The sequence below is a fragment of the Schistocerca nitens genome, chromosome 5 (genome assembly GCF_023898315.1).
Source record: "Schistocerca nitens isolate TAMUIC-IGC-003100 chromosome 5, iqSchNite1.1, whole genome shotgun sequence".
In the NCBI taxonomy this organism is placed as follows: Eukaryota; Metazoa; Arthropoda; class Insecta; order Orthoptera; family Acrididae; genus Schistocerca; species Schistocerca nitens.
This window is the reverse complement of record NC_064618.1, coordinates 438,893,522-439,037,700: the sequence shown is the minus strand read 5'-3', so window position 1 is coordinate 439,037,700 and position 144,179 is coordinate 438,893,522. Positions and strand designations below refer to the sequence as shown.

General features: G+C 43.8%; 1 protein-coding gene across 1 annotated transcript; it reads left to right on the top strand.

Annotated features, from left to right (window-relative positions):
- Positions 1–71,706: 71,706 nt before the first annotated feature.
- On the top strand, positions 71,707–142,174 carry LOC126260511 (proline-rich protein HaeIII subfamily 1-like). Its single transcript, XM_049957844.1, has 3 exons — positions 71,707–71,920; positions 74,900–75,379; positions 142,062–142,174. The coding sequence occupies exons 1-3, from the start codon at positions 71,707–71,709 to the stop codon at positions 142,172–142,174; spliced, it is 807 nt and encodes a 268-aa protein (XP_049813801.1).
- Positions 142,175–144,179: the final 2,005 nt, after the last annotated feature.

The window sequence follows — 144,179 nt, the reverse complement described above, 5'->3', positions numbered from 1 at the left end:
TACGTGTCTTTAATGCAGTGGTTTCCATTGCCTTCTGCATCCTCATGCTGTTGATGTTTCTTGATTCTACCGCCTTTAGAGGCAGTTTCCCACCCCTAGGACAAGAAAGTGCCCTGAACCTCTGTCCGCTCCTCCCCCCTATTTGACAAGGCCATTGGCAGAATGAGGGTGACTTCTTATGCCGGAAGTCTTCGGCCGCCAATGCTGATTATTAATCAAAGTTTAAGCTGCGGTGGGATATGATCCCGGGACCGAAGACGTTTTATGAATCAAAGACACCACTCCAAGACTCCTACATTACGCCTATTTGATTCTGTATCTATAACCCAGTATTTACCTGACCAGAAGTATTTTCCCTCCAGCCACCGAACTTCACTAATTCCCACTATTACTAACTGTAACCTATCCATTTCCCTTTTTAAATTTACTAACCTACCTGCTGGATTAAGGGATCTGACATTCCACGCTCCGATCCGTAGAACGCCAGTTTTCTTTTACCTGATAACGACGTCCTGAGTAGTTCCCGCCCGGAGATCCGAATGGGGGACTATTTTACCTCCGGAATACTTTACCCGTGAAGACGCCATTATCATTTAACTATACAGTGAAGCTGTATGCCCACGGGAAAAATTACGGCTGTAGCTTCCTCTTGCTTTCAGGCGTTCGTAGTACCAGCATAGCAAGACTGTTTTGGTTGATGTTACAAGGCCAGATCAGTCAATCATCCAGACTGTTGCCCCTGCAACTACTGAAAAGGCGGCTGCCCCTCTTCAGGAACCACACGTTTGTTTGGCCTCTCAACAGATACCCCTCCGTTGTGGTTGCACCTACGGTAAGACCATCTGTATCCCTGAGGCACGCAAGGCTCCCCATGGTTCATGGGCGGGGGAAGTAATTGTTGATAACTTATGTAATCAGTATTAGAGTCTTACAAAACTGTGATAACAGAAATGATGTTTTGAAAGTAATTTAGTTTCGTGACTGAAACAGAATCGAATAGTTTATTTTTTACCCCTCAGAAGACGTGGCGGCTTCACGCGGTAGTGAATTCTCACGATCGAAGTAAACGTGCAGTTCTGTAATTCTAATCATTTGTGGGCTAGCTCTGAGAACTATGGGACTTAACTTCCGAGGTCATCAGTCCCCTAGACGTTAGAACTACTTAAACCTAACTAACCTAAGGACGTCACACACAATCCATGCCCGAGGCAGGATTCGAAGCTGCGACCGTAGCGGTCGCGCGGTTCCAGGCTGTAGCGCCTAGAACCGCTCGGCCACACTGGCCGGCCTAATCATTTGTGACTTTCATGTAGGCAGACAATGGAATAAACTTAATTTTAATAACATGTCTCGTTCCTGGTACTGCAGTTATCACAGACAGTAGTGCACGCGGAGACCACTGTAGATTTGAAGATGAGCGTTTCCAAAACTACCTTCCGCAGAACCACGCGGTTCCGTGAAGGGCAGGTCTTTCGCGAACCGTACTTGCCTTTTCCCGTAACAGTCAAGAAAGTAAACAACAAGAAAAATGATCACCTGTACGAAATTTGAAAAACCAAAAGAACTATTAAACATCGCTTCAATTTACTAATTTGAAGGCACACAGCATCGAGAGCAAATAAGGCTTTGTTTAACAATGACGAGATAGGCACCTCGCAGACGGCAAACCAACAATGATGAATAGATTGCGCGAGACGTGACTGTAGCAGGCTATTCAAAACGCCATGTCAGTGTCCCAGAGCACCCGCATCCACAACCGTCTGTATCACTCTGTCTTCTATCATTAGAAATATGAAGAACCATTTTATCAAAAATGGTGCAAATGGCTCTGAGCACTGTGGGACTTAACATCCGAGGTCATCAGTCCCCTGGATTTAGAACTACTTAAACCTAACTAACGTAAGGACAGCAAACACATCCATACCCGAGGCAGGATTCGAACCTGCGACCGTAGCAGCAGCGCAGTTCCGGACTGAAGCGCCTAGAACCGCTCGGCCACAATGGCTGGTGCGATTTTGTCCTCTGTAACCTTTATTGTGCACTGAATCATGAATTTAGACAAAAACCAGAGAAGTTAATCGACAAGACGTGGTGCCAGAGATGGATGATGAAAATTAGATGGACTGATAAGAAATGAGGTGGATGTCCGCAGCATAGGTGAAGAAAGAAACGTAGCAAACACTGACAAGAAGGAAAAGTGCTAATCTGAGATGAAGAGGTTGACAGAAGAGAGGATTCGTGGCAGGCAGCATCAAACCATTTAGACGATTAGGACTGGAAAAAGGGAGAAATATGTAAAAGAGTGTTTGTTTGTTTATTACAGAAATCTATAGTATTATTTCAAGCTTTATAAAATTTTGTACATTCAATTCTAATACGGGAGGGGGGTTCAATAAGTATCGTAAAATAGTTTTATCTCTGTCAGTTTCGGTTGAATAAATGCAGAATGTGGAACGTCGTGGGATATTTCCACTTCAGCTCATATAGTTTCTTGAAGTTCCAGTAGATGACGTTGGTATACTTTGCCGAAAATATGGCGTCTGTAATAGAGGTGCGTTCCAAGCAGAGAGCTGTCACTGAATTCTTTTGGAGGAAAACCAGAGCAATGCAGATATTGATAGTGGCTTGCAGAGAGACTACGGAAACCGCGCAGTGATCAAAAGCACTGCTAGTCGTAGGGCGAGACGTCTATCCTCAACACAACAAGGTGGTGCAAATCTGTTCGACCTCCCTCTCGCCGGCCGGCCGCACATTGCTATGACTCTTGCAATTTTGCGACGCGTGGACACCCTCATTCATGAAGGTCGACGGATCTCAATCAAACACCTTGCTGCATAAACGGATATCTCTGTTTGTAGTACTGACACACTCTTCTATCACTTGGGGTACTCAAAGATGTGTGGCCGCGGATTCCTTGTCCTCTAAGAGAAGATCGTAAAGAGCAACGAAGAATGATCTGTACGGAAATGCTTGCGAGTTACGAGGCTGATCGTGAGAACTTTATGTCGAACATCGTCACAGGCAATGAAACATGGGTTCATCACATCGAACAAAAAGGAAACGGCATTCCATGGAGTGGTCTCACACCACCTCTCCTGCGAAGAAAGAGCCCAAAGCTTGTGGCGACGGTCTCCCGGGACTCTGAAGGGATTTTCTGTTTGAGTCCTTACTCATGGTGCAACGATCAACTCTGAAGTGGATTGTCGTGCCATCAGGAAACAAGCAACTACTTCAACGTGTTGATCATCACAAAAATGCGAACGAACTAATCCTTCTCCATGACAACGCATGGCCTCACACAAGCCTGCGCATCCGTGAGGACCTCATAAAACTTCATTGGACTGCTCTTCCTCATCCAGCCTACAGAGCAGATCTCGCGCATTCCGACCTTCACTACTTTGGCCCAACGAAGTATATATGAAGACAGTAACTGTTACTGAAAGAACAGATACCATTGATGACCGTGCAGCTTCTTTAGATGGCTCAAATGGTTCAAATGGCTCTGAGCACTATGGGACTCAACATCTTAGGTCATAAGTCCCCTAGAACTTAGAACTACTTAAACCTAACCAACCTAAGGACATCACACACACCCATGCCCGAGGCAGGATTCGAACCTGCGATCGTAGCAGTCCCGCGGTTCCGGACTGCAGCGCCAGAACCGCTAGACCACCGCGGCCGGCAAGCTTCTTTAGAATTTTTTCTTCTTTAAAATAGATAGTTAATCGAAACCCTTAGCTGACGACAGGTTTTGTTGATTTACCTGAAACAGGATAGCTGAAAATGTGTGCCCCGATCGGGACTCGAACCCGGGTTCTCCTGCTTCCATAGCAGACGCGCTATCCATCTTTTTTTTTTAAATCTCATTCTGTTCGTTTTCGTTCGTTGCATCTGCTCGGGACCAACGTCGTAAGACACCTGTTTTAGTTCGTCGTTGATCCATTAACTCAGTTTTTTTTTATTACTAACAGCAGCTAACCCTCTGACGGAACACGCTGAGCTACTGTGTCGGCGTCCATCTGAGCCACCGAGGACACAGACGAATAGCACGACTGCAGGGACTTATCCCTTGCGCGCTTCCCGTGAGACCCACATTCCCAACTGACCACAATCTACCTGTCGGCAGCTGATGGTTTCGATTAATTATCATTTATTCTAGAGAAGCTGCACGGTCATCAATGGTATCTGTTCTTTCGGGAACAGTTACTGTCATCATATATAGTTAAAGGCTACCGGGCCAGCCGAGCGCTTCTAGGCGCTACAGTCGCAAGTTCGAATCCTGCCTCGGGCATGGACGTGTGTGATGTCCTTAGGTTAGTTAGGTTTAAGTAGTTCTAAGTTCTAGGGTACTGATGACCTCAGAAGTTAAGTCCTATAGTGCTTAGAGCCATTTGAAAAATTTTTGAGCTACCCGGCCATTGACCTTCGTCTGTGCGAATGCGCACAGGTTGCCCGAACTCTTGCGGGAATCGTCTCCTTAGTGGGCGCGAGTAATGAACGGATGGGCAAACATCTATTAGGAACATTACGAATGTAGATTGTGGACAGTTGGAAATGTGGGTCTTACGGGAAGCGTGCAAGGGATAAATCCCTGCAGTCGTTCTATTCATCTGATTCATCGGTGGATCAGATGGATAGAGCCGTCTGCCATGTAAGCAGGAGGTCCGAGTTCGAGTCCCCGTCGGGGCACACATTTTCAGCTGTCCTCATAGAGGTAAATCAACAACACCTGTTGGCAGCTGAGGGTTTCGATTAATTATCATTTATCCGCCTGCTGCGGGAAGCAGTATGTGGATGATGGGAAAATTATTGTTGCAACAAGACAATGGCTCCAACGTCGAGCTGCAGAGTGTGACCATGCGGGCATACTTGTTCTCGCAGTAACGTGGCGTAAGGCCGTCGAATTGAACGGAGATTATGTTGAATAATAGGGTTTTGTAGCCAAAAAGATGGGCAATAATACGGTATACTGAAGTTCTAAATAAAACCAAACGACTTTCACAAAAAAATGTGATTGCATTGTTTATTGAGCACCACTTGTACAAAGAAAGACTGGTCACTGTCTACACTAAATTTCGCAAAAGAAAAAAACCTCCACCTTTCAATAAGCAAATAAAAATTGTTTGCAATATTTGTCATGTTTTTGCATCACTCCATTTACAGAATGATAAATTAAAACATACTACAGAAAGAAACCAGGAGTTCCACGATACACATGAACGTTAAAAGGGGTCCTACTCACCTAGAAGATTGTGCAAATGGATAGTGTCTTTTCATATGGCTGCTTTCTTATAGGTAACCGCTATGAGCCATACGTCTATCTCTTTCTGCTGGTACCTGACTAAATCGACGTATATTAAGTACCAGTGTGCAAGCACAGTTAACATTTGCGCGCAAACAGTTGTTAAGCCACCTACGCAGAATAAATGCTCAGTTAAATCGCAGTGTCACCACCAGACCAAGCCCTTCATAATATACTCAACTGGAAATTATTAGACTACTTGTTCATAAGATGAAACGTAATAAAATTTCAACTGCAGTGAACTAGATAAAAAATTAGAGTATGTAATATTGTGAAACAAACTTAAAAATTTATCGAAAATTTGTCTTTGTACAGTATGTGAAACCAGGCTTATATTTTAAAGGCCAAGCGTGCTAAAAGCATTAACTTGCAAGTTAGATAGTCATTTGGTGAGGTGTAAAGACGGTAATAGTACGCACGATGTGAGCTTTCACTAAATACATGTATTCACAAATAGTCACAAAGAATCATCGGTGGAAATCGTATCAGCTTTCTCAACTGGTGCCTGTTTTGATAACTAGGCGCGCATGAGGGGGAAGAGAGGAAAAGTAATATCACACACAAGACTTTATTCCTCCAATCTAGATCCATTAAAAAAAAAGACGAAGTTCAGAGGAACAAACCACCACCATTACATCGATACACTAACCGCAAAGACATTTATACCGGTTGAAGGTTGGTTAACATGTGCTCCCAGCAGACGAAAAGCAAGTCAACTACTAAACACAAAACAAACCCCAAAAAGACACATGGGAATATCAATTCACTCGCTTTCTAGAACACACAAGGTAAGATAAAGGAAGGACATCACAAATGTGATTCTGGATTACATGAGAAAAACAAATGGATCACATAAAGCAAGGACATTCTGATGCAAAGCACAAGTTGCTTGCATTTAACGCCAGATGAACATTAAATTTTCATCAGCTGCTCAGTCCTCCTGGGAAAGTTGACAGAACTGTCGGCCGGCCGGTGTGGCCGAGCGGTTCTAGGCGCTTCAGTCTGGAACCGCGCGACCGCTACTGTCGCAGGTTCGAATCCCGCCTCGGGCATGAATGTGTGTGATGTCCTTAGGTTAGTTAGGTTTAAGTAGTTCTAAGTTCTAGGGGACTGATGACCTCAAATGTTAAGTCCCACGCCGGCCAGTGTGGCCACGCGGTTAAAGGCGCTTCAGTCTGGAACCGCGCGACCGCTACGGTCGCAGGTTCGAATCCTGCCTCGGGCATGGATGTGTGTCATGTCTTTAGGTTAGTTAGGTTTAAGTAGTTCTAAGTTCTAGGGGACTGATGACCTCAGATGTTAAGTCCCATAGTGCTCAGAGCCATTTGAATTTTGTTAAGTCCCATAGTGCTCAGAGCCATTTGAACCATTTGAACAGAACTGTCCTGCAGCCAAACAGTGTAGAGAATGGCGAAACAGAATCAGCTGGGACAGGTCTTATGAAGCGACTCTCCAGAAACGTTTTACCGCGTCATCTGCGAACAGTCTTAAAGATATGTCGATGTTTTCTGCTAGATTATTTAAATGAAGTAACGATCCTATCGCACTCATCATCAGCACTTCATCTTTCATAGCCGAAAGTTGGTGAACCATCACACAATCCTCTTAACAGTCTGTCTCCATTTTTCTCGGTCGTCCGCATCTCGGAGCATCTGTCCTCATGTTTGGTATGCTTTTCTTTGGTGTCTTTCCGTCGTCTCGGTTGTCTTTCCCCTCTGGCTTTGGTTTGGACGACCATAGTTTCTAAATTATCCTCGTTCGTCGAATTATGTGACCAAACAACTGCGGGATTCGCTGGAAACAACCACTCGATGACCTGAGTTCTTGACGATTGCTTTTTTGGTCCGTTTTTCCATCCATGGTATTCTCAGCAACCTCCTGTTTGTCGACATCTCAAAGCATTAGTTCTTTTGCGGTCCCTTTCAGTTATTGTCCGTGTTTTAGCGCCATTAGGAAAAACTGGAAATACCAGGGCTTTCAGCACTCTCAATTTAGTGTGTCTGGTTAGGGCTCGGTCTCACAAAATCACTGTCAGCGTCGCTGCAGCGTCCTCACTCAGAACATTCCTACGTCCTGTGTAGAGGCACCCTCTTTCTGAACCACTGAGCCCAGGTATGCAAAGTATTCAACTTCTTCATGTTCTGATAATACATCAGCAGCTGGTAGTGTCTCATCTCTGTCAATTATTACGATCCTCGTCTATTTTTTACTAACTGAAGATCCAAGTTTTTTGCTTTCTCTCTTAACTCTATCCAGTAGTTCATTAATTTCCATTTGCGATGTTGTGCGCAGTATAGTGTCATCGCCGGCCGGAGTGGCCGAGCGGTTAAAGGCGCTACAGTCTGGAACCGCACGACCGCTACGGTCGCAGGTTCGAATCCTGCCTCGGGCATGGATGTGTGTGATGTCCTTAGGTTAGTTAGGTTTAAGTAGTTCTAAGTTCTAGGGGACTTATGACCACAGCAGTTGAGTCCCATAGTGCTCAGAGCCATTTGAACCATTTTTTATAGTGTCATCAGCAAATCTTAAATTAGTGATTCTTCGTCCTCTCTTTCGGATCCCACCAGTCCAGCCATGAAGACTTTCTCTCATTTCTGCATAGATTTTAAATTGAACCGGCGATAGAATTCACCCCTGTTAACTCTTACAGGTTCAAAAGAACACGAAATTTATCTAGCCCGATTTTTGCCATACCGTCAGAGCAGAGATTTCTGATGAGGGTAATAAGATGATCAGGACGCCAATTTCTGTTAGTACCCTCCACAACTCTTTCCGCCGAACACTCCTTCATTCTTCATTTAGCTGTCTGACACTGAGAATCTGCTCTCGTGTTCCTCTATTATGCACAAACCCAGCTTCCTCGTTTTCTTTTTTTTTTTTTATCAAAGTATGTTCTCAGGCGTTCGTGGATGACGTTTAGAAGAATCTTGCTGGCATTTGAAATTAATGAAATGGTTCTGTACTGTAATAATAATAACAATACTAATAAAACGCCAAACGACTTGAGACGTCCATAACTGCTTGTGTAAGATATGTGTGTATCATTCTGTTGTTTGATCACATCCTTCGTATGGTAATTTAGGGTGGATGCGTGAGGATATGTGACGTGATTTTCGTTCGCCCTGCTTTGTTCGTCACTTTATTGCTCGCAAATGTTCTCAGTACCTCTCCTCATATACCAAACAGCTACCACAATTCCATAAATGCAACATATTCTCGGACACATACAGCATCTTAGCATGACACTAATCTTCCTCCGTGTTCTCCTACATTTCAGCTATACAACTCTGGAACTAGCTAGCCAGTAACCTATATTATATCGAAAACCGCTTTGCATTCTAGAGGAGATGAAAGCCTTGTCTACACTCCTGGAAATTGAAATAAGAACACCGTGAATTCATTGTCCCAGGAAGGGGAAACTTTATTGACACATTCCTGGGGTCAGATACATCACATGATCACACTGACAGAACCACAGGCACATAGACACAGGCAACAGAGCATGCACAATGTCGGCACTAGTACAGTGTATATCCACCTTTCGCAGCAATGCAGGCTGCTATTCTCCCATGGAGACGATCGTAGAGATGCTGGATGTAGTCCTGTAGAACGGCTTGCCATGCCATTTCCACCTGGCGCCTCAGTTGGACCAGCGTTCGTGCTGGACGTGCAGACCGCGTGAGACGACGCTTCATCCAGTCCCAAACATGCTCAATGGGGGACAGATCCGGAGATCTTGCTGGCCAGGGTAGTTGACTTACACCTTCTAGAGCACGTTGGGTGGCACGGGATACATGCGGACGTGCATTGTCCTGTTGGAACAGCAAGTTCCCTTGCCGGTCTAGGAATGGTAGAACGATGGGTTCGATGACGGTTTGGATGTACCGTGCACTATTCAGTGTCCCCTCGACGATCACCAGTGGTGTACGGCCAGTGTAGGAGATCGCTCCCCACGCCATGATGCCGGGTGTTGGCCCTGTGTGCCTCGGTCGTATGCAGTCCTGATTGTGGCGCTCACCTGCACGGCGCCAAACACGCATACGACCATCATTGGCACCAAGGCAGAAGCGACTCTCATCGCTGAAGACGACACGTCTCCATTCGTCCCTCCATTCACGCCTGTCGCGACACCACTGGAGGCGGGCTGCACGATGTTGGGGCGTGAGCGGAAGACGGCCTAACGGTGTGCGGGACCGTAGCCCAGCTTCATGGAGACCGTTGCGAATGGTCCTCGCCGATACCCCAGGAGCAACAGTGTCCCTAATTTGCTGGGAAGTGGCGGTGAGGTCCCCTACGGCACTGCGTAGGATCCTACGGTCTTGGCGTGCATCCGTGCGTCGCTGCGGTCCGGTCCCAGGTCGACGGGCACGTGCACCTTCCGCCGACCACTGGCGACAACATCGATGTACTGTGGAGACCTCATGCCCCACGTGTTGAGCAATTCGGCGGTACGTCCACCCGGCCTCCCGCATGCCCACTATACGCCCTCGCTCAAAGTCCGTCAACTGCACATACGGTTCACGTCCACGCTGTCGCGGCATGCTACCAGTGTTAAAGACTGCGATGGAGCTCCGTATGCCACGGCAAACTGGCTGACACTGACGGCGGCGGTGCACAAATGCTGCGCAGCTAGCGCCATTCGACGGCCAACACCGCGGTTCCTGGTGTGTCCGCTGTGCCGTGCGTGTGATCATTGCTTGTACAGCCCTCTCGCAGTGTCCGGAGCAAGTATGGTGGGTCTGACACACCGGTGTCAATGTGTTCTTTTTTCCATTTCCAGGAGTGTATTATCGTCGGCATATCATGTCTTTATTCCTTCTGTTCAACATCAAACCAATATTTCCACCAAAAATTTCAATCTATCAATACTTCCCTTGTTCCTATCTACATCTCCTGTCTTCTTCGGACATAATCCGCTAACATTAAATTATTATATCTTGTTTTTACAATCAACAGCTTCTCCATGTTTGACTCCATCTTAATTGCTGCCATACATTTCTGCTACGTTTCATCACTCATATTCGACAAGAACATAATGTATAAATGGCTTAACACAATTTTTGTAACACTGACCGTTCTAAAACGCCACATAGTCATTACTATATCTGTCACCATTATCATTATTATGTAGACTATGAGACAGGCCATTATGATCATCTGCCAAATAGCACGTTGCTCCATCTTCGGATACAAGGCGTGACGTGGATCCGATGTCTAGGCACAGGTCACGTAATGCCGTAAAGTACGGGCTGTTGGTTCCTGGGCGAGGAGATGGCTCCGATACCGTGCCGGACGTGTCCCATGGGGATCAGATCAGGCCAAACTGGTGGGCGGGATGTCAACCTGAGCCCACTATCATGCTCCTTAAACCACTGTAGCATGATTACGGCCTTGTGGCACGAACTGTTATCCCGCTGGAAGATGCCATTACCGTCAGGGACGACATCAAGCATGAAGGAACGTAGGTGGCCCGCAATAACGTAAACGCAATCTACAGGTGTCATGAGGTTCCTGTTACTACGACAGGTTCTATGGTTAAGTCCAGGGTAATGATCCATACAGCATAATACTACCGCATCCCTCTCCCCAAGGATTGTGTACTCTTAGCACGGTGAATTTTTCGAGCAGTCGTTGGTCTAGATCATAATGTGTTCCGACACAAAGATCGATCTGATGCAACAAGAGACGTGATTCATCCGACACGTTTCCATTAATTTACGGTCCAATCTGGATAACCCCGTGCCCACTGCGAGCATCTCATTGGGATAACAATCAGGGTTCGTTCAACAATGTACGCCGAACGTTGTGCTTTCAAACACTGGTGTCTGCAGTCTGCAGCAGCATTTTTCTCTGTCCTCTGCCTGGTCTACATGTTCGTCAGGTATCTATCTCTCCATCAGATCGGTCTGAAATATAGTTGGCTGGGAATTTGTCGGCAACGTTGTTTTGTAGTCCCATATACGGGGTGTTCAAAAAGCCTCTCCGCAGTGCCGTATGATTGTTAGCCGGGCGTGTCTTATGATTGATTGTTCGCCTGCCTGGGTTACTTCCCTTCAAGTGGACTCTCCCACCATTCCACTGTTTCGTTTATCTCAGCCAGCGTCAGTAGTATCGTTAGTGTGTGTCGTTAAGTGTTGACGTGAAGGTTTTAGTTCCTTTGTTTCGATGTTTCGTTTTTGTCACTGTTAACATGCTAACCATTGAAGAACGTGTGTTTTTGGTCAAACAAGTGTTCAAAGCTGGCGGTAAATACACAGTTTCAGTTCGTCAAACATTTAATTCAGTTTTCCCGGAGATAACACTCGCACATCGCGATACTGTGCGAGATTTGATTAACAAATTTCCTAGTACGGGTTCAGTGACAGATGCACCGAGAAGTGATCGTCCTAGCGTTTCGTCTGAGGATTAACTACTCGATATTTCCGATAAAATGTCCATGAGTGAACAAGTCACTAAGAAAACTCGCCCCGGAAATCGATGTTAATGTCGGAACGGCCAACACAGTTGTAAGGAAAAAATTAGAACTTTTCCCATACAAAGTGACAGTCGTGCAAGAACTGAAAAATACTGATCATGGCAAGAGACTGCATTATTGTCAATGGTTCAAAAATTTCGTTCAACAAAATGGAAGGGATATTCTTAATGAAACGTTTTTCACTGATGAGGCGTGGTTTCATTTATCCGGGTACATGAACTCGTTTGTGGAGTTCTGCAAATCCATTGTGTATTCATGAGGAACCACTACATTCTGTGAACATAGGAGTCTGAATTGCAATTTCTAGACGTCGGACTGTGGGTCCTATATTTTTCGACGAAACAATAAACGCACAACGATACTGCTGTGATATTCTGTACTCATTCATAGGAGAACTTGTGTTAAGTGAAATACTGAACGGTCATTTTCAACAAGATGGTGTAATCGCGCGTACAGCTCGCGTTTCAATGTCACTGCTTGCTGATGTTTTTAGTGATCGCATACTTTCACAGGAACTTTGGCCTCCACGGTCGCCTGACCTAACACCACCTGATTTTTTCTTCTGGGGTGCAGCGAAAGCAACTGTCTATAAAAACCGTCCAAAATCCATCGATGAACTGAAAAATGCAATATACAGTTTTACTGCTTCTGTTACAGAAGAAATGTCACAGCTTGTGTTTGGAAACATGATCAGACGAATTGAATTGTGTATTCAACAACAGGGGGGGGGGAACACTTTCAACATTTAATGTGAAAATTTGTAAGTAAACATGAATATTCAATAAATTAATAACTTGTTTTTCACTGAGTTTCATTTCGGTATATTCACTGCGGCATACGGCACGCGCGGCTAACAATAACACGGTACTGCGGGGAGACTTTTTGAACACCCAGTACAAACATAAGTAGATTAACAAGTTTCATCCGTAATGTTCACACTGCCGTAATCTGATGACCGTGACTTGTTATTTTATTGATTCTAAGGAGAAATTTTAACTTGTCAGAAGCCAAATTGCTTTATTTTAACGTACTTCTTCAACACAAGACATCTTCCAACAACGCAAGATGTGAAAAGCGCTACATCTTGAATGAGATTTTCACTCTGCAGCGGAGTGTGCGCTGATATGAAATTTCCGGGCAGATTAAAACTGTATGCCGGAGCGAGACTCGAACTCGAGACCTGTGCCTTTCGCAGGCAAGTGCTCTACCATCTGAGCTACCCAAGTACGACTCACGCCGCGTCCTCACAGCTTCACTTCTGCCAGTACCTCGTCTCCTACCTTCCAAGCCTTACAGAAGCTCTCCTGCGAACCTTGCAGAACTAGCACTCCTGAAAGAAAGGATATTGCGGAGACGTGGCTTAGCCATGGAGAGTGAAAAGCTCATTCTGGAAACATCTCCCAGGCTGTGGCTAAGCCATGTCTCCGCAATATCCTTTCTTTCAGGAGTGCTAGCTCTGCAAGGTTCGCAGAAGAGCTTCTGTAAGGTTTTAATCTGCCAGGAAATGTCGCGTTACATCTTCTTCTGAAGAAGTCAATTTCATAAATGTCGAAATTTACGTCAAACGCTCTGAAATCTGTGTGACGCTACTGTTTGCCTGACTTTTTTCATTCTCTCCCAAACTATAAGCATAGTCACCAGAAAGCATATCCATCCCCTCATTAACTTCATCTCACGAGGGTCTACTTTAAGCATACTGAAATTCAAATCATACTTAGGTTTCAAAGTCAGTTTAACATAGACTCCTAACACTATCTCGGATTTTTTACGTTAATGAGTCATTGCAAAACTTGAGAGAGAGGATAAATCCCAGAAAATTTTTTGTCAACAACTGTAGATCAAATCCCGGACTTTCGTACTTTTTGGGTGCACCTACCCACTGATCCAAACTATAGGTTATTTATTTATTTACATATTATACGCTCACATTGGACCATTTTATTCAATTCATATACATTTAAGTCTTAATACTAATTGTAGATTTGGTTTTCCTCTTCTGTTCCCAAAACTTCTTCATCATTTCCGATCTGGCTGCCCTTTCTTCATCAGTTATGGTGTATTTTTTGCGTGTTAATGTCTTTAGTTTAAATCTCGTATCACTGTGTTTCAGGGTCTTCTTCTCTTCTCTGCCTTCTATTTTTTGCATTGACAAGCCTAACTCGTCTAAATCATCTTGAAATTCTTTGAACAGGTTGTTCTAGGTCTTACTTTTCCAAAAGTAAGTGAACAGTTGTTTCAGTAGGTTGGTTTCTGGTAGTCTGGAAATGTGGCAGAAAAAAGCAACCCTCCTTTTTCGCATTGTGTCAATTATTGACTCAGTTTCTTGGTATACAACTTCGTTAGGTAATAGGCGCCACTGTCCCTCTACTTGGTATTTTTTCTTTATAATTGTTCTAAAGATTCTGTTGTTTGTCTGTGGTTGATTTGGTGTTCATCTTGAACAGCGTTTCACTAGCATTGGTTGTTTCAAGTTTAATAGCTGAGTGGTAGTGTCTGAGTTTTGCATTTATCGAGAGACATTTCTTCTTGTGTGTTGGCCAGGCGATGCGTTGCGCTTGTTTCAGTTTAGTTGTTCTACTTTCTACCGACATTTTCTCGTTTGAATTCCAACTTATAACCTCCCCAAGACATTTGAATTTATTTACAATTTTAATTTGTTTGTTATTATTCAGTGTAATGGCTTGTGTTTCAACCTCGTAGGATGGCATAATTTTTGTCTTTTCAAATGAGATCCCTAGTCCGACTTTTTCTGCTATTTTTTCGAGTTCTTCTACTTGGTGTTTCGCGAGCAGCGCTACATCATCAGCAAAATCCAGGTAAATGAGTTTGATATTTCTGCCAATCTTGATGTTTGGTTGGCATTTCTTATTCAACTCTCGCATGACTTTCTCCAGTGCGCAGTTAAATAGTAGTCGTGAGAGACCGTTCCCCTGACTAAGTCCCGTCCGGATTTCAGATGATTCAGATACTTCCCCTCTGAATTTAACTTTTGATTTAGTATTCTTAAGGGTGAGTCCAATAAGATTAACGAGTTTCAGGTGGAATCCAAGTTTAAGTAATGACTTACGATTGATACTGTCATATGCTTTCTTGAAGTCAACAAAAGTGGTGACTAACTTCTTGTTTCTCGCTCTTTGACCTTTCATGATCCACTTAAGGCTGATAATCTGATCTGGACAGCTTCTTCCAGCACGAAATCCTCCTTGATATTCTCCAAGTTCTTGGTCGAGTGGTTCCTGAATTCTTGTAAAGATAATTCTAGACAAGATCTTATATGTGACATCAAGCAGCGTTTTTCGGATACGATCTGTCACCCTTTTGTGTATTGGATGGATTATAGCTGTATTCCACTCTCTGGCATTTTTTCAGAATTCCAGATGTCTACCATGTGCTTATGGAGGTTCTGAAGTGTTTGTTTATTTGCGTTCTTCCACAGCTCGGCGACCAGTTGATTCTCCCCTGCTGCTTTGTAGTTCTTGAGCCACCTAGTTGCTTCGATCACTTCACTGAGATGTGGTGGTGTAATCTTCTCTGGATGTGTTTTGCTTTTTGGATGTGGATTTTGGAATATATACACGATCTTATATTACTTAGCCTTCAGTTCGTAACGAAAATAATTACTGATTACATTTTAATGAGCTTTCAGTTAGTGTATAAAGCAATGATCCTATTATTTTGTTTCTGTACCTTCAGCCCTTCTTTAAAAAATATTTTATTACTGAGCCTTCAGCATTGGTTTCAAACCATGATAAGTTTATTAGTGAACCTTCAGCTCTTACATTAAAGGCAGTTATGGTTTTGTCCTGATGAGCCTTCTGCTCTTGTTTAAAATGAATTATGATATTTACATGAATGACCATTCAAAAATGGTTCAAATGGCTCTGAGCACTAAGGGACTTAACATCTATGGTCATCAGTCCCCTAGAACTTAGAACTACTTATACCTAACTAATCTAAGGACATCACACAACACCCAGTCATCACGAATGACCATTCAGATCTGATGAGAATTATATATGATTTTTCTTTAGCGTGTTTGACATGGACTAGATATTAAGGTGAAACGCATTCTTTGCGTGGATGGGAAAAGCGCTCGTCGCCTTAAAGAAGCGAAATATATAAACTGTATGATGACTAATTATCGCTAAAGCCTGAACGTAAATTGCAGACAGGGTCATTTGGATCTATCGCACTTTTTGCTTTCGAATTTTTCCGTTAATTCGTATCGAGGCTAGTGGTTCTGCTGACTGTAGTTAATGATGAATGGCAGCCGTGAAACGTCCACCGTAAGCTCTTGATAAACGGCTGATAATCTGAGATAATTTATGTGTACTTAACAGAAGTAATAGAGATTTTGCACCGTTCTACGTGAAGATCACTAATGTAACTGTGGAAGTTCAAAGTGCGATATCTGCAAAGACTCGTTGGAAACACTAAATAGCATTAAATGTGAAAGACCGTTTTAAGCCATCACAACAATGTGCGAGTCGTCGACTCATAAAAGCGCACGAGAGAATGCAGAAACGAATCTCAGTGGCATGACGTGTGAAATGAACGGTTTTGAGAGTTTTCACAGAAATGCATGAGATTAATCACCAAAAGCAACCGTGTTACAATATTGTGTTTCAAAACAGTGACAATATTACGTCGATATACGTAGGGATAGGTGGGGTAAAGTGGCCACTCTAAAGGAAATTGAATTTTCACCAGACTATGGATATCGATAGAAGCTTGCCACCCACACTTTTGAATATACATATTACAAGATATCACACCAAGTACTTGTAAGTGAAAACGAAAATAATATATATGAGCTGTATGTATTTTTCTGAAAGCTTACGAAATGGCCACTTTTCCCTACATAGGGGGGTAAGGTGGTCTGTTCAATCGCTATAGGATCCCATTTTTGTTGTTCTGATTTTCGTACATACTTTCTAGGTATCTTGATGTCCTAGTATCTGAAACAATACCAAGCGCCTTGGCCAGATCGCTTCCAATAGGCTTTTTGTATTTGGCCACATGTAATACAACAGAGACTGTTTAAAATAATGTAAGTTAATTCAGGAGACAGAATAACAGGCGATAGCTTTTCGTATAAAAGGGGTTAGAATTAAATCTGACCTGAAGTATTATTCGTGATATTTAGAAGTAACTAACACTTACCAGCGTAACGGTAACACCCACTTTTCTCGATGAGTATTGTGGCCACCTTTCCCGATGGCCAGCAGTAATGGGTCACAGATGAAACTGTCAAATAGAAACAGACAGCAAGGGACTACATTTGTAGTCCAAAAGACTTTGTTGAAACACTGATATGGTAAAAAAGTTTTACTGTAAATATAAGTGAGGTAACTAGACTACTATTACTTGCTTACATTATATTACACGACTGAAAATCATAAAACTTCACCCTAAAATATTACGGAACAAGCTTCCTATTTCAAATTCACTGACAGCAGTGATGGTGCATATTAGAACTAGTCTGGCTACTTTTCGTTAGGCAGCACCAATATTCAGGGCAAAAAACTATGCAACGGGCACTTTTACCGCCCTGGCCAGTTATTCTCCTGTCCCCTACATACTATGACGGTACTGAATAAGTGTAGAGCTGAAGTGAAATGCAGGTCGTAAACAGCAAACATTAAACTATAACCGGGTGTGTATTTCAGGTTGGATAGTAACTGTAACAGTTTAATTGTGTTATGCGATTGTTGCACTTACAAACGCTGGAGCGCTGTAAGCTGTCCACCACAAGCGGTGGCACTCAGGAGCTGCCAGATTCCAGTCCAAGTGGGCAAAAGTAATCGAGAAAGGCTGCCATTAGTGTCTCGGTTCACATAGTAGTCAGCTATAGACCTAGTGGATCAGCCATCTGGCACAACCCGGCAGATTGCAATCTTGGAGGCAGTCGCTTCTTCGACAAAAGGCTCTGCTATGGTATCGGTTCTCATAACCGACAGCTATAGACCTAGTAAGTCATGCCATCTGGCCATGAAGTTCCAGCTACCAAGGCGACTAGTACCCAGAAGACAGCGATTAAACATCGTAAATTCATGAAATAAATAAATGAGCACTGATTTTTACGATCAATTAACATTAAAAATGAAATACCTAAGATCAGATTAACTAAATGAATATTGATAATTGAGCAACCTGTCTAGGCTCAATTAGCACTTAGAAATCAAATATTTAACCTTCGTGAGCAAAATTGTCTGTGCCCAATAATCCTAATTAATATACTTGATAATACCTAGTTGAACGCTGTATTAAACTCATATAGTTTAAGAACGAAATAATTAAGTAAAACCGTTTTCGAGAGCGTATGAAATATTTAAATATTGTAGTGCTTCCTTCGGGACTGGGGCCAGTGAAGCAAACATTCCCTACCCCCAGTCCGAGGGCAGGGGGGTGGGGCTATGAAAACACTATTAGCTTGTCTTACGCCGTTCAGTTAATAAAAGTCAATGAACCTTATGATGAATTAATGATTTTGAATAAGTTCATTAAATCTTATTTAATAGAGGGTATTTAAATAACTAATAGGGTATAACCTACAGCAGCTAAAATACGTAATATTTTCTGTTTTTCTAATATTATAGACAGTACGGAATCTTTTGTTTCATGCTGTGTCTGTCGTTCGCCTTCCTTCGAGGTGTTCATATTGGCTCGTGTGAGCACTGATGTATGATTTTGTGCTGTCGGAAATATACCGAAAAAAGAAGTTTCAGCATTTTATTTACAAAATGTATACCTACTGTCCTATATTTGCGAGTATCAAAGAGACTAAACCCAACAAAATACTCAACTAATGTCGATGGATTGCATAAAAAATAGCAAGGGAATTGTTTGTCCACTAAGATGGGCTGTGACTAATAAACTGAGATCTTTTTGTAAAGAACTAACGCACTGTCGTATCACAAGCTGCAGCGCTACAGTCAGTTGTGTGAGTAATATCTACTGCATTCAAATCAGGGAGCTACTTCTGGATTGGATTGTTCTGTTGAAAACCTTACGTAAATAAAGAAAAAAAGAACCCACTGCCGGAAATGATAGCTGTCTTCATATAATATATCATAATTAAAATTTTGTCAAAGATACAGAATATTAACGTGAGCATTTCCAGCCAACTGTGATAAACCCAGAACATTGCGTTAAAATAACTGTGTGATGTCTATCAACATATACGATTATCCATCACTTAATGGGCTAGAACTTCACTGAAGGTTAGCTAGAAACCACGTATGAAGATTCTTCACTAGCTTAGGCTTGTGACGTCTCCTTTGGCAAGATATCTACGTAGTAATCATGTGCCTAAGATTCAATTAAAAAAGAAACTTAAAAAAGTGAGACATTGACGAGCTATGTGTAACGCTATGACGACTTATCTAAATCTTAGTTCAGGAGGGTAGTCGGTGACTCAAAAATTGATTATTTTATGAAACTTCTCAAAGAGTTGAATTGGAATTATGTCTACATGGAGTACTCATGGAAAAAAGTTATCTCGGAAGATGAAAAGGACACTGTCCGACAGTCAGAATTAGCTCCGATATTAATGGTACGGCTCGTTAGAAGATGTACTGCAAAATACCGAAGACAGCAATACAGGCATCAAAGAAAATACATTATGAGAAAAAGGTAAAAAAATAAACACAGCGTGTAGTATAGTGAAGAAAGAGATCGATTACACCAGAGATGAAGAGGTACAGATAGCATTAAGATTAAGTGATACATCAGCAACAAATGCATGCAGTGATACAAAAGCCAGGCGGGGTGGCCGAGCGGTTCTAGGCGCTACAGTCTGGAACCGCGCGACCGCTACGGTCGCAGGTTCGAATCCTGTCTCGGACATGGGTGTGTGTGATGTCCTTATGTTAGTTAGGTTTAACTAGCTTCCATCGAGCTACGGACCCCCTTGAAGACGTCTCCCGCAGTCGGAGACGAAACGTTGGGAATTGACACCGAATTCATCAACCGACCACGGCATAACAGCCCGGATAATTATAATGGACATAAAGTATAAGCCGCTTCTTAACCATCTAATTGCAAATAATATACACTATTGGTCATTAAAATTGCTACACCACGCAGATGACGTGCTACAGACGCGAAATTTAACCGACAGCAAGAAGATACTGTGATATGCAAATGATTAGCTTTTCAGAACATTCACACAAGGTTGGCGCCGGTGCCGATACCTACAACGTGCTGACATGAGGAAAGTTTCCAACCGATTTCTCATACACACAACAGCAGTTGACCGGCGTTGCCTGGTGAAACGTTCTTGTGATGCCTCGTGTAAGGATGGGAGATGCGGACCATCACGTTTCCGACTTTGATAAAAGTCGGATTGTAGCCTATCGCGATTGCGGTTTATCGTAATGCGACATTGCTGCTCGCGTTGGTCGAGATCCAATGACTGTCAGCAGAATGTGGAATCGGTGGGTTCAGGAGGGTAATACGGAACGCCGTGCTGGATCCCAACGGCCTTCTATCACTAGCAGTCGAGATGACAGGCATCTTATCCGCATGGCTGTAACGGATCGTGCCGCCACGTGCCGACAGATGGGGACGTTTGCCAGACAGCAACCATCTGCACGAACAGTTCGACGACGTTTGCAGCAGCACGGACTATCAGCTCGGAGACCATGGCTGCGGTTACCCTTGACGCTGCATCACAGACAAGAGCGCCTGCGAATGGTGTACTCAACGACGAACCTGGCTGCACGAATGGCAAAACGTCATTTTTTCTGATGAATCCAAGTTCTGTTTACAGCATCATGATGGTCTCATCCGTGTTTGGCGACATCGCGGTGAACGCACATTGGAAGCGTGTATTCGTCGTCGCCATACTGGCGTATCACCCGGCGTGATGGTATGGGGTGCCATTGGTTACACGTCTCGGTCACCTCTTGTTCTCAATGACGGCACTTTGAACAGTGGATGTTACATTTCAGATGTGTTACGACCCGTGGCTCTACCCTTCATTCGATCCCTGCGAAACCCTACATTTCAACAAGGTAATGCACGACCGCACGTTGCAGGTGCTGTACGGGCTTTTCTGGATATAGAAAATGTTCGACTGCTGCTCTGGCCAGCACATGCTCCAGATCTCCCACCAATTGAAAACGTCTGGTCAATGGTGGCCAAGCAACTGGCTCGTCACAATACGCCAGTCACTATTCTTGATGAACTGTGGTATCGTGTTGAAGCTGCATGGGCCGCTGTGCCTGTACACGCCATCCAAGCTCTGTTTGACTCAATGCCCAGGCGTATCAAGGTCGTTATTACGGCCAGAGGTGGTTGTTCTGGGTACTGATTTCTCAGGATCTATGCACCCAAATTGCGTGAAAATGTAATCACATGTCAGTCCGCCCCCGGTAGCTGAGTGGTCAGCGCGACGGACTGTCAATCCTAAGGGCCCGGGTCGATTCCCGGCTGCGTCGGAGATTTTCTCCGCTCAGGGACTGGGTGTTGAGTTGTCCTAATCATCATCATTTCATCCCCATAGACGTCAAATCGAAAGACTTGCACCAGGCGAGCGTTCTACCCGACGGGAGGCCCTCGTCACATGTTTACAATAGTTCTAGTATAATATATTTGTCCAATGAATACCCGTTTACCATCTGCATTTCTTCTTGGTGTAGCAATTTTAATGGCCAGTAGTGGATTGTCAAAGAGACAGCTGGTATTTCTAGAGGATTCCGATTCATTAAAAGAATACATACAGCGAGGATGTACTTTATTCGTTAGGTGATAAATTACAGGCTAATGATATAGTCTATGATGTGTTTAAGTCATTTGACTGTGTAAATCACAATGTCCTTCTAAGTAAGTCATAATATTACCGTGTAACAGGAAATGCCACGGAATAGTTCATACCATATACCTCTCTTAGGAAAAAAGAAGGGATTCACGAGGGCAGAATCGTGTTCAGTAATGAGTAATCATCCACCTGGGAACTAATTACATATTTTTCAATGTCTATAAACTTTATCCCAACAGCCTTACACTTAAAGATATTTTATTTTATTCTGAGTTGCTTAAACTGGTTTCTTTCAGAATAAAATGAAATATCTTGCGGTATATGGCTGTTGGTAAATTTTATTGACATTGAAATGTGCGTACCAGCCCATGTCCCCTGACAATATTGGAACAACAGAGATTTAATTACATATGGTGTCCCACAAGGTTCCATCACAGGGCCCTCACTATTTCTTGCGTGTACTAATGACCTTTCATTAGTAACTAACCTGATGCCAAGTTTACTTTGGTTGCAGCTGATACAAATATTGCAATGAACATTAAGCAAATATATTTTTAGAACGACCCATTAAAAATTTCCATGGGCATTAATTAATAGTTCTTAGCCAATCCTTAGTCGTTAAACTTCGAAAAGACACGCTGCATGCAGTTCAGTGCCAGTATATATCTAAAATTCGACTAACAGACAGATTAGGCTGACACCGTTAAATTCTTGGAAACAGCTTAATAATAAATTGTACTGTGAGGAGCATAACACAAAACTGATGAAGCACCACAACAAATATTTATTTGCAATTATATATCGTAAGACATAGATTATATAAAAATAACGCTTGCATATTTTCCTCATTTTAATTGCGTAATCTCATACAGGACCATTTTTCTGGAATAACTCATCAAGTAAAGCTAAAATTTTGCGAGTCCTGATGTGTGTAAAACGAATTATTTTGGGTAAATTAAGGAACGTCCTGCAGGGACCTACTCAAGGAACTGGGGATACTGACTAACTATTGCTTCCTAATGTATTTATTTCTTAAGAAAATTTGTCATAAATAATATATATATTTCCAGACCAAGAGCTCAGTTCATGTAGTCAGTGCCAGAAAGAAGAATAATCTTCATAAGATATGAGATCACTAACTCTAACTTTGGTCCAGAAAGTTGTCCATTACTTAGGAAGACACATTTTCCATACCTTACTAGTAAACATAATTAGGTCAACAACTAACAAAGTAGGAAGGGTCTAAATGGCTTATTGGTGGCTACCTCCTTCTACTTCACTGACGAATTTCTTAGTAACACCGACTATCGTGTATATATTATTAAGAACATGAAATAATTTGTTGTATACAATCCAACTTCTGACCATCTTCATTGCAGTAATACGATCAGTGTAAATAAGTGTTGTAAACTGATTTTCTGTTGGGTGATTTGTGAGTGTTTAGGCTAAGAAAGATCATATGCATTTCAGTGTATTGTACATTTCCATGTTTTGACTTATTCCACATCTATAAGGATAATTTCACTTAGATACGAGGAGGGGACATTATCGGAACAATAAGTATACCTCATCTATTTAAAGAGCAAGATAATTGACTATGGCCTAAGTGCAGAGGATACAAGTTGCTGGCTGAAAATAAAAAAAAATTTCTGAAAAAAAGAAATATGTCAACATCGAATATAAGTTTAAGTTCAAAATGGTTCAAATGGCTCTGAACACTATGGGACTCAACTTCTGAGGTCATTAGTCCCCTAGAACTTAGAACTAGTTAAACCTAACTAACCTAAGGACACCACACACATCCATGCCCGAGGCAGGATTCGAACCTGCGACCGTAGCGGTCTCGCGGTTCCAGACTGCAGCGCCTAGAACCGCTCGGCCACTTCGGCCGCCTATAAGTTTAAGTGTTCTGAAAGTATTTGTCTAAAGCATAGCTACGCGCGAAAGTGAAAAGTGGTCGGTACGCAGCGCAGACAAAAAGAGCTTTTGAAATGTGTTGCTACAGGTGGCTACTGAAGTTTAGATAGGTCTATCGGATAGCTAATAAAACATACTGAATCGAACTAAGGAGGGAAGAAATTTATGACAATGTGACTAAAATAAGGGATCGATTGATGGGACACATTCTGAGCGTAACGGAATAATCAGTGTCATAGTGACTGGGAGTGCGGGGGGGGGGGGGAGGGGGGGTAAAAATTGCACTGGAAGACCAAGGCATAATTCGTGCAAGCAGTTCATGTGGTTGGAAGGTGCAAGAGTTATGCAGAGGTAAAGAGGTTTGTCAGGATATACTCTGGTAGAGAGTTGCATCAAACCACTTTTCGAACTGAAGACTAAAATAATAACATAATCTTCTGAAATATTTAAATTATATGTCGGGAACAGTTGGGATGTTTCTAGAACCTGTTCCTCTGCTTTATTTCAAATATGTTACCCTTTCTTTTGTATATGTATCAATTCAATCACTGGCTGTTAAAGTTGGAGGATGAGGAAAAAATCGACTGTATCCTTTTCAAAGGGATGATTCCGGAATTCGACCTAAGGAACACGGAGGGTAACCAAAATCTATATGTTATGATCATATAAACATTGCTCCATTTTATAAACGGTTTTATCGTACAGTGGTACTTCAGTGTCAATGCTTAGGCTACCTGTTCACTTGTACTCTTTTCTCTCTCTCTTTCTCTCTCTGTCTCTCTCTCTCTCTCATACACACACATGCACGTACACAACTACACAAAAGGAACCTAAGGATCACAGCAGAAGTGAATGTCTATAAGAAGCAACAAGGCCATGAAAGGTGTACGATACTGCTGCCCACCATACCTTATTGTGGTACATATGGACAAGATAGTCGAGATCCCCTGGGCCCTTGACGATATATTTGACAGATTCAAAATAATATAATAACGAATCCGAAGCAGAGCTAGTATTTCGTAAAAACTTCACGTATGTAAAAGAAAAACAGTTTTGTTATCTGGACAATATACTTGCTTTGAATAAATAGAAGGCGTAAAATAGAACTTTCCTTGTAAAGTGTATGAAATGTGAGAAGTTCTTACTGACTAACACATGAATACAGGACGTTTCAAGAAAATGTCACATGTTCCTACAGGAGGTAGTATTGGCCAAAACTAAAAGAAAAGTTCCTACAATGATACAGTATGACCGGAGACCAGTACCTGTTGAGATATGAGCCAATGTCTTCTCACTTCCATCTGCCTCTTAAGTAGAAGTAGACACTATAGCTAGTGCTGGCTGTACTTACCATACGTCGTGGCACACCATAAGTTCTTCTTCGCCATGCATCAAGTGCTCATTCAAATACAACTGGCTCCATTCGGATTGCGTCACGTCCATTGATCACACGTATCTGTAACGTCTACACTTTGTCGATGTGGTCCCCTGAAAGTCCTCATAGCCAGAAATCCAACGGATTCAGGTTAGGTAAAAGGGGAGCCCACGATATCACAACACATCGATCAATCCATGGCACGTGAAACGTCGCGGTGAGGTAGCTATTGTCTCAGGATTCGTAGAAAATGGTACGGTGCCCCGTCGTGTGTACACCGCAATCGTTGTCTTCCTGCCAGGTTAATGTTCTCCTGTGCTGCTCTTCTTATACTTTTGAGAATAATAGCACCTGTAGAAATACGCGACTCTCTTTTTGTAAAACCCCTGTATAAGAAACAAACATCGTTTGTGAAAACATTTACAAAGCTGCTTCTGTAGAAGAAGAGAAGTGATAATGTGTTTCAGATCCGTGAAGGAGAATACGTTGAGGAATTATTAAGAGTACCAATACGATGCCTGAAATGAAAACACCTAAACGTTAACTGGGTAGATTCGTTGATATTTCGTGTTTTTTGCTGTAAAGTGCAGTGACGTCCTCTTATGCAATTACAAGTTCAAAAAATTAACGCTTCTTTTGTCATGGTATTCTCATTACTTTCCAACGCTGACACACAACACAAGCTAGAGGTATTTTCTGTCTGGTGCTGAAGTATTTATTAATTAGTCAGGTCTTCCTTAGGTGCTGGGTAGAAACAAGTTTTATTTGAGAATGAGAAACGGAAACTGAGGATTTTTTAATTACCTAATTTCAGCCTGCAAAGGAACAAAAAGGAAGTATTACATTTTGTTTTTCAGTTTTAAAGACACCTGTTCCCGGACTTACACACGTAAGCTGCTTAACGCTAAACTCGTAGATGAAGAAGTATTACCTTGCCATAAAACGATAACCAGTGGCAGGTATTTTCTAAGTGATATTCAGAAAAAATATAAAGAAATGATGTATCAGACTTGCAAGCAAACCGTGCTTACAGCTTGTTTCTATGGGCCTCCCATTAACCACACTGTACTTTGGAATGAGGATACGGCAAATATAAAAGAGAGAAATAGATTTTCTGAAGGGATCTGTAAGGCCGCAACAATTTATAACCTGTCTCCACCTTCTCCGACCGGTTCCAGATGCAAATGGTATGAAGCGCTTTTTTGCAATACACAGGTTCAAGGAAACTTAGTTTTTTATAAATTGGAACAGAAGATCGACTTATAACATGTTAACTGTGTTCATTTCTTAATTGAATATATCTTGTCATACAACGAAAATCCGTATCCTGCATTACCCAAGTTAAAACTGAAGTGTTCGAATATCATTACTTGGACTATATTACAACGAGAGGAGGCGACGAAGAAGTGTAATAGTGCTAATTTGTACAGCGTCATTGGATTTAAGCGTCCCTCCCGCGATAGAGCAGTTCCTGGTTCTTTATAACTGCGATTATGCAGCCGCTACTGTTGATTTTCCATTTGAGCTATGAAAAAAAAAGAACAGTGCACTGTGGTCGTTTTTGCCTCTCTCCATTGATGAATCAAACTGGATTGGGAAAGAGAACCAACGACTTTAACAATTAACAATCTCGCACTTTACAGCAAAGTTTTGAGTGTATGTATAGACTTAGAGGTGAATCTCTCTTTCGTCTATGACGAAACCTTGAAAATGTGCACAAATGCCTTACGTGTATTAGGGAAAGCACGGAAAACCTAAATCTAGACGGCTCAACGTGAATCTGATCCCAGTACCGAATACGAGTCGAGAGTCTTCACCACCACGCGCGGTGGAAGATTCATTACGTGTTGATCTCAGTACTTCTAGGCAACTATGGAAGACACCTACATACGCGCTTCATCGGTGCTTAAGTGAAAGAGAGGTTTATTTACATTTTCCAAATGGCAAGTTGTTACATAAAATTAATACCACAACAGAAGCCTTTGTTTTCATTTCTAAGCTCATGCTTACATCGTTGGGAGTCGAGTTCGGTTCTTCGTCCCGCGAGAAAGGTTACTCTCGGCTCTCTAGGCCCAGCTAGGACAGCTTCTTTTACACGACTAGGGCTAATGTTTTCTGTTCTTCAAATCCAGCATATCTTGCCTTCGGCTACTTCAAGTCTTCGTTTTAGATGATCCGTTGCACCCTAACGTACAAGGGGTAGACAAAAATACGGAAACATCAAAAACATTACCATGCCTAACGCGGCTCAGGAAAGCCGTCGACATTCAGAGCAGCTTCCAGTCATCTCGGAATGGATAACAACAGGTTCTTTATCGTTTTCAAGGAAACTTATAGCCGGACGGAGTGGCCGAGCGGTTGCAGGCGCTACAGTCTGGAATTGCGCGACCGCTACGGTCGCAGGTTCGAATCCTGCCTCGGGCATGGATGTGTGTGATGTCCTTAAGTTAGTTAGGTTTAAGTAGTTCTAAGTTCTAGGCGACTGATGACCTCAGCAGTTAAGTCCCATAGTGCTCAGAGCCATTTGAACCATTTTGAAGACTTATACCGCTACCTTTCTTTCTGCAAAATAGTGGCAAGTTCAGGTAGAAATGATGGAGGTGGTATGCGATCACTCGCCCTTTTCTCCACAGTAGCCAACATAGGCTCAGTAATATTGAAATATGGTGGCTATTGTTGCCATGGAAGATGCGACAATTCGTCCTCGTCCCCACAAATCAGGTCCTGGACTAAACGAGCATTGTGTTATCTAGGTACACGGCATCACCAATGGGGAACAAATATTGTACCATACGTTGGACCTATTCAAGCCAAATGATCACATAATGCTTGGCAATAATGGTACCTATCAGAGTAGCCACGGGGCCCATGGACTACCACAATGTGGCTGCCGAAATCACCCCGAACCTTCACCATGTTCCAGTCTTGGGACGTAAATTCGGTCAGAAGATGGGAAGAGTATGCAACAAGACTCAGTCGACTAAATTACTTTCTTCCACTGCCTCACAGCAGATTTCGTGGCTTTTTCCTGTAACTGTGCATTTGCATCACTGATAAGAGGTTCTGGAGTTCCAACTCGCCCTGCAGTTTCCTGCTCATGGAGTTGCCTTGGTTTTGTTTTGGTTTATTAATTTATTTATTCGTCAAGTTCCAGAGGACCAAATTGAGGAGCAAATCACCAAAGTCATGGAACGTGCCAGTACATGAAATTACAACATAAAAGTAATAACAGATAAAAATAAAAAGTTTATGAACCCGAAAAAAGTCAAGCCATCAGTTTACGTAAACGCGACCAACAATACAACAAATATCAGCTTAATTTTTTCCAACAATACAACAAATATCAGCTTAATTTTTCAAGGAACTCTTCGACAGAATTGAAGGAGTGACCCATGAGGAAGCTCTTCACTTTCGATGTAAAAGCGCGTGGATTACTGCTAAGATTTTTGCATTCTAGTGGTAGCTTTTTGAAAACGGATAGAGCAGTATACTGCACACATTTCTGCACGAGAGTTAAGGAAGTCCAGTCCAAATGCAGGTTTGATTTCTGCCGAGTATTATCTGAGTGAAAGCTGCTTATTCTTAGGAATAAGCTAATATTGTTAACAAGAAATGACAGTAAGAATGTATATACCGAGAGGCCAATGTCAAACTACCCAGACTCGTGAAGAGGGGTCGACAAGAGGTTCGTGAACTTACACCACGTATTGCCCGAACCACCCGTTTCTGAGCTAAAAATATCATTTTATAATAGGAAGTGTTACCCTAAAACATAATACCATACGACATAAGCGAATGAAAATAAGCAAAGTAGACTAGTTTTTGTGCCGAACGATCACTCAATTCAGATACCGTTCGAATGGTAAAAATGGCAGCATTAAGTCTTTGAACAAGATCCTGAACGAGGGCTTTCCACGACAGTTTGCTGTCTATCTGAACACCTAGAAATTTCAACTGTTCAGTTTCACTAATCATATGCCCATTCTGTGAAATTAAAACGTCAGGTTTTGTTGAATTGTGTGTTATAAACTGTACAAACTGAGTCTTACTGTGATTTAGCGTTAGTTTATTTTCTACCAACCATGAACTTAGGTCATAAACTGAACTATTTGAAACCGAGCTAATGTTGCACACAACATCCTTTACTACCAAGCTAGTGTCATCAACAAAGAGAAATATTTTAGAGTTACCGCACTGTAATACTACAGGGCATATCATTTATATAAATAAGGAACAGGAGTGGCCCCAACAGTGATCCCTGGGGCACCCCCCGCTTGACCATACTCCACTCAGACCCCACATCACAGCCACTCTTAACACTGTGAATAATGACCTTTTACTGTCTGTTGCTAAAGTAAGAGCTGACAGTGCTGACAGTTTTCGCGAGTGCAACAATCTGCTCTGCAGTGACTTTTGCAGATGTCGTCCCCTTATTTTTCGACACAATTATCTTCAATGACCGTCTATCACGACCAATCAACACACGCTTTCGTCCCCGTTTTAAGACCTCAGTTTCTCCCGGCGTATCGATGTTCAAATAACTTAAGGTGACGTCGTCGACAACCGGCGATATATCGACCGGAGCACACCCTGCCATTTTAAGGCATAACAAGAAGCTAAAAATCGCAGGCTGTGCTCCTGTCGAAATATCGGGAGTTGTCGAATACGTTACGCGGCTGCATTCCGTTAGTTATTTGAATTTCGTGCTCGTTGTTTACGTAAGTACCCACTATACGAGCACCAACAATTTGCCCACATTTGAATGCACTAATCTCCAACGCAATGCATTCACGTCTATACGGAACACTGTTCTGACTATGACTGACTCTTGCAAAGTGTTTAGAATGTTAGGAAGGTAGCGTTCGTGATCAAATACAACAGCAAAACCTGCAGGTTTGGCTGACATCAGCATTTTCGTTCAAGCATGCAGTTCTCCCAGTGTTTCCATATTTTTGTCCAACTCATCTACAAACGAAACGAAAAGTGAAGGTAGATTGTGAAGTGTGACCTTCCTGCAATCCAATTTACATGACATGACATGACTTATGACCTATAAAATTCAATTATTTTTTCTGATATTAGTCTATTTATATTTGCTGAAAAAATAACAACAAAAATATCGTTCCCAGAAGGAGTGATCCTAGTCGCATGAAGAGGATGTAGCACCATTATCAAAGACAAGCGATTATCAGCTTAAAGGTAACAAATGATTTAGTACGAAAAAGTATATATACATGGAGTCAGGAGTGAGTAAAGTGACCGTGGCAGTCTAGCGGGTAGAGTACTGCACTTTGGTCTTGGTGGTCCCGGCTTCAATCGCGATACTCGCGGATAATCTTCCTCCTTGCAGTCCCTCCAGCATGGGCTCAGGTCCATTCAGCTTGCTATCAAATGAGTACAGGGGTTCTCTCCCCAGGATAAAAGGAGGCCCAGGCGATGGGACCGCCACCCTAAACTTCCTAGTGCCGCGGCGAAGAAAGGCCGTATCCTAAGCACAGTCAGACAAATAGAGCAGTCACGAGTTGTGTGCCACAGACTACACCTTTTCAAGAAGAGTGTCCCGTGGTGTCGACGCTGCATTTGGTACAAAATGTGAAGTACCGGACACCGAGACAGGCTCTGGATGGTAGTTTATGCGGTTACTGTATGTGGTATTTCGGGTGGTGTACTGCACCACTTTTGGATAGGCAAATTCACCATACGTGTTTGCAACACTGTACTCGGGTGTCAGGTAAATTTACAGACGAATCACTGTACCTCCTTTGGAGACTTTACCGTAAACAGCCTTCTCGCCACTGTACGACTGCATCATATTGCATCCACTACTACAAAATCACTAAACAAACACATATAAGAAACACACAACACACACATCTACATTTAACACATTTATTAAGGTTTAATTCAGCTACAGCTGACTACCAATGCGGTTGAGACAACCAAGTCGGAAATAAAATTGATGTAGAAAATTTTGGGCCCTAACGACAGTCGTCCATACACACCCTCTTGGCAAGAGCTCTCGGTCTGTCTGCCAGGTAATGAAAGCTTGACTCCACCTTGCATCACAACTCCGTCGGTAAATGAAGAACACTTTGTCGCCCTGCAAAAATCTTATTGCATTCTAAGCCTCAAGAAGAAAGGAATGTAAGGTGTAGTATTTAGTTTTTAAGTAGACAGCAAAATCTCGAATTGGACAACGACAGAAATCGGCGGTGACCTTTTTTTAAAAGAACCATACCACCAATTTACCTTAAATGATAGATAGCTGACTTCAAACAATGTAAACTTGCCTAAATCTGGATAGAGCGTCGCTGATTTGAATCCACCACTTTCCGAATATCTGCCGAAGTGTCTGTACGTTGTGTCATGTATAAGATAGCTATGGTTATTGACAATAATTAAACAATTACATTTTTTAAGATTGATTTGATGCTGCCCGCCAATCTCTTCATCTCTGAGTAGCGCCTGCAACATACGTACTCAATTATTTATTCGACGCATTCCAACCTCTGTCTTCCCCTACAGCTTTTGCCCTCTACAGCACCGTCTAGCACCGTGGAAGCTGTTCCTCGATATCTTAAGGCATGTCATGCCATCATGTCCCATCTTCTTGTCAATGCTTTCCACGTGTTCCTCTCTTCACCGATGTAGTGGAGAACGTCTTTCTTTCTTATCAGTCCACCTAATTTTCAACATCCTTCTTTAGCACCAAAGCTAAGATGCTTTCATTATCTTTCCGATTATAAAATAATTTTCTTCCACTGTACTGATGCAACGTAAGTACAGATAACTCATAGACAAAAACCACTCTTCCATTTCTTTTTGTTTGCACAGCGTAATATCAAAGTTTTTGTCAATAAAAATGACTTCGAAAACCGGCTGTGTTCATAAAAGGCAACCACGCAGACGACTTTCTGGTTCGTGTTGACAACACACGACACAAGCTAACGACGAAAAGTATATCACATACGTTCAGAGCTGTTTACTAGGTGGCTCTGCCGATCAAGCCCTCTTCCTCTTGGTTCACCATTGAAATTTTTCAAGCATTCTGCAAGCAATGTGGGTACGTTAGATTTTTGTTAGATTTTTGTGAGGTGACCGTTTAATGTATGAATTAGTGAGTTTTATATTTGCCTAACTCGTCGTTTATGGACTACAGAAAAGTAGCAATAGCTTCATAAATGTTGGTTCCTGTGCATAATGATACGTAACTGCTCCATTTCTGTCAGCATTTTCCCCATGTGTCATTTGATTTACTATACACATGAAAAAGTCGCCCTGTGTAAATGAAAATGCGCCGTCATTTGTGTACTAGCTAAGTTAACCAGCCTGTAACGCGACTCTTTATACGTCGCTATGGGATGTTGTGGAATTGGAACGCATGAGTAACCGAACTGTACTTAAGTAGAAGCAAGCACAGTTATGTTACACTTCCCAATGAGCGCCTTTCTTATTGGCAATGGGAAGTAGAAAGGTCTAACCTCCAGGCGAGAGTAGCCGACCCCCACCGAGCTACTGTAGCTTTTGGTCTCCTGTACCATATGGAGAAGTACCGTCGTTGAGTGGCTGTAGAAGTATACAAATGACTTACAGATAACTTCTACGCTGTCCAGTCAGAGTAGTTTGATCACCTGCCAAAAGCCTGAATAACTGTCTTTTGCAGAGCTGACCGCTGAAAAACATGCGGAAGGAGAGTCAATAAAGGTGTGGAAGGTACCGCTAGGGCTGTGACCAACTGCGCCAGGTTTCTCCGTTGAGGACCCATGGCGCGAACAGCCCGATCAAGGTGGTCCCACAGATTCTTGATAAGGTTAAAACCCGGGGAGTTTGGTACTTAGGGGAGAGCGGTAAACTCATGCTGATGCTCTTCAAATAATGCACGTATATTGCGAGCTGCGTGACACGTTGCGGGCTGGTAGATGCCACCATGCCGAAGAAAAACAACGTGCATGTACGGGTGGACACGGTCCTGAAGGATAGATGCATGCATGTGTTGGTCCATTGTGACTTCCACAATGACGAGATCATCAAGAGAGTGCCACGAAATCGTTCCCAAGGACATAACATTCTCTTCTCCAGCCTGGACCCTCCCGACGTGTTTCAACATATGTACTATGGAACTATAGAAGAGCAGTTAGCATAAGTGCATGAACAAGCACCTGCTGCGGAGGCTCGTATGCATCATCGTCGAGGAGACACTGCTGGTAGCCTCTTGCTCCATCTGGGCGGACAGTTGCTGAACAGTTGCACGTCTGTTCTCCCTTACACATTTCCGCAACTGTCGTTCATCCCTGTCATGTATTGCCCGTGGTGCCCCACAGTTGCCTCGGGGCCGGTTTTGGCTAGCGCCATTTTGCCATGGACGGTATACGTTAACCACACCGGCACGCGAACAGTTTACGGACTCAGTCGTTTCGGAAAAGCTTCCACCTTGGCCTGAAAGCCGATGAATATGCCCTTTTAGCCGGCTGGTGTGGCCGTGCCGTTCTAGGCGCTTCAGTCTGGAACCGCGTGACCGCTACGGTCGCAGGATCGAATCCTGCCTCGGGCATGGATATGTGTGATGTCCTTAGGTTAATTAGGTTTAAGTAGTTCTAAGTTCTAGAGGACTGATGACCACAGATGTTAAGTCCCATAGTGCTCAGAGCCATTTGAACCAATATGCGCTTTTGGACGTCAGATAAATTACTCCATTTCCAAATTACAACGATTGCATTGTTTTCCGTGTCCCCCAGTCAAGTTTTATATGCATCCCACTGCTAGTGCTGAGACGTGTGCCTATGACTGATTATTGACTGGATCGTGTAATTGGTGTGTTCAATGGCAACTTGATCTAAATGTGGATGAAACGTAAGCTAATGCATATGAAAAAGGGAAAAGCAACCCTGTAATGCTCGGACACAGTGTTAGTGTTGCGGTTCTTGTCACAGTCACGTCTTTTAAATATCTATACATACGTCGTGAAACTATATGAAATGGAAAAAGCACATGAGGTGGTTCAAATACCTGCCTAGATATGCAGATTTAGGTTTTCTTTCGTTCCCACACATCATGTAAGGTAAATTCTGCTGTATTTCCTTAGAAAAGCATATGGTCGTTTTCTGTCCCAAACTTGACTTAACCTGATTTTGCACTCCAACTCCAATGCCGCCATCAGAAACTTAACGCTTAACTCGAAGGTTCCTTCGGACCAACTTCATATGGCACCCAACTAATCTAGTGACTGTCTACTGTGAAGTAAAGTGTTTTTTTGATTCTGACAGTAAATACTTAACACAAAGATAATCAGCCAAATTCTTCAACTATATGCGAAAGGCAGTTAAGAATATTGATAAATTCATTAATGTTACCATATCCCTGCAAGCAGGAGATACTTAACTCGACAATGTGAACATATCCCAAAACGCGAACGATTCTTCATTTTACAGCCCTGTGCCTGTATAAGATGTCTTGGCCAGCTGACTGAACTTTGTCCTCTTTCTGAGATGCATTATTTCAATCTACTGAAACAAAAAGTTCTTCTCAGGATGTACTAGGGCATCTTGACCGATCCTTAACTTGTTTTATAGAACTATAGATCTGTCCAAAATTATGTAACGACACACACGTACAGTACTACAGAAGTTGCACACTTTCACCAACAACAGAAACCTACTGAACACCAACAAACTAACAGAAATGATAATACAGTCAAACACCAAACCTGATATCATTTGACATCACGTTAATGTACACAGATGTGCCAGTAGGAAAAACAATCACCATTATTCAAGAATAGCTGTGAAAACAAGAGAATATAACAAATGCACACATATATGAAATTGAAGACATCCGAAAGACTATTAAACAATAGATTTACTTCACTTTAAACAAGAACTTCTGTCTACAAAAAGACGGCCTATCAGTGGTTTACCCGTCAGTGATCTACTTGCAAATATATTTCTGAATCACTCTGGAAACCAAATATTCAATGAACCTGTACATCCAAAACAATGTAAGGTTATATACTGTTTCTGTTACGTGGAAAATATTTGCTTAATAGACGAAACAAATAGCAGAGAAAATAATTACACAGTAACATGAAGATAATTAACCCAAAAATAAAATTCATCATTGAGATGGAAGCAGACATGAAACTTAATTTCTTAGAAATCACTATACACCGAAGCAACAATAAACATAATTTTGGAATATTCAAGAATCCTACAACCACAGTCACAATCATTCACTAATGTTACAATCATCCCCAGGAATAGAAACCCTGAAGTTTCACTCACACACGCTACACATGTTCGACAGAACTCCATTGGAAAAACTCAGTAACACACAGGCAGGAAACAGAACACACCAGATAGCCAGAGAGAAAGGGGTAAAACATACAAATGATAAAAAATTGAATAACAAGATTAAAAAAAAATTAAAAAAGAGCAAACCATGAACAAATCACCAGCAAGAACAGGGAACCAAGGAACACAAACACCTGACAAACACAGGGAACAAGGAACGCCTTACACATACTAATACTCACACACAGCAACAAAAAGGTCCACATGGAAGGGAACATCATGAAGAAAAGGGGACTACAAATATCAATGTCCACAAACAACACAGTGCAGAAAAATCTAAACACTAAGAACATCTCCACCGAAAAATTCTCCATAGCTGGAATCTATCAGTCAACCTGTAGGTAATGCCAATCTGTCTACATACGCCAAACATGGAGAAATTTCAGAACGAAATATGCTGAATACCTCAGAGCCTTAAAAAGTGACAGTATACACTCCAATTCTGCAGATCGTCTCATACAAAAAAAACCACCACCTAAGCAACATTGAAACCGATCTTCACAGCTGCTGAGAAAGCAATAATCTATACCAAAAACTCACAACAGAGGAAAACTGCCACATAAAAAAGCAATGATACAAGGAAAGAAAGACTCGAATGAAAATACAACACCATCTAACAAAACACTGTCTCAAACACCCAGTGAACTAAGAAAGACACTATCTCAATTAAAATGTAATAATCAGATCCTCTCAAATATCCAAAAAGCATCTGTTTTCTCGACCCCACCCCACTTTCCAACTCTCTCTCTCTCTCTCTCTCTCTCCGTCCCTTCCACATACATACATACATACATACATACACACACACACACACACACACACACACACACACACACGTCACATAAAATAACATAAGTTCTCTCTCAGCACACCACAGAAGGTCAAATAACTTTCTGTGAATGTACACGTGAAGAAAAAGTGGAAGTGAAATTATATAAGAAACAGTGTGAAAGCAGTGTTCATAATAGCTGTAGAAAGAGATTTCCGCCAGGTACACAACAGGACAGAAAATAGAAGTACAGCAACATCCATAGCCATACCATACATAACTACTACCCATGAAAAAGCACCTCAAAAATATACAAATTTTCTTGATGACTAATTAGCAGATGATATGGTGTGCAAATGACAAAAAAGGGCACAAAAAACTGATTTTTAAAACTGAATTTTCACTATCAACGTTATTTTCATGTCAAAACAAATTAAACGAAATGCATGTACCTATAACTTAGGCGATCTTACTTTATACTTCCATTTGAAGCATTAAAAACGTTATAATTTTTAGGACTAAAATAGGTAAACGATCATAAACCTTGCATTGTATATTACTGAAATAAATTTGACGCTCGGAATAAGAAACATAGGGGTCGAAACATGTCTGAGTAAATAAAAAGGAGTAAAGTGTTTTGCATAAGCTGATTTCACAGAAATTCGAATTTTAAATCAAAAATATGGAAAAACGAAGCTGTCAATGTGAGTAAGATGATTCAATCAATTTTTAGGTTATTAATTTAGTCCGTATTTAAATACAGCTTCCTACTGACAATAAATGAGTTCACAAAGCAAAAAATTCTATTTAGTTTAGTTTAATAAGAAATAACAGTACTTAATATTAATGCTTATATACAATATATGCACAGACACACACACACACACACACACACACACACACACATATATATATATATATATATATATATATATATATATATATATATATATAGGGTGAGTCACCTAACGTTACCGCTGGATATATTTCGTGAGGAGAGGGGCTAGTGTAATTGTTTAATACAAACCATATAAAAATGCACTGAAGTACGTTTTTTAACACAAACCTACATTTTTTAAAATGGAACCACGTTAGTTTTGTTAGCACATCTGAACATATAAACAAATACGTAATCAGTGCCGTTTGTTGCCTTGTAAAATGTTAATTACAATAAAATATATGATAATCAGTATCTTTCCATTATTGTTCCTGTTATTAGTCCAACTAGAAAAGTTTGTAGGATAATGAAAAGTATTAGGAGATATTGTAACCTAAAGTTGACGCTTGAAACCTCCGACGTTCAGTTGCGTGTTGTAACAAACACGGGCCACGGTCGGCGAGCAGCATGTGCAGGAACATGTTTATGATGACGACAGTGTTTACGAGTGTGGCTGTAGTGCACTGTTGTGGTTTGGTCTAGCTGTCGCAGTGTCCGCATGTAGCGCTTGCTGCTATTGTTATTCTGCATTCGTCACCGCACGCAGACCAACTGTAGTACACCGTGTTACCAGACGTCTGTGATAGTGTAGTGTTGTAGGAACTGTGACCATGGTGTATTAGAAATCTGAAAAGGCGGAGATGATACTCTTCTATGGCGAGTGTCGACGAAATGCAGCTGAAGCCTGCAGGGTGTATGCAGAACGGTACCCGGACAGAGAGCATCCAACGTGCCGCACATTGCAAAACATCTACCGCCAACTGTATGCAACAGGTATGGTCGTAGCACGCAAACGGGTCCGTAACAGGCCCGTCACAGGAGAAGCGGGTGCAGTTGGTGTGTTAACTGCTGTTGCCATGAACCCACACATGAGTACACGGGACACTGCGAGAGCCGGTGGACTGAGTCAAAGTAGTGCTATGCGCATACTGCATCGTCACCGCTTTCACCCGTTTCATGTGTCGCTACATCAGCAATTACATGGTGATGACTTTAATCATCCAGTGCAATTCTGTCAATGGGCATTAACAGAGAATGCATTGCAGTTCTACCTGTTTACCAATGAAGCGGGTTTCACAAACCACGGGGCAGTGAATCTACGGAACATGCATTACTGGTCCGTGGACAATCCTCGCCGGCTCAGACAGGTAGAGCGACAGCGACCGTGGACTGTAAATGTATGGTGCGGAATCATTGGCGACCACCTCATTGGTCCTCACTTCATTGCAGGGGCCCAAACAGCTGCAACATACATCACGTTTCTACAGAATGATCTGCCAACGTTGCTCGAAAATGTCCCACTGGAAACGCGTCGACGTATGTGGTATCAGCATGATGGTGCACCTGTACATTCCGCAATTAACACTAGGCTGACCCTTGACAGGATGTTCGACGGGCGTTTCATAGGACGTGGAGGATGCATAAATTGGCCAGCCCGTTCTCCTGATCTTACACCTCTGGACTTCTTTCTGTGGGGTACGTTAAAGGAGAATGTGTACCGTGATGTGCCTACAACCCCAGAGGATATAAAACAACGTATTGTGGCACCCTGCGACGACATTACACCAGATGTACTGCGGCGTGTACGACATTCATTACGCCAGAGATTGCAATTGTGTGCAGCAAATGATGGCCACCACATTGAACATCTATTGGCCTGACATGTCGGGACACACTCTATTCCACTCCGTAATTGAAAACGGAAACCACGTGTGTACGTGTACCTCACCCCTCATGGTAATGTACATGTGCGTCAGTGAAAAAGACCAATAAAAAGGTGTTAGCATGTGGATGTAATGTGCTGTTCCAGTCTCTTCTGTACGTAAGGTCCATCACCGTTCCCTTTGGATCCCTACGTAATGCTGTGCTCTCCGATACACACGATCGAACAGCGGAGGAGTGGTACTCAAGTGTCAACTTTAGGTTACAATATCTCCGGATGTAATTAACATTTTACAATGCAACAAACAGCACTGATTACGTATTTGTTTATATGTTCAGATGTGCTAACAAAACTAACGGGGTTCTATTTAAAAAAACGTAGGTTTGTGTTAAAAAACATACTTCCGTGCATTTTTGTATGGTTTGTATTAACCAATTACACTAGCCCCTCTCCTCACGTTCGGTCTGTGGAATCGATTCGTCAGTATTTGATGTGGTATACTAAATATATCCAGCAGCAATGTTAGGTGACTCACCCTGTATATAGTGTGTGTGTGTGTGTGTGTGTGTGTGAATGGCAGAAGAGTGACCAAAGTGCATTAGTATAGTTCATGGTAATCGTTGTCAACAGCCCTGGTGGGATAGGTGTATTAAGGGCCTGAACAGTGTCAGATGTTGCCGATCACAGTGAAGGTCACAGAGATGCTGCATACTCGTGTGGGGCAGCATTATCAGCACCTGACAGGTTTCAGAAGTGGTCTCAGTGTGGATCTCCATTTGGCCAGACGGTCGAATCATGCAGTATTGAGAACTGTGGGGCATTTGGATGTGACAGTATTCTGATGGGAATGTGACAATAGGCATACTCATCGTCAAGGTTTCGTCGGACTGCCACAGGGGAGGAGTGTTGTATTGTGCCCCAAGCACATCGTAACACCTTCACATCTTCACCTGCTACCTGACGACAAGTAATGGACACCTGCTACACTGTGTCATCTCATTGTTCTTCCAATACCTTACTACTATTGCATTATCTTAATTATAGCAGTTATTGGTTATATCCTAAGTTGCATGTTAGTTATTGCTTATAGAAACCGAAATGTACTTCACAGGTACTTAAGTGAAACTATTTTAACAGCCCTTCATGCTGTCAACTTAACTTTTATTGCATTGTTATTACTGCAACGCCTTTATTTTTCTCTTCATTCAATATATGCAATGATCATAATTAAAAGCATTGGACAGCAGTGATACTGAAGTTATGAATATTCATACTTTGTAAATGTTGATGTTGACTCCTATATAAACCAGAAATAGACCTGGAAGTTGACAGATTTTGATTATTAGGTGTAGATAATCGAATTGTTATACCTCTAAATACAGATGCGTCAACCTTAAATAGAGCATCAGATATTTTAATTCATGAACAGTACATGCACTAAGAGTTCAAGTGGATGCTACATCTCAATGATTAAATCAAAGAACATTTGCAATAAACTGACATAAACTGTTCTTTGATCAATGTTCAGAAATTTGTCGAGCACATTACAAATTCATAGGAATCACAACTGAAAAAACTTCTGTAAATCTATTAATTAAGTAATCACACAAGGTAACTGAAGTAGTCACTTAAAATATAACATTAGAGCACCAATCAAAAATAACTACAATTTAGTACACATTGAACATCAGATGAATGAAAAGTAAGTGAAGTCCCTTAAAACAAAAAATAGTGAATTAATATCTACACTGATTAGCCAGAACATTATGACCACCTACCTAACAGCCAGTATGTCACCTCTGACACAAACAACAGTGGCGACGTGTCATGGCATGGAAGCAATGAGGCCTTCGTAGGTCGCTGGATGGAGTTGGCACCACATCTGCACACAAAAGTCACCTAATTTCCGTAAACCCCGGGGAAGGGGGAGATAAGCTCTGACACCACGCTCAATCACATCCTAGATGTGTTCGATTAGGTGCAGATCTGGTGAGCTGGGGGCCAGAACATCAATTGCAACTCATCACCGTGTTCCTCGAACCACTCCATCACACTCCTGGCCTTATGACATGGCGCATTATTCTGCTGAAAAATGCCATTGCCGTTGGGAAACGTTTTCGTCATGAAGGTATGTATGTGGTTTGGCCATCAGAGTGCCTTGCACGAGCTCCACTGAACCCATGAATGTTCAAGTGAATGTTCCTGAGACAATAATGGAAGTGCCGCTAGCTTGTCTCTGTCCCACAGTACAGGTGTCAAGGAGATGTTCCCCTGGAAGAAGACGGATTCGCGCCCTCCCATTGGCATGATGAGAAAGATATCGAGATTCATTAGACTAGGCAACGCCCTGTTACTGCACCAATGTCCAGTGCCGATGGTCAGTTGCTCATTTCAGTCGTAGTTGCCGACCTCACGGTGTTAACATTGGCACATGCATGGGTCGTCGGCTGCAGAGGCCCACCGTTAGAAGTGTTCGGTGCACTGTTTATTGAGACATTCTTATACTCCAGCCAGCATTAAAGTCTGACGCTGGTTCCGCCACAGTTCGCTGCCTGTCCTATTTTGCCTGCACAGCCTGTCATCTGTAATGAGAGGTGGCTGCCCAACCCCAAGACATCTGGACGTAGTTTCACCTCGGTTCCCCACAGCACAGCACTCCTTGAACCCCTGACAAGTCACGCAATTTCTGAAATGCTCAGGCCACACTTCAAATCATCACAATCTGCCTTTGGCCATACTCCAATAGATCACTTGTTTTCCTGCCTCTACACATGGACAGAACGCTCACTAATACTACACGCACATTGCGTATGTCTAACCGGCAATCATTGCTCGCTAGGTGATGCTGCTATTTCCTGGGCGTGTTTATATCGATAGTAAGCCGCTAGTCATAATGTACTGGGTGATCAATGTACTTATGGTGCGGAATTATAATCTCAGTCCCTCACATATAAATGGTCATATGATTTTCTCCATGAGTTATATTTTCTGTTGTGTTAATTTATTCTGTCACATAAAATTTGTCTCATTCAAACAAAATCATATAAAAAAAGGGAAAAGAAGTAATTAAAAGAAAGCATTTAACCTGAAAATGGAACCAAATCCATTTTAAACATTTGATCCATCAATTAACATCTTCAGTTTATCACCAAATTGAACTTCTTTATTCCCACTAGCAAAATCAAAGATTAATATTATTGGAAATGTATAAAACTTAAGTTTATACACTGTGTGATAGCCGGACACTCCCAAAAACATACGTTTTCATATTAGATGCATTGTAGTAGACATCGTGAGAGAGCAGAATGGGGCACTCCACGGACATCGAACGTGCTCAGGTGATTGGGTGTCACTTGTGTCATACGTCTGTACGTGAGATTTTCACACCCCTAAACATCCCTAGGTCCACTGTTCCCGGTGCGATAATGAAATGTAAACGTGAAGGGACACGTACAGCACAAAAGCGACAGGGCGACCTCGTTCTGACAAGAGACCGCCGACTGTTAAAGAGGGTCGTAATGTGTAATAGGCAAGAACTCTAAACTGCATCAGGATCCACTGCAAGTAATATGACAGTTAGGCGGGAGGTGAGAAAATCTGGATTTCATGGTCGAGCGGCTGCTCATAACCCACACATCACTATGGTAAATGCCAAACAACGCTTCGCTTGGTATAAGGAGCGTAAGCACTGGACGATTGAACAGTGGAAAAACGTTATGTGGAGTGACGAATCGCAGTACACAATGTGGCGATCTGATGGCAGGGTGTGGGTATGGCGAATGCACGGTCTATGTCATTTGCCAGTGTGTGTAGTGCCAACAGTAAAATTCGAATACGGTGGTGCTATTGTGTGGTCGTGTTTTTCATAGAGGGGGCTTGCATCTCTTGTTTTGCGTGGCACTGTCATAGCACAGGCCTACATTGATGTTCTAAGCACCTTCTAGCTTCCCACTGTTGAAGAGCAATTCAGGGATGGCGATTGCATCTTTCAACACGATAGAGCACCTATTCATAAAGAACGGCCTGTGGCGGAGTAGTTGTACGACAATAATATCCCTGTAATTTTCTGGCCTGCACTGAGTCCTGACCTGAATCCTACAGAACACCTTTGGGATGTTTTGGTACGCCGACTTCGTGCCAGGCCTGACCGTCCGACATCGATACCTCTCCTCAGTGCAGCACTCCATGAAGAATGGGCGGCCATTCCCCAAGAAACTTTCCAGCACCTGATTAAACGTATGCCTGCGAGAGTGGAAGCATCAAGGCCAAGAGTGGGCCAATGCCGTATCGAATTCACGCATTACCGATGGAGGGCGCCACGAACTTGTAAGTCATTTTCATCCAGGTGTCCAGATACTTTTGGCAACATAGTGTATAATAAATTCAAAACCTTATTAGGATCAAAAGCATTTAATGGTACAACATTTATTTGTTTTTCAGTTTTCATTATAATACTATTTAATAATTTTATAGGATTATACTCACATATTTTTATAAGAACTAGTCATCTAGCACTAACATTAATAATTGTTTTACCAGTATTATCAAGATTTATATTATTTTGACAAATTCATCATGTCAGTCATATTTGTATCTCAATCTTCATCCTCTGTGTTAATGTCATGTATAGTGCTCTACCACTTGAGCTACCCAAGAACGACTCATGACCTGTCCCCACAGCTTCAATGGACACGTCGTATGTCATGCTTGGGTAGCTCAGATGGTAGAGCACTTGCCTGCAAAAGGCAAAGGTCCTGAGTTCGATTCTTGGTCCAGCTCACAGTTTTAATCTGCAAGGAAGTTTCATACCAGTGTATACTCTACTGCAGAGTGAAAATTTCATTCTAATTACAAAGTCTACGTTCAACAATATTACTACAATTATATTTCACTACATTAGAAGTACTGAATTCGGAGAAGTACCTATTACTATTACTGATACAATGTATGGGTTAAGATTTTTCTTTTTTGGAGGATTCAGTGGACTACATATTATTATTGAAACTATCATCTTATCAACATGTTTCCTTTAATGCTCAATAAACCAACTCTTTTCCAAGACATCACATTAGATTTGAAGCTGTTGCATGATATTTACACTTTGTAGATGTATTGTCATTATTAATATATATTTCACTTTACTAATGAGGATTACAATTGTTTTTGTAATATAATTACTAAATTTGATTTCCAATTTAAAATTTTGGTTATTAGTCTAGAAATACAATTTCAGTTCTATGGACAGTGGCAGGCTTTGGGAGACGTTTTCCCCTCAGGACCTGTGATTACAGTACTGCATTGTTGCCTAATATGACTAAAATGTATGACGCCTCTCACTGCATGCTACCACCACAGCGGGAGGGTGGGGGTGGGAGGGGAAGAAGGTAGCTGTTTTATTCGAGGTGAGGTAAGTATCTATGTTTCTTCGAAAGGGAGTTCGATTTCTGGTAGCGCGAGGTTACTGGTTTCTATGTTTAACTTTTCTGTATAAGAAATATGTATACCACTCTCTTTGATTGCCAGTGATTCCCACTCCATAGAAACTAATTTTGTTTCAAAGAAGCTTGCTTTTAATATGTTGTGCAGTACTTACAGTAGTGCAGTCGTTTCTGAAGATATCTTTCTCCACTGCACGACACCCTACTAGGAGCTGGATTTAAAAGCAGCAATCTGGTTAATGAAAAAGCATTACAATCATAGTATTTTCTCAGCAGGTGTGTCACTGAAGTCAGAACGGAATGGTTTATTTGTGGTTACACGTCCAGAATTGCTTTTGTTCGTGAAGAGTTTTGTGAACGTGAAATTGGTTATTGTCTTATTTCCACAATATGATGTGTACAACAAACAAGATAAGGACTGCCCCAATTTCCTACGCGAAGACTGAAAATGGTTATTGATAAATATGAGCCTGTAAGTAATATGTTCTTGGATCAGTGGTTATTGTCAATGCCTCATTCCGCCGAGGTCGCGCTCTTCTTTTCTGAATTCGTTAACCACCATCTTCACAATGAGCATGTAAACTGAAATAGCTGAAGAACTACTCGTCTAGCACGTGGAATTTACCCTAAATGAGCAGTTACCGCAAAAATAACTGACAATCTTCGTCAGAATGATTTAGTTGACATATTCCAAATCCAATTCTTGATATAAATAGCTATTAAAAGTAATTAATACATGTTCTAGATGTGCATTGGTCGCCGTTTTAAAGCTAAAGAAGGTACTGAGGTAGCGTGTGAACTTAAAAAAATATACAAAGGGTGTAATCGGATTCATGTCACCCTCAAACAGACTCAAAAAAGGTCTTTTACAACATTCACTTCAAGAAACAAACACAGAAACGTAAAATTATTTGCTACTCATCATTTCATAATTTGAAAGCTTCAGATGTAGAGATTTTCACTAGGTCTCTTAAAGGCATGATGTTTAAACACTTAACTGCGCAAGATTCCTTCAAATGGACTGATATTCAGGACCTTCACATAATCCATAAACATATAATATTAGTCCTGCTGATGTGGAGGGCAATATTCCTTTGTCTACTGTGTACTATTATACACAAGAAAGCAGATCCATAGACAACAAAATTTAGAGGCGGCCATTTTGTTAGAATTAAGGGGCATAAAACAATATTTGAAAAGTCTTTATCCCAAGTTCATTAATATATGTCTTATACAAAAGAAGTACAGACTACACAAAAGCACAGTTTTTCTCTCTTTGTAGAGCGCTAATGAAGGAGTTACATAAACTCAATAGTTAAATAAGTACAAGGATCAACCTTCCAACCAAGTATCTGTTTATGGCATTAAATGTTAGCTATCATGTCATGGTATATGCTATTACAGAAATGAAAAGTTTTCTGTATGAGTGGTATTTTGTTTAGATACAAGAACATAGCTATTAAGCTTGTACAGATCATGTCATTATATGGTATTGTGGTGTAGTTGTGGAAATTCATAATTATTACAACTGATTTGCTATCAGAAATGGGTGCAAAATAGTAAATTTTATTAATATAACGACTTAATGAAGACAAATGGTATCATTACGCTATTTCTGCTTCACACGTGATAAGACTATTATTGTCGTATAAGCATGGCATTAAGGTTTCTCAGTTTGTTTCTATAATAATATTAACACTGTTTACTTCGACTGAAAGATGGGAAGTCAGGCACTAATAGTACTGGCAGGACATCCTACCATCATTGATACATCCATGCTTTGGTATCGGTATCTTTGGTGATTCTGCAATGCCAGCAGAGTGTAGAATTTTCACGAGTAGCATGCTAGATTAAACAGATTTCCGAAAGAATATGTCAAGTGAGATAATTATTCATGAAGGTGTGGCTAGGTAAGCATAGCTGTACAGCTGATAAGCGCTGAAACCAGTTCGTTCCACTTCTGTGTTCGTAATCCTATTATTTGTAGGTATTGTCAAATGTATGTGAGCAATTCATGTCACCCACTGAAGATGACTGATGAACCAAAACATCAATAGCTTGTTTGCCGTCTTTGGAACGAAATACATCACTGATTCCGCGTATCAGGACTCAGACAGTCTGTTGGCAGGTTTGTGGAGGTATGTGATATACACGCACAGGTCATATAATTCGCGTAAATAATAGGCCGCTGATGTGCGTAGGCTGTCATGGTGCTCAACAGCGACCTATATGGGTTCCATAGGATTTACATCAGGCGAATTTGGTCGCCGAGACATCAGCGTGAGTTCACTATAAGCTCCTCAAACCATTGTAGCGTGGTTCTGGCTTCGAGACACGGACATTTATATTGCTGTAAGATGACATCCCCATCACGGGAGACGTCAAGCATGAAGGAATGCAGGTAGTTCGCAGCTGTCAGCGTGTCCTTTGTTATTACCATAGCTCCCGTGCAAGCGCACAAGAATGTCTCTCAGAGCATAATGCTGCTCCCACCAGCCCCTGTCTATGGCGTGCTGCTTCTTTTCACCCATTCAGGTGAATGGTGTCTGTGGAGACGACCATTACTAGTAGGATGATGGGGTTCCGAGTACAATTTTGATATCAAATAGATATTCAAAATAATTAAATTGATCAATTGATTACCTCCACCCCACAGCCAGCACGTGGCATGTGGCACATGGAATGTATGAACAGTATGCATGTAGATGACATCAAACAGTGGGTGCCAACGGAAAGTAATGTACTGCCAATAAGTTTGAGAGAGCAATATGGTGAATTCTTTGCTTACAAGAAGGTTTAATATTCCATATTCTGCATTGGTGTTAAGATAAAGAAAGAACCTGTTGATGTAGCGCATTTCATGTATGATTAATCAATCGAAATGTACATAACCATGTATGGGGTTTATTTCTTACCTCTCATTATATTGCAAGTACTAAAGCTATTGCTACAAGTGTTTTCACTGCAAACATGCAACAGCTGAAAACTGTGTCATTCAACTAAATTATCCATAAAAGCCCATTGACACCAGTAACTGACATTGCCATTATCATGGCAGGGCATTGTGTTCATTATTTTCTATAAAAACCCATTGCACGCAAGCACGCGACGTTGTAGGTATCATGGCAGGATAGGTGACGTATCAAGACTTTGTTGTAAGCGATTGGAGCTGTGACGGCATGCAGGAAGCCCGGAAGAAGAATGGCACACTCTTTCCTGACAATATATATGCAATAACTGTAGATCCAACCAACTGCAGCGAGACAAATGCGCTCTTGTCACTGCTAACACATCTCGAAAGAGTCCACTTTGAGCATGTATGTGCATTTTCCAAACTCTGTTTCAGCCAAAATACCAACTATTATGAGAGACATTGCAGGGTGTAGATGGTGTGACATACATGACATTTGGTTAGTGCATTGATATCCTTCCACTAGAAATAGTGAAGCCAAACACAGCGTTCATATTTGACGATGTTGCTGTGGAAAACGAAGATCAAATTCGACGATATTTCTGTTTTGGTCTCCATATTGCTGGTGATGTATTTTATCTCAGTCAGACCTATTCCAGAATCCCAAAACAGCTGGTGAGGGATAATGTAAACCTAATTATAGAATTTGAATAGCACATTCTGAATTTAAAACATTTTTAACATGCCCATTTATGAAGCGATATGTGGTTCACTATTTTGTAAAGATATTTGTAGATTGCTGGAGTCACTCACATTATGAATTCCCCATTATTGATAAAACAAGAAAATTGACTGATAGCCGGTATAGATGGAACTTCCAGGATTTCCTATTTATACATACATAATCAGGGGAAGAGGTTACATCAGTATATGCATCACGATGGATAAATGTGCATTCATGCCAGGAACTCAGTCTGATAGGACGGGTATACATAGATATAACATTCACTTGTACATGGGTGTGAAAATTCAAACTCTCACATGTAAAGCGACCCTCCCCCCCTTCTTGCAGCGGTGTTTCGTAGGTCTCTAGAAGAGCGTAGCGTTCCAAACGATTGGTTAAAATGGTTCAAATGGCTCTGAGCACTATGGGACTTAACATCTGTGGTCATCAGTCCCCTAGAACTTAGAACTACTTAAACCTAACTAACCTAAGGACATCACACACATCCATGCCCGAGGCAGGATTCGAACCTGCGACCGTAACAGTCGCGCGGTTCCGGACTGAGCGCCTAGAACCGCGAGACCACCGCGGCCGGTAAAGGATTGGAAAAGAGCACAGGTCATCCCCGTTTTCGAGAAGGGACGTCGAACAGATGTGCAGAACTATAGACCTATATCTCTAACGTCGATCAGTTGTAGAATTTTGGAACACGTGTTATGTTCGAGTATAATGACTTTTCTGGAGACTAGAAATCTACTCTGTAGGAATGAGCATGGGTTTCGAAAAAGACGGTCGTGTGAAACCCAGCTCGCGCTATTCGTCCACGAGACTCAGAGGGCCATAGACACGGGTTCACAGGTAGATGCCGTGTTTCTTGACTTCCGCAAGGCGTTCGATACAGTTCCCCACAGTCGTTTAATGAACAAAGTAAGAGCATATGGACTATCAGACCAATTGTGTGATTGGACTGAAGAGTTCCTAGATAACAGAACGCAGCATGTCATTCTCAATGGAGAGAAGTCTTCGGAAGTAAGAGTGATTTCAGGTGTGCCGCAGGGGAGTGTCGTAGGACCGTTACTATTCACAATATACATAAATGACCTTGTGGATGACATCGGAAGTTCACTGAGGCTTTTTGCGGATGATGCTGTGGTATATCGAGAGGTTGTAACAATGGAAAATTGAACTGAAATGCAGGAGGTTCTGCAGCGAAGTGACGCATGGTGCAGGAAATGGCAATTGAATCTCAATGTAGACAAGTGTAATGTGCTGCGAATACATAGAAAGAGAGATCCCTTATCATTTAGCTACAATATAGCAGGTCAGCAACTGGAAGCAGTTAATTCCATAAATTATCTGGGAGTAGGCATTAGGAGTGATTTAAAATGGAATTATCATATAAAGTTGATCGTCGGTAAAGCAGATGCCAGACTGAGATTCATTGGAAGAATCCTAAGGAAATTCAATCCGAAAACAAAGGAAGTAGGTTACAGTACGCTTGTTCGCCCACTGCTTGAATACTGCTCAGCAGTGTGGGATCCGTACCAGATAGGGTTGATAGAAGAGATAGAGAAGATCCAACGGAGAGCAGCGCGCTTCGTTACAGGATCATTTAGTAATCTCGAAAGCGTTACGGTGACGATAAACTCCAGTGGAAGACTCTGCAGGAGAGACGCTCAGTAGCTCGGTACGGGCTTTTGTTGAAGTTTCGAGAACATACCTTCACCGAGGAGTTGGCTCAAATGGTTCAAATGGCTCTGAGCACTATGGGACTTAACTGCTGAGGTCATCAGTCCCCCTAGAACTTAGAACTACTTAAACCTAACTAACCTAAGGACATCACACACATCCACGCCCCAGGCAGGATTCGAATCTGCGACCGTAGCGGTCTCGTGGTTCCAGACTGTAGCGCTTAGAACCGCTCGGCCACTCCGGCCGGCAACCGAGGAGTCAAGCAGTATATTGCTCCCTCCTACGTATATCTCGCGAAGAGCCCACGAGGATAAAATCAGAGAGATCAGAGCCCACACCGAGGCATACCGACAATCCTTCTTTCCACGAACAATACGATACTGGAAAAGAAGGGAGAACCGATAGAGGTACTCAAGGTAGCCTCCGCCACACACCGTCAGGTGGCTTGCGGAGTATGGATGTAGATGTAGATGTAAAGTTGGAGGTATACACAAGAAACTGGAGATGTACTGTCATACGCTTCTGAGAATGAACATTATACTGAATGATCAGGTTAATGCAATTAGAAAGAAAGTAAACGACTTCACTGAAGGGGAAATAGCTGTTATTGAGAAGGGGACATTGTATGAACGGGGTAATGTAATTGAAAAGAAAGTAAGCGACTCAACTGAAGGGAAAATAGTTGTTCCTGAGAAGAGGGAGTAGCATAAGAAGAAGAAAAGCGAATACATAAAACCTCATGCTGCACAGAAGTCCGATTGGTATGGAACGAGTTGTCAAGGAAGCATGAATTCATTGAGGCACAGAAGGCCATTCGAGAGAAATTGTGGTTGGTGACGTTAGGGAACTTGAAGCGGGAGCAGACACATTGAGAAACCTTTAAACGAATTACTGGATTTCTCGACGAACCCTCAGCAAAATTCCACAATGATGACGAGACTATTGCCGGTTTCACTAACCGTCACAGTAACACTAGGATAGACAAAACATTCGGGGTCAGTGGCGAAAAATCATATATGTTGGGCACGCAGCCTATTACTTCAAATGAAAACACAATAGTGATAGGGAATAGGAAATTTCAAAGAACAGCTGGTCTACCGAACCTTATTTTCCTAATACCCACAAAAATTGTAAATTAGTCGCCTAAAGATCTGGAAATGTGTAGTGAAATATTGCAATTGAGTCACCTGTATAAGAATGCAAAAAGCCGAAGCAATGTGAAATACAAATCCATTGTAAAACTTATTGGGTGGCACATTGGATGGTGGAAAAATAATAGTAGTGATGGTATTGACATTCAGCATAAAAGAGGGAGCAACCGACTCCCACAATATATACATTACAGTGACCCCAATGAGCTAATAGATCAGCTACCACTGCTCATGACGTCAACTGCCACTGGTAATATAGCTCATTTGAATGATTTTGTTTCAGTAGTTTCTGAGCTTAGAGAGAGAGGTATCATCGAATAGGAGAATGTAGTTCAGGATCTCCGCCAACCAGCACCAAAAACATACCCTCGAAGATATGTTATGAAGGAAGGTATGGACGAGCTGTGGCAGATGTATCTTTATGACATGAGGGAGTATTCATGTGTGAATAAAGGATTCAAATATATTTTAATGGTCATTGATACTTATTCTAAATCTGCCTGGGCATTACCCGTGAAAGCAAAAGCAGGGAAGGATGTCACTCATGCGTTTGAGCAATTGCTGTAGAAGGAGACGAATCGAAGCCCAGATAACCTTCAAACAGATCACAGAGGGGAATTTTACAACATATGTTTCAGGACTGTGATGGAGCGGTATGGAATGCATCACTACTCGACAATCGCTCACTTGAAGGCGAGTATCATGTAACATTTGAACAGAACAGTGAAAACACAGATGTGGATGTGATTCACACAAATGGACCGATATCCTCCTGCAAACAATTGCACAGCGTAGTCGAAATAAACATCGCAAAATAAAAATGAGACCAATCGATGTTGATGTTAATAGACTTCTAGATACAGTACACAAACGTATTAAAATGCTAGATTCGCGCAAATAGCAATTTAATGTAAGTCATTTAGTACATATTTCAAAACACAGAACAGAATTTGAGAAGTTTCACATGCCAAGCTGGTCAACAGAGATCTTCACAGTTTTCAAAGTGCAGAGAACGAATCCTAGAACCTACCTCTTAAAGGAGAGCAGTGGTACTGAAATTGCACGATGCTTTTACACAGAAGAGTTACGAGCTCAGAACCAGATGTGTATCTGGTAGAGAAGGTCATATGGCATCGAGGGAATAGAGCTTTATTTAAATGGCTTGGTTTCCTCACATCACAAGACAGCTGGATCGACGCTGACGATTTGCTATATAACAGGATGTGCGTATCAGGAACCATATAACATGTGTGGTAGGAGACGTATTAGAGGAGGAGGTGGTATTCGCGACAAACTACGAGTCAAATTACGCATTGCTGAATATAACTACTGTAGACCTGGAACAAAACTTCACAAACGGTTGGCACGTTGTGATAAGGGGATAAATCTGTTCGACGAAGTGTGTGCGAAACACGACATTGCATACACAGCAAATAAAGATCGTCAAACCACCAATCGCTGATAAAGCTATGGCGTTATGTGGGAGAAGGGATATTGGTATAGGTCAACGCAATGCTGCATTTGCAGTTGAAAACACTACGTGTGGTAAAGTTAAGTTGGGCTTGGGTGTGAAGAAGTTCAGCAAAGTTATCAGCGCTGCACGTAGGGCGCTAAGGAAGAAGATGACAACCAAAGGGTGCATGAAAAACTGCATCCTGAGAGCAGTGTATGCAGCTAAATGTCCCCTTAAACAGAAAGGAGTGTGAAAAAGACGGCCGATTAAACCACCCAGGGTTCTACCACTATCGAAGACGACGGGTGGAATTATTCCCTTGCTTATTGCTGCCCTAGCCAGTCTCTCGGCAGTGGGTTCACTGGCTGGGGACGCTGCGGCTATTGCCAGGACAGTCAAGAATTCACGAAACTCTCAGGAACAACTGCAGGAGGCACGAAGACATAACCACATGATGGAGGCAGCAGACATCGGAGAAGGGGTGTACCTGAAACCATACAAGAAAAGACTATCTTCATATAAAAAAAGGCCCCTAGTAGTCCTACCAGACAGAGCGCTTAAAAATACAGATCTGCTTCTTAAGAAGAATTTCAACATTCCGATATTCAGAGGTGTGTAATCGTTCATTAGAAGAATTGTGTTTACAAGTAGCGAAGATGAACACGTGCTCATGACTCTTAAGATATGCATTTTAGAGCACATGTTTACTGGACATTTTTTTTTCTTGCTTTGGTCCATACTGCTACTTCCCAAAATGTGGAAAGCAAAGAGCTTGCAGTAGAAAAGATTTTGCTTCACAGTATCCAAGATGAAAAATTGCTCGTAGCTTTTAAGGTATGCATTTTCAACCCTATGCCCATTGAGACTGGTTTACTTGTAGTATCGCGTTCTTTCAACTGTATGTGTTTACGCCATATACATCGTATATATATATACAGGGTGGTCCATTGATACTGACCGGGCCAAAAATCTCACGGAATAAGCTGCAAACGAAAAAACTACAAAGAACGAAACTTGTCTAGCTTGAAGGGGGAAACCAGATGGCGCTATGGTTGGCCCGCTAGATGGCGCTGCCATAGGTCAAACGGATATCAACTGCGTTTTTTTTAAATAGGAACTCCCATTCTTTATTACATATTAGTGTAGTACGTAAAGAAATATGAATGTTTTAGTTGGACCACTTTTTTCGCTTTGTGATAGATGGCACGGTAATAGTCACAAACATATGGCTCACAATTTTAGACGAACAGTTGCTAACAGATAGGTTTTTTAAATTAAAATACATAACATAGGTACGTTTGAACATTTTATTTCGGTTGTTCCAATGTGATACATGTACCTTTGTGAACTTATCATTTCTGAGAACGCATGCAGTGGCCGGCCGCGGTGGTCTCGCGGTTCTAGGCGCGCAGTCCGGAACCGTGCGACTGCTACGGTCGCAGGTTCGAATCCTGCCTCGGGCATGGCTGTGTGTGATGTCCTTAGGTTAGTTAGGTTTAAGTAGTTCTAAGTTCTAGGGGACTGATGACCACAGCAGTTGAGTCCCATAGTGCTCAGAGCCATTTGAACCATTTTTTTGAGAACGCATGCTGTTACAGCGTGATTACCTGTAAATACAACTATAATGCAATAAATGCTCAAAATTATGTCCGTCAACCTCAATGCATTTGGCAGTACGTGTAACAACATTCCTCTGAATAGCAAGTAGTTCGCCTTCCGTAATGTTCGCACATGCACTGACAATGCGCTAACGCATGTTGTCAGGCATTGCCGGTGGATCACGATAGCAAATATCCTTCAATTTTCCCCACAGAAGGAAATCCGTGGACGTCAGATCCGGTGAAAGTGCGAGCCATGGTATGGTGCTTCGACGACCAATCCACCTTTCATGAAATATGCTATTCAATACCGCTTCAACCGCACGCGAGAGATTGCCATCGATAAATTGGGGCCAATTATCCTTCCTCCCAAAATGCCGCACCATACATTAACCCGCCAAGGTAGCTGATGTTCCAGCATGATGTCGCAGCCATCGTGGATTTTCCGTTGCTCAATAGTGCATATTATGCCGGTTTACGTTACCGCTGTTGGTGAATGACGCTTCGTCGCTAAATAGTACGCGTGTAAAAATCTGTCATCGTCCCGTAATTTCTCTTGTGCCCAGTGGCAGAACTGTACACGACGTTCAATGTCGTCGCCATGCAATTAGAAATATGATACGGGTGCAATCGACGTTGATGTAGCATTCTCAACACCGACCTTTTTGAGATTCCCGATTCTTTCGCAATTTGTCTGCTACTGGTGTGCGGATTAGCCGCGACAGCAACTAAAACACCTACTTCGGCATCATCATTTGTTGCAGATCGTGGTTGACGTTTCACATGTGACTGAACACTTCCTGTTTCCTTAAATAACGTAACTATCCGGCGAACGGTCCGGACACTTGGATGATGTCGTCCAGGATACTGAGCAGCATACATAGCACACGCCCGTTGGGCATTTTGATCACAATAGCCATACATAAACACGATATCGACCTTTTCCGCAATTGGTAAACGGTCCATTTTAACACGGGTAATGTATCACGAAGCAAATACCGTCCGCACTGGCGGAATGTTACGTGATACTACGTACTTATACGTTTTTGACTATTACAGCGCCATCTATCACAAAGCGAAAAAAATGGTCCAACTAAAACATTCATATTTCTTTACGTACTACACGAATATGTAATAAAAAATGGGGGTTCCTATTTGAAGAAACGCAGTTGATATCCGTTTGACCTATGGCAGCGCCATCTAGCGGGCCAACCATAGCGCCATCTGGTTTCCCGTTTCGAGCTAGACGAGTTTCGTTCTGTGTAGTTTTTTCACTTGATGCTTATTTCGTGAGATATTTGGCCCGGTCACTGTAAATTTTAAGTTCCAGAATAACTCGAAAAATAACCTTCACACGAAAAAATGTTTAGAATCCGAAGATCATTATTTTCGAGGGGGACGTCGGCTATTGCTAAAATTAGCCCACCACCCCAGCCCCCTGGGGGTGGGGTGCGAGCCACCTTTAAAATTTCAAATGGGAACCCCCACTTTTTATTTGAGAAACAGATTCTACATAAAACTACTTACTTTTTGTCTTGAACATTTGTTTTGATTCTTGGTAGTTTGCGCTGTTATTCAAAAAAATCCATGTTCTCATTTTTGCACGGAAAATGCTTACGGATAAATAAAAAATACTTATTCGCCAAGAAACCTTCCACCATCTGATTGAACGTGTACGTGCGAGTGTGGAAGCTGTTATCAAGGCTAAGGGTGGGCCAACACCATATTGAATACCAGCATTACTGATGGAGGGCGCCTCAAACTTGGAATTAGAGTTATACAAATGTTGACCCAAATATTTGTAAAACTCTAATTCCTCTCTCTCAAACCCCACCCTATGGGGAGAGAGGGAGAGTTTCAGTTTTAGCGAATCAAAATTTACGAAGTAAATAAGTATTTTTTATTTATCCGTAACCATTTTCCACGCAAAAATGAGAACATAGATTTTCTTGAATTACAGCGCCAACTACCAGGAATCAAAACAAATGTTCAAGAAAAAATGTACGTATTTTTTATGTAGAATTTGATTCTGCAATAAAAACTGGGGGTTCCCATTTGAAATTTTAAAGTTGCCTCCCGCCCCACCCCCAGGGGGCTGGGTTGGCGGGCGTATTTTAGCACCAGCAGATGTTCCCCTCGAAAATAATCATCTTTGGATTCTACACATTTTTTCGTGTGAAGTTTATTTTTTGAGTTATTCTGGTTTGTCAACTTAAAATTTAAACCCTGTATATTACTATTTACCAAAGACCCTAATTATTTCAAACGTTGCAGGTACATACCATGCAGCCATGGCCTTATCGACGTTACTGACAAACCTGCTGTGGTTTATATGTTTCTATTTAGCATTGGCCACCAGTCAACATTGGCGACGACTCGTTCGTCGTCATCACAACATAGTACATGCATGAAAAACTAGCTTCACTGAAAAATACCGCATCCTCACCTGATGGGTCCAGTGCTGCTTGCAGTACAAAGAGAACACAGCCCAGGTAAACAATGGAGGACAAGTTTATTATTAAGTACATAAACAAGAGCTCCTTCTTGGATCGAGTTATTTACAAGAACTGTTTGTAGTAAGTTATGGTAATCACTTATTATACACAAGTTGGTAAATGGCCAGATGGGATTAATAAAGACAAAGCCAAAAGGTGAGTTCACTATGAAGTGGAACAGTTACAATGAAAGATAATGGCGACAGCCAATAAAAAGTCATCTTCAGTGTACTGTGTAGAAGCCACTTATCGGCTATGCCTGAGGTAGCCACTGGCGGATTCACTTTTGGCGGTGATTAGTGCCGGCTCAGTGTCAAGGGTTCCGATGGTTTCCTTAGCGAAGGTTCTGATTTATAGACCGCTGCTGTGGTCGGCGCCTGACCCAGATCACTCAAAGGCGAAGACTAGCCTGAGCGGCTTTGTACCAACCTAAATATCCAGTGGAAACCACTGGCTCTATTTGCTGTCACGTGACCTGTGGAAGGAAGCAGGTCTGTGTGGCCAGTGACCTCTCTTGGTGCTCATGTGAGTGTGTGCGACTTTCGGTTTGTCGTTTGTGGGTGTGTATCCTGTGACTTCGCTAAGTCAGGTCACTTACATGACGAAAAACACCCTTATACAATAACACCATTTCCTCTGTGCTTTGCTGAACGGGGTAGCCGCGCGGTCTTCGGTGCCTTGTCATGGTTCGCGCGGCTCCCCCCATCGGAGGTTCGAGTCCTCCCTCTGGCATGGGTGTGTGTGTTTTCCGTAGCGTAAATTAGTTTAAGTTAGATTAAGTAATGTGTAAGCCTAGGGACCGATGACCTCAGCAGTTTGGTCCCATAGTATCTTACCACCGAATTCCAAATTTTCCTCCGTGTGTCACTGCTGCCACTACACGTGATGGCAAGTGGCGGTCGCCAGGCATTCACTAAACCCAGACCCTTTCATGAGATTGCCACAGGGTATAGAGTGATTCGTCACTCCAAATCACTCGTTTCCAGTCATCAACTGTAATTTGGCGTCACTCTTCACTCCACATCAACTGTCGCTTAGTATGCTTTACCGAAATGTGTGGCTTATGGGGATGCTCGACCATTGTACCCTAGTCTTTTCAAATTCATACGCTTGGTCGCTGTGTTAGCTAGACTGCTGGTAACACTTTGGTGCTTATGACTGACTCCTTCCGCCTATTTCCTGCGATTTTGTGCAACCACCGTCCGCAGTGCTTGGTGGTCTCTGTATGCAATTACATAAGCTCGTTCTGATCTTGGTTTAGCTGCAGGTGTTCGTTAGCATTTCCACTTCGCAAACACATCAACAACAGTCGACGTACTGACCTTTAGAAGGGCTGAAATATTTGTTGATGGATTTTTAACCCAAGTGACATCCAATGATCTAAACCACATCGAAGTCACTGAGCTCTCTTGATTGACCCATTCTTCTATTGCTGCTTCTCTACTGACAACACAATACTCGGGTTCTCCTCACGTAACAGGGGCGTCCGGATACTTTTGAGCCGAGAGTGTAAATCAGAGACCAACCTACAGTTGTTAAACACTGGCCGCATATTCAGGCGTATGGAATTTGGTCTATCGAACAATCATGATTTATGTTTTCTGTGTTTGTCCTAAATCATTTTAGAGAAATGCCAGGATTTTTCCTTCACAAACACCACGACTAACCACTTGTCCTATCCTATGAAAAATATACTTGTCTATTCTTGTTGCATGTATGTTTTGAGGTATCTATTTTTCATTCGATTATGAAGAAGTATTCTACATCATTGTGAGATGATTCCAAGACGAATAAATTAATAAATTCGTTCCACGCAGCCTCATTCGGAAAGCTTCACCTCATGTGGTACAGATGGTGACGTCAGAGTTTCAGATTATTAAGAAGGTCTCACTTTCACCGAAAAATAATCTCGTTAATAAATGTACATGCATATTTAGATTGATGGATAGTCCGTGTTTGTAGTTCTCATTCTTGCCACGAATCTCATGTGTTAATTGATCCTAGACTGTCAGAATCTGTTCTTATGAAACTGGCTAAGCTGTAACTTGTAAATAATGATCATTTATTAATATCGGCCGTACTTTCTCGTACTGTATACCGCTACACGCGATTTTACATTCCATCATTTAGTCCAATCAAATAGCAGATATATCTTGCAAAAGGTGGGGTAGAAGAGTTTATTTTTTCAACTCGTTCATATGGTTGGAAAGGTTAGAAAACCGAGTTTTGCCAACAAAATTTCGCTTGGGAAAACTTTCTGCAGTCAAAAAATTTCGAAAATTTCGGCCTTTTTTCGGTTTTTTCAAAATATCTCAGTTTTTTTGCTCCTATCGCTTCAACGTCTATTTTCTTTTATAAAGAGCACAAAATTCTCTACAAGTTTGATTCTTGTCTTTTTTTCTACTTCCAATATCTAAGGCGCTACAGCGCCTCAAAAAATACCAATTTTTCAAATTTTGAGTATGGTGGCAAGATACCTTATTTTTGAACACTATTTTTTCAGTTTCTGTTTGTGTAGTATAAATATATTATACATCATGTTATATGTTGGAATTTACCACCTCACTTTCAGGTATTCAATTTCTCTGTATGCAACATGAGGATTGCTGGGCACCCAACTATTGTGATTCATAGGTCACTACCTGAAGTTCACTATGGGCCACCTCAGCCCTGGTATTTGTAAAACTATAAATATAAAAATACATCATTAAGAGACATAGACACACATACACACACACACACACACACACACACACACACACACACACACACACACACACACACAAAATAAATTGTCTCAGGAAACTAAACTATTATCAGCTGCGATAGGAAACCTAATTAGGTAGGTAATTATTCTTGTGAATAAAAGCCACACAGTTGACATTAAAAATAAGTAGGTTTATTACAATTAAAATGCATGGTCACTTACTAAAAAATGTTGACAGTTCTGGGTGTGTAATACTTGAGAGAAAGACATATTTTCCCCCATTTTCTGGGAGACCGCTTGTGATTCAAAATTATAGTTTCAAAGAGCAATCTTACAGATTCTGGTATGACAGACTCTACATCACGTAAAAAATTATCAGAGGAAGGGTACTGTTTTACATCGTACACTACTGATCTTATATCGTCTAATATGATATTTGCAGCTGCTTTGACGATTCGTAGTCTTTATTGCTGAGGATCTGAACCTCTTTTGGTGTACCAATTTTCACTGAGTAGTTGGTCCCCAACATTCTTGAAACATACGACTGCTGGCTTTAAAGCTGTTTCAGCTATCACCACATCGTCACCATATTTCTGGAAAAGGCGAACCTTGACAGTTCGAATATCAAGACGAGGTGATGTGGGTATTTGCTCTAACAGATCGTCCATAGAAAACTGTCATTATTCCATATTGGTTTCCAGGTAGGCAAATATAGCCTAAATGCCTTCGTCTACTTGTGTTGCAGGTCGGTAACCTCGTTTCTGTCCAGTAGCTGAAACACGGTGAAAGAACTTTCTGTAGCAATATCTGTGGTACCACCCATCTGCAGCAACCAAATCATTTACATTTTGAATCCGCTCTATCACCTGTTGACCAAATTCATCACCACGTCGTTTAGCCTGTTCTAATACTGTCGACTGCACTTCCAGTTTCATTACTTTGTAAACAAAATTTCGTTTGGCATATGGTAATCTTAACTGCTTGGTTAAAAAGTTATCAGAATTCCCTTTTGCACGTAAGAAGCATTTCTCTTTGAAATTGAACTGACCTTTTTCTGCGACCGACGTAGCACGCCTGTTGGTTCCTGAGGATGTCGAAGGCTAGCTGCTGTCATTCTCTCATTAATGTACTTCTTGTAGCATGCTTCATGCACCATCACAGCCGGCCGGTGTGGCCGTGCGGTTAAAGGCGCTTCAGTCTGGAACCGCGTGACCGCTACGGTCGCAGGTTCGAATCCTGCCTCGGGCATGGATGTGTGTGATGTCCTTAGGTTAGTTAGGTTTAATTAGTTCTAAGTTCTAGGCGACTGATGACCTCAGAAGTTAAGTCGCATAGTGCTCAGAGCCATTTGAACCATTTTTTTTGCACCATCACATCACTGAGCGTTATCAAAAAACGGGTGTGAGCAGACTCCCTGCTAAAGCACTACAATCGATAAGTGTGCTCAGTCCTTTCTTTTTCACATTGCGTCCACCACTCACCAGTTTTTTCGTAAATGAAACACAAATTCATGTCAGACATACTCATTTTCAGCACCACAACATATACTGAATGGAAGCGACTCCAAACTGTAGGACCCTTATTGTTGTGTGCCAGTAGCTGTCAGCGCGCTGTGAACAATCACCAGAGATAATCGCCTTCCGCCCGCCAAAGAATAAATACGCTTTTGTCCGTTAAAGAACAATTCTTACATACTTTTTCTTATAAGTGATCATTAACGTCAATCAATTGTAGAAAATGTACGGCACCTGCATGCAATCGTATTACATATTGTAACACAAATAAACTTCACGCAATCCGACGTGAATGTGTTCGTAGTTACTGAATATTATGCTGTTTGTCCTGGCCCTGCAATAGAGTGAGATGGTAAATTCCAATGAATAACATGATGAGTAATATGTTTATACTACACTAATAGAAACTGAAATAACAGTGTTCAGAAATTAGGTAATTTGCCACTTTGCTCGAAATTTGAAAAATTGGTATTTTTTGACGCGCTGTAGCGCCTTAGATACTGGAAGTAGAAAAAAATGGTAAGAATCAAATTTGTAGAGAATTTTGTGCTCTTTAAAAAAGAAAATAGACGTCAAAGCGATAGGAGCAAATGAAACTGAGATATTTTGAAAAAACTGAAAAAGGTCCGAAATTTTCGAAGTTTTTTGACTGCAGAAAGTTTTCCCAAGAGAAATTTTGTTGGCAAAACTTGGTTTTCTAATCTTTCCAACAATATGAACGAGTTAAAAAAATAAAATCTTCTACCCCACCTTTTGCAAGTTACAGGCTTTTTTTCTGACAGTTTCACTGGACGAATTGCCTACTGCTAGACAGTTTTCCAGTATTCTATTGGTGAGAGAATCATCCGCACAAAATGTACTACTACATTCTGGAGTCTCCTGGTCGACGGCTGCAGTCGCGTAATACTCTCAAATCAGAAGCATTAAGCAGTAGAGTCGTCTGAAATGCCTTGCAAAACTCTAAAAGGTTCTTATCAGTGCAGTTTCGATGTGAACATAGATGCTCTTTCAGCTTGCAATGAACGACTGCTACATGAGTAACGCCAGTCATATAAATGTGACGGACGTTGCGAGCAGAAGACGCGTAGGGACAACAGTCACCGACGTCCCAATATTCCAGGGATGAAATCAGATGCAGAGAGACCACACGCGCAGTGTGGGAGAGCAGTCTTCAGTAAACCCGACCTCAAAGTAAGAACCCCACGCCACTCCGTGGTGATTCATACTGAGATCATGACGACTGAGTTCATGGATTACAAAGTGACCTCCTTTTATCAGCCTCCAAATGAGAATTGCAGCCTTAGGACACCAGGAAAAGTCTACAAACAGAAAGTACCCTTCATCATCTCTGACTTAACAGTCGCAGTCACATCTGGAGCTATGCAAGGGAGGACAGAATGGGGAAACTGTCCGGACGTGGGCTGGTTATGGGAATGGAGAGTCGATATGTGTTGAAGTAAGATACACTACTGGCCATTAAAATAGCTACACCAAAAAGAAATGCAGATGATAAACGGGTATTTATTGGATAAATATATTATACTAGATCTGAGATCTGATAAATTTTCACGCAATTTCGGTGCATAGATCCTGAGAAATCAGTACCCAGAACAACGGTCTTGATATGCCTGGGCATTGGGTCAAACAGTGGTTGGATGGCGTGTACAGGTACAGCTGCCCATGCAGCTTCAACACGATACCACAGTTCATCAAGAGTAGTGACTGGCGTATTGTGACGAACCAGTTGCCCGGCCACCATTGACCAGACGTTTTCAATCGGTGAGAGATCTGGAGAATGTGCTGGCCAGGGCAGCAGTCGAACATTTTCAGTATCCAGAAAGGACCGTACAGCACCTGCAACTTGCGATCGTGCATTATCTTGCTGAAATGTAGGGTTTCGCAGGGATCGAATGAAGGGTAGAGCCAAGGGTCGTAACAAAATGGCTCTGAGCACTATGGGACTGAACTGCTGTGGTTATCAGTCCCCTAGAACTTAGAACTACTTAAACCTAACGACATCACACACATCCATGCCCGAGGCAGGATTCGAACCTGCGACCGTAGCAGTCCCACGGTTCCGGACTGCGCGCCTAGAACCGCGAGACCACCGCGGCCGGCTGGTCGTAACACATCTGATATATAACGTCCACTGTTCAAAGTGCCGTCAATGTGAACAAGAGGTGACCGAGACGTGTAACCAATGGCGACCCATACCATCACGCCGGGTGATACGCCAGTATGGCGATGACGAATACACGCTTCCAATGTGCGTTCACCGCGATGTCGCCAAACACGGATGCGACCATCATGATGCTGTAAACAGAACTTGGATTCATCCGATAAAATGACATTTTGCCATTCGTGCATCCAGGTTCGTCATTGAGTACACCATCGCAGGTGCTCCTGTCTGTGATGCAGCGTCAAGGGTAACCGCAGCCATGGTCTCACAGCTGATAGTCCATGCTGCTGCAAACGTCGTCGAACTGTTCGTGCAGATGGTTGTTGTCTTGCAAACGTCCCCTTCTGTTGACTCATGGATCGAGACGTGGCTGCACGATCCGTTACAGCCATGCGGATAAGATGCCTGTTATCTCGACTGCTAGTGATACGAGGCTGCTGGGATCCAGCACGGCGTTCCGTATTACCCTCCTGAACCCACCGATTCGATATTCTGCTAACAGTCATTGGATCTCGACCAACGCGAGCAGTAATGTCGCGATACTGTAAAACGCAATCGCGATAGGCTACAATCGGACCTTTATCAGAGTCGGAAACGTGATGGTACGCATTTCTCCTCCTTACACGAGGCATCAAAACTACGTTTCACCAGGCAACGCCGATCAACTTCTGTTTGTGTATGAGAAATCGGTTGGAAACTTTCCTCATGTCAGCACGTTGTAGGTGTCGCCACCTACGCTAACCTTGTGTGAATGCTCTGAAAAACTAATCATTTGCATATCACAGCATCTTCTTCCTGTCGGTTAAATTTCGCGTCTGTTGCATGTCATCTTCGTGGTGTAGTAATTTTAATGGCCAACGGTGTAGGTGTACGTAGCTAATGTGTGGCACAAGCGACATTATTTGGTGCCATACGTTGCGTCTCTACGGTAGTGTTGCCAAAGGTCGCGGATTATGATTTTAGCTTCCCTCGCGGTAGTCCTAAAGGAACAAACAGTGGCTGCTGGTCCTGATGGCCTGCACCGTGCAGATACCAGTTGGCGCAAGCGCGTGAAACGCCCGCCACCGGGTGCAGCGCGGTGCAGACCCGGCAGCGTCCTTGGTCGGGACGTGACGCCGCGGTACGCGGCAGCAGACGGCGGGCAGGTGTCGGCGCGGGGGCCGGCCGCACTGGGTCTCGCCGGTCACGACTCGGGCGCCGCAGCTCGGCCGCACTCGGCCCGTCCCGCCGGCGCTCGGGGAGCTGCCGGTGCCAGGGCGCGGCGCGCTCTCCGGAGCGGGCCGGCAGCTGGAGCTGGAACTCTTGTCTGGAGCCGGTCACGAGCGGCGCGGCGCGCCCATTGAGCGCAACAGTGGGCCGCGACAGTCACGACCCTGCCGCGCTCTCTGCCGGCCATTCACCGCACCGCCATTCACGCCGACCCGCCCCGAGTCTGACGCAACGCCACGCAGCCGCTCCCTCGTCCGTCTGCCAGTCTCGGGCGGCAGCCGTAGAGCGAGAAAGCAGGTGCCGCCCTCTACTCGCCATTCGTTACGACTAAAGTCCGATTCACGAACGATGGCGGTTCGTGCAGGTCGGGGCACGGACGGGGATTGCATTGTCGCCGGTTCCAAGCGACAGCTGTGGTACGCGCGTGCGTGCGCTTTGCGCTTGAAGAAACGGTGTATCCCACAAATTATATCTCTTTCTTGCTTATGTAAAATGTGTCTCTTGCCATCACCGTAAGCGATGATAACTAGAAACAAAAGTAAAAAGAAAATATTGTTTTGTGCTCGCACAGGCTATGACACGCACAGCAGAGCGCTCAGAACGTTACTGAACGCTCATTGGCTGTCGGAGAATGCATGAAGTAGCTGCGCAGAACAAACCTAAACTCGACGGGCATCGTTCGTGACTGCAGCTATAGCAGCTGAACTTCACCTGAGTGAGGTTGTGAAGGGACTGAGTCCGTAAGTGGAACGAAGAGATGAAAAGTGCTGTAGGGATCGCTGCTATAGTAGGTGAGATCAGGAGACCGGTGTCACACGGACGTTCGACAGTGACTTCAACAGATGCCACTTCCGCCCTGCTCGTAACCCTTTACACTGCTGCCAACTTGCTGTACACAGAGAGTTTGACAGCGCGGCGGGCAGAAGAGTTGCTTACTCCTACTGGACATTATGACTACCGCACTATTCAAATCGCACCAGTCAGGACAACATAAGCACACTGGACAAACAAATCTGTCAGTCCCAAAGTGCCGGCCGAAGTGGCCGTGCGGTTCTAGGCGCTGCAGTCTGGAACCGCGAGACCGCTACGGTCGCAGGTTCGAATCCTACTTCGGCCATGGATGTGTCTGATGTCCTTAGGTTAGTTAGGTTTACCTAGTTCTAAGTTCTAGAAAAGAAAATTTTAAACTGAGATTTAAGACGGGGCCTCGGGACCGTGATGTGGTTCACCACGTCGCTGAGATCTCCACTCAAATGTGGAGGAAAATAACTGCAATGGGCAAACTGTACATCGGCTTTCATGCCATAAATACAAGTGATTATCTTATGGTACCGCGTTGCCACAACTGTGGAGATCTCGACCACGTTCTGAGGCACTGTACCAGGGGGTCGGCCTGCTCAAAATGTGGTGAGGACGAACATGTAAGAAAAGACTGTAGGGCTGTAGCAGTCTGCATCCCTTGTAAGAGAAGGGGCAAAAAACCTTGTGGCGCCACTGGGCGAAACTGCCCCACCTACAGACTCCTGGAACAAAGACTAATTTCGAGGATAGACTATGGCTGAGCAAGCCAAAGCGAACAGGATGCCCAAAAGAAAATCCCCGAGCAAAAGGAGGAGGGATGCCATGAGGGCAAGTGCCTTTAAGTTATTTTTGAGGTCGCTCACTGACGCCACAATCAATACCAAGGATGCGAGTACTCAAACGGACTCTACCACAATAGACAGAGGAACTCAAACTGAGCCTCTTACAGGTAAGTCTCCCTCCTCCCAAAGCCGGGAGACAAGGCCGACTAAAGATCAACGGCAATGGCATCCTGTTACAGAGACTGTGGCAATCTCAACGAAGGAGAACAGAAACATAAACGAACCAGTTCAGGAAAACAAAATAACTAGCTCTAGTGAACCAGCCACAATAGATCCTGTCGTGAGATTGCCACCCGTCGACCCAGTCAGAGTCTATCCAAATCTCGAATTCACAATGCAACTGGCAAGATTAGAGCAGCCGACTACCCTGACCACTGCCTTCAGACACGTGGTCCGGGTGGGACATGAATATGGTAGGAGAGTCACCTTCTCGGTAATGGAGGCAGTAGACAGAATCCAACTCAAGTCAGTGAATCTCCCCACCGACTTCGGAGCCCTGCGGCACTTACTCAAGAAAGTCTTCGAAAGACGTGGCGAAAAATTCGACCTGGACGATATCTACGAACAAGCAGTTTTGGCAAATGGACGCATCACATTTGACTGGAATAAGACTTGGCCAAACGACAGAATTCACACATACGAGGGCGGTTCAGAAAGTAACCTCCGATTGGTCACATTGCGGGTTGTGGGGGGAGTAGCGACGCCATCTGTGCGTTCACGCACTCAACAGGTCAGTCGGCATCAAGCCGTGGTCGAGTGAACGTCGTACCTGCGCTAGTTTAGTTTTTGTGGCAGTTTGAAATGTGTGCTGCAATAGAAAACCCCGCCAAATGTGAAGTGCGTGCTGTCATAAGGTTTTTTACAGCCAAAGGATATTCTGCAGCAGCTATTCATCGTGAGCTTTGTGCCGTGTACGGACCAAGAGTTATGAGTGAAGGAGTTGTCCGTGAATGGGTACGTTTATTTAAAAGTGGACGAGAAAACGTTCATGATGAAGAGAGGAGTGGTAGACCATCATTGGTGACTGACGAACTCGTTCAGACAGTTGATGCAAAAGTTCGTGAAAATCGACGTTTCTCAATGTCGGAGTTGTCTACTGGTTTTCCACAGATTTCTAAGACTCTCTTGTACGAGATAGTGACAGCAAGATTGGCTCCAGGCACAAGCGGGTGATTTTTATGCAGAAGGAATTTCAAAGCTTGTGAAGAGATACGATAAGTGCCTCAACCTCTATGGACACTATGTAGAAAAATAGTGCAAAGATGTAGTTGTAAGATGTATATATTAAAATATTTTTATTTAACTTGGTGTATTTTTTTAAATCAACCGGAGGTTACTTTCTGAACGGCCCTCGTATTTTCCATAAAAACTAAATGACGAAAATCACCATTGGCCAACTTAACGCCCACAACAGCAGACTTGTGATGCAGGAGCTACGTAAGGAAGTGGAGGAGAGGAGACTGGATCTGGTCTGTCTGCAAGAGCCGTACTCCCTAAATGGAAAATTAGTTTTCACAGCTGCGACCTGGCAAGTTATAAGCAGAGGGGAAGACCCAAGATCGGCAATAATTATAACCAACAAACTCCTAAGAGCCATAGTTCTAACACAGTTCACTACCAGACACTGCAACGTCGTGGAGCTGCAGTCTCCATCCGGAACCATTATCTTCATTAATATGTACTTTCAGTATGGTGATGACATTGAGAGACACTTGGCACACCTTACCACAGTCATCACGGCGTTGCGGTGGCGAAAAGTAATTATAACTGCAGACATAAACGCTAAATCCCCCCTATGGTACAGCGGCACCAGGGACCCAAATGGAGAGAGGGCAGAAGAGGCCATCATGGCCTTGCAGCTGGTGGTGGCAAACAAGCCTGGCAACCCTCCGACCTACGTGGCGGGAGGTGGCCAAGACACAAACATTGATGTGACCTTGGCTACGCCTAATGCTGCGCACCTTATCCAGCAGTGGGAAGTTGTAGAGAACGCCACCACTAGTGACCATAATCTCATCACTTTCAGTGTGGGAGACAAGGAGAGCCGCTGGGCCATGGGGTGGGAGGTGCAATATAATTATAAAAGAGCCGAATGGGAGAAACTTGCTAGGGAGTGCGATATTCCTGCACTACCAGAAGGTGACGGACACCTGGACATTAACGTTGACAACAGAGCTGAGGAACTGATGACAGCAATAACTCGAGCGGTGATGGCTGCTGTACCTACTAGGAGGAAGGCCATAGCGGCCTCTCCGTCACCATGGTCAGCTGAACTAGAGGAGATGCGCCGGTCTGTCAGAAGGCTCAGGAGGCACTACCAGCGCAGTGTCGTCTGGCTAGAAAGACAACGATGGCTGCAGCTATACCGGGAAGCGAAAGATAAATTCCACAAACATTTACGTGAAGTAAGATCTAAAAGCTGGGAACACTTTGTTCCAAACCAACTTGCTCTAGATCCTTGGGGAGTTCCCTATAAGCTTGTCCGGGAAAAAATTCCGCTCTCCGATGGAGCTCTCAACCGTCAGGCGTGGGGATGGGATGACGGAGTCCTGGCAGGAAACTGCTGAGGTCCTTCTCCAGTCCCTGCTGCCTGATGACACAGCGGATGGAGAGACAAACGAACAACGGCAGCTGCGAGAGAACTACAGCAGCAATGTATATGGAAACGATATGGCAGTCTACCCATTCTCTGAAGAGGAGGTAGCTGCCCATATAAAATCCCTGAAGATAGGGAAAGCTCCCGGGCCAGATGGCATTGTGGCGGAGGTGTTGCAATTTCTGGCCCCCCAGATAGTCGCCCCTTTAACTCACCTATACAACGAATGTCTCAGGCAGCAAAAGTTCCCTCGAATTTGGAAGAGGGCAAATGTAGTGATCATTAAGAAAGGAGCTGACAAAGAACCAGCAGAAACAAAATCCTACCGACCAATCTGCCTGCTTGATCTGCTTGGGAAGGTTCTGGAGAGACTGCTGGCTGACAGACTGGCTGCGCACTGAGTGCTGTGCGGGATGAGCAGCAGGCAGTTCGGCTTCAGGCCTGGGCGATCGGCATCTGATGCAATCGCCCTGGCAGTTGAGGTCTGTGGCTCTACCCCGTACAAGTACGTTGTCGGCATCATGGTGGACATAAGTGGCGCGTTCGACAACCTGTGGTGGCCTTCGCTCTTCTCCTGTTTACGGGAGAAGAAGTGTCCAGGGCCGCTATATGGGTGTCTGAGGAGCTATTGCGAGGATTGGGAGGTCTGGCTATCATCCCCTGGAACAAGGGTAAGAAAAACAATCACTAAGGGATGTCTCCAGGGCTCCGTACTAGGTCCCCTGTTTTGGGACATCCACATGGAACCCTTATTAGACAACTTACAGCAAAGTGACGAAGTGCTAGAGGTGATAGCCTACGCCGATGTCCTCCTCCTACTGGTTGGCGGCCGAAGCCGAGAAGACATAGAGCCTAAGATAGAACGAGCAATAGAAACACTACAACTTTGGTGCCGGAACACTAAGATGAAGATTTCACCAGCTAAGTCCACATACCTCCTTCTAAAGGGACAACTAGTTCGGAATCCAACAGTCAGGATAGAGGGCTCACCAGTTCTCAGGCGACGTGAGACTCGATATCTCGGCATCATCATTGATGAAAGGTGGTCATTTGGCAGGCACATTGAAACCGTAACTCAAAGAGCTTTACAAGTATTCAACAACCTCATCTCCATTGGACACAAACGCTTCCATCTCCCACCACATCTCATCAAACTGTATCACAATAGCATAATCACCTCCATAGTGGGTTACGGTTCGGGAATCTGGGCACACAGGCTCACAAGGGTGGTGCCCTCCATGACAGTGAGAAGAGTGCAGAGGAACATGATTATGAGATCAGTGGGGGCATACAGGACCACACTGGGAGGAGCCCTGTTAGTCATAATGGGACTCTGCCTCTTAGATATCAAAATCCGGGAGCAGGCCCCTTGGTACTGGGCAAAAAAGGGGAACCTGGAGAAAATAGAGGAAATTCTAGGAAGCAGGACCGAAAACAAAGTTGAGATTAGGCTAAGAGGGGATCAGTTGTGGCAACATTCATGGGAAGGCGAAGAAACAGGGCGCAGAACTTTTGACTTATTACCAGATGTCAGGGAAAGAATGGGAATGTCATATTTTGAACCAACCAGGGGACTGATTCACTTTCTCACTGGACATGGACCCTATTCGACATACTTATGTCGATTCGGGATAAAGGCGACACCCGCGTGTGACAGTGGTGTTCCGGAGGGTACTCCTGACCATGTAGTCTACGAGTGCCCCCTTTTCAATGATGTGGCCTCAGTGTTACGTGACCAACTACCCCATAATGACACGTATAGACTACTGAGACATCACGACACCTTTCAGACTATTAACAAACTGGCTAACGCGATATCACAGAAAGTCTTAAAGGACTACCTGAGAGAACCAAACTAGCACCTATTAGAGACCTACTGAAATACCGATAAAGTCTAGTACCCTATTCCCAAACCGCCTGGGCGCGGAAAGGCCGACTTCTTCAGTCTAGAATCCGCCGTGCCTCGGGATTAGGGGGAGTGGGGTGCAACTTCACCGATCCAGACAACGCACCTAATTTGACCTTAGGATAAGTTTAGTTGTAGGACATAGTTCATAGATACTATTCTTAGGAACCTGCAGCGACCAACTCCATGGCCTGCCCAGTGTCAGGGGCACGCTCATTGGGGTTAGCTCAATGAGCAAGGCCTTATAGTAGGTTTATACTTTCAGCTGACAAATTTGTAACGCTGCAGGCTTTAGTGACTATTTTATAGATAGTTAGTTAGGTTACCACTTAGTACTCAATTAACATACTAATTTGCCCATTGCAGTATCCATATAGCTTTCCTACTAACTAGATACTAAATCACACTTAGTGTTATATCCTAGCCAGTAATGCCAACCGAGCCCGCTGCCAAAAAGGTTGGCAGCATCAAAGTCCGGACGCCGTCCGCATAAGCAGCGCAAGCGATACAGGAAATCGCCGCAAGTCTGCGCGCGCCACCGCTGGCTTCTGGTTTCTTAAGCGCTGGAGTCGCGAGCGCTAGGACAGTTCTGGATTCGCCGCTCAGTTGTATACTCGCCACCGAATTGTGTACCTGCTAGTCAGTTGTGTGTTCATCGCAGCAGATTTGTTGTTTGTCGTCAGCCGACGCTGACCAAGCCGCTCCGACTCGAACTAGACAGATTTCTGTAGACCATGTTCACCACTGTGTTCTGTATCGTCGTTAATAAAGATAAGTACCGACTTTCATTTAATCCGAGTGTTTGGGTTACATCTTTCTGTTCACTGTTCCAGCGGTCCGGTCGGTCCGCTATTAAAAGTGTGGCGGTGACTTCGTAGGCCGTTTCTACAGCGAAGTGTTGTCGCTACGAAGGCCGTCACAAAACTGGCGACGAGGACTTCCGAACTCGTGTGCAGGGCTGGTTCAACTTGTTTCTTGAGATAGAATTTTGGGGGCTGGTTTAATTTGTGTTCACTATGTCTGCCGAATTACAACAGTTGATCTTGTTACAGAGTCAGCAAATACAAAGTCTGGTGGAAGCAATCGCCAAACAAGCGGCTAATCCACCACCACAAAAGGAACAAGCACAGGCAGCACCGCCTTTTCGTGCTTTTCAGGCATCACGAGAAGAATGGCAAGAATATTTCGCGCAGTTGCAGGCGCACATGACAGTCTACAAAATCACAGGCAATGAGCGGCAGCTTTATTTAATTTCCACTGCAGGCGTGGAAGTCTATCGACTACTTTGTAAGTTGTTCCCGGAATCCAAGCCAGAAGCTTTGGACTATGACGTTGTTGTTAACACGCTTGCTGAGTATTTCGAGTCGCGAGTTCATGTGGCAGCGGCCAGATTCAAGTTCTTCAGATTAAAGAAACTGCCACATCAATCTAATAAACAGTGGTTAACAGATTTACGGGGCCTCACCCGTCAGTGCCGATTTAATTGTGTGTGTGGAGCTTCATACAGTGATGTCATGTTACGCGACGCTATTACTCAAAACATTGCAGATTCTCGTATTCGTGCTGCTATCTTAAAGTTGCCTGACCCGTCATTAGAGACTGTGATGAACATTATTGAAGCCCAAGATACTTTTGACTATGCTGAGTGTGAGTTAGATCAGCCGTGTATTTCTCAAATTGCCTGTGCTAAGCAAGTTATGTCACGCCCGCGGCCCCACCGGCAGAGTCAGACTGTAAACACTAGCCGGCCGCGTCATGTTAAACACATTCGTCAGCCGCGTGTGCAAAATGATAGAGTTAAGTCTTGCCCTAAGTGTGTTCTTGCTCATCCTCGTGAACGTTGCCCGTTAAGAAACGCGGTTTGTCACTTTTGTCAAAGGAAAGGACACATCCAGACTGTTTGTTTGCGTAAACGCAAGAACAATTCTAGTGCTGCCCAGCCCATGGATATTCATGTTCTTCAAAGCCAGCCCGCCCAGAAGGTCGCGTTTAAAGACTCTTCCACGGTTCGTGTGGGTAATAAACTTGTTCGCAATAAGCCACCCACCCAGCCCTCTGCTATGCGACCCGAGCGTACTTCAAACGCTGTAAACAGTAATGTACAGACTGCAAGTGAAGCGGGAGTTGTTGTTCCACCCGCCCAACCCACGTGTTGTCGTAAGCAGCGAACACGCGCTAAACGCGCTGATTTTGTGTCTTCCGCCTCCGCTGCACCGATCCAGAGACAGTGTAATAAACTATTTGTGAAGCTACGCATCCAGGATAAGACCTTCAATTTTCAATTAGACACTGGTGCGTCTGTGACTCTCATAAATAATGCTACGTATGCGGCTATCGGCCGCCCTAAACTTTCAGCGGCAAAACATTCTTTGGCTACTTATAGTGGAGAACAAATTCCTGTGTTAGGTGTATGTAGCGTGCCAGCCACATTCCGTGGCAATACAAAAATAGTTTCATTCACAGTGCTCCGCGCTACAGACAGTGTAAACATTTTCGGATTAGACTGTTTTGACTTGTTTGGCCTGTCTATCCAAGACAATGTGTTGCAACTTAATTCTGTTGTTGTTCCTCAAGACAGCATAACCGATTTGTGTAAACGATACAGTGACATATTTAAAGACGAACTCGGTTGTGCTGCGAACTTTGCCGCTCATAGTACGTTAAAAGATAATGCTCAGCCTCGATTTTTTCGTGCTCGTCCAGTGCCTCACGCCCTCTGGGCACCTGTAGAAGATGAACTTCGTCGTTGGCAAAACAACGGTGTTATTCAACCCGTTTCAGCGAGCCAGTGGGCTTCTCCCTTAGTTATTATAAAGAAACCGTCTGGCAAGTTACGTTTGTGTGCTGATTTTAAGTCGACAGTTAATCCTCAGACTGTCATTGATTCTTTTCCTTTACCTAGACCGGACGAGCTGATGGATAAGTTAGGGGAAGCTCGTTTCTTTTCCAAAATTGATCTCCGTGAAGCATATTTGCAATTGCCCCTCGACGAGCAATCACAACAGTATTTTGTCATCAACACGTCGTTGGGGTTGTTCCGTTTTCTGCGTTTTCCTTTTGGTTGTGCGTCAGCTCCAGCTGTTTTTCAGCGTTTTTTTGTCCCAACTTTTGGCTAATGTGCCATCGTGTTGCAACTATTTAGACGATATTGTTGTGTCCGGTCGGACGCCTGCTGAACATTTCCGTAATTTGGAGTGTTTGTTTACAGTGTTGTCTCAGGCAGGCCTACGTTGCAACATCGATAAATGTTCATTTTTCCTTACGGAGTTGGAGTATCTGGGTCATGTTATTAATGCTCAAGGCATTCATCCCTCCCAGTCACATTTAGCAGCTATTGTTGATTTGCCCGCCCCTCGCAATCTGCATGAACTGCAAGCAGTTCTTGGCAAATTGACATATTATATTAGGTTTATACCTAATGCATCACAGATTGCTGCACCGTTGCATCGTCTCCGCCGTAAGAATGTTCCGTTTGTGTGGTCAGCTGATTGCCAATCAGCCTTTCAGCAGCTTAAAGAGGCTTTATTGAATGATCGTTGTCTGGTCCATTACGACCCTAACAAGCCTCTGGTGTTAGCTTGTGATGCCTCTTCTTTCGGCCTCGGTGCTGTGTTGTCTCACCGAGTCGGTAACACCGAACGTCCTATTGCGTTCGCATCTAAATTGCTAAACAAAGCTCAGAGTAATTTAGCCAATTGGACAAGGAAGCGTTGGCTATTGTGTTCGGTGTCACAAAATTCCATCACTACCTTTATGGTAGACCATTCTATTTAGTAACAGATCACAAGCCCCTGACGTCACTGTTTCATCCGTCTAAACCAGTTCCTCAGCGGACAGCTCAGAGACTACAACGTTGGGCTCTTCTGTTATCACAATACCAGTATGAGATACTGTATCGCCCTACAGCTCAGCATGCAAACGCTGACGCGCTTTCTAGATTGCCGATTGCTGCGGATGATGTCTTCGATTCCTCTGACGACTCTTGCCATCAGATTGACGCCGATGAGCATCAATCCCTCCGGGATTTTCCGATTGATTATCGTCAGGTGGCACGTGAGACAGCTACGGATCCTCATCTGAGTTTACTATTACGTTTTGTTCAACGTGGTTGGCCGTCCAAGGCAAAGGACATATCGGATCCTGTGGTTCGTCGCTATTATCCGCAACGTCATCTGTTGTCTGTTTCGCACGGAGTTTTGCTGTTACGCACCGAGAATGACCAGCTTCGTGTAGTGGTTCCCCAAGTGCTCCAATCCAAGGTCCTCGACTTGTTGCATCAAGGTCATTGGGGAGTGGTCCACACCAAGCAGCTTGCCCGCCGTCATTGTACATGGATCGGCATTGATAAGCAGATTACGCAGATGTCTACAGATTGTTCGACGTGTGCCGAACACCAAGCTGCTCCGCCTCAACGCTATTTTGAGTGGGCACGCCCTGCCGGTCCCTGGCAGCGAGTACATATTGATTTCGCTGGTCCATATTGGAATTCTCGTTGGCTCATCGTGATAGATGCATTTAGTAATTTTCCGTTTGTTGTGCCCATGCAGTCTACAACGTCTGCACAAACTATACAGGCGTTGACTTCAATTTTTTGTATTGAGGGTCTTCCAGAAGTTTTAGTGTCTGACAATGGTCCACAATTTACCTCTGCTGAATTTGAAAGTTTTTGTTCTGCCAATGGCATTCGCCATGTTCTTACTCCGCCGTTCCACCCTCAATCGAATGGTGCAGCGGAACGTTTTGTACGCACATTCAAGGATCATATGGACCGCCTTCGTGCTACGCACTCTCGTCAGCAGGCCCTCATCACGTTCCTGTCGTCGTACCGGACCACGCCACGCGACGGCCCTTCGCCTGCGGAGCTTCTCCACGCCCGTCGTCATCGCACCCTACTACGGTTGTTGCACCCCCCGGATCGACCCGCCGCTTCTGAGCATCGCACGCGTTTTCAGCGCAACGACGCCGTTTTTTTCAGAGTTTATCACGGTCGCCGCCGTTGGGAACGTGGTACCGTGATAAGTGTCCAGGGTCGCGGTTTTTATACTGTTCAAGGTGCTACTGGGGTGCACAGGAGGCATCAGAACCAGTTGCGCCGCGCTGGCCGCCCGGATTCTGCCGCTCGTTCTTTGTCCACAGATTTGGTCCGCGGCGGGTTCCAGCCGCGCCTTCCGACTTCGCTGCCGCCCCCAGGGCAGCAGCAGCAGCAGCCGTCGCCGCTACCACGCCGACAGCCCGTCCCGTTGATGCCTCCCGCGCAGCTTCATACGGGAGTGCCCCGGGTGGTCGCTCCAGCGCCTGCGGTCCCTCTTCAGTCGCCACCGCCTTCGGAGCAGATGGACGTCGACCCCTCAGCCGGGCCGCCTTCCCAAGCGGTGGCTGTGCAGCCTGTACTGCAGCCGCTTTCCTTGGGCACCCCCAAGGAGTCTGACACCGCAGCGCCTTGTCCGGCGCCCACTCAGCAGCCGTCGACGCAGCGTCAGGAGACGCTGCCTCTCTTCGTGGGTCCCGACGCCCCGTCGCGTCCAGTACCAGAAGCTGCGCCCGTGTTCACAGGCGTGCACCCTGACCTCGGTTTTCAGTCGGTGTTTCCCGAGGCCCCGCGCAGCCAATGCTGGGGTGCGGACCGGGGACTGCCACCGACAACAGTCTCCGCCCCGGTCTCTTCTGCTACGTCTGCGGCCAGACCCCTCCCCCGCCGTCGACGCTCGCCACGTCATTATTCAACGACGGTGCGGCGATTTGGGGGGGAGGAGTGTTATATCCTAGCCAGTAATACCAACCGAGCCCGCTGCCAAAAAGGTTGGCAGCATCAAAGTCCGGACGCCGTCCGCATAAGCAGCGCCAGCGATACAGGAAATCGCCGCAAGTCTGCGCGCGCCACCGCTGGCTTCTGGTTTCTTAAGCGCTGGAGTCGCGAGCGCTAGGACAGTTCTGGATTCGCCGCTCAGTTGTATACTCGCCACCGAATTGTGTACCTGCTAGTCAGTTGTGTGTTCATCGCAGCAGATTTGTTGTTTGTCGTCAGCCGACGCTGACCAAGCCGCTCCGACTCGAACTAGACAGATTTCTGTAGACCATGTTCACCACTGTGTTCTGTATCGTCGTTAATAAAGATAAGTACCGACTTTCATTTAATCCGAGTGTTTGGGTTACATCTTTCTGTTCACTGTTCCAGCGGTCCGGTCGGTCCGCTATTAAAAGTGTGGCGGTGACTTCGTAGGCCGTTTCTACAGCGAAGTGTTGTCGCTACGAAGGCCGTCACAAAACTTAGAATAGCTGCAACTTGTATAAATGTATAAGTATGGCTCTGAGCACTATGGGACTCAACTGCTGAGGTCATTAGTCAATGTATAAGTATCCTCGGCCCACTAATCACATAAGGTAGTGGGCTATATTGTATAATTAATAAGCTTTTGGAAATAAAGAATTTTTTTTTTACAAAAAAAAAATGTTCTAGGGGACTAATCACCTCAGAAATTGAGTCCCATAGTGCCCAGAGCCATTTGAACCATTTTTGAACCAGCCCCAAAGTGGATCACGCTAACATCCTCCCTCTGCCAATTGCCTCAGCTGGCGATGAAGCAAGTCCACCAGTTTCTTCACATGTCCCATGTCCAACTGAAGCCACTCACTGATGAGATCCCATAGAGCTACCGAATCGTGAGGATATTGATTGCTATGTTTCACCTGTTCTTCCAAGTACTCTCAGGCTTTGTCTGTGGGATTGAGACCAGATGATTTAACCAAGCCCTGGTGCCTTAGTGTTTATCAAACCAGTAACGTATGCGTGCCGCCCTGCGAACACGCCTGTTGTTGTCTTGGAAAATGGGGATGTGCAGGGCGTACTTATCACGAAATTGTAGAGGAAACGCCGGTTGCTGTCGTGGAGCGATTCTAGGCGCTTCAGTCCGGAACCGCGCTGCTGCTACGGTCGCACGTTCGAATCCTGCCTCGGGCATGGATGTGTGTGATGTCCTTAGTTTAGTTAGGTTTAAGTAGTTCTAAGTTCTAGGGGACTGATGACCTCAGAAGTTAAGTCCCATAGTGCTCAGAGCCATTTGAACAATCTGATGGCGACATTGGAACTGGAGTGCAAGCTCAGGTTAAGTCAAGTTTGGGAACAGAAAACGATCATACTGCTTTTCTAAGGAAATACCACGGCATTTACCTTACATGACGTGTGGGAACCGTTTTTGTAGAAGAAAAGGCAACTCTCGGTCACCGAGCGTGTTGAAATAAACATCTTGTTTCATGTTCACGGTAACCTTAATGAGTGGTTCTAAGTCAAGGAGCGATTAACACCACCGAAACTACACAAGAACTACCTCCTGCCTGAATTACACCCCCTCATATTACGGATTATACGCGTCGCTGGTCTGTCAGCACACTGAACGCGTCGCATGAATTGAAAAGAGGCAGATCAAGACTCCATCCAGAAAATATCGAAGTTCTGTACTGTCTCACCCCCGAAGGCCTGTAGCTTTATGTGCTGGTGTGAGGAATACCCTTTTGTGAAATAACCATCTCCAAGGCGACTTTTCACGTATTCCCTTCACAAGCGGTTAGTCACGTTGGGCAGCTTGCGTTGATACACCATCAAATCTGGCAGCTCGATTCGTGGTGTGTTTATAGGCTTGTCCAACACAGCACCTCCTTTCTGCCGCTCTGTCACGTTCCACGTTGACCCATCTTACTGCTCTGACTCCGTACTGCCACACAAGAGCAGTTCACTGCCATCACTCAAGTCAGCGGTTGAAGGGCTCACGACCTGACAGCTGCTCTACATTCCTTTCTGCGCTTTAAATCCAGCTGTGTGCTCTGTTAAGGGGGTGACTAATTTATTGTCCGGTGTGTTTACATTCTGGGAAACGCTTCCGCGTAAGAACGCAAATTTTCCCTATGCTGACTGATGATTGGAAAAACTAGGGATCTGAACTGTTAATACTTTTAATATTTGTATAGTCTGTAGATATATGCCACACCCTAAAGCGTCGTGTGAGTGTCATATTTGGTCTTTCGGAAGTTCTTGGGACAGTTAACGTATGAGAGTATTGGACGAAAAATCAACTTTCATATAAAATACACTGTTCACAAAAAAAGTGAAGCAGCTAGTAGACATTATCGGATATCAATATAACTTGATACAAGTACACTCTAACAGAGGGTACATAAATTATTCGAGTTGCATTCCCTATGACAGGTAGAATGGCCACCAGAATACGTTGGTATTGTTCCAGTTTTGTTACTAGACCTGTTCGGGTGAATAATGAACATGAAGAGCATCTGTTGTTGGGCGATCACTGTGAAGGACATGCAGATGCTTCGTACTCGAGCGAGACAGCGTTATCATCACCTGAGAAACTTATAAAGGGGTTTTATAGTCTCCATTTGGCCGGCATGTCGAATCGTGCAATATTCACATTTCTGGTTCATTAGAATTTGACAGTCTGCATGGGAACGTGAGGGCAATTGTAATCGTAATACAGGTTCCAGTCACCCAAGTCTGACCTCCAAGATCGCCGTATTGTACACCAGGTACATCGTACCCCCTTCCCATCTTCACCTGCCACCCGAGAACAGGAAATGGGCTCCTGCAACATTTGTAAGTAGCCTGTTTGCATGTTGGCAGCGCTATTATTTTTATTTTTATTTTTTTAGAGGAAACTCTATGTTGGTAAGACATGCATTGTGAAGTGAGACGCAAGGAAATATGTGTTTGATTGGTAATGTTTGGGCAGTAGAATTATGACAACTACACAGTTTTGCAAAGACAGACATAATGTCTGATAGGATAGCACCAATCAGTGATTTTACAATGTTACTTATAATCCGTCTTCAGATCTGATATTTCGGTTACAGGAGTAACCCGTCCAAATCCAGCAACTTTCACATGCTGCGTCACATGTGAAAGTTGATGGATCTGGACGGGTTACTCCAGTAACCGAAATATCAGATCTGAAGATGGTTCTAGATGAACCGAAACCGGTCATATGAACAAAAATTTTGCAATCAAGACGGATTATAAGTATCAAACTACATATTTTTAGAACTGAATGTCACATGAATAAGATAACGTTACTAAATATATTGTTTGCTGTTGAACAAAATCTTTCTTGTGTTAACCATATGCCTCCTGGTAGTTAGAGTCTATAGTAGTTAGAATCTTTTTATTTAGGTGGCTGTAGTAGCTGCTTGCTGTAATTGCTGTAGTTCGTGCTATGAAGATTTTCTGTGGGGTAACTGACTTATGAAAAAACAATGGGATTCGCGATTGAAATAAGTTTATTCAATTAAGAGAGTTGGAGGCAATTTCATATTTCTTTAATTTCATATTTTTTGGAGTTTTAATGTTGTTAGAATTTCTTGCAGTTCAGGGCCATTCTTTTGTGTTTATTATTGGAGGTCATGTTGTCGCTGTACAGGAGTCAGATTGCGTTGGGCTTTTATATTGTGGGTAATACATGAATAAGTTAAGCTTGAGTTGTCTTTGTCAGGGGAGATTCTGTTATTTATTTATTTATTTTTTGTTCCGTGGGACCAAATTAAGGAAAAGTATCCATGGTCACGGAACGAGTCAATACATGAAAATATAACACGAAAGTAGAAACAGATAAAATGAAATACAAGAAACGTATTCAGGCGGCAGTTCGTAAGTTTAAATAAATAAAATCAAGAATGTAACACTGGAATTTGCTTAATTTTTCAGCTCTTCCAGGAGCTCCTCGACAGAATAGAAGGAGTGAGCCATGAGGAAACTCTTCAGTTTAGACTTAAAAGCGTTTGGGCTACTGCTAAGATTTTTGAGTTCTTGTGGTAGCTTATTGAAAATGGATGCAGCAGAATAGTGCACTCCTTTCTGCACAAGAGTCAAGGAAGTGCATTCCACATGCAGATTTGATTTCTGCCTAGTATTAACTGAGTGAAAGCTGCTAACTCTTGGGAATAAGCTAATATTGCTAACAACAAACGACATTAAAGAAAATATATACTGTGAGGGCAATGTCAGAATTCCCAGGCTATTGAATAGGGGTCGACATAGGCTCTCGAACTTACACTACATATAGCTAGAACAGCCCGTTTCTGAGCCAAAAATACCCTGTTTGAATCAGAAGAATTACCCCAAAAAATAGTACCATACGACATAAGCGTATGGAAATATGCGAAGTAGACTACTTTTCGTGTTGAAATGTCACTTATTTCAGATACTGTTCTAATGGTAAATAAAGCAGCATTTAGTTTCTGAACAAGATCCTGAACATGGGCTTCCCACAACAGCTTACTATCTATCCGAACGCCTAGGAACTTGAACTGTTCAGTCTCGCTTATAACATGCCCATTCTGTCTGATCAAAATATCAGTTCTTGTTGAATTGTGAGTTAGAAACTGTAAAAACTGAGTCTTACTGTGATTTAGCATCAAATTATTTTCCACAAGCCACGAACTTATCTCATGAACCACATTATTTGATAATGTTTCAATATTACACACAAGATCCTTCACTACCAAGCTGGTGTCATCAGCAAACAGAAATATTTTTGAATCACCTGTAATACTAGAAGGCATATTATTAATATAAATAAGAAACAGCAGTGGCCCCAGCACCGACCCTTGGGGAACACCCCACGTAACATGCCCCATTAGGACTGAACATCACTACCACTCTCAATATTGTGGAAAATTACCTTCTGCTTTCTGTTCTTAAAGTAAGAGGCGAACCAATTGTAAGCTACTCCCCTTACTCCATAATGGTCCAACTTCTGCAGTAATATTTTGTGGTCAACACAGTCAAAAGCCTTCGTTAAATCAAAGAAAACACCTAGCGTTAGCAACCTTTTATTTAATCCGTCCAAAACCTCACAGAGAAAAGAGAATATAGTATTTTCAGTTGTTAAACCATTTCTAAAACCAAACTGTACTTTTGACAGCAAATTATGTGAATTTAAATACTCCAGTAACCTTGTATATACAACCTTCTCGATAACTTTAGCAAACACCGATGGCATATAAATAGGTCTATAATTGTCAACATTATCCCTGTCTCCGTTTTTATAAAGCGGCTTCACTACTGAGTACTTTAATCGGTCAGGAAACCGACCACTCCTAAAGGAAAAGTTACAGATATGACTAAGTACTGCCTAACATACATAGAACAATACTTCAGTATTCTGCTAGATACCCCGTCATATCCATGAGAGTTCTTGGTCTTTAGTGATTTAATTATCAACTCAATCTCCCTCTTGTCAGTATCATGGAGGAGCATTTCAGGTGTCTCGGAACACTTTTTTCTACGAGCGCTATATGATTCCCTGTTGGGACTAGGTTTCTATTTAGTTCACCTGCTATATTCAGAAAGTGATTATTAAATACTGTACATATATGCGACTTATCAGTAACACGGACATTCCCATTACGCACTGATTCTATATCCTCGACCAGTCTCTGCAGACCAACCACTTCCTGTACGACTGACCATATGGTTTTAATTTTATCCTGAGACTTAGCTATTCTATCTGCATACCACATACTTTTTGCCTTCCTAATAACTTTTTTAAGCACCTTACAATACTGTTTGTACTGGCTGCTGCATTTAGATTTTGACTGTTTCTAACGTTTTGATATAATTGCCACTTTGTTCTACAAGATATTCTTATCCCTCTAGTCAGCCACCCAGGCTGCCTGTTTGTGCTAGAACCCTGTTTTGAACGTTCTAACGGAAATCAACTTTCAAAGAACACGAGAAAAGTCTTGAGGAAAGCATTATACTTATCGTCTACTGTATCAGCACTATAAACATCTAGCCACTCTTGTTCCTTGATAAGATTTACAAAGGTCTCTACAGCAACTCGATCAGCTTTCCTAAAAAGTTGATAACTATATTTAACATGTGTTGCAGCACAAAAATCTTTTAGAGTTAAAACTTGTGCATCATGATCTGAAAGGCCATTCACTTTTTTGCTAACAGAATGCCCTTCTAGTAATGAGGAATGAACAAAAATGTTGTCTATGGTTGTTCTACTGTTCCCTTGAACTCTCGTTGGAAAGAATACGGTTGCATAAGATTATATGAATTAAGGAGGTCTACCAGCATCCTTTTCCTTGCACAATCACTTATACAATTAATACTGAAGTCACCACATATAGCTAACTTTTTGTATTTCCTATAAAGTGAACCAAGAACCTCCTCTAGCTTTAGCAAAAATGTTGTGATATCGGAGTCTGGGGATCTACAAATAACAACAGTTAGAAGTTTAACTCCACTAAATTTAACCACACCTGCACAACATTCAAACACCTTTTCAGTGCAGTACTTTGAAACATCAATTGACTCAAATGAGACACCGTTTTTCACATACATGACTACTCCCCCAAACCGCAAAGAGCTCCTAGAAAAGCTGCCAGCCAACCTGTATCCTGGTAAAGGAAGCCTCTGAATTATCTCCTTATTTAAGAAGTGTTCAGATATAGCAATAATTTCAGAGTCAACATCTATAAGCAGTTCACTAACTTTATCTCTAATACCTTGTATATTTTGATGAAATATACTAATTCCCTCATTACTCGGATACCTAAGCTTTGTCAAAAGTGGTTCCTTTGTTAGAGAGACTTCCCTTAAGCAGGAATACCTATCAGCTGACTTCAATCTAAAAAAGGTGCAGCTCTAACACCCACTAGTACAGGAATTTTCCCATGAGTGATCCCACCACCCCCACCTATGCTGTCACCTGTAAGCTTTGCCAATCTCCCCTTTCCATACCTGTTGAGGTGCAGGCCATGTCTAGTGAAACCCGTCCTGCTTATGGACTCCACCGACACCACAGAAATGTGACTCATGCCTTTTGTCATCAGCGCACCCCCAAGTCTCATGTTATTACGCTTGACAGCTGTATTAAGATGAGGCCGATCGTGACACTGAAACAGTTCCACGAAATGCACATTCGTGTTGCCAGTCTGAGTGGCTATCTTTTCCAGGTCACCATCTATGTCATACTCCCCACCCCTATCAATACTATTACCAGCCCCACCCACAATCACTATCTGATCCTCTTTAGTAAAATCCCTGAATAACCCCCGTATGTTAACAGTCACCTGAGCCAATCCTGCATTAGGCTTCACAATGCTGCTGACCTGGTACTTACTTCCCAACACTTCCTGCAACTGCTGGCCTACACCTCTACCATGAGAACTACTTAACAGCAGAACCTTCTTCTTTCTCTTAGACTTTGCACTGTCCTAGTCACCGTAACTGCTGAGGTCTGCTGCATACTTCCTACATCTACAGCTACTAGAGATTCATCTCCACTAGACTCTGACAGTTGGTCATATCTATTGCAAACACCAATAGCAAAACTATCTGAAAATCTCCTTCCCCTAGCAGATCTCTTGCCAACAGCCAGATCCCATTTCCCAACCCCCTTCTACCTCCTCATCCTATCTAGCTCCTCCTGTGTGTTTTTCAACTGCACCTGAAGGGCACAGATCTTACGCTCCTGCTCCTCTATCAACTTACTCTTGCTACATAACCTGCAGTTCCAGGAGAGGATCTCACCAGAATGCCCACTGGCTTTCCCACTGCATTCCCCCCAGTGAAAATACTTCGAACAAGTCTCACACCGCAATCCACTACTCACGAACATACGGCAAAGCCCACACTTCTCACTCATGGTAAAATTTTACAGTTATTGAAACAAGAAAACTACTTTATCTAAGTTCCGCTAGTACAATAAGAAGATGTTAAAAAACTGACTACAATAATCACAAACTTACTCTACAAGGGAAGTAACTACTATTATTAACAGTATTAATCAACAGCAAATGAGAATATAACAGAAGACTAACACAGAAAGAAAATCAAATGTCTGATGACACAGTAACGAAACTGAAAACAGTTCCCAAAAATTTCTTCTGAAATTATTTCACCAGAAAACACCAAGAACACCGGTTGAAGACTACTAAAGTTCCTAAATAAACCACTATACACAAACAATTAATTAGTACTTAGCTTTCGATGCGCCGCTACAGCTGCAACTGGTCAGCGCGGAATATAAACACAGGTAAGAGGTTAAGTTGCTCGATACGAAACACTCACAAATATCAGGCCACAACACAAGAAAGGCGGAGGTGAATGAAGAAACCACTAATAAGTCACTTATATAGTAAATTTTATCATAAAAACCGTTAAAATATGTATCTGAAACCTAAAAATATATCTGATTCTGTAGGTCAGAGTTTAAATGATAAAAATAATTAAAGACTTAATTTCACGTTCTGTGTCATCCCGCACTATTGGCCAGAGACTAGCAGCAACCGGACTACGGAATTACCGTCCCTTGAGTAGGCTGTTATTTACACTTCAATAGAAACAGCTGCATTTGGATTGGTGACGTGACCGGGAAGCATGGACCACTGATATATGGCGTCGCACTGTGTTCAGCTCTTAATCGTGGTTCTGCACTGCCCCGGATGACCATCAGCTGCGAATATGGCGGCGGTCTGAGAAGCTGTCCCACTCTTCCAGTACTTCGGAGAAGCGCAGCGGCGTTATTCTTGAATTCACCAGGTATGAAGTCAGTTCACGGCTTGCAATGTCCTTATGAGTTACCTCACATGAGACAGTATGGTAGTCTCATTTTCCAATAGGCCCATGATTATCCACGTATCGCGCACATATCTATGAACTCTCTATATGATGCTGGTGTACTCTCGTGGTCAGTAATATCTCCAGATCTGTCTCTGATAGATTATTGTGCGAGTAGCTCAATCATCAGCTCCGTACCTGTACCAGTATTCAGGATGTAAAAGACCAGTTACAACACTTGTGAGCCAACTTGCCTCAAGAGAGGATATGAGAGCTTTGTAATGCTCGTCCCTACCCAACCAAGGTGTGTGTGCAGAGCAGGTGGGGTCCAACGTCATACTAATAAGTGGGCTGATACTATTAAGTACATTCTAAATTTGAGTCGATGTTGTAATCACTGAAGTAACATGCCCTCTCAACCTGTGAAGTTTCATTTCGTTTCCCCCTCCTCTGATGGGTGTTTTGCTTTTTTCTCCTGTAGCGTAGAATGGATTTTCTCCGAATGACATGGTAGCTCTATGACATGCTATGCGTTGCCTAATGTGAGTGTTGACAATAAAGTGGGGAGAATTTCTTATATCTCGAAATACCTTGTTTCGAAGAGTTTCCAGGTGTCAGCGGCCATAGGTCACACTTTTGAACTACGCAAGACGGTCGAAAATATGATGAAGACCCAGATTATAAATGTTGCGTCATCTGCTGGTCTGTCACTCTTAATGAGTGGCTACATGTGATTCAGTAGGTCACAACTCTTGCTGGAAAAGCTGGTTATGTAAAATTCTCGAGTCAATCTCTTGTCTGTAGTAAGTCCGAAGTGTTTGATAAGTCGCATCACGTTAAGGACATGCCACCAACTGCGAGTTGGCAGCTGGGGAGTTTGAGTTAAGTACTGAAGTTGAAAAATGCCAAGCCCTCGTGGCTTGTCCCCTTCCATTTTTTGCCTCGATTCAACTTTCTCGTTAAGTCCCCGAGCGGTGACGGCCAATTGATGTCTTTCGAGAAATGAAATCTGGAATGAGAACTTTGATTTTCTTTAGATAGGTCGTGGGTGACAAGGCTGGCGCACTTTATTAGTTGTGGGACGATGAGCATTGCTACATGAGCAGTCTTACGATTACCTGAGTGACAAGGCCTGAGTATGGCCCGCTGTCCGCATCTCGTGGTCGTGCGGTAGCGTTCTCGCTTCCCACGCCCGGGTTCCCGGGTTCGATTCCCGGCGGGGTCAGGGATTTTCTCTGCCTCGTGATGACTGGGTGTTGTGTGATGTCCTTAGGTTAGTTAGGTTTAAGTAGTTCTAAGTTCTGGGGGACTGATGACCATAGATGTTAAGTCCCATAGTGCTCAGAGCCATTTGAACAAATTATGGCCCGCTCGTCACACAACAGGAGGTGCCCGGCGTTTTTGCCTTTGTAGAGTGGCGGGCAGAAGTGTCTGGGACGTGTGCAGCATCGGGACTGGTGCCTTGCAAATCGTTTCAGTGCACTGGTGCTCGCCTACCAGACGACGCCCGACGGCTGCATTGTCTGCAATGGTTCAGAGAATTTTAATGTCTGTGTGTCCACGGAGGGTCGACAGTATGGAGCCCACGTAGGCCATTGCCGTTCATCAGGCCTATGCTTTCCCATGCATAGACCGAAAAACGCCATCTGATTGACGGACTGGTACGACGTTCAGCCGTGATCGGCTCGCGTTAATGCCATTTTTCCTTTTGGGCATTTTGTCACCATCGAGTGGCGTCTTATTCCTCCCTCAGTTACTATCTGAACGAGTTGCTCACTTGCCTCCATCAGTGGCAGCAGCAGCGTTTATTGATACTGGTATTGCTGTAACTTCTTTGGTGTGGCAGTTATATTTCCGTGTCATGGTGTGTGTGGCAGTTGGTCGGTTGAGGCGGAGCAGCGAGGAAGTCTCTGCAGCGTGTGATCAGGCCAGGGCCACTGGCAGCGTGCACGCGCGGTCAGAGTTGTACGGCTCTAGCTGCGAGGACTGCTAAGTTCGTGGCCCACCGCGACTGCATACTGTAGTTGAGTAACCAGTCAACCTGTCATCAAAGCTCAACCGTTGTGACATCTCTTCGTTAATTGCTGGTTGTTGCATCCTGGGCTGAGCCCGAAAGCACAAACGTGATGGTGTGTTGGAGTCGGCAAAATTTTGCAGCCGTCTCCCTGTATGTTGTTTAACCTTTGAAATGATTATAATTTATTAGTGAAGTGCACCAGCGGTATCTTCTGCCTTGTGGCCGTTAACATTCCGGTTACCTGACCTGGTCGTTAGCGTAGTTTTGTGGGAGTGTGTTTTCCTCGGCGTGTTGATGCTGTCCAGCACGGCGTGTAGTTCGACAGCTTGGTGTTGTTCTCTTTTTCTCTTAAGTCTTTATTCTGCTTTGACTGTGTTTGTACATCAATTATTAAGACATAATCCTGCTGCGATCCTCGTCTTCGTTGGTACCTTTGGTTGTCGTGCTGTTGGTCAGGTGGAAGGGAATTTATAAGATGGACGGTTGGTTCGTTAGCCGCCCATAGGTCGTGCTGCAACCCAATTGTTTAGTGTTAGGCTTGGTTGTCTGTCTCACCTAAACTGTGGTTAGTTTCCTCCCCAGGCCGACCCTTGGAACACTTCTGAGAGCCAGGCCTACAGCTGTGTGTTAATATTGTCTGTTTTATGTTTAATATATGGCCTTCACCTGAACTTCAACTTTAAGATCAGGCCATCAACCGTGTTTCATTTAAAATTCTTGTTGCTCTGCATTTAGGCCTTCAGCCGAATTTGTTTCAGAATCTGTGGCTTTAATAAATAAATCCTTGTCCATAAGGTTTCTCTTTAATTATCTTGAATTCTGGAAACGGCCTTCAGCGGTATTCTGTAAATGCTTATCTTAAGGTTGTCTGAAATTATTTTTGAGTAATTGTTTGGGCCTTCAGCCGACAAGATACTTCAAGTTTTCTTAAGATGTTTTTCTGTTGTACTGTGTAAAGGCTTATCTTTAAAGTCTCTCTTGTATTATATAAAGAAATTTTTTTAAATTGGGCTTTTAGGCGAAGAATTAACTTTTCTTTTCTGAATATTGCCTTTAGTCGGAATTTGTAAATTTTTTAAAGAATTTACTTAACTGGTCTGAATTATTATTTCGGCCTTGAGCCGAGAAGATATTGTAATTTTACTTAAGTAAGGTCTTCAGCCGTTACTCTAAATCCTTGTGTTTTAAAAGCAATCATTTAAACTTATCCTGGAGAAGTTACTTGGGTCCTCAACCGTGAATTGATCTTTGTTGTTTTAAAGAGAAAACTGTGCATTGGCTTAAGGAATAAAGTTGTGTGTGTTCTTGTATAACTAACAGTAATTGACTTTGGCCCCTTTCCACAACCAGATCCGCTCTGTCCTGCGAAACCAGATTTCAGACGTGTGCTGACGCAAAAGGGCATCCTCTGAATTTGGCTTGATGACTCAGTCAGATGATGTTTGAAGTGGTCACTGTAGCAAATAGATATCTACTAATGCCAGTATTGCTGGCCCCTGCTTCGATCACAAGCGAAGTTTATTTCTACACGTCCGGCAGGGACCTGAAGATGGCCTAATAAAGCGGCAAAACTGGTTGCCTAATAAAATGTCGAAAATTGACGCCTGAAAGGTGTTAAATTGACATCCTCAAGCGAACAGCGGAGTCCCGCGAACATCGCTAAAAATATGGACATACAGAGACAGTCGGTATTGTTTGTCGTTTCGCGCTTGCCATGTTTCGGTCGGCTGTTAACCCATCGACGCGGACCGCCACTATGAGCAGGTGCAACATTATTCCTATGCTCCGAGCTGTCGACAGAAGCACAGTCTTGCAGGTGGTAATGTGTTTGCAGCACCGGCGCCGTAGGGAACTAGTCGAATTAAGCTGACCCCTCGCAGTTTACGCTGCTACCCTGTCGCCGTAGACAGCCATGGCTTGCATGTGTGATCTGTATCATGGACTCTCATTACCGATGCTTCGTAATAGTTAGGAGTAAGAAGTTAAGGCATACTCTCACTCACAAAGTTTGTAGGGCTCTATAAGGTGGTAGTTGATCCCACTCCTGTACGCGAATTCAACCAAAATCTCATTACCGCAGTAACACTGTTCTTATTGATATTCCAGTCAATATTTCTGTCTTTTAATACTTTAGGAATTCTCGCAATAAATCACTTTGTGATACCAAAATTTTTTGTTGAATTTCACCTTTATTATCATCGCCCTTTGCCAGATACGAGGGATCAGCCATTAAATTATCAAAAATAGAATTATGTCGAAGGCGCAACTCTTAAACTGGCCACAGACAGACCCATATCATAATTTCCTCCATAAATTGTCTGTGGTAGTTAAAGGGGGGTTTGAGTGTTTTAGCCTAACTAATAAGGATTTTGTTGATTAATTTGGGTGACATGTCCACCTCTCGGCGGCGGCACTCGCAAACTAAATTTCTCCGCTCTTATAGGACTTATTTTGCCTTCCATATAGTTCACCTTTGAATGATTTTATCCAGATTTCTCTGGAGGTTCCTAATAATGAAGTTTGTTAATGAAGTTTGTCTTGAATAGTACAGTGTCGTCTGTGAACAGGGCGACTTTAACTTCCCATCGGCCTGGGTATGTCGTTTGTGTAAACTGAACGGTACTGGCATTCAGGCCATGTTTTTATCTGTACACGTGAAGGTTGGCCACTCCTAGAATGTGGCTTCATGCTGCCTCCTGCTGAATCGTTGCCCCCAGCTGCACTGAAGGGAGAGAGAAAGGCTAGGGTTGAAGGTCCTTTCGACGACCACGTCATTAGAGACCGAGCACAAATTGCACTCAGGAACGGCCGTGTCGTCGCAAACAATCCGCTTCAGCGATTTGAAGGAATATTGTGTAACACCATAGCTCTAATGCTGTACGGATTTATTTTGCTTTTGTTTCGTTTAATATTACATCATTGAGCTTCTGTAAGTGTGTTTGATAGAATAGATAACACAAAATTGTATACTCCTTTCTTTGTTAAAACTTTGATCTCATGATTTGCTTCTATGCTGTGTAGTGTATCTGTCATTTAAATTCTTTGTCTCAATTGGAGGGAACAAATCCTACTGTATATAATTGTAATTTTGTGTGAATAATTTTTGGTAGAAATATCTATATGTGCAAATGTGCTGTTTTATTTAATACGTTTGGTTGCTGTTATGTAAACTGCTGATCCTCACTTAGGGTTCTTAGTTATTTAATATGCAAAAGGTGTTGTGGTTCCCCTCAGGAACGGAACTGTGTAGCGCGCGCAAATTGTGGTTGGCGTAGGTAGGAAAGGTGGAACAAGAGTCAGTCGGGGACGAGCTACCAAACTGTGCACTGCCATGTAAATGTTGCATATTGTGCTGGTTCCGAGAGAGGCTTTTTCTGCTACTTTCCAATGCCTCGGATGGATGGATAAATAGCTGGAACGATTCCGGAATTGGTATTCATCATCGCCACCAAGAAAGGCCAGAGTCCAGCAATTCCACCTGCGAATCCACCTACCAACATGCAGTTGCCACCACATTGCGCAATCACTGTAACGGAATACTATAATGATGTACAGTGAAGGATCAGCTTATTGGATGTGTTAGTGTGCTCAAATATAAGGTAATTTATAACTGAATTTATGTACTTACCTTGATTTTCCTCCTTACCATAACACCTCTCAGGTTCCTCTCCGTTTGAACTAAAGTGATTTCCGCGTGTCCTTACTGAAAGAACATTAAAGCCCAGTGTTTTGCTAATTGATGCCTCTTGAACATAGTAAAAAGAAAGTTAAAGTTAATGTGGCAAGAGAGCGAGTTAAAGTTAATGATGCTTGCTGAAAATAATTTTCCTAGTAAAACTGCTTATTAATGTGTTGTTGCCAACTTCAAATTAAAAGTTCTGAAGACTGAGGCTTATAAAGTTTTGCTTAGCAAATTATCACATTACTGCCTGTTGTAAATCGCAGAAGGTGAGTCAGTATCTTACACATATGTTAATTTTGTGTCTCACTGTAGTAAAAGTGGAAAACTGCAGTTGTGAAACGTTATATACTCATGTTTGCTAAGTGTTTGTCTCTCTTGTGTATTAGAAGTGCATATTAATAGTATAACAGGCTCCACAGTTTGTCTATTGTGTTAATTCTAGGTAACAAGTAACGGAAAGACCACTAATTATGAAAACCATAATTTCTTTATTCAAATGATAGTGAGAAGCAACCTGTTAGTGGATTCCAATTAACTTTCATTTTAAATAGTAAAGTATTTAACTGAGAGAGACTTAACCTATATCCAATTAACTATTCAGCAGTGAATAGTAATAATAACGTTATAAAAACCATTCAGTTTGTGTAAGGCCTGAAAGTAATAGTGTGTTTCGGTATATGCTATAATTTTGCAAATAGTTTGTGCTGCTCTAACTGGTAGTTTCAATCTTACCTTAAACATATGTATGTATCAGAGTTCACTGCACTAGCGTGTGACAAAGTATAGGTTGTGTTTATCCATTAAAGGCCGGCCGTTGGTGGCCGAGCGGTTCTGGCGCTCCAGTCTGGAACCGCGCGACCGCTACGGTCGCAGGTTCGAATCCTGCCTCGGGCATGGATGTGTGTGTTGTCCTTAGGTTAGTTAGGTTTAAGTAGTTCTAAGTTCTAGGGGACTTATGACCTCAGCAGTTGAGTCCCATAGTGCTCAGAGCCATTTGAACCATTTTTTTATCCATTAAAGTTACTAATAACTATTTTCTTGTACGAGAATGTTAATCATTCTCTTGCCTAGTTAGGCTGGCGACCGTTTTCTTTATCCGTTAAACAGTGCAGATAGGCAAAATTTTGTTTGTTACTGTTCATATATTTACGTAATTCTGACTTTCATTTCCGATAAGCCACTCCCGTTAGGTGCAACACGGTCAACATAACAAAATTCCTCTTAGAGGGTAACACTGCTCTGTTGCTTTATACCATAATTGCTTTAACAAGATGGTTTTATTTCACGACCTGCCTACAACTTTAAGGTTATGGTACAGTAGTAGCAGACAGGAGTGTTATAATTGGAAAAGCTAAACCTCGATAACGTGATGGGGATTTGAACCGCCGTTTTCCCGAATACAAGTTCAATCCGAAAGCCGTCTGTTTGAAAAAGTATTTCATGTCATTTGACTTTACGCGAGATGTAAATCGCTGGTGAGGTGCGACGATTCCCTAAGCGCTGTTTTCGTCTGCTACGTAGGTCAGAATCTTTGGCTGCTTAGCAAAAGCTTGGAATGGAACATTACCAACCAATTCCTCAATAGGGCGACTCAAATCTGAGTCAGTGAGTCCATGTGGACGGAGAGACTGGTGGGGTAGTCACATCGCGTGGACGCTGCTTACAATTTTCATGTTTCTGTTGGTTCAAATTCGACGACTGTGTCTAATGCTTTATTTCTATGGACATTTCGAGGTTGCAAAACATAGAAATTTATAGTGAGAACGTTGCCAGCTAGCTCGCTTTGGCATAATATTCTGTTCTTATAATTTTCGTCTTTATACACTGCTAGAAAAAAAAGGCGACACGCTCAAGGACTGCGTTCAGAGGCGACGGTGTACAATATGTGCATACTGAGGTTATGTTGTATTAGTGGATTCATTTTTCATTATCATCGTCTCTCAGACGGTGCTCAGGCCTGAGCGTTTTCGGTTTTGAATCTTCAGGCAGGCCGGAGTGGCCGAGCGGTTCTAGGCGCCTCGGGCATGGATGTGGCTCTGAGCACTATGCGACTAAACGTCTGAGGTCATCAGTCCCCTAGAACTTAGAACTACTTAAACCTAACTAACTTAAGGACATCACACACATCCATGCCCGAGGCAGGATTCGAACCTGCTACCGTAGCGGTCGCGCGGTTCCAGACTGCAGCGCCTAGAACCGCTCGACCACCCTAGCCGGCGGGCATAGATGTGTGTGATGTCCTTAGGTTAGTTAGGTTTAAGCAGTTCTAAGTTCTATGGGACTGATGACCTGAGAAGTTAAGTCTTATAGTGCTCAGAGACATTTGAACCATTTGATGTTCAGGCAGTAACTGCGCTTGCAGCTGAACATTGTTTCCAATTTTCGTTCTAGGGTACAACCGTGCCTCGCCAACGACTAAGTATTCCCGTTGAGCAGCTTCAGCCATTTGAATGGGTTGCATTGTAGACGTGTGGGAAGCTAGATGGACGTAGTGATGGATTGCTCCGCACGTTGGCGACAGTGTATCGGTGGTGCGTCGATGCTTTCAACAGTGATGTATAGAACATTCCCACAGCTGTAGACCAGGTCCTGGCCGTGTGTGCAGTACAGGAGCAGGTCTGTATCGATGAACTGTGTCAGCAGGAATGGCCAACAGAGCGGCATCCGCAGATGAAGTCCGGGCACGTGTTGCGCCTGGTAAGTCGTCAGGGACCACTGGCAAACATGTGCTTGCAGCCGGATTAAGATCACATGTGCCTCTGGCCAGCCTACCACTGACACCGCGACACCTCCAACCGAGGCTACTTTGTGTCGTGAAAGATCTGACTGGGGAACGGAATGGCGCTCTGTTGTCTTCAGCAATATTACGTTCCGTCTGAATGCAGTGATGGACAACCGTCTTCTAACCAAACTGCACGCCTACGGAGTATCGCCTCAGTTGAGCGACTGGATTCGTGATGTCCTGTCAGAAAGGTCACAGTTCGTAGTAATAGACGGAAAGTCATCGAGTAAAACAGAAGTAATATCGGGCGTTCCCCAAGGAAGTGTTATAGGTCCTCTATTGTTCCTGATCTACACTACGGCCATTAAAATTGCTACGCCACGAATATAACGTGCTACAGACGCGAAATTTAACCGACAGGAAGAAAATGCTGTGATATGCAAAGGATTAGCTTTTCAGAGCATTCACACAAGGTTGGCGCCGGTGGCGACACATACAACGTGCTGGCATGAGGAAAGTTTCCAACCGATTTCTCATACACACAGTTGACCGGCGTTGCCTGGTGAAACGTTGTTGTGATGCCTCGTGTAAGGAGGAGAAATGCGTACCATTACGCTTCCGACTTTGATAAAGGTCGGATTCTAGCCTATCGCGATTGCGGTTTATCCTATCGTGACATTGCTGCTCGCGTTGGTTGAGATCCAATGACTGTTAGCAGAATATGGAATCGGTGGGTTCAGGAGGGTAATGCGGAATGCCGTGCTGGATCCCAACGGCCTCGTATCACTACCAGTCGAGATGACAGGCATCTTATCCGCATGGCTGTAACGGATCGTGCAGCCACGTCCCGATCCCTGAGTCGACAGATGGGGACGTTTGCAAGACAACAACCATCTCCAAGAACAGTTCGGCGACGTTTGCAGCAGCATGGACTATCAGCTCGGAGACCGTGGCTGCGGTTACCCTTGACGCTGCATCACAGACGGGAGCGCCTGCGATGGTGTACTCAACGACGAACCTAGGTGCACGAAAGGCAAAACGCCATTTTTTGGGATGAATCCAGGTACTGTTTACAGCATCATTATGGTCGCATCCGTATTTGGCGACATCGCGGTGAACGCACATTGGAAGCGTGTATTCGTCATGGCGTATCACCCGGCGTGATGGTATGGGGTGCCATTGGTTACACGTCTCGGTCACCTCTTGTTCGCATTGACGGCACTTTGAACAGTGGACGTTATATTTCACATATGTTACGACCCGTGGCTCTACCCTTCATTCGATCCCTGCGAAACCCTACATTTCAGCAGGATAATGCACGACCTCATGTTGCAGGTCTTGTACGGGCCTTTCTGGATACAGAAAATGTTCGACTGCTGCCCTGACCAGCACATTCTCCAGATCTCTCACCAATTGAAAACTTCTGGTCAATGGTGGCCGAGCAACTGGCTCGTCACAATACGACAGTCACTACTCTTGATGAACAGTGGTATTGTGTTGAAGCTGCATGGGCAGCTGTACCTGTACACGCCATCCAAGCTCGGTTTGACTCAATGCCCAGGCGTATCAAGGTCGCTATTACGGCCAGAGGTGATTGTTCTGGGTACTGATTTCTCAGGATCTATGCGCCCAAATTGCGTGAAAATGTAATCACATGTCAGTTCTAGTATAATATGTTCGTCCAATGAATACCCGTTTATCATCTGCATTTCTTCTTGGTGTAGCAATTTTAACGGCCAGTAGTGTATATTAACGATATAGGAGACAATCTGAGTAGCCGTCTTAGATTGTTTGCAGATGATGCTGTCTTGTAAAGTCTTCAGATGATCAAAAAGACTTGCGAAATGATTTAGATAAGATATCTGTATGGTGCGAAAAGTGGCAGTTGACCCTGAATAAGGGAAAGTGTGAAGTTATTCACATGAGTACTAAAAGAAATCAGCTAAATTTCGATTACGCGATAAGTCACACAAATCTGAAGGCTGTAAATTCAACTAAATACTTAGGGATTACAATTACAAATAACCTAAATTGGAACGATCACATAGATAATGTTGCGGGTAGAGCAAACCAAGGACTGCGATTCATTGGCAGAACACTTAGAAGGTGCAACAGGTCTACTTAAGAGACTACTTACACCACGCTTGTCCGCCCTATTCTGGAGTATTCCTGTGCGGTGTGGGATCCGCATCAGATGGGACTGACGGATGACATCGAAATGTACAAAGAAGGGCAGCACGTTTTGTATTATCGCGAAATAAGGGAGATAGTGTCACAGACATGATACGTGAATTGGAGTGGCAATCATTAAAACAAAGACGTTTTTCGTTGCAACGGGATCTTCTCATGAAATTTGTATCACCAGTTTTCTCCTCCAATTGCGAAAAAAATTCTGTTGGCACCCACCTACATAGGTAGAAATGATCATCACGATAAAATAAATCAGCGCTCGCACAGAAAAAAATTAATTGCTCGTTTTTCCCGCCTGCCGTTCGTGAGTGGAACGGTAGAGAGACAGCTTGAAGGTGGTTCATTGAACCCTCTGCCAGACACTTTAGTGTGTATGGCAGAGTAATGAAGTAGATGTAGATGTAGACTGTATGGCGTAGACCTGGTGAGCTGCTTATACCAGATTGCATCCGTCCTCGACTCACAGGTCCCGCCCCAGACTTCATTAATCACAAAAGCCACTCTCAGCAGTTCACAATAAGCACGTGTCTCGAAATTCTCAACTGTTCAGACGTAATTGCCACTTACTGGAACACGCATGCCAAGAAATAAATGTGCCATCTGCCGATGGCAGCTTGTCTAAATAATGATCCTGCTCGGGGCAGAACGTGTTCAGCTAAGTGTGCTCGCATTAGCTGCGACTTTAGATTAAAGAAATGTTATCAGGTGGGATCTGGCCATGTATAACTGTAAGCGGCTTTGGGATGAAAAATCACTGAAGAGAACTGGATATCACTTTTGATTATTATTGAAGAAATAACCACAAAACTTATATAGTGAAATATGTCCTCCATGGTACCACGAGGAATACAAGACAGCAAATAATCAAAAACAGAACTAAAGGAACTCTATACATCTCCGTAGTAACACAAATAAAGGTGATAGTAATTTGAAGCATGACCTATATTCACACATGAAGACAGATATTGATCGTTAAACATGGAACAAAGACTCTCGCTTTAACTTTGTTCACAAAGAAAGCGCGCTTACACTGCACGAAAAAATAGTTACAACCCGCCAAAAGTTACAATACGCGATTACATTTGGTGTACAGTAATCAGTGCCCGCCACATTGCACGGGCTGTTAGCGACGTGCTGCTGCCATTTCTTTGACAGGAAGGTGCTGTGCGTTTTCAGCAACACACTGCACGTCCACGTACAGCTGCTGCGACGCGAAGTGCTGTTCGTGGTGTGCAACTACTGCACTAGCCAACAAGATCATCAGTTCTCTCGCAAATTAAGCACGCATGGGCACAATGAAGCGGGAACTTACTCGTCCAGGGCCTGCAAGAACCATTGCTGAATTACAACAACAGGTGCAAGATGCTTGGGACAATCTATTGCAGGATGTCATTCGGCACCTTTATGATCGTTTCCTGCGTTGATGCCAGGAGAGGTACTCAGTGATTTGATACGACTTTCTGGACTCGCTTTACTACGAAGTGTTTGTTTCATTTGGCCTGACTGTTGTTGTATACTCCTACAGTGGTCAACTACCTGTCACCTCACTTGCCAATAAAATGACCTTGTCCTTGAGGAGGTTGTACTTTTTTCCAGCAGTGTAGATGTGTTATATTTGTGACCAAAGTTATAGGGAAAATCTTTGTTACATTTACAACGATCAACATCGGTTTTCGGTTACTCATACATACAAGTAGGTCATCGTTCACATTTCTACCCCACTTATTTAATATTGTTACGGGGTTATATGGAGTTGCTTTTTGTTCCCTTTTTTGATGTACCAAGGAAAATAAATGCTATTTCATTACATAAATTGTAGTGCTTTCCAGTCCGGAACCACGCGGCTGCTACGGTCGCAGGTTAGAATCCTGCCTCGGGCATGGATGTGTGTTATGTCCGTAGGTTAGTTAGGTTTAAGTAGTTCTAAGTCTAGGGTACTGATGACCTCAGATGTTAAGTCCCATAGTGCTTAGAGCCATTTGAATTTGTGCGTGCTTATTTCTTCAATATTGACCAGAATTGCTTTCCAATTCTCTTCAATGATTTTTCACTCCAAAGCCACTTATAATATTTATCACGTATCACGTCATAATATATGTGATAATCTTTTCTCTGTCTAAACCGTAGTTAATGGGAACACACTTATCTGAACGCGTTCTACGTTCACTGGAATCGGTATCTGACAAGCTGTCATCGACAGATACTGCATATATTTCTTTATATGCATGTTACAGTATGTGTAACATAGATCTGAGCTGCTGAGAAAATCGAGATATGTGCTGATCCTGAATGTGTTGAGAATGGCTATTGTGATTAATGCTTCTTGTAAGTAGGTGTTGGTTTATACAATGTGGAGTCTACATCTTTATTACAAGCATTTTCTTCGTAAAGGAGAACGCTTTGTAATTTAGGGTTGTGTACTACTGAAATAACGTACTACTTAAAGATGTGTTGAATATCTCCTAAATTTATCACTGGGCTATGAAAGTCTTTCCTACTGTACTTTTGAATGTCTGATAAACAGAAATCACCACGCGTTTCTGTTCATTCGGGGATCAAAATTTTTTATACGAATGCGAATATTTTCACAGCATTAACACTGAAGTCGTACCAGTTGTGTACTCCAGATTAAATCTGAAAAGGAGTAGGAGGCTTTCAAATACCTCAACCACAGCACGACCTCGCCCGATCAGCTGCACAGAACCTCTGGCGTCGTAGTATGGATAGTGCTAGAGAGTACTAAACACTTTCTTCGTTTTTGCGAAACAGATATGATCAAAGTGGTCCAGTTTTCAAACACTTGGAGTACTCGTTTCGAATAGAATGACGTACAGACAGTACGTTCAGTTCGTCGACCAATTCCAGTAGGTGTGTTTGAACCCAATCACGTCGCATTCGGCCCATGGAGTCACATGTTGTCGGTATGCCAGATCATTCGGCCCCCGGAAACTGGCCCAGCCGTCCCACTCGACCAGAGGAACGTCTTTACAGTCGCTCATTTCGGCTCGAGCATCAGTTTTTGTTCCGGAGCAGTCGTCGTACAATTACGGTGCAGACCGCAAATAATCGGGGCGGCTGGCAGTGTGCCTTTCGGCCAAAGCCCGAAGTCCACGTACGTATGAGGCAATTTGCTTAAACGGCCAGTTTAACTGGCGATCTGGACCTCGTCCAGAGACGGCGGCAGCCATTCGGCACGGAGCTTGATGGCTGGCGGCGGCAACCGCCGCTGATCCCGCGCCGCCAAAGGGAGTCAGCCAGCCGCGGGCACACCCGCTGGAGGGGCTGTCGACCCGGCAGGCCGGCCGGTTGTCGCCATTCGCATGGCCTCCTGCTCTTACCATTACCTCGCTGGTTAAACTTGTGCGCCGGCCACAAATTCAGAATCTGTGACAGTGATCGTAGCCAACTGAGCTACACTATCTTGATCACACTAAGATGACAAAGTCATGGGAGAGCGATATGCGCAATACAGATGGCGATAGTATTGCGGCACGACATAAAAAAGAGCAGTGCACTGGTGCAGTTGTCATTTGTATTCAGGTGATTCATGTGAAAAAGTTCCCGAGTGATTGTCGCCGTACGACGGGATTTAACATACTTTGAACGCGAAATGGTAGTTGGAGCTGCACGAATGGGACATTCCATTTCAGAAGTCATTAGGTCCACAGAGTGTGCCGAGAATACCTTAACGACCAATAGCAGCGGCGTTTGCGTCAGTGCTAACAGACCAGCAACACTGCGTGAAGTAACTGCAGAAATCAATGTGGGATGTACGACGAATGTATCCGTTAGGACAGTTTGGCGAAGTCTGCCATTAATGGGCTATGGCAGCAGACGACCGACGCGAGTACCCTCGCTAACAGCACATCGTCTGTAGCGCCTCTGCTGGACTCGTGGCCACTTGTAAGAGCTGATGGTAAGGTTTAAGAATGGCGCAGATGTTGTTAACAATGCGTTATGCATGCTGGTGGTAGCTCTGTCATGGTTTGGGTTACGTTTACATAGAGTGGACTGGATCCTCTGGTCCAACTAGACCGATCATTGACTGGAACTGGATATGTTCGGGTACTTGGAGACAATCTCCAGCCTTTCATGGACTTCATGTTCCCAAACAATGATGGAATTGTGCCTGGCCCGAGATGGTCGCAGTTAATCTGTAGAACATTCTGGACAATTCGAGCGAATGATTTCGCCACCCAAATCACCGGACATGAATCCCATCGATAGTTCAAAAATGGTTCAAATGGCTCTGAGCACTATGGGACTCAACATCTGAGGTCATCAGTCCCATAGAACTTAGAACTAATTAAACCTAACTAACCTAAGGACATCACACACATCCTTGCCCGAGGCAGGACTCGAACTTGCGACCGTAGCAGCAGCGCGATTCCGGACTGAAGCGCCTAGAACCGCTCTTCCACAGCGGCCGGTTCATCGATCGTTTATGGGATATAATCGACAGGTCATTTCGTGCACAGAATCCTCCACTGGCAACACTTCCGAAATTATTGGCATCTATAGAGGCAGCGTTGGTCAGTATTTTTGGAGGGGACTTCCAAACAGTTACTGAGTCCATGCCAAGCCGAGTTGCTGCTCTATGCCGGATAAAAGGAGATCCGACAGTATATTAGCAGCTATCCCATTATTTCTGTCACATCAGTGTAAAAGTATCCGGACATCCCTTATGTGGAACTGACGACTAGATGTCATGGATGAGAGGTGGACCTGACGGTATGTAAGGAGATCTAGACCCTGTATTGTCAGTAGAGAATGGCTTGGTAACGACAATTCGGTTGCTTCGATCAGAGTCATTGGATGTCGCCTCTCGAACAGACTCATCAGGGCCATTTCAGTATTTGTAAAGCTACCCAGACCGACAGTGATGTGATTGTGAACTGGAGGCGCGAAGAAACAACCATAGCTAAACCAAGACTGGCCAGACCTCATATACTGACGGACAGGGACTTCCAAGCACTGCCACAGCTGGCTGTAAATAACAGCATGAAATAAATGGAAGAGATTCCTCGTGAGTTCGAAGGTGCTACTAGCAGTCGATCTAGGTCAACGACAATGAGTAGAGAGTTAAAAGGAATGAGCTACAGTGGTCGAGCAGCTCACCATAAGTCACGCATTTCTGCAGTCAGTGTCAAGCGACGTATTAGGTGTTATAAAGGGCGACGCCACTGGACACTCGATGACTGGAGTGACGAATAACACTCTACCCTGTGGTTGTCTGATGGAAGTACAGAGGAGATGGTATTATGTTCTGGAGGTGTTTTTCGTTTCGCGATTTGGGTGTGGCGTCGTATTTCACTTAAGAAAACGCTAAAGCACAGAAGGATAATAAAATAGTTATTCAGTACCAATTCTATATATAAAGGGAGACTTATTCCAAGATAACGGTATTTAAAGGGACAGATATCGTGATTTAAACGGACAATAGGATAGCAGGACGAGTTCTGGCTCAAATTACTGTGTCACTTCCAGTGAAGGTTATGCAGTTGGGAGAGTTATATTCAAGGCCATCCAGGGGAATTCCCATCCTATACATGCACATCCAATGTCATATTACACCACTGTGCGACTCTGGAACAAAGGATGCCGTCACCCTCTTCACCTCTCCCCATCTGCACACCTGCTGAGGTCTTCAGTTGTCAGGTAAAAAAAAACTTTGACCTAGAGATATGGGTTTCATGTTACTGCTGATGCAGTTAAGCGACTGATATTCAAGGTAGCCCCTCCACCCCGCCCCTCCTCCCAGCTTTGACCATGCGCCTGATAATGACTTCCGGCGTCACGCTTATCTTAGTGTTGAGTAGCAGGTTACACATCCCGCTCACGTACATTTCCTCCACCCTCTCACCCTCGACTAATAAGAATAAAGCTCCATCCTCTCTCCTTTTATTACTAGAGCGGTTGTGTGGGATGCTCCATTTAAGCTCTGTGCACTGTAGGGAGAGGACTACCACATTTGTTTGGGTTCAAGATGATGATATTATAAATTGTATTTGTTCTTTTTATAGTTATGTAAGTTTAGAAATTAGGGATGCAAAGAAACTTTTAATGGTCAAAACCGCCTTCGGTACTATTTATTCCTGTACAATTTATTTCAACAGACAAGGCTGATATTTTCTGATCTTCAAAAAAAAAATTTGTTGTTATACGTCCTGTTCCATTATGACTGTATCACACTTGTCATCTTGCCGTACTCTCCGTTATTATGTCAACATGGCATGTGTTGACTTCCACAACTCATCTGGAACTTACCACTCCAAGTGACATTTAACGGCATTTTGCAAACCAGACATGTCATTCGGTCCAGTATATTCCGCTCCTTGTCAGGAAATATTGTAACTTGGTGTGTGCACAACTGGACTTTCCAGGCCCTTTGTACACACAGGTACTACCAAGCATCTGTTGAGAGAGGGTACCTCAGGGTAGCCTGGAGACACTGCAGCGACCAGACGTATGTCTCGGCCAGCCAAGGGTACTTGTAAGGTGGTAAAAAATGAAGTATTTTAATGTAAAAGTTTGTTCCGTCTCATCACTAGTGAGTGGTAATAAGGAAAGAGCAGTGAGTCCTCTCATACTACACACTCCGGACTTAAATTTCCCAGTGCAGGCCTGCAACGGATACCGTACATTGTTTGGTCCTTCAGGCCGGGTACAGTGAGCACGTGGAATAGTTACGTTCGAGCACGTATTTATTCCGATATTTCTGAACGTTTAAAAAACGGCGAGAAACTACTACGTGTGAGTTGCACGCACCCTCAGTTTCGTCGATATGCGCAACCGAGTGTTCCAAGGCCTGTTCGGTTCTTCGATAACAACAGCCTAAACGTCAGTGTTCGAAACATTTTTCGTCCATGAAACTTCCTGGTAGCTTAAAACTGTGTGCCGGACCAAGACTCGAACACATCTAGAAGGAGACTATCTTAAGTGGTCGCTGTATAGAGACGCCTTTCTCAGTCTAATTATGAGCAATAATTCAGTTAATGGTATGCAGATGTTTCACTAGCTTAGCTGTTCTTTGCGATGTGAACCAAGGGACCTTTTGAAAAATGTACCTGTCACGGCAGGAAATCTATCGATTGCTTGGGGGCGTATCATGCAGTGGTATGACAAGCCAAAAATAACTGCAGCCAGACATGCAAAGGCTTTGTTGGCGTTACCCACAGTCGGACATGGCACAGAAACCTATTATATGCAATTAATTAATCATGTGCGTAGCCATTTGGAGGCCTTAGAGGCTCTTAAACCTGACGTCCCATTTCATGAAGTGATTCTTTCGGAAGAAATTCTGGATGGCTTGCGAACACAAATATATGAGTGCATGTTGACCACTCTAAAGTTCTTGGAAACAAAATGTCACGCTGTCCAGTTGGTTCAAATCATCAAGAGCATTTCAGAAGATTTTCAAGGCAGTTATATTACGTAAGTTAGATGAAACATGTGGGGAAGGCTCACCAGGCTTACGTTGATACAAAAGAAAACCTCCAATTTTGTAACAACATCACTCTGTCACCAATTGCAAGGCATTTCAAGAAATTGGCATGGACGACCGATGACCAGCTGTCACGAAAAATAAACTGTTTTTTATGCACCGGCCCTGATCTCTTTGCTAGTAAGTGCAAGGCTCCTACTTGTAAGATCTGTAACGGAAGGCACAATAAATTGCTCCCCAAATCAGCTGACACAAGACTGATGACTCTAGAGACTGCTCCTTGTCGCATCGGTCAGTAATTGGAGACCGCATGGCAACTGTAATGCACTGTTAGCAACAGCTGTTGTCAGTGTTAAAGACAGCATGAGTAGACAGCAATCTTGTAGGGTGCTCCTAGACAGTGCGAGCCAAAGGTGCTTTATTTCCAAGGACATGGAAGAGGAAGTGAACCTGAAATTGAGAACACGCTCATTCGCAGTGAATAGCATAAACAATCGTCATGCCACTTTTGTGTCACATACTTGTAAGGTCGATGTGTCTTCCAAGCTTAATGATTCTCGTATTATAACCACTTGTGTTGTCGTGGACAGTGTCAATAGTGAGTTGCCATCTAGTTACACACACACACCAAGTTGGAACATTCCATTTTGTATGCCTGTAGCTGATCACGGCTTCTATAAGCCTGCTAGAATAGATATGGTCTTGGGCCAGATGTTTTCTTCGATCTCAGGTAGAACTCCATACAAGGCTGCGCGCAAACAAAATGAACTGTGTGGGACATACATTCACCAAAATGCAGCCAATTATGCAAATCGGAAATTTTTAGGCCGGTTTGGCGAATCAGGACGATTCTCTTGACGACTGGAACATCTGGTATTTAATAGGTAATTCTCTTCATGCCTATCCAGAATCGTCTATCCTTGAACCATCTATCCTGGAGATTCACCATGTTGCACAGGTGGCAACTTGTACAACACTTGTACTATTACTTTTGGAACAGGTGGTTCACTGAGTACGTGATCAGCTGCAGTAACGCAGTAGACGGACATCGGAAGGAGCATAGCCCCTCAGATTGGCGATCATGTTCTGGTCGAGAAGGGTAACTTATACCCATGATGTGGAGGGTAGGTACCGACGAGCAACTGTTTCCAGAATTTGATAACGTGTGCGTGTAGTAATGGTAAAGACTGATAATAGCCAGATTAAGAGGTGTATAGCAAAACTGCGTTCCTTGCCTAAGCAGTGAATCAGTGACGTGTCCTCTCATACATGTTTGGTGCTACGTACATGGTAAAATCCCATCGCCAAGTTACTATTTACAGCAACAAAATCTTAATTCGTAATATAAGCTTGAGAAGCTGTGTGTGTTTTCTTGTGGACTGACTTGTCAGCATTGACTTCCTACATTTCATATAGAGTGTGACAGTAACGTTTTGTTGGCTTTGTATTCCTAATGTTATTGTATTTCATTACTTTGTGCCTTTAAATTATGTCTAGTTGTATTTTTATTGTTTTCGTTCTTTGGAATTTACGTTTTAATTTTGCTACTTGTTAAATTCATGCCTTTCTTGTAAAATAACACTCATTTTAGAGGGGGAGTATACTGAGTTCCGTAATTCACTTGCCACTCGCCACTCCAAGTGCCATCTAGCGGCATTTTGCACTCCAGACAGGTCAGTCTGTCCAGTATAATCTGCTCACTGTCAGGTAATAATTGTAACTTTGTGTGTGCGGCAATGGACTTTCTGGTTCCTTTGTTTATTCAGGTACTGCCAAGTATCCGTTGAGAGCGGATGCCTCATGGTAGCCTGGAGACACTGCAGCGAGCAGACGTATGTCTCGACCAGCCAAAGGCCGCGGTTCGCGGGCAACTTGTAATGGTTTACTGATATATCACTTTGTACAGTGGTAACGGAATAAAGTATTTTCATGTAAATGTTATATTCCATCTCACCATTGGGGCGTGGAAATAAGGGGAGTGCAGTGAGTCCTCTCCACTACAAACTTCAGATTAAAATGTACCAGTGCAGAACTATAGACCTGCAAGCGAAATGCGTGCAGCATGTGTGATAGTCATAGAGGAACAGACATACAACAATAAAAATTTTTTGAAGGACAAAAACGACAATTTTCGCTGTTGAAACGAGCTATCAGGAATAAATAATACTGAATGCGATCTTGAACATTAAATGTTTCTTCAACTAAATAAGTTTCATCATTCGAGCTCTAGGTAGAGGATCAGGGTGAAGATATTTGTTATGAATTAATTTTCTTATTAATATAACTATGAAAGTTTCGTCATTCAAGTTTAGGAAGTGGACCAGTGTGCAGATGTTTAACAAAAAATTAAATTTAAAATTTTTAGAACTACTTGAATTGCCCGCGAAAGGCAAAGGACCCGAGTTCGAGTCTCGGCCGGCACACAGTTTTAATCTGCCAGAAAGTTTCATATTAGCGCACACTCCGCTGCAGAGTGAAATTCTCATTCTGGATACATGAATGTTTTTACTCGACATGTCAACAGAAAACAAGTACCAATCCTAGGAGGAAGTGTAAGTACTCTCACTTTCTGTTTTGCCCACATGTTGCGTAATTTCCATGTTTTTCATGTTTTCCACAATTCACCATTTTTTGCAGATTTTTTCATATTTTTACCGTTTTCCCTGTCTTTCCAAATTTTTTACAATATAACCATTATTTACATAACCTTTTTCCCATCCTATCCACGGTCTACATCTACTTCTACATGGGTACTCTGCAAATCACTGGCAGAGGATTCATCGAACCACCTTCACAATTCTCTATTATTCCAATCTCGTACAGCGCGCGGAAAGAACGAACACATATATCTTTCTGTACGAGCTCTGATTTCCCTTATTTTATCGTGATGATCGTTTCTCCCTATGTAGGTCGGTGTCAACAAAATATTTTCGCATTGATAAGAGAAAGTTGGTGATTGGAATTTCGTGAGAAGTTTCCGTCGCAACGAAAAACGCCATTCTTTTAATGATGTCCAGCCCAAATCCTGTATCATTTCTGTGACACTCTCTCCCATATTTTGCTATAATACAAAACGTGCTGCCCTTCTTTGAACTTTTCCGATGTACTCTGTCAGAGCTATCTGGTAAGATCCCACACCGCCGAGCAGTATTCTAAAAGGGGACGGACAAACGTAGTGTAGGCAGTCTCCTTAGTACATCTGTTACATTTTCTAAGTGTCCTGCCAATAAAACGCAGTCTTTGGTTAGCCTTCCCCACAACATGTCCTATGTGTTCCTTCCAATGTAAGTTGTATGTAATTGTAATACCTAGGTATTTAGTTGACTTTACGGCTTTTAGATTAGACTGATTTAGCGTGTAACCGAAGTTTAACGAATTCCTTTTAGCACTCATGTGGATAACCTCACACTTTTCGTTATTTAGGGTGAACTGCCAATTTTCGCACCATTCAGATAAATTTTCCAAATGTTTAGCAATTTGATTTGATCTTCTGATGATTTTATTAGTCGATAAACGACAGCGTCAACTGCAAACAACCTAAGATGGCTGCTCAGATTGTCTCCCAAATCGTTTATATAGATAAGGAACAGCAATGGTCCTATAATACACTACCTTGGCGAATGACAGAAATCACTTCTGTTTTACTCGATGACTTTCGGTCTGTTACTACGAACTGTGACCTCTCTGATAGGAAATGACAAATCCAGTCACATAACTGAGACAATATTCCATAAGCACGCAGTTTCACTAAAAGCCGCTTGTGTGATACAGTGTCAAAAGCCTTCCGGAAATCCAGAAATACGAAATCGATCTGAAATCCCTTGTCAATAGCACTTAACACTTCATGTGAATAAAGAGCTATTCTATACACTGATCAGCCAGAAAATAATGATCACTGACCTAATGTCGTTATAAACCTGTCCAGGCGATAACAGCATCACATGGAGAGGAATGACTGCTAGTCAGGCACACACACTGTGCATGTAATATCAGTGAACATGCTGTTCGTGCGTAGATCGTGATTTCCCTAAATCGCTTCAGGGAAATGCCAGGATGGTTCCTGTGAAAGGGCACGGCCGATTTCCTTCCCCATCCTTTCCTCACCCGAGCTTGCGCTCCGTCTCTAATGACCTCGTTGTCGACGGGACGTTAAACACTAATCTCCTCCTCCTCCGTGCGTAGATCGGAGAAAGCACGCGATCTGAGTTTGACCAAGGGAAGATTGTGATAGCCTTGAGGGTCAGTAGGAGCATCTGAGAAACTGCGTGACTTGTCAGGTGTTCGAGGAGTGCTGTGGAGTCTTCAAAACATGGTGAGACAAAGGTGAAACCACATCCAGACGACATGGGGTTGGGCGACCACTCCTCATCACACATGTCGGACATCATAGGTGGGGCAGATTGGTAAAACAGGATAAGCAGCAAACGGTGGTGGAACGGACATCAGGCTTTAACGCTGTTCAGAGTACAGGTGTGTCTGAATATACACTGCACTGAAGGCACCATCAACGCTAAGGAGTATCACACACTGGTGACAACCTATGTACACTTCTTCATGGCGATCATGTTTCCTGATGGCAGTGGCATATTCCAGCAAGACAATGTGCCATGTCACAAGACCAGGAGTGAGATGGAGTAGTTCGAGGAACACAGTGGCGAGCTCCAATTGACGTGCTGACGCCCCGATTTGCCAGATTGGAATCCAATAGAACACATCCAGGATATGCTGCTGTTATCCAGGCCATAGGTGGACGTACCAGCTATTAGGTAGGTGGTCATAATACTCTGGCTGATCAGTGTATGTAAATGTACAAGAACATATGCTCTTATTTTAACACATTACTCAACAATGAACACACTTTTGCAGAAAGTTTAAATGTTAAATAAATAATACATAGCAGCAGATAAGCAAAGTAAACACTTGCTATGTCATCCTAAAATTACTGATGTGTGTGACTTCATACTCTATGCATTCTTATAACAATGACGTCTCGACAAAATCTCATAAGACATAAACTAAATTTATAATGCATAGCAAAAATACTGAGTTTTACCTATTACCAAGATATTTAGAGTATGGGATGTATAACGAATACTACAGTGCTACAAGTACACACCTATATTACAAGGAACTCGCAGATAAACGCGGATCATATGCCACCAGTGAGTTGCCTGTAGGATAGGCAACACTTCGAATGCCAATGCATAGAGTCTGATTCCAATGGACAGCAGACACACTGCACCAGCCCATCTCCCCCTGAAATTTACGTTAATTTAACAATGTGTGTGTAATCATCACTGACACAACCCATGTGGTTGCTAGTGGAAACGATGTACAAATACATGCAATCAGGGAGAGTCATCCCACTCTCGTAAATATCGAGAAAACAGGGCACGACACGCCAACGGAAATATTCTGGCGGCTTTGTAGATAAGTGCAATCCCCTACTTTCAATTCTGTGTGGACCAATAAGAAACTAGTTACCCAAAACAAACAACTTCAGTACCAGAGAAACTGTGTAAGAGAAATCAATGTTGGTCAGCTAATGCTCCCAGGCAAAATAAAACGGAGTAAGAAGACAATTAAACTACCACAACACAATGTTTTAAGTAAATAAACTATGTGTGTGATGGCATAACTATGGATACAGTCCTGTCAACAAAATGTGACTGAGCAATGACCATGGTGCAGCAAAAGTAATCTATTTCGGCACATCAAGTCATCAATACCTTGATGCCACCACACTTCTGCCAAGATTGCAACAATAGGATAAATGCAATTTTAGAGATATGCAGCATTCACGTACCATCTGTCGATAAGCATTAATGGCATGCAGCCCACACAAAATCCCATATTGCTAAGAAACGCGGTTTGCTTTGCTGTCAATTACCTAGCTTCAATTACTTTCCAAGGTTACCCAACTATTCACTCCCCATACACATGGCTCACCACAAACAGAATACTTTTTAGGATTTTTGGCAGGGTAGAGAATATGAAAACGAACGTCCTTGTACAAAATCTTTGCTAGTTTCTATATATGCTTTCACACACAGAAAACAAATCATTCTTCATTTTTGTTTGGCATAGATTTAATAACATCCACCTTAATTTTTAACTTGTAATTTAAATCACCTTTGTTCCTTCCACTAGTTCTAGGCGAAAGACATATGGGGATTTAAATTTTCCCTCTCATTTCCCGTACAACACTATTGCTTTAACATACCACATATCTCTGGCTGTACACTACCAGCTATTCTGCAGCACAATCTTGTGGAATTTCTATGCAGAAATTCATGTTTATAACTTTTGCAGATGAGTGGTAATTAAGTATTGTTATTCCATTGGTTTTAAGCTCTGCAAACAGTTGTTCTCTTGCTAAGTACACATCGATCAGTCCTCCAATTAGATACAATGTAGCCACCCTTTTTAAGCAGAGCCAAGTGGGAATGGAGCTTCATAAACAGATCTTTAGTATGTCCTTTAATGTAGTAAACGTAATCCAATACCTTATTTTCGGGCAGGAATCCTCCATATGGCCACTTACGATCTGTGCAGATGTTTTATATTCCCCAGTTGTAGCCAGATTTCACCATAAACTGTGTTTAATGTAGTATGTAAGTCTTGTCTGCACATCTGTAATAGCTTGTTCTTTTTCCCATTGCAGTTTGTATTCTTCCTTTATGGCAGTTGTCTTCGCCATATACTCCAGTTTTCGTTTCCTGACTTCCACCTCTTCAATTAGCTGTTTTCCTTTTCTTGAAGGTAAAACATTAAATGCACTTAAAGGCCTAATTTCTATAATGGGGAATGGTTTAAGTCTGTTTGATACACTGGTTCTTTTTTTAACACCTGTGGATAAAATTATTTATGGGTATCAATCCTAATTCAGCAATATCTATCTCTGTCAGCATTGTGGTGAACAGTGTCCTAGACTGAGAGAAATATGTCTCTCCTGCTTTTATATAGCACTACTGAATAACACTAATATAGTCCCTTTATAGTCAGTGATAAGAATCTCCATGTAGTTTACATGTAGATAGTTAAAACACTACCCTGATAGAGCATAGTTTATAAACTTTTGTCAGTCTTGAATGTGCGGTAGGTTACTTGTACACCAGTCAAGCTGTGGGCATTCTTATTACCCCAGTAGTCAAACTGGAGAACAATGTTCAAAATACACATCTGCTGTTCTGTAACTTAATCGTTGATGGCACAACAACGAAGCAGTTAGCATGGGGTACATTGAATCATATTGTAGATACTGTTTGTTAGTATTTAATGCATTTCAACTGTCTGGCACAGGGCAAAACACAGGATACATTCTGTAGATTTATATTGTAGCCTCCAACCTTGTAATACGACGTTCTTTAGTCACAAAGGGCAAAAATATTTCTCATAGATGCATGTCAGGACACTCTGTAAAATCGATAAAGTGATTACTGATAACTTTGTTCACTCCTGAGCTTGTGTTTTGACACAGAAATTTGTTACATATATTTACACTACAATTGGCAGTCATCCACTGTGTACTGTACTGTGAGCTCACACACCTACTGAAGGAGGACAATGATACCGGTAAGAAGAAGAGCATCATTCAATTTTGAGAAGAAATGACATGATATCATGGGGTGTTTCAATTGCAGAGTGGTTCTGAACTTTTGCCAAGAGTGTCATACTCGGCCATTTTCCCGAAGAGCCGAAAATATGGTCAGGTAAGGCACTCAGCCATGTACTCCAGCTTGATGTAAGTAGTGGGGCATGGAGAGTTCAGCGCCACTTTTTATACCAAATTTATATGCTAATTAATTAAATTGATGATACAATCCCATTAACCTATTGTTATGCTAATTGACTTAACATAACAATAGGTTAAGGGGATTATATCATCAATTTAATTAATCAGTATATCAATTTTATTTCAAAAGTGGTGCAGAACTCTCTTTGCCCTACTACTGATGTATACTGGCATGTCTTTCATCTACTAAATGGGGGATCCAGTTTCATCCTTCTTTTGAAAGGTATTGCTGCTAAAAAAAAAGCATATATTAATGTCCAAATTCTTGATGAGAGGTATGAATATCGTTTTGCATGGTTACTTCTGGCTGGCAATAGAAATTACTCTACAAATACAGTGCTTATTATTACTTACAAGGCACTTGATGTCCAAAGGCGTTATAATTTCAAAGGCATCCCATTACAGTCTGAATGATGATGATAGCAAACTAGAAGAAGATGATGACAATGAACACACTGTGCAGAACAAAGAAGTCAAGTATAAAGTAATTAGACCTCTCTACTTTTCAAGATCCGCCAGCTGACGCCCAAAACATGTAAATGTGTTGCTATTCTCCAGGGGTGAGAAACAACACTATGTTTGGGGGTGAAAACATGTCTAGCCTTTTTTCCCCAGTTGAGTAAAGATATATATAAACAACGTTTCTGTTGCAGATGTGTCAACTCTTTCATTATGACTAAGTCTCTTGAAATGCATCTGATAGATTGCTTGAGTCAGGGACTGGTATGTGCGGAAATGCCTACCCAGGATAAAAAGTCCTTAGAGTTTAAGAGTGCCCACGACCAGGAGCATTGTCCCTTCATTACCTACACAGACTATGAATGCATCCTAAACCCTGTACTGCGATTTGAAAGCGAGCCCAATGCCACTATCTAAAAAAATCTCGATAATAAGACAAATTTTTTACATTTGCTCATAAGTAGACACAAAGAAACACTAGGCTTCTCCATTGTTAGTTAACCCAAACAACATGATGTCATTACTGGGAAAGATTCTAATCACCCTACTCTGCATAAAATGGTCTATTTCACTCCATTATTGGTAAAGATTCTAATCACCCTACTCAGCATAAAATGGTCCTTTTCACTCCATGCTTACTTGACTTAATAGACTACTGCTAAGTAATGAGGAGAAAGTTAAGGAATTAAATATATTCATACTACAGCAGATCAGTGTTGCTAATGACTATAAGAAATCTGTTGTTACCCAGTTGTACAATAAGCAAAAGGAAGTTAAGAATCCAGGTGTAAACAAGGATAAAAAGTTTTTAAATATGGAGTACTGGGCCTCAATGTTCTCTAAGTTATCATCATGTTTTCCTAAGAGATTTAGTATTGGTTTCCAGACCAGAACCACCTTGGGTATATGTTGAGACAAACTAGGGAAAAGGAGAGATGGAATGAGTATGAGGAAAATATAACTTGGCAGGTGTATATAAGCTGCAGTATGACACATGTAATTCCTTTTACATCGGTCAAAAGTGCAGAATATTTATTACCTGCTTAAGTCCAGCTAATAAGATGGCATTTGGCCAGCAGCTAAGAGACAAAATTAGTGTAGCAGGTGCCACTGAGGGAATGATGGAAGTACTACATCACGCACCTAAAGGCTTACATCTCAATGTATTAGAGATATTTAGGAAACGGATAAAAGAGCCTGATAAGGTATTTAATGTACAGGTTGACTTTCGTTTCCACTGCTTTTTTCTGCACTATTTACAAATGAGATATAGTGCCTCTCTGTGCATTTATCATTCTTAAAATGTTTCAGAGTGAATAACTTTTGATTTCTAACGATCTCACTATACTTTGTGATGATGCACTTCCGATCATTACTTGGCCTTATGTACTCCACGTAATCCTGTCTTCATCACAACCTCTTCTTCCCCTACATAACATTCTTTTTGTATCGTATATGTCTGTTTTCTTTCGTTATTTTTGTAAGAGGGTCTACAGGAATATTAAATCTGAGAGTAGTCAGAACAGGAATTAGGTAGTGAATAACTCTGGACAGCAATAAGATTTGCTTCTTGGAGTTATTTGGAATGGTATGTTCCAATGGTTAACTACACTTCTCTTTTACACTGCATAATTCTTCCTCCCCCTTCCCCTACTAACACCTGTAACCATGTAAATTCCGGTCTTACACCCCCTTCCTATCCTCCCACCCCCTCAAACTACATCTTTCCTAATACTCCTTTCATTGTTGACAGCTTTCTAGATTGATATTCCATTATGTTGCTTCTATCTTAAATAAACCACTGATGCTGGTTAACAAGGTAGAGGCCTGGATAAGTCTTTGGGTACACATTCACCTATGCCATTAAACATAAAAATTGCTAATTTGTTGTTTTATATACCCATTTTATGTTGTTTAAGTAACAAGTACAGAGAGAAAATAAAGTAATATTATTATATGGAAACTTTCTACATATGTTCCTCTACATGGTCCAACACAGGAGAACAATAACTCTGATTTTGTCTGATACTGAGAAACCATTATTTACAAGAATTAGAGTAAGAGTTTCGATGTATCTATTTTTAAATTGTGCATATAAGGTTGCTTCATGTAGTATTGATATATTCTCTTCCCCCTTTCTCCCTCTGCCCCTAATTCCCCACCCCTTTGTACCCTTTCCCCTGTTCCTCTCACCTCCCTCTATCTCTGCAGTTGCCCTCATTTTCATCCCCCCCCCCCCACCCCCTTCCCTAGCATGGTGTTTTAATTTTTGCATGTAACTGTTTCGTCATGCCTTTGGAAGATGACAAGTTGCTTGATCCCTTTCATCGTTAACATTGTACATACTATACAAGCATTCTTAGTATGTCTTTAATGCATGGTCTGGCCTATTCTGTTTCTGACAGTTGTTTTAAGATTATTAGTTGTTGTACCACTTGAGATACAGTATTCATCACTATGAATGGCACTTAGAAGCATGATGTTATACGTTTTATTGCCATAGTGCAATGCATGATGCAATAACTGTGGTCCATTATGTGTTGTATTTGGCTGATTGAGTGATTTATATATTGTAATATGTTTTATTGGCGGTAAAAATATATTGGAGTTTTGTTGTGCCCTTGCTTAAGTGATCTTGGACACTTTAGCATAAGTGTTTTAAGTAGCTCGGATTGTGTACCATTCTGTATGGTACACTCATTTGCTGTTACACTGACTGATCCCTAGTGGTCCTATGAGCTGTGACACATATGCATTTGCAAAATCCATTCTGCACACGCTACCTTTTGTATAGTGACTAGGGTATTGTAGTTTTTATGTACAAAATTTTGAATTGTGTACCATTATGTATGCTACACTCATTTTATTGTTATATTAACCAGCCACTGATGGCAATTGGAGGCATAACATGCATGCATTCTTGAGATCTCCATTATACATGCATCTTTCATATCTGACTGTGTTTTAACATGAAGCTAAAATGGATACTGTTTAAGGTCATATGTAACAGCTGTTTTGCAATTTTGTAAAATAAAATAAACTCCAGTGGAGCACTCCCTTCAGTGCCTCCCTACTTCAGTTTACCTAACGATGTTCAGTACCCCACACTGTTTTGCAGCATGCAGCACTGGATGATCATACACAAATACTATTTTGCATTCAGCCACTTATACAAGCAATGTGGTCGGTGTGCACATATTACAGTGTTATGGTAGGACCTGAAAGCAAGGGGAAACTACAGCCGTAATTTTTCCCGAGGACATGCAGCTTTACTGTATGATTAAATTATGATGGCGTCCTCTTGGGTAAAATATTCCGGAGGTAAAATAGTCCCCCATTCGGATCTCTGGGCGGGGACTACTCAACAGGACGTCGTTATCAGGAGAAAGAAAACTGGCGTTCTACGGATCGGAGCGTGGAATGTCAGATCCCTTAATCGGGCAGGTAGGTTAGAAAATTTAAAAAGGGAAATGGATTGGTTAAAGTTAGATATAGTGGGAATTAGTGAAGTTCGGTGGCAGGAGGAACAAGACTTTTGGTCAGGTGATTACAGGGTTATAAATACAAAATAAAATAGGGGTAATGCAGGAGTAGGTTTAATAATGAATAAAAAAATAGGAGTGCGGGTTAGCTACTACAAACAGCATAGTGAAAGCATTATTGCGGCCAAGATAGACACAAAGCCCATGCCTACTACAGTAGTACAAGTTTATATGCCAACTAGCTCTGCAGATGATGAAGAAATTGATGAAATGTATGACGAGATAAAAGAAATTATTCTGGTAGTGAAGGGAGACGAAAATTTAATAGTCATGGGTGACTGGAATTCGTCAGTAGGAAAAGGGAGAGAAGGAAACATAATAGGTGAATATGGATTGGGGGGAAGAAATGAAAGAGGAAGCCGCCTTGTAGAATTTTGCACAGAGCATAACTTAATCATAGCTAACACTTGGTTCAAGAATCATAAAAGAAGGTTGTTTACCTGTAAGAATCCTGGAGATACTAAAAGGTATCAGATAGATTATATAATGGTAAGACAGAGATTTAGGAACCAGGTTTTAAATTGTAAGACATTTCCAGGGGCAGATGTGGATTCTGACCACAATATATTGGTTATGAACTGCAGATTGAAACTGAAGAAACTGCAAAAAGGTGGGAATTTAAAGAGATGGGACCTGGATAAACTGAAAGAACGAGAGGTTGTAGAGAGTTTCAGGGAGAGCATAAGGGAACAATTGACAGGAATGGGGGAAAGAAATACAGTAGAAGACGAATGGGTAGCTCTGAGGGATGAAGTAGTGAAGGCAGCAGAGGATCAAGTAGGTAAAAAGACGAGGGCTAATAGAAATCCTTGGGTAACAGAAGAAATATTGAATTGATGAAAGGAGAAAATATAAAAATGCAGTAAATGAAGCAGGCAAAAAGGAATACAAACGTCTCAAAAATGAGATCGACAGGAAGTGCAAAATGGCTAAGCAGGGATGGCTAGAGGACTAATGTAGGGATGTAGAGGCTTGTCTCAGTAGGGGTAAGATAGATACTGCCTACAGGAAAATTAAAGAGACATTTGGAGGGAAGAGAACCACTTGTATTATGGAAATGGAAGAGGATGTAGATGAAGATGAAATGGGAGATAAGATACTGCGTGAAGAGTTTGACAGAGCACTGAAAGACCTGAGTCGAAACTAGGCCCCGGGAGTAGACAACATTCCATTAGAACTACTGATGGCCTTGGGAGAGCCAGTCATGACAAAACTCTACCATCTGGTGAGCAAGATGTATGAGACAGGTGAAATACCCGCAGACTTCGAGAAGAATATAATAATTCCAATCCCAAAGAAAGCAGGTGTTGACAGATGTGAAAATTACCGAACTATCAGTTTAATAAGTCACAGCTGCAAAATACTAACGCGAATTCTTTACAGACGAATGGAAAAACTAGTAGAAGCGGACCTCGGGGAAGATCAGTTTGGATTCCGTAGACATGTTGGAACACGTGAGGCAATACTAACCTTACGACTTATCTTAGAAGAAAGATTAAGAAAAGGCAAACCTACGTTTCTAGCATTTGTAGACTTAGAGAAAGCTTTTGACCACGTTAACTGGAATACTCTCTTTCAGATTCTGAAGGTGGCAGGGGTAAAATACAGGGAGCGAAAGGCTATTTACAATTTGTACAGAAACCAGATGGCAGTTATAAGAGTCGAGGGGCATGAAAGGGAAGCAGTGGTTGGGAAAGGAGTGAGACAGGGTTGTAGCCTCTCCCCGATGTTATTCAATCTGTATATTGAGCAAGCAGTAAAGGAAACAAAAGAAAAATTCGGAGTACGTATTAAAATTCATGGAGAAGAAGTAAAACCTTTGAGGTTCGCCGATGACATTGTAATTCTGTCAGAGACAACAAAGGACTTGAAAGAGCAGTTGAACGGAATGGACAGTGTCTTGAAAGGAGGATATAAGATGAACATAAACAAAAGCAAAACGAGGATAATGGAATGTAGTCAAATTAAATCGGGTGATGCTGAGGGGATTAGATTAGGAAATGAGACACTTAAAGTAGTAAAGGAGTTTTGCTATTTAGGGAGTAAAATAACTGATGATGGTCGAAGTAGAGAGGATATAAAATGTAGACTGGCAATGGCAAGGAAATCGTTTCTGAAGAAGAGTTATTTGTTAACATCGAGTATAGATTTAAGTGTCAGGAAGTCGTTTCTGAAAGTATTTGTATGGAGTGTAGCGCCGGCCGAAGTGGCCGTGCGGTTAAAGGCGCTGCAGTCTGGAACCGCAAGACCGCTACGGTCGCAGGTTCGAATCCTGCCTCGGGCATGGATGTTTTTGATGTCCTTAGGTTAGTTAGGTTTAACTAGTTCTAAGTTCTAGCGGACTAATGAGCTCAGCAGTTGAGTCCCATAGTGCTCAGAGCCATTTGAACCATTTTTTATGGAGTGTAGCCATGTATGGAAGTGAAACATGGACGATAACCAGTTTGGACAAGAAGAGAATAGAAGCTTTCTAAATGTGGTGCTACAGAAGAACGCTGAAGATAAGGTGGGTGGATCACGTAACTAATGAGGAGGTATTGAATAGGATTGGGGAGAAGAGAAGTTTGTGACACAACTTGACTAGAAGAAGGGATCGGTTGGTAGGACATGTTCTGAGGCATCAAGGGATCACAAATTTAGCATTGGAGGGCAGCGTGGAGGGTAAAAATCGTAGAGGGAGACCAAGAGATGAATACACTAAGCAGATTCAGAAGGATTTAGGTTGCAGTAGGTACTGGGAGATGAAGAAGCTTGCACAGGATAGAGTAGCATGGAGAGCTGCATCAAACCAGTCTCAGGACTGAAGACCACAACAACAACTACATGGTAGGACCTGAAGTGATATGTGATCATCATGTCAAATTTATTTGTACTTTGGGAGACCTAATGTATTGTAAATGTTAGGGTAACATGGTGCACTCTGTTCTACAGGATGGTTTGATAGTGCACTAAGTCCGAAACTACTCACCATTTAAATAAAAGTAAAATTATGTTCAACTTTGACAGTTTTGTAATTTTTTTAAAAGAGAAATACATTTTCCAGCAATGCCTCAGGTTGGGGATGAAACTAGTTAGAATCACCCACAGTCATGCTTCTTGAAGAAGTACATTGAATTAAACATTGAAATGATGGTACTGTGAAGTGTGATTTCAAAAATGATTTTTGTTAATTAATGAACAACCAATTTTCAGGAAACCAATGGAAAATGTAAGGGAATATGGTGAAAGTCATTTAGTTAACCATTTGGATAGGCGTTATGGCGCAAGAGGTTGCATTGTCAGGCCAAATTTCAAGTGGGCCACTATCATCAATCAACGAGTAGTTGCTGGAGTCCAGATATATGGCTTTCACTACGAGTTTGCGATGCCAAACTTTGTTGATCATAAATGACTTATTATGGATACAGACTGTTTCATCTACTAGATGAAAGGCTGTGATCCATATGAAATAATTAGTTACCAGGCCAAATCATTCAACACATTTGGATATGCAGCCGATAGTCCTTACAGAATAATATCTGAAAACAAGAAGATTATCAGCCTGAAAAGAAGAGGTGAATGTATGGCTGAGTGTGGAGTTTGTGGGGCTCACTCAAAGAAGTACACCTACCATTTACATGCAGGTGCCATCAGACAGCAGGATAAGGGTCTGCATCATGCTGCCTCAAAGGCTGTCGTGATAGAGGATTACAATAGGTGCTTGCTGAAGAGCATTGGCGCCACTGCGTGTTTAGCGCACCAAGTAGTCTTTCTGTTGCAAGCCCATGAGATGTGCACTGCGCTGCAGCTGAAACTCAGGCTGTCGCGTCATGATGACAAGTGGTTTATCTGTGGGGACAAGATTAGCACTCTCCTGTACTCACACTATCCACTTGACAGTGACTGAGTGTGTTGTAATGTACACTCCTGGAAATGGAAAAAAGAACACATTGACACCGGTGTGTCAGACCCACCATACTTGCTCCGGACACTGCGAGAGGGCTGTACAAGCAATGATCACACGCACGGCACAGCGGACACACCAGGAACCGCGGTGTTGGCTGTCGAATGGCGCTAGCTGCGCAGCATTTGTGCACCGCCGCCGTCAGTGTCAGCCAGTTTGCCGTGGCATACGGAGCTCCATCGCAGTCTTTAACACTGGTAGCATGCCGCGACAGCGTGGACGTGAACCGTATGTGCAGTTGACGGACTTTGAGCGAGGGCGTATAGTGGGCATGCGGGAGGCCGGGTGGACGTACCGCCGAATTGCTCAACACGTGGGGCGTGAGGTCTCCACAGTACATCGATGTTGTCGCCAGTGGTCGGCGGAAGGTGCACGTGCCCGTCGACCTGGGACCGGACCGCAGCGACGCACGGATGCACGCCAAGACCGTAGGATCCTACACAGTGCCGTAGGGGACCGCACCGCCACTTCCCAGCAAATTAGGGACACTGTTGCTCCTGGGGTATCGGCGAGGACCATTCGCAACCGTCTCCATGAAGCTGGGCTACGGTCCAGCACACCGTTAGGCCGTCTTCCGCTCACGCCCCAACATCGTGCAGCCCGCCTCCAGTGGTGTCGCGACAGGCGTGAATGGAGGGACGAATGGAGACGTGTCGTCTTCAGCGATGAGAATCGCTTCTGCCTTGGTGCCAATTATGGTCGTATGCGTGTTTGGCGCCGTGCAGGTGAGCGCCACAATCAGGACTGCATACGACCGAGGCACACAGGGCCAACACCCGGCATCATGGTGTGGGGAGCGATCTCCTACACTGGCCGTACACCACTGGTGATCGTCGAGGGGACACTGAATAGTGCACGGTACATCCAAACCGTCATCGAACCCATCGTTCTACCATTCCTAGACCGGCAAGGGAACTTGCTGTTCCAACAGGACAATGCACGTCCGCATGTATCCCGTGCCACCCAACGTGCTCTAGAAGGTGTAAGTCAACTACCCTGGCCAGCAAGATCTCCGGATCTGTCCCCCATTGAGCATGTGTGGGACTGGATGAAGCGTCGTCTCACGCGGTCTGCACGTCCAGCACGAACGCTGGTCCAACTGAGGCGCCAGGTGGAAATGGCATGGCAAGCCGTTCCACAGGACTACATCCAGCATCTCTACGATCGTCTCCATGGGAGAATAGCAGCCTGCATTGCTGCGAAAGGTGGATATACACTGTACTAGTGCCGACATTGTGCATGCACTGTTGCCTGTGTCTATGTTCCTGTGGTTCTGTCAGTGTGATCATGTGATGTATCTGACCCCAGGAATGTGTCAATAAAGTTTCCCCTTCCTGGGACAATGAATTCACGGTGTTCTTATTTAAATTTCCAGAAGTGTATATGTTTGGAATGGTCAGATGACCCATTTGTGTTACATGTGTGTGTGAATATGTATGAGTGATTGCACACTATGAACACGTATAAATATTTGAGTGTGTGTAGGGAGGGGGGGAGGGATTAGGGTGTCTTCTTCACCTGCTGCTAGTCCTGTTTCCCATATACTGTAAACAGAAAAATGATCAGAAAGAAACAAAATGTAAACAATGCATATAGAGACAGAAAAATTGTATAAATAGCATTATAAAAATTGTAAAAATTTATTGTTAACAAATTGTATCGTAAAATTGTTAATTAACCATAAGTTAATTTGCTACAACATTGTTATTATTTTCTGACCATTTCTATTCAGAGAGAAAATTATTGTTTATAGCAAACTTGATCCCCTACAGTGTCCAGCACTGGAATGATGTCATTCTCACACAAACGTCATAGTTATAAAGTTAGAATATGAGAGGAAGGGGGAGTTCGAATTCGATTGGTCCAGAAGGTGGCCATTTTCCCACACAATGTGGCTGGTTCCCGCGACTTACGGGCGCACGCCACATTGGATCGATCTGATTGGCTGCTGATGATATCATGCCTATATAAGCGAGAGACTGTAACAGCCCCGGCAGTCAGTGAACTCCTGACGACGATGGCGCAGATGGCCATCGGAAGCTCGAGGATTGTATTCGAATTGACGCGGCTGGAAAACCGAGAACGTTTTGTTTATGGTTCCCAGAAGTCCTTATCAATGGATTGCACGAGTTTGAGGCAGTATGTCAGGTAAGTTGGTGGTGACATAGAATGTACTACATTCACATGCCTTCCCAGGATTCGTTGTCAGTGTCATGTGATACTCTTTCAAGGTCATCTGCATCTAAAAACAGCGGCTTGTCAGGCTCATGACCAGGCCTGTGAGGAAGGGCAGTTACCCTGAATATAAGTCATGCAACTGCCTCAGCTTTAACATGATACACACTCCCAGTGTCAAGTGTAACGTGACACCAGAAGTCTTTACCAAGTCCATGGACAGGTCTCAGGGGGAGTTGGAGGCGACAGCATCGCTTGTTCCTGTATTCGTGCAATTGTGTAACATGTCACTGTCAGTCCTTATCAGGTCTTTGGATACGTTGGGGTTTCCCATGGAAGACCTTGAATATAAATCGCCCAATAGTGGATTCTAACACCTTAAATGATGTCGTCAGTGACCTTGAATTTGTGCTGGTATCTGCACTGCTATCCCAGTCTCCCTTTAAATCACGTTAGCTGTCCCTTTAAGTCCCATTATCTTAAGTCAATTGTCTTCTTAAATCTAGATCTGGTGCTGAAAAACGACTTATGAACACATTTTACAGCGCCGTGTACTCCATACAGTAGAGGTACAATTCAGAGACGATAATCGTTCGTATCAGCATGACACTGCACTGTGTCATAATGCAGCACTGAGTGGCAGCTGTTCGTTGACAAATACATTCCTAAAATGGAGCTGCCTGGCCAGAGCACCGACCTCAACCCATTGTAACGTGTTTTGGATGGGGAGAGCGTCGACGTCGGTCCAGAGCCCTGTGTCCATCATCACTAAGTTCTGTAGGCGTGGATCTTGAGGAAGAACAAGCTGCTATTCCTCTGTAGACATTCAGACACCTCACTGAAAGTGTCCACTGTAGAATTCAAGCTGTCATGAATATGAAGGGTGGACACAGCCCATATTAACGTCCACTGATGGAAGTATGGATAATTTTGATGAGATGGTAGTCAGGCATGACTCACGATACGCACTCACTTCGTTACTTTCGCCAGTAACTCTCAACTACTATCTAAAGTTCGCTGAACGTCAGCACACATTAGCACTTATGGAAATATTGCGGAGAAATGGTTTATCCACTGCGTTGGGGAATGTTATCAGAACGAATCTCTCACTCTGCAGCGGAGTGTGTTTTGTTTTGAAACTTCTGAATAAGATGTAAGGTGAAAGAGACAGACTGTTGGAAGTACAACGTGAGATTTACATGGATAACTGGCACTTGTTCCTTGCTTTAGGTTCTTGTGGTAAAATACATTGTTAAAAATAAAAACTAATTGAAAGGTTTCCGTAAGACTTACTATGAAACATCTGCAGCAGTCTTTATCGGCAGTCAATTCCAGTACAGTAATAATACTAGTGACTCAGCCGAGAGGGGATCAACATAATGTGTTGTAGACGCCTTTGGGGAAGACAGAGAAGTTTTTGGAAGAGGGACGCGGCAAATAAAGAAGAATATTTCTGACATCTTGGGTTGTCAGGTGTTCTGCCGGATATCAGCGTCGTACTTGCACGATATTTCGGTCACGTAGCTCGTAACCTTCATCAGGTGCGACCTGAGACTGCTCCTCGAGTGGACCTGGTACAGTATTTATGCCTATGGCCTTCCCCCTCCACCAACGGCTGCAGGCGCTTCCTCTGTGGTCTGCGCCCATTCCCTGCGACCTGCTGGAGCGTTGCTGCTCCGTTTTCCATCCGCTGCGGTTCTAGGTGTTTCCTCTGCGGTCTGCGCCCACCAAACCCGCTCCTGGAGGTTTCATCTAGGGTTTGGGGTACCAAGCGTTCCCCCTGCGGTCCGCGCCCGCTCACCACGACCTGTTGGAGTGTTGCCGCTCCGTTTTTCGTCCGCTGCGGCTCTGGATGTTCCCTCTGCAGTCCGCGCCCACCAGTCCCACCCCCCCAGGGGCTCAGCATTCATTTGCTGGGTACGGGCTTGGCGACCCCGGGGTTCCTGAGCTGGGGACTGGTAAGCGCCACCGGTCCCCCGTCACCGTAAGCTCTGAGCATACTTCAGCGACCACCGTGTGGCGCGGCGGTGGAACGTTGTGTGTCTCAGGGAATGGGGATCTTGGCTTGACCGCCCGGATCGCGGGGACGGAATAAACCTCTCTAAAAAAAACCTCAATCTCAAGGTGTGCTGCGCGCCGATGAGATGCATGGCTGTTGAGGTGGAACAGTCGTTAGCGGGCAACCTCTGGGGAGCCTGCCGCACCTCAGTTGTATAAGGCTTACCTAGGCACGCGGGGCTCTGTCTAGATGGACTCCTAGTTCCCTAGCTGCTCGTGGGACCGAGATGGACCCCTCGAAGTTTTCTTCTTCTCCTCCCAGCGGAAAGGGTGGGCCGCTGGTAGGTTCTAACACCCAATCTCACAAGAGGGCTCGTGTAGCCAGTCCTCCTGATTCACGTAGTAGTAACAGAATGCATGCTGCTTCGCAGAATGTGTTTCTTATAATTAAAAGAAAAGATGGGAGTTTCGACAAAGTTTCGCCATTTTACATCCAGAAAGGCTTAGAAGGTATCGCTGGTACATTAAAATCTGTAAAGCGCTTGCGAAATGGCACCTTGTTGGTTGAAACATCTAGCTTCCAGCAAGTCCAGAATCTTCAGAAGGCGCAATTTCTTGGGGAGTTTGCGATTGAGACTGAATTTCACAACACCTTGAACTACAGCAAGGGTGTTGTGACTTGCCGAGATCTCGTTGATATTCCCCTAGACGAACTGAAGGCTGAATGGTCCCGGGAAGGAATTGTCGACGTGCAACACGTTATGAAACGGGTGGACGGTGCTCTCCTGCAATCTGACTCGTTCATCCTTACGTTTAACAGCACCAAATTGCCCGAGCATGTGAAGGCAGGTTTCCTACGTCTCAGTGTACGGCCTTATTACCCCAACCCCATGCGGTGTTTTAAATGCCAACGCTTTGGACACACTACTCTCGGCTGTAAAGGGGAAGCCACTTGCGGGAACTGTGGTAAAGCCGCCCATGAGGGAGTTGGTTGCTCCTCTCGTCCCAAGTGTGTCAACTGCTCTGGGGATCACCCTGTGTGGAGTAGGGAATGTAGAGTTTTCCTTGAAGAACGGAAGATCCAGGAACTTAAAACCACCAAACGCATCCCGTACGGTGAGGCAAAGAAAATTTACAAGTCCCTGCAGCCGCCCACGTTCGCTGCTTCCTTTTCTTCCGTTCTGAAACAGCCAGTCTTGAAAACTGATGCCGCTACACAAACGGAGGTTGCTACTGTCAGCACTAGCACCTGCATTTGTCAATGTACGTGTGCTGCTGCTGTTCCTGTGAAGCCTGCTGCTCCTCCCCGGCCTTCTGACCAGGCCGTGGTAGCTGACGTCATGGAACTTCCTGCCCCTTCGCAAGTCCAGTCTTGTGCAATGCCCAGCGCTGCTACACCCCCTACTGCTTCTGAGGTTTTGGCTCCACTGCCACCTCAGGCCAGAAAATCGAAGCCCAAACCAAAGGTGAAGACTCGACCGCTAAAGGAGACTGAAGTTCTACAGTCTGCTGATGTTGATGTCATTCTTTCTGACGTCTCTCTCGACTCCTCTTCAGAGGCGATGGAGGTTGATGTCAGACTGGGGCAATCATCTCGCCCCAAAACTGAGCCTCCACCTGTTGTGGGCTCTCCTCCCAGACAGAAAGTGAGACTGAAGGTCCTCCCACCCTGATCGATGGCTCCCATTATACAGTGGAACATGAATGGATTCCGGGCACATGTGGAGGAACTGCACCTCCTAGCACGGCAACGCCCCCTGTGCTTGTGTTTACAGGAAACACATCTAAAACCGTCTGATGCTCCTGTACTCAGGGGCTATACGTTGTATCGCAAAGATGACCTGACTGGAGACAGAGCCAAAGGCGGAGTCGCCGTGTTTGTCAATAATGACCATCACTCCTCTGCTCTCCCCCTGGAAACTGACCTGCAAGCAGTTGCAGTTGAAATTCATTCCCGTCGAAGGCTTACTGTTTGCTCCCTTTATTTACCCCCTCTGGATGCAATGACCTTAGCCGCTCTCACCGATCTTATCGACCAACTCCCCCGCCCCTTTCTTCTCCTGGGAGACTTCAATGCCCATCATGTGCTGTGGGGCTCCACTTCTCTTTGCACTCGAGGTCGAATTTTGGAGAGCCTCCTAACATCTCAAGTGTTGTGCATCCTCAACACAGGTACTCCAACTCATTTCTCTGCCGCTACTGGGTCCTTCTCAGCCATTGACCTATCTTTCTGCTCTCCCTCCCTCACCGACTCTGTTCACTGGGAGGTCATTGACGACCTTCATTCCAGCGATCACTTCCCCATCCGCCTTCATCTCCTGGATGGTGTATTGCTGGAGCAGAGGCCGCCATCGTGGATGATTGGCAGGGCTAACTGGCCTCTGTTCACTGTCTTTGAACGCCACAACAGCGTACAGGAATGGGTGGATCACATCACACTTGTGATCCATCATGCTGCTGACCTGTCCATACCACAGTCTTCTGGCCCTCCTAAGCGGCGCATTGTGCCTTGGTGGACGGATGAGTGCCGTTCAGCCATCCGGGACAGGCGTGCGGCTCTTCGCCGATTTAAATGCCGCCCAACAGCAGTCAATCTTACCGCCTTTCGCATCGCGAGAGCCAGGGCACGCCGTATCATTAAAGAGAGCAAGAAAAGGTCATGGCAGGAGTTCCTGGACTCCATCAACCGTTCCACTTGTTCCACAAAAGTATGGGAAGCCATCCGGAGGATTTCCGGTAAACGCAGCCGTCTACCAATAGCTGCAGTCCTGAACCAGGGATGCCTCCAAACAACACCCAGAGCCATTGCTCAGACGCTGGCAGAGCATTTTGCACAAAGTACTGCCACTGCAACCCAGGATCCAGCATTTCGTCGCTACCGTGCGACTGTCGAACGAGCGAAGTTGGACTTTCGGTCGAACGGTTCTGAGGCCTACAACTCCCCTTTCTCCATGTGGGAACTTGAATCGGCACTTACTGCGACTTCTGACACTGCACCAGGTTACGACCGCATCCGGTACTCCATGCTTCGCCATCTGCCGGCGGCGTCAAAGGAAATCCTCCTCGACTGTTTTAATCTCATATGGCAGACAGGAGTGCTCCCCACCTCGTGGAGGGAGGCAATCCTCATCCCTCTCCTCAAACCAGGAAAGGAGCGCACATGTCCCAGTAGTTATCGTAGTATCGCCTTGACAAGCTGTGTCGGAAAGACCCTGGAACGGATGGTTAACCGTCGTCTGGTCTGGCTGCTAGAGACCAGGCAGCTCCTTAGCCCCTTTCAGTGTGGATTCCGCAAATTTCGGTCCACAGTCGACAACCTGACCCTCCTCGAGGCGGCTATTCAGCAGGCTTTCCTCCGTCGGCATCACTGTATCGGTATCTTCTTTGATATCAGTAAGGCCTATGATACTACTTGGAGACACTGTATTCTTGCACAACTGAATCAATGGGGCTTTCGTGGCCGCCTCCCCATTTTCATTCGGTCTTTCCTGTCTCAGCGGTTTTTTCGGACCCGCGTTGGTAACACACTGTCTGATCGCTTTGAGCAAGAGAACGGTGTCCCCCAGGGCAGTGTTTTAAGCGTTACTCTCTTTGCCATAGCAATCAACAGTATAACGTCTACAGTGAGGAGTCCAGTACAGTGCTCCTTGTTTGTGGACGACTTTGCTGTTTTCTGTTCCTCCTCTAGTGTTGCATCCGCGAGCCGTCAATTGCAACTAACAGTGCGGCGGTTAGAGGAGTGGGCTGCAAAGACGGGTTTTAGGTTTTCTGCCGATAAGTGTGTTTGTGTTCATTTTAATCGTTCTCGTCGACTTTTTACGTTGCCTGCCTTGCATATGGGGGATACTGTCCTACATTTTGGAGACACAGTGCGGTTTCTGGGCCTAATTTTTGACTCCAAGTTGTCATGGTTGCCACACCTACGCGACTTGAAAGCCAGAACGCTGAAGGCACTGAACATCCTAAAGTGCCTCAGCCACAGGTCTTGGGGAGCGGACAGGGCGCGTCTCCTTCAGTTTTATCGGGCTTTTGTGCGCTCACGGCTGGACTATGGGTGCACAGTATATGGGTCAGCCAGGCCGTCTTATTTGCGGATCCTTGACGCTGTTCACCATGCTGGGATTCGACTGGCCACGGGTGCTTATCGGACCAGTCCCGTACCCAGCCTCTGTGCTGAGGCTGGTGAACCGCCACTTCCCATCCGGCGGCAACTCCTGCTGGTGCGCCAAGCTTGTAAGTTTCTTGCAGCTCCCAGCTCGCCTTCTCACCGTCGTGTTGCCCATCCACCTCTGGACCGCCTTTTTTCCCGCCGTCCCCGGGCTACGTTGCCGTTTGGGATACGAGTGCAACGTGTGCTTGAGTCCATCGGTGTGGAGTCTGTACAACCCCAAATCCTGGGTTTTAACCGCCTGCCACCCTGGTTACTGAAGAGGCCACGTGTGATTTTCGATTTATTGCAGTACAAGAGAGATTGCACTCCCGCCACCGTTTTTAATGCAGCATTTTCTGCTATTTTATCTGAGCACCACGACTATGTAGCTGTTTTTACGGATGGGTCGAAACAAGGGGATTCCGTTGGTTGCTCAGTTGTTTTTCCGGATCGTGTCCTCAAGGTCCGACTGCCTCAGACTTTTACTGTCTTTGATGCAGAATTGTCTGCGATCTTGCGGGCGCTGGAGCAGATGAGACGTTCTTCCTCTCCTAAATTTCTTGTCTGTTCCGATTCACTCAGTGCCCTTCAATCATTGCACCATTTGTATCCGGCAGATAAAGTAGTCCAGACCATCCAGGATGCCCTCCTCTGACTACAGCGACTGGGGAAGGTTGTAGCTTTCTGCTGGGTTCCGGGGCATGTCGGCATTGCTGGGAATGAAAGGGCAGATCTCGCAGCCAAGGAGGCGTGTCTTGATCCACACGTAACTCAGTGTGCTATCCCCTTGCACGCACTCACCTCGCTGTTGAGCTCCCGAGTCATGTGTCGGTGGGAGGATGAGTGGCTGGAAGTGACTGACAATAAGCTCCGTCTAGTCAAGCCCACAACGCGTGTGTGGTGTACTTCCTTTCAGCCCCATCGACGGGACGAGGTTCTACTCACTCGGCTTCGGATAGGCCACAGCCCTATGACGCATGGCTTCCTGCTCCGGCGAGAAGACCCTCCATTGTGTGGTGCTTGCGGCGTCCAGGTCACTGTGCGCCACGTTTTACTGGATTGCGTTTTATTTTCTGACCAGCGGGCCGCGGCTGACTTGCCAGCGGACCTGCCAACTCTTTTAGGCAACACTCGGACGAATGTGGTTAAAGTTTTAAAGTTCTGTGCCATGTCAACTGTTTTTACAAAGATTTTTAGGGAGAGGATTTTAATTTGCTCACTGTGTGACAAGCTCGCCCATATTTTATGTAAGTGGCGGGCCAATGACAATTTCCTGTGTCATTCTTGTTGCTATGTTTTCCCTTTCCTTAGGTTTTACATTCTTCTGTAGTATTTTCCCTCTTTTTCTGCTTTCTTTGAGTGTGTTTTTTCAGTTTTATTAGGTCTCTCCACATTCGTTCCTTTTCATGTGTGTCAGGGCGCTGATGACCTCGATGTTGAGCGCCCATAAACCCCAACACACACACACACACACACACACACACACACACACACACACACACACACACCAGTCCCACTTCTGGGTGTTCCATCTTCGGTCTGGTGTGCCTGGCAGTCCGTCAGGGGCTCGTTTTCCATCTCCATGTCTCTGGTTCTTCTGTTTGTGTAGTGTTGCAGCTGGCCCCGTTGCTCCTTTAACAATTCCAGAGCCGGATCCCAGGCTCTGCTTAGCTAGTACCCTGTGTCACGGTTCATAAGATCGTCAGCCATTTTAATTTCTATCGATTCTCTTATAACACTATCCCAAAATCTGGGTGTTTGTGCTAGAATCTTGGTATCCTCAAACTTCATGGAATGATCTAGTTCTAGATAGTGTTCAGCAATGGCTGACTTAGTCACCTGTCTTAATCTAGTGTGCCTCTGATGTTCTTTGCACCTGATCTCCACAGTTCTTGTCGTCTGGCCAATGTAGGACATGCCACATTGACAAGGTATATTGTAAATCCCTAGTTTTCGTAACCCCAGGTCGTCTTTGACACTCCCCAGCAGTCCCCCGATCTTGCTGGATGGACAGAAAACACACTTGATATTGTGTTTACGGAGGATCCTACTGATTCTGGCAGAAATAGAGCCAGCATAGGGCAGATATGCCACCTTCCTTGCTTCATCTTGGTCTTCTTCAGGAACCTGTGGTATAGTGGCTGGTTGGAGTGCCCTCTCAATTTGTCTGTCCGTGTATCCATTCTTGGAGAAAACTGTTTTGAGACATTCTATCTCTATAGGTAGATTCTCTTGGTCTGACAGGGCACGTGCTCTGTGGACCAAAGTCTTCAGAACCCCATTCTTCTGTGCAGGGTGGTGACAGCTGCTGGCCTGCAGATATAAATCAGTGTGTGTTGGTTTTCGGTACACACTGTGGCCAATTGGTCCATCTGCTTTCCTCTGGACTAGTACATCCAGAAATAGCAGCTGGCCACTCTTCTCCAGTTCCATGGTGAACGTGATATTAGGGCGGCATGAGTTAAGATGTTCAAGAAACTCATTGAGCCTGTCCATCCCATGTGGCCAGATCACGAAGGTGTCATCCACATACCTAAAGAAGCATGTCGGTTTAAATGTAGCTGTCTCCAATGCCCTCTCCTCAAAACTCTCCATTAACATGTTGGCAACCACAGGGGACAGTGGGCTGCCCATAGCTACACCTTCAGTTTGCTCGTAATATTGGTTTCTGTACAGGAAATACGTGGATGTCAGTGTATGACTGAACAGGTCCAACAGAGCACCGTCAAATTTATCTGCAATCAGTTCTAGTGAATCCTTCAGTGGGACCCTGGTGAACAGCGATACCACATCAAAACTAACCATGATGTCCGAATCTGTGATGTGCAGTTGCTTGAGGCGATGCAGGAAATCTGAGTTGCGGATGTGGTGAATACATTTCCCCACATATTGAGACAGGAGACCTTTCAAGTACTTGGCTGTTGTGTACGTATGTGCCCCAATATTACTGACAATTGGACGTAGGGGCACGCCCTCCTTGTGTATTTTAGGCAGACCATACAGTCTAGGTGGCACTGGCGCTTTTTCCCGTAGTTGTCTGATGATCTTATGGGGCATCCCTGTTTCCTTCAAGAGAGCACTAGTCTTCTTGGCCACCTTGTCCGTGGGGTCACACTCCAGAATTCTGTATGCAGGGTCCTCCAGAAGTTGGCATACTTTCTCAAGATCGCCGGGAAAGCCTGAAGAATTACAAGAATATTTCTATAGGAAGCGAAAAAAAAACAACATTCAAAACTAAAGTTAGATCTTGATGACAACATTCCGTGATGAACAAACAAAACGTCACCTGGGAGCAACTAGATATAAAAAGAAGAGGTTTGAGGACCAAATACGGCATTTTTCTCTTTAAGTAAACAAAGCAGCGGCTTGCGCTAGCCTAATTTAATGGTTCATTTGGATGTACGTTTTGTTTACTTAAGTCATAATTAATGGGTAGTTACTATCATGAAAGATACGAGTATTTTTACTCAGGTGTTCCTTTAGCTTAAAGTGATACTGTCATTTCCAATTGTGCTAGTTTACAGCCCAAAGAAATTATGTTTTCCCACTGCCACTGCCTCCACCCCCACTGTACTGCTATTGGCCATACGACCAACCACACCCACTCTCCTCCTTAAAGTCGCTACAGCATCCCAAGACTATTATTTTTAATCTGGACCTCACTGGGCCGGCCGATGTGGCCGTGCGGTTCTAGGCGCTTCAGTCTGGAACCGTGCGACCGCTACGGTCGCAGGTTCGAATCCTGCCTCGGGCATGGATGTGTGTGAGATGTCCTTAGGTTAGTTAGGTTTAAGTAGTTCTAAGTTCTAGGGAACTGATGACCACAGATGTTAAGTCCCATAGTGCTCAGAGCCATTTGAACCATATTTTTGAACCTCACTGGAGTAGCAGCAGCAGCAACATAAGTAAAACAGACGATGCTGTAAATCTCCAACACAGTACAGCACCCAGCGGTATTGGCCACATTTTCCGAAATGTTGGGCACTCAATGCTACTTTCTGCAACATACAATGCTATTTACGATTTTGTGACAAATTTTTAAGAACACTCATATTTTTTGCTATTTTACTGATTTCCCAACTTTTTAAGAAAATACACGTAAATCTAGGTTTCGTTGCTATTTTCCCACACTTTTTGAGAAGATACACTTAAATATCGGTCGCAAGACTAATTTTACCGATTTTTTAAGACGATGCATATGATGAAAGACAGATGTAAAAATATCGTTCAAACAGTCATCACACCATGGAAATATACAAATTACGTGGACATTGAGCGTTAAACAATTTTTATTTAATAACAAGATACGCACCAGGCATACGTGTCACTAAAGACAAAGTTATCACAATGAGTGCACCTGGTTGTACGTAAACTACGTCATGTGTGTCTCCTCTAAACTGATGCAGATTAGGCAATGCAGTTTCGTGCACTAACCTCTCTGTGACCACCTACCGCATCTATGCGTCACTCATAGTTCGCATTTTAGTACTGCCGCGAGATAACCGCCGGCATAGTATTCAAATAATTACAATGTTGTCCGCCCCTGGTAGCTGAGTGGCCAGCGCGACGGAATGTCATACCTGACGGCCTGGGTTCGCTTCCCGGCTGAGTCGGAGATTTTCTCCGCTCAGGGACTGGGTATTGTGTTGCCCTTATCATCATCATTTCATCCCCATCGCCACGCAAGTCGCCGAAGTGGTCTCAACTCGAACGACTTGCACCAGGCGAACGGTCTACCCGACGGGAGGCCCTAGCCACACGGCATCCATTACAGTGTCTACATGTAAACAAACACTGAGGAGCCAAGGGGAAGGCCTTGCGTGTAATGAGACGATGCCACTTGCAACGGCCCCACCATTCCCCACCCCCTGCATGCAGCAGGCGTAGAGACACAGGCGCTTTGTGCGATCAGCAGGGACTGGCCGCATCGCCCCCAGAAACTGGCCGAGCTGCCCCCAGATCCGATTCCACGAGACAGCACGCACCTATGTCCAGATCTGTGGTCGGCACTCCATCAGCGACGTTCCTCCATACATACACTCCTGGAAATGGAAAAAAGAACACATTGACACCGGTGTGTCAGACCCACCATACTTGCTCCGGACACTGCGAGAGGGCTGTACAAGCAATGATCACGCGCACGGCACAGCGGACACACCAGGAACCGCGGTGTTGGCCGTCGAATGGCGCTAGCTGCGCAGCATTTGTGCACCGCCGCCGTCAGTGTCAGCCAGTTTGCCGTGGCATACGGAGCTCCATCGCAGTCTTTAACACTGGTAGCATGCCGCGACAGCGTGGACGTGAACCGTATGTGCAGTTGACGGACTTTGAGCGAGGGCGTATAGTGGGCATGCGGGAGGCCGGGTGGACGTACCGCCGAATTGCTCAACACGTGGGGCGTGAGGTCTCCACAGTACATCGATGTTGTCGCCAGTGGTCGGCGGAAGGTGCACGTGCCCGTCGACCTGGGACCGGACCGCAGCGACGCACGGATGCACGCCAAGACCGTAGGATCCTACGCAGTGCCGTAGGGGACCGCACCGCCATTTCCCAGCAAATTAGGGACACTGTTGCTCCTGGGGTATCGGCGAGGACCATTCGCAACCGTCTCCATGAAGCTGGGCTACGGTCCAGCACACCGTTAGGCCGTCTTCCGCTCACGCCCCAACATCGTGCAGCCCGCCTCCAGTAGGCGTGAATGGAGGGACGAATGGAGACGTGTTGTCTTCAGCGATGAGAGTCGCTTCTGCCTTGGTGCCAATGATGGTCGTATGCGTGTTTGGCGCCGTGCAGGTGAGCGCCACAATCAGGACTGCATACGACCGAGGCACACAGGGCCAACACCCGGCATCATGGTGTGGGGAGCGATCTCCTACACTGGCCGTACACCACTGGTGATCGTCGAGGGGACACTGAATAGTGCACGGTACATCCAAACCGTCATCGAACCCATCGTTCTACCATTCCTAGACCGGCAAGGGAACTTGCTGTTCCAACAGGACAATGCACGTCCGCATGTATCCCGTGCCACCCAACGTGCTCTAGAAGGTGTAAGTCAACTACCCTGGCCAGCACGTCCAGCACGAACGCTGGTCCAACTGAGGCGCTAGGTGGAAATGGCATGGCAAGCCGTTCCACAGGACTACATCCAGCATCTCTACGATCGTCTCCATGGGAGAATAGCAGCCTGCATTGCTGCGAAAGGTGGATATACACTGTACTAGTGCCGACATTGTGCATGCTCTGTTGCCTGTGTCTATGTGCCTGTGGTTCTGTCAGTGTGATCATGTGATGTATCTGACCCCAGGAATGTGTCAATAAAGTTTCCCCTTCCTGGGACAATGAATTCACGGTGTTCTTATTTCAATTTCCAGGAGTGTATATCAATTAGAGTGCAAGTAATGCACCTCCTTTCCACTAGCCCTAGTTACTCGGGCAGACATATCCGGATCTACTTCTCTGCTAGTCGTCTGTAGTTCCCCCGTGCAACTGCCAGCCCATCGTGTGCCTCAGCTCCTGTGGGTCGCTGCAGCACGGCATGGTCAGTCAGCCAACGACAGCCGCACCATATGATTACGCACACACTCTCTAATAATTGTTTAATGTAAAATACCTCGTAGTTACATAAATGAGTTTTTATGAATACCTCATCACAGTCAAAAATTTTTTCTCTGTAGCAAAGACACGTACCATAGGCTTTGTTAAGTCATCTGTACTGCTGATGTCATTGTAGTAGAGCACAGCTTACACCTTACCAGTGCACTGGTATATCATATAAGCCGAATACAAGATAGTTTACGTGACATAAAGCTTGTATGCGTTTCCAGAGGTTTGTGACTCCATATGTTTTAAGAATTGCGATTTGACAATTCCAATATTTATTTTCCCTCATTCCTGCATAATGTGTTTCAATTACGCTCGTGGTCTTACGGTAGCGTTCTCGCTTCCCGCGCACAAGGTTCCGAGTTAGATTCCCAGTGGGGTCAGGGGTTTTCTCTGCCTCGTGATGACTGGGTGTTGTGTGTCTTTCATCATCATTTCATCGTCATTGACTCGCAAGTCGCCGAAGTGGCGTCAACTAAAAAGGACTTGCAATACGACGGCCGAACTACCCCACATGGGGTCTCCCGGCCAACAATGTCATACGATCATTTTTATTGCATATAGTTCTCCGTCCGCTTCAGTTCCACTGTCGAAGCGATCAGATATACACTGCTTCACTCCTAGGAGTTATCAAACATATTTACTCTCCTTTGCAGTTAGAACCATTCAAGATTTGCGTATGGGAAGAATGTCTGTCTGCCGATCAAGTGTTTTGAGATGCAGGGCAAAACTATAACTTCATTCACAGAACTGTGTTTCTAGATTTCCGGAAAGCATTTATGCCCAAAAGCAGGCAGCTAACGAAGGTAAGAGCGTACGGAATAGGTCTCCAGAATGCGAGTGGCTCGAAGACTTCTTTAGTAACGGCGCGCAGTACGCTGTTCTCAATGGCGAATGTTCATCAGAGGGACGGATAACGTCTGTAGTGCCCCACGGAAGTGTGACCATAGGCGGATAAAAGAAGAAATTGAAATGACTCTGAGCACTATGGAACTTAACTGCTGAGGTCATCAGTCCCCTAGAACTTAGAACTAATTAAACCTAACTAACCTAAGGACGTCACACACATCCATGCCCGAGGCAGGATTCGAACCTGAGACCGTAGTGGTCGCGCGGTTCCAGACTGTAGCGCCTAGAACCGCTCGGCCACCCCGGCCGGCGATAAAAGAAGACTTAGGCAAAAATTTTAATTGGTAGCTACGTCTAAATGTAGAAAATACGTAAGTTATGCGGAAGAGTAGGACAAACAAATCTGTAATACTCGGATACGGTATTATTAGTGTCCTCCTTGACACAGCCACCTCATTTAAATATCTGGGCGTAATGTTGCAAAGCGATGTGAGGTGTGAAAGGGTAGGCGAGTGGACGACTTCAGTTTCTTCTATGAATCTTGGGAGAGTGTGGTTGATCTATAAAGGAAATGGGATGCCGCTCAGACCCACTCATGAGTACTGCTTGAGTGTTTGAGGCCTGTATCAAGTCGGATTAAATGAAAACATCGAAGCAGTTTAGAGGTTAGCTGCTAGATTTGTTACTGGTATATTCGAACAAAATTCAGGTATTTTTAGCATATTACAGTCGCAGTCCGCAGCTCGTGGTCGTGCGGTAGCGTTCTCGCTTCCCACGCCCGGGTTCCCTGGTTCGATTCCCGGCGGGGTCAGGGATTTTCTCTGGCTCGTGATGACTGGGTGTTGTGTGATGTCCTTAGGTTAGTTAGGTTTAAGTAGTTCTAAGTTCTAGGGGACTGATGACCATAGATGTTTAGTCCCATAGTGATCAGAGCCATTTGAACCATTTTATTACAGCCGCGTCAGCAACTTTGATAGACTAATATATTGAAAAATCCGCCTCAGTTGCAAAAATTTACTGGTCTTTACCCAGGTTTCGGCTAGAATAATCTAGTCTTCTTCAGAAGCATAAAATGACTATAACATGCCAGAGTAAGGCACAGTCAACATTAAAAATTAAAACCTGTAGTACCGTCGTACCATGTTGAATTAAAACTACTTAACTGAAGATCAGCCCCGGCATCACTTCACCACGCGGTCGGTTGGCAGCGGCAACTACGTTGGCAGCATTCTTTATTCCATCCCCCACCACGTAATTTTCCATAGTGGACTTACCATTATAACCACATAGATAATATGCATATGGGTTGTTGTAGTTATTTATTCAGAAGCAAACCCAGCACTTACATGCTTATCCGACTATCGAACATCGAAAGTCAATCAACCAACAAGTACAACCCAGACCAAATCAATGCCTGTGATATTTCCAACAACAGTAGTCATCTTTGCGCCTCTTACACTTCGATTCTAACCGTAGTGCCACAATCTCTAGGTGACAAACCGACAGGATTTGCGACATCTTGTATCCTACTCTGCCACTTCTTAAAAATCCATGCAAATGAATTTGAGACTGACCTATTCTTCTGCTGTAGCTCACCGATCTCTCTGTTATTAATGATTGGATTGCTTTCCTTAAGATTCCAGAAAATGAATACGAGCCCAATATATGAATTCTTCTTCAGCTCGCTCCAGATGCTTACTGCTACTCACTTTACTGCAGCGAATGCTCCCGATGGCAGTGTACTGGATTTCTAGTCCTATTAATGTGCAATAGTTTTAGTTACGTTCAGGTCAAGTACCAGACCCACCACAGTTCTTCCCGACCTCTTTATAGACAACTCATCACCTGCGAACATCCTGCATCCACAACAAATATGCCGCGAGCCGGTGCACTGTGTACGAGGAGAGTACATCGCACAGGTACAATCGATTATCCTTCCATCGCAAACTCAATAGCTGGACGAGTAAAAACAGATTGTCTATACACCCCTGCGTACGTATCCTAATCGGTCCTTACACTTCCAGAAGCAATACGTCGCCTCTCCCAGAGATTTTTTTTCTTTCCGTAACATATTCTAGTGCAGGGTGCCAACCTATGTCATACTAGCCGCATCCAGATGATACCTTTACTCCATGTTGTGTAACATTAACAGATATTGACGCACATGGTTGGTAGACTGTGAGCCGCGCGGGATTCGCCGAGCGGCACTGCAGTCACGGGCTGTGTGACTGGTCCCGGTGGAGGTTCGAGTCCTCCCTCGGGCATGGGTGTGTGTCTTTGTCCGTAGGATAATTTAGGTTAAGTAGTGTGTAAGCTTAGGGACTGATGAAATTAGCAGTTAAGTCTCATAAGATTTCACACACATTTGAACATTTTTTTTTTTTTTTTTTTTTTTTTTTTTTTTTTGTAGACAGTGACTATGAAGTAGTGAACTGTAAAATCGATGTTACTGTTCACCCGTACGCATTATTTAACCACAAACGGGTCTTTGCATGTCAATGTCGGATAGCAGCTGACAGTGACCTCAAAGTAATAGTGGAAATTGATGGTGGGGCTCGTTCAGATAGAGTGGGAAAAGCTGTGCGGCAGACTGGCATATATCGATACGCAGTTGAGGGCTAAGCACGACACATTCTGTAACGGCATTCCCTTCTTCGACAGCAGCAGCATCATTACACATTGTGCTTGGTACTGCTGAGTTCATGTTACTAGCTCAAGAGTGATCGCAGAGCGTACTTCTAAAGCGACAACGTGTCATGAGCATACTTGGTCTGCAGAAAGCTGTATGTGCTGCAGTGGAGCGAGATTAGATTTGTGGTATTCTCTGCTTAAGATAGTGAGAGCATTGAGATGAAGATATGCTTTTTCTGATTTCTGTCACTGAACGGTATACTTGCTCCAACAGGTTTTGTATGCAATAAATGTGGAATTCAAAGCATACAAAAAACAATTATTTGCAAAATACTGACGCATATGTTCCAGACGTCTGTCAAGCTCTACTATGTGATCAAAAGTATCCGGACACGTGGCTGAAAATGACTTACGATTTCGTGGCGCCCTCCATCGGTAATGCTGGAATTCAATATGGTGTTGGCCCACCCTTAGCCTTGATGACAGCTTCCACTCTCTCAGGCATAGTTCAGGCATAGTTCAGTCAGGTACTGGAAGGTTTCTTGGGGAATGGCCAGCCACCCATTCTTCACGGACTGGCGCACTGAGGAGAGGTATCGATATAGGTCGGTGACGCCTGGCACATAGTCGGCGTTCCAAAAAATCCCGAAGATGTTCTATAGGATTCAGGTCAGGATTCTGTGCAGGCCAGTCGATTACAGGGATGTTAATGTCATGTAACGACTCCGCCACAGACCGTGCATTATGAACAGATGCTCGATCGTGTTGAAAGATGCAGTCGCCATCCCCGAACTGCTCTTCAACAGTGGGAAGCAATAAGGTGCTTAAAACATCAATGTAGACCTGTGCTGTGATAGTGCCACTCAAAACAACAAGAAGTTCAAGCCCTTCCATGAAAAACACGAGCACACCATAATACCACCGCCTCCGAATATTACTGTTGGCACTGTACACACTGGCAGACGACGTTAACCGGGCATTCACCATACCCACACCCTGACATCGGATCGCCATATGGTGTACCGCGATTCGTCACTCCACGCAACGTTTTTCCACTGTTCAATCGTCCAATGTTTATGCTTCTTACACCAAGCCAGGCGTCGTCTAGCATTTACCGGCGTGATGTGTGACTTATGAGCAGCCGCTCGGCCATGAAATCCAAGTTTTCTCACCTCCCGCCTAACTGTAATAGTACTTGTGGATCCTGATGCAGTTTGGCATTCCTGTGCGATGGTCTGGATAGATGTCTGCCTATTACATATTATGACCCTCTTCAACTGTCGGCGGTCTCTGTCAGTCAACAGACCAGGTCGGCTTTTGTGCTGTACGTGTCCCTTCACGTTTCCACTTCACCATCACATCGGAAACAGTGGACCTGTGGATGTTTAGGAGTGTGTAAATCTCGCGTACAGACGTATGACACAAGTGACACCTAATCACTTGATCAAGTTGGAAGTCCGTGAGTTCCGCGGAGCGCCCCATTCTGCTCTCTCACGATGTCCAATGACTGAGGTCGCTGATATGGAGTATCTGGCATTTCCATTGAAACTAAAGTCTTCCGTGCCATATACGCGCGTGTAGACACCCTCCTAATTTCGAAATGTAATTTGCTTACGAGGAAAAAATTCATTCATCCAGTGGAGCAATAGAGTCAGATGTGTGTACAGTTTCCAAATTTCTTTCAGGAAGAATTTAAGGACAATGATGCTATCTTGGGTACTCCTTGCCATCATTAAGAAATGTTCCATTAAAACTACAGTCTTCCGCACAATATACAATCCACATTGATTTTTGAAGTGTGCTTCCGTCTTGCTAGCATCTAGACAGAAACAAACTCTAACAGTCTACTTCAGTAGTTATTCATCAGAGCTTAAAAAACCTGGCTCTTTTTAGGAGAAGAAGATGTACACGTTTATGACAGACGTTAGGTCTGAAAAAAGTTGGGTTTAATCCGAATCCATAAGCTCGTAGCGCTGCATCCATACCAATTTCGCCTAATATGCCTCCTGACTAGGAAATTGTACAACGCCTCTGGAATGCATTGACTACCCAAATTAAATTACAGTTTATGATATCGTCCTAATGTCCTACATATAGTGTATGCATTAAGAAACTAAGTGCCTTCTACCGCCAATTCCGATTACGTCGGCTGCGTAGTGCTCTTTACTGAAGTAATATGACACATGGTTGTAGGCAGCAGTCAGAGTTTCTTTTCCTCCCTGTAATACATTCCAACATAGAATCTACTTGCTACTAACTCAGTGGAGTGTAGATGTCGCAAAGCAAGTGTAACCGGATCATGTGGAGCTGTGTAGCACATGTCTTAATAGTAACATGCTGGAGGATCAGCATGGGATGTATACTATACTTAAACAGGCACTGAAAGACGATTCGGAACTGTTACATGGATCTTATTCCGTTGCTCCATCGTATGAATGGGTCTTTTGATCAAAGGCAAATTACATTTCGAAATCAGGAAGTAGCCTATATGCACATATACAGGGTGGTCCATTGATCGTGACCGGGCCAAATATCTCACGAAATAAGCATCAAACGAAAAAACTACAAGGAACGAAACTTGTCTAGCTTGAAGGGGGAACCAGATGGCGCTACGGTTAGCCCGCTAGATGGCGCTGCCATAGGTTAAACGGATATCAACTGCGTTTTTTTTTAAAAAAATAGGAACCCCTTTTTTATCACATATTCGTGTAGTACGTAAAGAAATATGAATGTTTTAGATGGACCACATTTTTCACTTTGTGATAGATGGCGCTGTAATAGCCACAAACGTATAAGTACGTGGTATCACGGAACATTCCGTCAGTGCGGAAGGTATAATCTATCTGAAACCGTGCAGCATCTCCAGGCCTCTGCCAAGTATACAACCTTTCATGATTCTTGAACAAAGTGTTAGCTATGATTAAGTTAAGCTCTGTGCAAAATTCTACTATGCAGCTTCCTCTTTCATTCCTTACCCCCATTCCATATTCACCTACTACGTTTCCTTCTCTTCCTTTTCCTACTACCGAATTCCAGTACCGCATGACTATTAAATCTTCGTCTCCCTTAACTATCTGAATAATTTCTTTTATCCCAACATACGTTTCATCAATCTCTTCGTTATCTGTGGAGCTAGTTGGCATATAAACTTTTACTACTGTGGTAGGCGTGGGCTTCGTATCTGCCTTGGCTACAATAATGCGTTTACTATGCTGTTTGTAGTAGCTTACCCGCATTTCTACTTGTTTATTCATTAGGAAACCTAATCCTGCATTACCCCTATTTGCAAGGGGAACGTTCACAAATAGCGCACATTAACATCACGTACAATCAGTACTGTGAAGAACCTTACATTCTATTTGGTAATGTATGTGGCCCTATGAGTCTGTCAGCGACAATTCGTGCCCATACATTGACACTGAAGAGTTCCTGAAGCCTTACCCCTATGACTGGTCGAGGATTTACATCTGCCCTCACGAGCATATTGTGGTAATCTGCTATGCAATCACCTGTAAATCCTGTCCTATCTGCAAATATTGTACACTTCTCGTCACAAGAAAAGTGCCTCATTTCTCAACAAGTAGGATAGGTGGGTGTAAAGCCCGAAATTACCAGTGTTTCTAATGGTGTGGTCAGTGAGGGGTAGGCTTTACAGCACTTTCAAATTGCGGTCATTGACTGAGTTGTTACCCATATCTCACCCAAATTCCAGCTCATCCTTCATTCTGATAATTAATTACAGAGAAATTTGCAATTAGCAAAGAAGTGCAAGGCTGTACCTCACTTTTACTACAGCGGAGTCATTGAATGGCAGAAATCCCATTCTTCCTTGAAGTCCTAGGCTCTTATTCTTATTCTTATTCTTAGGACAGTTCTTTGGCATAGTAACTCTACCTGAGCTAATGTTATAATGTCGGAAATCTGGCTCTGGCTCTGAAGAATAGTCAACTGGCTGTTTGACCTGTTTTCTTCCTTTTTGGGTACTCATATAATGGGTTCTAGCTTATATCGTTTTCTTTCTATAGTACGCACGCTCTTCTTTGGCACGTCTTTCCTTCTTAGGAGCAAGCTATCCTAGCATGCATTCTTCTTGCATTCGTTTATTGGGTATCGACCTTAGAAGCAGATTTCAGTGCTTTGCTACAACATTTTTCTTAAACCTATATTTTACACAGTGGAATTATATCTTCAGGTGAGATATTATCACGCAGTGTCGGTTGAATGTCATCTTCTGTGGCTGTTATCATTGAAGAATTATGATCAGATTATTGAAGCTGCTGGGATTTACCCCAAAACACCTGCGCGGATTTGCCTCATTTCCCCGTTTTCTGATAAACATGCCACTTTTTTATTTTGGTAATCGACGGGAACAATTGTTTTCTCGTGAAACTGAAGCTTAAATACGGTAGTATGAACGAGTAATTCGTTGATTATTCTTCTCAAACCATACATTATAAAGCGTCCACGTAAAGCATCAGAAAGTTACATGTAAGTAGTAAAAACAAACTTACCTCATTTTCCCATCTCTGGAGCGACCTGCCGGGACGAACTTTCATGGAACAATGTGTTACAATAAGACAAACCTGCCACCCGGTGGTCAACTGAATCGATGGCGGTCAGTTCAGTCATGTGTTGTTTTACCTCCACCAACCCTATTGGTTTTCGAAACATTTAATTATCACAGCTTTTCTCCTAGACTTGACCAATACTATCTCCCGTAGCAATATGTGACACTTTTTTAAAAAACACCCTGTATGGTATCTAATAACAGGTGGAGCATCTAGGAACAAGAAGAATGTGTTAGGAAGATGTATAATATGAGACTATCAGTTGGGGAAAACGAGCGTACCGTGGTCTCATACCCGTATGAAATGATAATTTTAATTTAGATTTAGACTTAGATTAATTTGAAACTTTTGTAATATAATCAGTTTCTATTGCTCGAACTTATTTCGTGATGTGACCAATGTAATTTTTCCTTTTCTGATTTTCTTTTATATAACTGTATTTTTGTTGTAAAGTTTGTTGTGTCTAAGTAGCAAACCAGAGATATGACAACAAATAAGAATAATGTAACAAAAATATACGCATTCATGAATGTGTGAAAAGATTTTTTTTAATTTGTTTACAGCCTCAGAAGTGAATAACGGAATCGTTCATGCTGTTCTTTACTTGGAGAATAGCTTCTGTCCGATTGCCAGTTTCAAGAAACGATCAAAAAACTTTCTTTGTTAAAGTTCCATCTTGGAATCAACTGTTATGCCCGTACAGAATAGATACTGCAGCTTATCTGATACAAGCGCAGACGGAGATTTACTCAGATGCAATCATGCACAGTAGTGACAGCTGGCTACGTTAAAAAAAGGGAAGTTGGCACGTCACGGTTTCTTTCGCCCTGGCTGTATCACTGACTCGACGCCGTCAAGAGGCAAAACATTAACGTAAGAGGAGCGGGGACTGCGGACGGCAGTGGTTAGCGTTACGTAAGCGGGAGGAGGCGCATGGCGGAAGTGCATTGAGCAGGGTCGGCGGCCGGCAGTGGGGCGCTCCAGTCACGCGGGGCCGTGCCGGTCACGACCACCGGCGCATTATCTCGGCCCGCTCCATTCACTGCGGCGCCGCTGCTGGCGCTGTAGATCCCGCTAGCCGATTCCCCACTTTCTTTCCGCCTGCGTCCGTAGTGATGCATTTTAAAAGACTGAAACCACCGCCTGATCAAAAGTATTCGGACACCTCTATACAATGCAGAGTTCACCACTAGATGGCTCGGGAGGCCAATGTATAAAGAGTCGGGGAGTACTGTATTGTCAGTAGAGGGGCAATAACAGCAGAATTGGTCAGTCATGAGAACTCAGTCACTGCGAACGCACACTGGTCACTGGATATCATCTGAGTAACATACTCAGCAGGAACACTTCAATTCTTCTAAAGCTACCCAGGTCAACTGTCATGTAATTGTGAAACAGAAACGCGAAGAAACAATCATAGCTAAACCAAGAGTGCTTGAAAAAAAAAATGACATTGAATCAGCTGAAGGCATCACTCTTGAGTTGCAAGTTGCTACCAGCAATCCGGCTAGTACGGTAGCTGTGGTTGGAGAGCTAAAATGAATGAGAAAATGGTCAAGCAGTTCCCCATTAGCCACACATTTCTGTACTCAGTACTAAGCGACACCACTGGGCACTGCACGACTGGAAAAAAAATAATTTTCCATGGTGAATCACACTACTTCCTGCAGAAATCCGATGGGAAGTTTTGGGTTTCGTCGAATATCTCGACAACGTTATCTGCGATTACGTGTATTAGCAACAGTGAAGTGCAGAGGCAGTTTTACAGTATGCAGGTAATTTCCGGGGTAGGGTTGTGGTCCCCTTACCGTGCTTACGAAAATGCTACATACGGAAGAATATGAGCACATTTTAGAGCGCTGTGTACTGCGTACGGCAGAGGAACAGTTTGGAGGCGATGACAGTATCAGCAAGATAATGTACTCCGTCATAAAGCAGCCTTGTGTGAGCCAATGGTTTGTGGACAGTAACATTGCTGCAGTGGATTTGTCTGCCCAGTAACCCGACATGAACCCAATGGAACGCGTCTGAGATGACTTAGATCGCAGACTTTGCTCCAGACCCCAGCAACCAACATCTCTACCTTCTCTGGTTTCGGCTCTTGAAGAACGAGCTACCATTCCTGCGCCGACATTCAGACGCCTCACTGAAAATGTCCCAAACAGAATTCAAGTCGTCATAAATCTGGAAGGGGGGGACACCTCATATTAATGTCTACCAACAGATGCCCGGATACCTTGGAGCATGAAGTGCTTGCCTTATGATGTATCACGATCCTCCTATCTCATATGTCGCGACGAGACTTCGTGCGTCCATCACATGAACGTCGTTAGGACTTGAAAAGCGTGATTTTCTATTACGTATTCATAGTTGCCGAACAGCAGGACGCAGAGAGCAGGACCGTTAGAACCAGAGTGCTGACGGAGCGCGGCAGTGTTTGTTACTGTGTCTCGTGCAATAGATACCGTGCTGCAGCATTCAACTGGCGCAGGCGAACTTCCCGCCCACCGATCCGAAGTCAAGCGTGGTTCTGCTGTTTCTGTGCCACAAAAATCAACAGCGAGGCGTGCCTTGCTCTGACAGAGCTGTACAATACAAATGAGGTGTTGTGAAACCCAAACAACAGAGACCATAAAGACAGAAAAAACATGTGAGGAGGCATGAAAGCACATAAGCAGCGAAATGATGAGGCCAGTTCAGTAGGGCCGGCCGTCGTGGCCGAGCGGTTCTAGGCGCTACAGTCTGGAACCGCGCGACTGCTACGGTCGCAGGTTCCAATCCTGCCTCGGGCATGGATGTGTGTGTGCTGTCCTTAGGTTAGTTAGTTTTAAGTAGTTCTAAGTTCTAGGGGACTGATGACCTCAAAAGTTAAGTCCCATAGTGCTCAGAGCCATTTGAGCCAACCAGTTGAGGAGCTGAAAAACAAAACTTTTTTTGACTTTCTATGGAAGAGAGAAGTGCCGAATGAAGAAATGTCATCCAACAGGTTCCTGAGTGAACGCCAATAAGACATGGTCAAATACCAGTGTCGCACATATACACACCATCGGCGGGCATATAAATGATTACACTC

Bases quoted from the DNA above. Each gene is read 5' to 3' on its own strand.
- LOC126260511 (XM_049957844.1), top strand. From the start codon at position 71,707: ATGGATATTCATGTTCTTCAAAGCCAGCCCGCCCAGAAGGTCGCGTTT. The intron at 71,921-74,899 runs GTAAGCAGCGAA...CTTTGTCCACAG, and splicing joins CGCCCAACCCACGTGTTGTC to ATTTGGTCCGCGGCGGGTTC. The intron at 75,380-142,061 runs GTGCGGACCGGG...TGCATTGAGCAG, and splicing joins CCCGCGCAGCCAATGCTGGG to GGTCGGCGGCCGGCAGTGGG.